This window comes from Cupressus sempervirens, chromosome 3 (genome assembly GCF_028749045.1).
Source record: "Cupressus sempervirens isolate cs-2001-9-10 chromosome 3, ASM2874904v1, whole genome shotgun sequence".
Lineage (NCBI taxonomy): Eukaryota > Viridiplantae > Streptophyta > Pinopsida > Cupressales > Cupressaceae > Cupressus > Cupressus sempervirens.
Window position 1 is genome coordinate 477,918,272 of NC_143120.1, and position 144,179 is coordinate 478,062,450.

At 36.1% G+C, this 144,179-nt stretch overlaps 1 protein-coding gene across 2 annotated transcripts; it reads right to left on the reverse strand.

Annotated features, from left to right (window-relative positions):
• Positions 1 to 4,277: 4,277 nt before the first annotated feature.
• On the reverse strand, positions 4,278 to 105,440 carry LOC149567232 (uncharacterized). 2 transcript variants are annotated; one of them, XM_089820413.1, is made up of 7 exons: positions 104,909 to 105,440; positions 91,306 to 91,405; positions 90,803 to 90,871; positions 68,102 to 68,216; positions 35,083 to 35,165; positions 5,130 to 5,191; positions 4,278 to 4,790 (listed from the first exon to the last, which is right to left on the reverse strand). In XM_089820413.1, the coding sequence occupies exons 1-7, from the start codon at positions 105,127 to 105,129 to the stop codon at positions 4,670 to 4,672; spliced, it is 771 nt and encodes a 256-aa protein (XP_089676539.1). In that variant the 5' UTR covers positions 105,130 to 105,440; the 3' UTR covers positions 4,278 to 4,669. The 2 variants fall into 2 exon arrangements, with proteins under 2 accessions (XP_089676539.1, XP_089676538.1); XM_089820412.1 differs by having other exon boundaries at positions 5,130 to 5,206.
• Positions 105,441 to 144,179: the final 38,739 nt, after the last annotated feature.

The following is a 144,179-nucleotide window of genomic DNA, read 5'->3' on the forward strand; positions in this document are numbered from 1 at the left end:
GTCATGTTGATTCCATACCTTTTCCTTTCAAACGAGGAAGCATACTCAATCTTTTCTTAGTTATTGCTCAGACGATTCTAATGATACACCTTTCCCTATCTCTAGGATCATCGTCTTTATTATTGTTGAATTTTATATCCAACATGATTCCCAACTCTCATCATGCGTATGGATGTGTGATTTGATGAGATTTTGGTTGCACATGTTCATACTTGCCTTATATGTTTAATTGTCAACATTTGTATGTTTTGTGATGTGATTTGATTCTTATGTTTACACGTAGGATATTTCTCCATTTGCATGCTTATAATTTATGATAGTTTGGTATGACATTATGGTCCTTAACACTGCATATTGTCATGTGTATGCTATAATAGTTACTTATATTGTTTGGAATGTGTGTGATATTCACTTGTTTATTCTCTTCTCATTGCAACATGATAAAAGGCCTATAAGGAAAAAATAATACAAAGTACAATTTCTAGAGTCTAGTACAAAGATATGGCTTAACACAAAATCTAGATGCTATACTAATGGAATGTTTATGTCCTTTCTAAGTGTTATCACCCTATTGGGGTGCCAACAATCCTTCTAAGTATTGTAGTCCTTTGACATGCTTCAATCTTGCATTTTATCAATTGGCAAGCATTTCTATCTATTTCATGAGTTTTTTTTGCAACCATTATATTTGTTGGCCTTGTTTGTCTTCCCATGTCATCATTTCATTGGTTTCTTTGGAAAAAAAATCATCTTCAACATTTGAAGCATGCCTCACACAAAATGACTTGTTGCCATTCTTGTTAAGGGGGGGCTCTATGGCCTTCTAGTTGTGCAGTCACTTGTAAAGGATTTTCCCTTAGGTCTAAACGCCTTGGGTTAAGACATTTCCAACCTTTAGAATACTTAGTATGTTACATGTGTATCATACTTATGGTCATTATATCCACTCAAGATGTTATATATCATAGCAATTTTGTTTCTTACCTAAGTTTCCCTTAGTGTTGTTCTTTGTCGTGTATTAGGGAGTAGACTAAAGATAAATGATTACCTCATTCAAAATATTATCATGGAAAAATTCTACTTTTATGTACGTTCATCATGATGGCTTTGGTACATGATTATAACACTTCTACGTTTGCCACCTTACTTGGAGTAATGATAATTTGTTAAATGTCGTGGATGTCCATGTTGTGCATGACATGAAATATTGTTGTGTCAATGTGGATGACACAACACTCTTTGTGTATTTGTCCACATGTCAATCTCATCTCTTATTTGCTAGGTCATTCATGTGTTATTTTTACAAATAAATTGATCTTGGCTAATATCCTAGGTATAAGGCTTGGTGCATTATATGGCATGGTAGCCAATTGTCACAAGCCTTAGGGCCCGTTTGGTTGCAGGCATAGGAATTGAAAATTAAAATGCCAAATAGGAATAATAATGGAAATGGAGAATGGGAATGGAAAATGGTAATCCCAATCTTGTTTGGTTCACCTCGAATTTGATTGAAAATATGTTAAACCCAATCCCAATCTTGTTTAGTTCAAATGGTAACCCCAATCTTCTTTTCTTAATAAGGAACTAACAAATAATGTAAATGTCAATGTGTGTGGAGACTACAAACCAAAGTGACGAGGGCCTGCATAATAGGAAAATTTATTATTTTGAATGGATTTAAATAAGTGATTATAAGTGCCCTTTTCTCAACAATGCGACATGTGTTCCAAGTTGCTAAGTTGTGCCACTTTAGCAACAAGGGTATTGCTTTTCATTGTGAATAATGGGCACCATTTGTTTACACTTTGTGAATAAATTATAAGTGGAGAATTCCATCATATATACGCAGGTATTTTTCGCAAATGCAAACGATGCCATTTCAAATACGCTGACATGAGAGCACCATTTCTACATATTATCACAGAGAAAACATATGTTTGAAGCACCATTATACCGTAATAGCGCATCTGTGAAACATGCGATATGATTGAGTCCAAACAAATTTTAAAAATGCATCGCAGGCCAGCATAGAGGGCACACACTAGGTGTTGTGTGAATTAGACAGATCGAACACTGATAGCTTTGCCTCCTCTCACGCACTCAACAACACAAACCCTCGTTCAATGTCCAGAGCCCACTGAAAATGACGCATTGTTTACAGAGAAAATATTACTTGTAAAATGAGGGCTAAAATGATATAAATCTTAGCCTAACAACGTACTTCATAAAATTATATTATTATTGAGAACAGGAATCGCCTATTCTAATAACTTTTTTTTGGAATGGACATATGTTTATTTTAGGGACAAAATGGGAATATGTATCCTTATTTCCTATCTGATTTGACACACCAAACCAAAAATACCAAACATATTTCTAATTTCCTATTCGTATTCCAACAACCAAATGAACTCTTAAGAAAGAAGTTGAATAGATAACTAGATCCATCTATAGACAAATTGTCATACAAACTAAATTGCACAGGACTACACACTTGGGATCAAAATATGCTATGCATCCATTATGATTGAAACAATGCCATGCACAATTTCATGTCATTAGCCTTTTTTTGTTCAAAAGAATCTTCGATCTCGAAACTCGCTACCTATACTAGTCCATTACAACCTTTTCATTTATACATTGCATAAATGCAGTACATGCATATTTTCTAAGTCTTCCACATATCTAAATATGTATCACATTTTGTTTTTTCTTCACATATCGAATAACTTTATCCCGTGAAAACAATTGAAACCGGGAAAACAATTTGGCTCCAAGCATAGAGACATTTTACGTATCAAGTCATTTCCATATTACTTTTATACATGCTAAATAGAATTAACATATTTCAGAAGTTGAAATTAAAGCTAAAAAATTCAAAAGGAAGAATCGATGATTACACCTATGCACTATAATTAAGGATGATACCTAAGAAAAAAATCAAGAATCAAAACCGAAGTTTATTTTGAGTGGTGTTTAAGTTAAGAGGAATTACGGAAAAAATGATATTGTTAAGCCTAAGAAGGTGATTACCATCTTCATAACACGACAATTCACAAATGGATATACTACTGCTTGTCATTACATTATCATAATTAAGAAAAACTTAACTGCTTTAGTAACAAATTACACAATAAACACTATGCATCCTGTCTATAAAAACTCTTCAGCATATTTATTGAAGTCATAAATTGCTCTAAGTTGATGGTCCAACTTTATAAACACGAGCAATGACTCGATAGTATTGATTTGAAAGTGGCACATGCGGGTCTTTATCATGAAAAATTAAACTCTTTTGACTGTATTTGGTTTAAGATCATATAGGAAATAACTATAAGTGGGTAGTAACTTTATAAACACGACAAATGACACACTATAATTGATTTGAACGTGGCACATGGGGACTAGACTACATTATAATAGTCATAGCAGAAGAGTTCCATCAATCACAAAAATTCGTAGAAGTTGTAGTGGGGACAATGATTATAGAATTGGCCATGACAAGAATTGATACATCCACAGTTTAGGGTATGTGATGGGCGTAAGCCTTACGCACAGCATTGTCAGATGCGCTAGCATATTGTCCTCAATTGTTTCAAAATAATTCCTAGCAATGAACTGGTTCATTTCATAAAATTAAACTGTCTTCGAAATTCAATTGATTCAAGTGATTGCGATGTTAATGTCGATTAATTAATCATTGCTCAATATGTTCACAATACTGTAATTGCTTTTGAGATGATCATTTGGGGAGTTCATCTCAGATCTCAAATGTAAAACACGACGTTTTATTTATGCTCCAGAATTTAGTGGGAAGAACTCAATTCTTCGTTGTCGAGTTAATATTGCAAAACATTTATTTATTGATGATGATTTTGAAAACTCAATTTACCGCCCCTATTTGTTTTCTCACGAGGAAATGATAATTTTATGCATCAATCCAGTTTCATTTGAGAAGATTGTAGATGATTGATTTCCCATAGCTTTTCTACTAATTCAGAATCTTTGTAGGCCTGTTTTATAATAATTTGCGTCTCTGGTTTGGTAGTTTAATGTTGAATGGTACAATTCAAATAAACCCTAAAATGACGGATAAACTTCTTGTTCGATTCTCTAAATTCCATCCACAAAGAAGTGAAACGGTATGATAACTAATAAAATGTGAACACTACCCACACCCATCAATCTATGAATATAACTCTTATAATTCCGAATCTCGCTCAACAATCTGGAGGACACAACTAGCACGCCAGTTGTCGATTTTCTACTCCTTAAAATCAAAGGAAACAATAATGGAAATATTTATGGTGAACACTGATGAAGTCTGTATACTTTACATGATGGGAATTTGGACGAGCAAGTGGATATTTACAGAAGGAATATTTGCTATACCCACATGTTCATAATTTGACGACATTCATGAATGTCAAACTATCCAGTAGAAATTTAAATACAAGCCAACCTCAATACAAATTTGAACACTACAATAATACATAAATAAATGAAAGCATGTCAGAGTGAAGGAATGGTCTTTGTTCCGAGTGGTGTATATTGTAACTTCCAGAAAAGAAGTTATCCTCTTCATCTGGAATGTCTACTAAGCATGAATTTTCCACTCACAAGTAACCTGTTTCTATGAAAATTGTTGAATACTTTTCATTGTGACCATTTATGATTGCAATGAAGTAGACACTTGGGGCAGCTTTGAAAGAATTGTGTCTGCAAGCTCCTCATTTATCTTTACTGGAAGGGGTGGCATTTGACTCATTATGCCAGGCATATCATTCATCCTGCAGCCCCTCAAGATTCACGAAATGTGAGTTGATAAATACTAAAAGAAATTGGTTTCGTAAATTTGGCATCTTCACATTCATAACATCATGCACATGGTAAACTAAAAGCACATGAAAAGTAACTTCTGCTTAGGCATCTCTTTGGTTTTATATCTCATATTCCAATTGCTTAAATGAATTTAATGCTATATATATATATATATATATATATATATATATATATATATATATATATATATATATATATATATATATATATATATTTTGATGGAATGACTTCGTATAAAGAGCTTAATTAAGCAAGACAACATATAAGTGCAATGGTTTGATTCTTACTCGTTTAAAATGGTAGCAATGTTGCTGCGTGTCCGACAAAAGAGGTCAATGTTCTCTTGTATCTGTTGAGGCAAAATCTGGGTACAAATTAAGAAAAACTCTATCATCTTTACATTCAGTAAAACTCTTCATATGTTCCAATCCTATAAGAATTTCTCAAAATAATCCATAAAATACATTCCAGATGGTTCCCAAAATACCCCATGAACCACCAAAAATACCCCATGAACCACCATGTATAATAGAATTTTCTGTCCGACATTATCTCACATATAATGAGAGCGAATAAAATCTCAAAACAAGAAACGGCTAAAAATAGACACTATATCATTCATTCAAGACAGCAATCATAGCTAAAAACATTCATGTTCGGTGTCCACTAAGGCTCTAACAAAATTAATAGCTCAAGATAATTTGTGAGAATCAGAAAGCTTTAACGGCATTTTGTACAATTTTACAGAAACTATGGGAGGAAAATATGTGCTTGATGGTGTATTTATCATTTATATACAACGGAATATGGATAACGCTTTTACAGACTAGAACAAGGAAAATGAATATTCAGTAGCAAAAAATTAGCAAATAAAATTTCATTCATAAAAATAATTATAATATGAAGAGAATATTATAGAATTTTATTCAAAACAAAGATCATCATCATGGAAAGATCACGTTCAGTGTCGATGAAGTTAATTTGGGGGAATAACAAAGCTTTCATTGTTTTGCATGTTATTAATTTTGACAAATTATGGAAGGGATATGGTGCTTAATGAGAACATAAGTTGCATTGTTCATAACTGAATCCTAAATTTAGTGTGATAAGATTCATAGATAAGAATGAGTGGCTATAGACAATTGATTGTTTAATGTACTTCACAGATCAGAACAAGGGAAATGAATATTTGCGACACAAAATGTTCATGCAAGATTTCACAAGTCCGATTTTTTTTTTTTTTTAGCAAAAAAGTGCACCTGATAAACTTTTTAATGTGACCGGTAGCGCTGGCGCGACACGCCCACCGGTACCACGAAGACGGGAGAGACCAGAACCCATGACCAACCCCCTGCAACAGGGAAGATTTAGCCAACCGAGCTAGGGCCCCCGCCACAAGCCCAATTTCATAATACACACGAGAGTTGATTTGAGGAATATAGGTGTACATATATAAAACAAGAGCTCTGTTTGAGCACAAGTCCCTGCCTATTATGGCATTTAGAAGGGAATATAAGAGTCAATAATAAGATAGTAATTACAGCTAAAAGTTCAATTTGAAATAAAGACAGTATTAACTTGGGTTAATCTAGTTATCAAACTTCTAAAGATGTAATAAATAATATTATAAAGTTCTTAGTTAAAGAGATATTAATAAGATTCATGGTCCCTAAATTGCCAAGTTGAAAAGCTTTAATTTGAAGCCACAAGAAAAAGATATATAAAAGTTAGTAACTATTTTTATATATGCCAATCATTTTAGATTTCACAAAGAATATACATAAATAATTATATAATAAATTTTTTAATATTGAAAGAGAAAATTTTAATAATCTCTAGAAAAAAATTAAATAAAAAATATTCTTATTATTGACTAAAATTGAACTTTAAAGAAAATTATAATTAAAAAATAATAATAATACAATATAAATATCTTATTACAACTTATAAGATATTTTATTAGTTTTGATCTAAAATGTTTTTGATATTTTATCGCTATTGTTGCAAGGTGCTTATACTCTTATGAATATCAAAGCTATAATTTTCACTAATCAATATTAAAGAAAATCTAAAATCTTAGCTTAATATTATATATATATATAACTAATATGTTTCCATTTTCCAATTACATATATAAAAATTCTTATATTATATATTTCAATATTTCAAAGAACAAAATTTAAAAATGTAAATAAAAAAATTAACTACAAGACTATTAATTAAATAATGGAAAAATCGAGAACATTCAAGAGACTGATAAACAGGTGCAACTCAGAAACGGAGCAAATATGACTGGAAGTGCCATGGGTATTACGTGCATAATTTGGGTGGCAACTCCAAGATTCCTGAATCATTTTTAATATATTTTCTTTGATTGTTCCCTATAAATGCTTTCAAATTTGTTTTCTTGCTTGTGTTTTTATCATCATGGCCTGAAAGATACAGAATGAGACAGGAGGGATATGGGAACCAATTTGTAGCTCAATTTCAAACATGAATCGAAATTTCCGAAAGATCTCTCAAATAATTTCAGGGTAATGTGGTGGCATACTGCAGGATTTGGAAGTTGACATGCATGGCATGTAGAAAGATCATAAATCAAGCTATAATTCGCTAGGAAATTTTGTTCGGGTCTTGTTTTCTCTATCTGACTGGCCACCGCCTTGTGCAAAATGGTGCCCAAATCCCTCCTCCCTCCTCCTGCAGGGCTGCCCGTGGTTTTGAGGAGAAGAAGTGACTCTGAAAAATCACTCAAGCTGAGTGTAGCAATTGGCAAATCCCACAGTTTCAGTAGAATCTTACAGACGCCATTAGTGGATATTAGCTTGAGAATAACTAGATTTCTAACTCCTGGTAGCTAGATTTAGCAGGGCTGATGCTTCAGGTTGTGGATTTTAGCGGCAACTAATTTTTCAGTGATTTAAAGTCAGAGAATCTCAATCATCCATCATTGCAACAGCTAACTGTATCTCATAATGGATTTGCTTCTCTCCAAGTGCCTGGAAATTATGGGACAATTACTGATTTTATTGTCGGAAATCTAAGCTTTACTCAAATTCAAGGCTCTCTCCGTACTTTCATGGCTACTATGTCAAAGCTTTCTTTGCTTTCGCTTCAGTATAATCTGAAAGCAATGTTACACCTTTCATTGGAGGAGGAAGTCATGTTACAGAGGAAAGCTTCTAGCACTATGAAAAACATTCTACAGATTTCGAAGAAGTTTCCAGAATTTAATTTATTGAATTTCTTGTATGGATAAATCAAAATTACCCTGGGAAAATAGGGGTCAGCCAATCAAAATTAAGCAATTAACATGTAAAAATTAATTTAAAAATAAACTGACTTTTTAGCTTTAGAAAGTGACTGATTTTAGTTGTAAAAATTAATTGTGACCTCAACTGAAAACATTAGTACCCTGCCTATACATAGGCAGGGACTAATAAACTTTATCATTTAAATATGTTAATTCTTGTTGAATCCTCTTTAACTCTTTACATTCCTTCAATTTTTCCTTAATTTATTGAAGCTATTAACTGATTTATTGCTTTTTCTTGTAATTGTTCTCATGATTGTTTCTTTTATTAGGTCTATCAGATTCTTGCAACAAAACATCTTTTGTATTAGGTACATATGCACATACGTACATACGTACATACATAGAGAGAGAGAGATGCACACACATACATACCTAACTACATTCGTATGTACGAAAGTACATATATACCTACCTACACACATGTCAATACATACATACATACAAAGCTACTTCAACTTCAAAACAATGTGGTTGTCACAAGGATCTAGTAGATCTTATAAAAGAAACAACCCCTAGAACAACTAGAAGGAAAAGCTATAAATTTTTCAATAACCTTCAATACATCAAATAAAAATTGAAGGAATGGAACAGGCTCTCATTCAAAGACATATTCAAAGAGTTAAATACAATTGTTATTAAGTATTCCTCAAATAAACTGTTACAGAAAATTGCAACCGCATTCATGAACATACAGAATGTCTTGGGAAGACAGACAAAGATGTGTGTTCTTGTCTCCCATTGAAATGAGATCAATTTTAAGATATATATCTTACAATTTTGAGCGGTGATGTCTTTCACATTAAAAGTAGTATCTCTTTCTAATTTCCCATTATCATGACCTTGCTTGATAGCCCTAAAATATCATTCATCGTAGGAGATAATAGAGATTAGATTTCTTTAAATGGAATCCACACACGATATATTCGCTAATATTTCTTATTACTATAATCAGCTCTTTAATTGCCGTATTGTATAGCTGGCATATCAACTGTTAACTTCATCCATCCGATCTGCATATCACTTATTTACTTGACTAATCTATTGATCACGGTACATGATATGTCTCCTGTCATATTTCTTTCCTGTCTACTTAGCACATCTTTCATACTCGGCATATCTAATGTTGTAACAATGAGCATCTGAGACAATATCAAATGGATTCCCAAATGTGTATCGAACTCTTCCATATCTATGGTCTTTTTTTTTTCTTCCATACACCTTTTGCAGATTTGTTGTATCGTTGTTGACATGGCAGACATGTCTCGATACAACCATTTCTTTGGTTTAGTGATGTTGTATTTAGGTTCTTTGTCCTGTTCCTTAGTTCCTTTCGATAGTCAAATATATGTCATCAATGTCTACATGTAGGCTTCTTTGATTTGATCTCTGCTTTCTTTATGGCTGGCATGATCATTTGTTCGATGCTTTGTATATTCATCGCTTCATAAACAAATCATTGTGTTATTTGATGTTTCAGTCTTTGATAATATATACAATATTTTCCTAGTTCTATTTTCTACATTTGCAGCCGGGTGCTTTGATACCATGTTGAGTTCAATGATTGTTTTCTGCAAATGTAATAACACTACCATTTTTCTGTGTGTTCTGAATGCAGATTTGGATGCTATATAAATATCCGTAGAAGAGACATGTACGATGGTTTATTAGTTAATAACCATTTAGACAATATTAACACACGTATATATAAGTAGATATAATAGAGTTTGTCTAATTAATGATTAACCAATAACAATAGAATGATTATCTCTAGGTCAATTCAGTCCAACTGAAGCTACGACATTAACACATTCCATGCCTCTTTATGATCTGAAGGGATTATCTTATGCAAAATTTATCCTTACATCAACTGGGTGTACTCATTTGACTCTTCTTGTCACTTCTGAAGATCAAATTGCTTCAAAGATCAGATTTCATTCTAATATTTACTTAGTGCTTCTCTGTAACTTCAACTCTACTGTTGTTGGAGTTTGAACTTAAAATTGTATTGAGTTATGCCTAAATTCTATAAAGGCAAAGTTTGTAAATATTTTTTGGATTCTTCTTTGGTACTTTGCAGAAACATTATGCTCTACAACTGTAACTTCCTTTTGCCTTTCATTAATGAAATATCTTGTTTTTACCTGTTCTTTTCATTCTACTATCTCGTGCATTTTATGTGCCATGTAGTGGATGTTTCTTTTCTATTTCTTCATTTGTATGTTGTGTTTAATCTGCTGGCAATAGTTGTAGAGTGAAATTTCTTTTCCTTGCAACATCTGTCAAGTTCTAACTTGCATACAATTTATTGGAAGGTAGTTTAGGATCAAGATCTGTGTATATTGGGTCTTTTATTAATGTTTCATGCAACTATAGGCAGAGAAATGAACCATGTTTCAATAAGATGCATTACCCCCTTTCCCTTTCAGCATTTAATTTTATGCAATCCTTCTCCCTTTTCCCTCAGAGTAATAGTTTAGGTGTATCTTGATTGTAAGGAAACCAACCTTTTTTGGAGATTCAACCTCAGAGCACAAATCCCACACTTGGAGGTTGTTTCCATGTTCCACAAGGTCGCTTGGGAATAACAAGTCTAGCATAAGTGCGAACTTTTGTGTCGACAGTTATCTTTCAGTGCCTTGAGAATATGATAATTTTGAGTTGTCTCCTTTGAAGGAGGAACCTTATTGACATCAAATGCCAAGTGTATGTATGACAAGGCATTATAGTCATACAAGACCCTGAAAGGAGGTATACCTATCGACATATGGAAGGTGGTATTGTAACAATACTCACCTAAGTGAATCCATCTAACCCAAGCACACTACTTCCCTAAACATAGTTTCTAAGGTGGCCCTCAACCTATTTGATTACAATTCTAGTTTGCCTATCCATTTGAGGATGGTTGCTAGTGCTTGGAGTTAATTTTGTACCTATCAAATGGAAAAAATCCTTTCAAAACATATTGATGAGTTTACTGTCTCAATTACTAACAATGGTCTTAGGTAGACCATGTAGCCTGAACATCTCTCTTAAAAATAATTCCGAAACCTGAGGTGCTGAAAAATTTGAAACAATGGCAAATAAATAGGAATATTTTGGTAGCCTATCTACAACTACAAAAATACAATCTTTCCCTTGAACTCGTGGAAGACCTATGATAAAAGCCATTGATATCCCTTCCTATTTTTTCTCGGGTATTAGAAGTGGTTGTAGAAGGCCTACATGGAATATGTGTTCTAACTTGTTTTGTTAGCAAGTCAAGCACTCTCTAACACATTGTAATACATCATCTCACATCTTGTGGTATTAGAGGAATCCAGATGTCTCACTATATCTGTATAATGTAGTGTTCTTAAAATATTGACCTTTAGTCTGGAATTGAGTACAAGATAAATTATGTTCTTGTAATAAATAATACCATCCATTATCGAATGTCTATCATCTTGGACATTGTCATCAACCAAATTAAAAGAAAATGCATTCTTTGCATACCCAATCAATAGTTGAGATTTCTAGTTGGTAGAAATCTCAATGAGAGCAAAGAGTTGGTTTACTGGACAAAGAATCAACAACATTTTTCTTGCCCTTTATAAACTCAACATCAAAGTTGTAAGCCTGATCCCTTATTACCCACTTGTATTGTTGCCCATTTAAGTCATTTTCCTCCAAAAAGTACTTGAGCCTCTTGTGATTTGTTCGGACCACAAATTTGAATCCCACTAGATATTGTCTGAACTTGGTTGGTGCACACTCAATAAAAAATGGCTATGAGAAGTCAGGTAGTGCTAATACTAGACATGTGCTCAGTCAAATATAACTTGTGGCTCACTAGACCACTGGAATGCCCCCTTCTCCGTAACATTAATCAAGGGGTGATGCCAACTATGAGAACCCTCACACAAACCTTATGTAGTAACAACACTACCCTAAGAATCCTCTCCATTTAGATATGTTCTTCAGAGGTGGCCAATCTAAAATTGCTTGAATTTTCTCTTGGTGTACTTCAACATCAGCTCCAATCACATGTCCTAGGTAGAGAATATTTGTCATCCCAAATTCACATTTGGAGGCTTTTGCAAATAGTGATTGTCTCCATGATACCCAAGACACCATCCAAATGTTGCAAATGTTCATCCCACAACTTGCTGCATATAAAGATGTCACAAAAAACAAAACAAACTTATAGAGTTGTTCTTGGAAAGTGTAATTCATGTAAGGCTGAAAAGTTGCAGGTGCATTTGAGTCCAAAGGGCGGGGCAAGGAACTCGAAGTGCCCATAGTGACAACGGAAAGCAGTCTTCTATATATCTTCTTCGCAGACACTAATTTGATGATAGCTTGGACAAAGATGTAGCTCATCAATCTTGGTAGCGGGGAACCTATTCTTTATGGTCTTGTTGTTCAAGGCTCTGTAATCTATGCACATGTGTAATGTCCCATCCTTCTTCACCAAAACAGTCGAAACAAAAGGGTTGAGCTAGAACTTGTGTTCTAGTTTAGTAATTGTTTGATTGTCTTTTCAATTTTCTTCTTACAATGACGTCAGTTTCTATAGGGCGTATAAACCTTAATCCCCTAATTTATGTTTTTCTTTGGATTTCACAGATCATCAAGGAATGTCAGTGAATGCCTGTTGGACCCATTTAGTTATGTGCACTGCTTCTAAATTCTATACAGGTTTGACCTGTACTTGATATGGATTCATGGATGTGTTTTGGTTTATTGACCTAAACCCATCTAATTTCTTCTAATTATCTTGGCCCTTTGTTTGCAAGTCTATAGGCAGAGCCAACTGGATACATTCATAAAATCAAGTGTTCGAAGAGACATCCCCATGGTGGAATCTATTCCACAAAGGAAAACCATTATCACTATTGCAAGGATGCTCAGCCAAAGACTTGGCAAGGAGAGGCGTTTCTAGTTTCCAAGAGATTATTGAAAATGATCATCTAGTTGACTAGGAGATTCTTATAAACAAATACAATCTCCCAAGGGCTCACTGGAGAACATACTCAGTTTTAAGGGAAGCATGTTCTATGTTAACTCTTCCTAGGCATTGTTGCACCATATAAGACATATATAGCTGGTTTAAGTGGCAAGAGGCAAGATGAAACCTTGCTCCATAATATTAAGGCTAAAAATATATATAACTTTTTGACTGACTGTAATGCTATTTTTATTCACTGTAACATGTGGAATGTTAATCTTGATTCTACTAGGGATAACTTTAAGAAAACACCCTTTAGGAAAAAGTATAAATTTTTGGCGTATCGAACATTAGTTCATAGGAAACAAAGTAATTTCTATTAGCTAATTTTATTTTTTAGGACAATATTTAATTTTATTGGCGATTTTTTTTTTCAATCGTATAAGAATCTTATAAAATTCTGGTGAATGTTTCATTGTTGATGAAAATTGTAGACAAAAGTACACATACCTAAAAACCATTATTTTATTATTATTATTATATTGAACCTAATTAATTATCAAACTTGAAGGTTAAATTTAGCACAGTTTTATCATTACAGTTTCTCTCCAAATTATTGATGGTGACTTTGAGGCAACACCCCTATTATTTATAACCGTTGGATGATCCTAAATCAATGGCCTAAGTCCTATTTCAAGCCAAACTTTTAAAAGAATACCAAGTTTTAAATTAAGTCCCAAAAATAAAGACACATGTCCCCAATCAAATATATTTTGGGGCAAACTAAGAAAAGGATAAAAAGTTTCATGGAAAGTCTCTGGAATAAAGATGCATGTCAAATATACTTACTCAACTTATAACTCAATTTTGTACCAAATTTTGGCAAATATGACCATCAAGTAAGATAAGCCTTGGAAATTGTAGGCGAAAATATTTTATTTACCGCATGGAAGTATTAGATTCCATTGGCGAAGTCATCACTAAAATGCAAATACTTTTGTATTACTATTGGCAATTGGCCTAAGCATGTGACACAATTTTTGTAAAGTGCGAGCGACATGGCCACCCCAAAGTGAAAAAAAAAAGCCAAATTTGGGCACCGATGAGTAAGATTAGCCAATTGGTGAATATTAGCCACTAAAGTTATCCTTGTCTACAACTTGGACCAAGGTTTTTGACAAAATGTAGAGTAGTATAGTGGAGCCTAGAAAGAAGTGTTTCTTTTGGCAGATGGTTATTCATAGGCTAAGTCACAAGGTTCGAGTTCGAATTTAATGACTATGAAGTTTGGATGAAGTTCGACAAGTCAAAGAATTTGACATTAAGTTTTCAAAAAAATAGAAATATATGCTATTTTATTATTACATGTTGTAATAATTGATAAATAATATAAGTATTGACATTTTCAATTATAATATATGCTATTAATTATTATATAATTAAAAAATAATTTTGACATGCTTAAAAATTTGATAAGTAATATAAAATTAAAATAATAAGAAAACATACAATAATAAATATTTATAACTATTAACTAAACCTATTAAATAATCTTGAATGTTAAAAATCACTATATCATACCCTAAACAACCAATGGAGAGGAATGGAAGCGGAATTTTGTTCAAATGTCGTTGCCGACAAAGAGGATTGGAAGCTGAGTTTTCTTCAAACGTCATTCATTGCAGGGCATTCAAGAGATGCTGAAAGCAGACGTCAAAGCAGATAAGTTAAAGCTGTGAAAGCAGATGAGCAAGCAAATGGTAGAATGTGTAACGAGGCGGGAGAATTTGTAACTCACAACCTGCAAAATGCACTCATGGTTTCACAAACGACGACCTACAACCTGTTTTAGACGAATTTAGGATGAATTTATCCGAAATTTTTAATATTTTCTTAGGTTCGCCGAATTTGGAACTTGGGGCCGAAAATTCGGCGAACGTTGTGACATAGTTCATAGGTGTCTATTAGGCTACTGTCAAGAGATCTGAATATTTGCAGTATTTGTAGAACCCCAGCAAATATCAAGCACATTTATTTTGACTGTTTCATGGCCAAAGAAATCTGAAATACTTTTGCCTTTGTCATCAAAATCTACCCTAGATGTGGCCACTAGCTATATTCAAGGCCTTAGAAAAGAATATAATGTTTTTTTCTCATAAGAATATATCACTTATTGAGTCTTTGAGGAGACTCATATGGTATCATGTGAATATGCAGGTCACAAAAGCCCTGAGGACCATGAGGACAAAGTTTGAAATACTGCTTCAGAATGACAACACCCATATTTTCACATTGGAGAAGTTGCAGGATATACATGGACCAGGCACACAGAGGAAAGCAATGCCTTGGAGGTGGCATTGTAATAATTCATGTCTGAAATTAGAGGACAGAGATAGGGTAGTGGACAGCAGCATATTGATGAGCAGCCACAAGGAGAAGGAATGCCAGAACCTGATATTAGTGTACCTTCTGCTGACTCAGTTTTGCATGTAAATGTTTTGTAATAATTTTAAGAAACTCTTGTCATTGATCATGTAATGGAACTATCGGGAAGGTTTTGTATTAAGTTTGATTGAATACTCAGAAGCTGAGAACTAACAGAGATGATGTATTTGGAATGATGTATTTGGATTCTTAAATAATATTTAATAGAAAAAAATAATGCCAAAGAAAAAGAAGAGGGGATTTTAATGACATCCATGAGACTAACCAGTCTAAGAAACCAAGAAACAATGTCAATACAATTTTTATTTTCTTTTGATGTCAGCTCTTCTATTATGAACCTTGATCAAGAAAAATAGTCAATTTATGAACCTTGGCCTCCTCAAATAGCTCAATCAGACCGCCCACCTACAAAATGTTTTCAAACTGAACAATGAATATCATCATCAAAACACACTTTGTGATGAAGTGCCAATCAGTTTCAACCACCACTTAGTTGTAGAAAATGCAAAATATCTTCCCAATCTTCCTTGGGGACTGTTCATCTGCCCATCTTAAATCTATGATAACTCATTCTCCACTATGCAAATAAAATTGTAGCTTTCCCCTTAAGTGCTGCCCACAAATAGGCTTTTTCATCATGTTTCAACATGGGGATGAACTCGTATTATAGTGCGCATTTGTGAACCAATATATTTTGTCCATATGGCAATTCTAAATTTTTCTAATACAACTTTTTTGTCTCTGCATTAGTGTTAGTGTTGGAAACATGAATGCTGATGATATTCCTATGGCAAAGTATTGTAGATATGTTACTATGATGATATGTTACATTCATGACTGAGTTTGTCATTGATGTCAATGTATCAGTCTTCTGTGGTATCTAATAGAAGAACAACGGAAAGATCAAGTTGGTACGAACGACAAGTTGAGTGTTCTCACTATCCAAGGTTATATGAGATACTTCTAAGTATCTAGTTTATGCAATTAACATCGGATGAAGAAATGTTAAGTATGGAAGAAGTTATGTAATTTTTTGTGATGTTTATTCTAAGATAGAGTTTACAGAGGCATGTTTTGGCAAACTTGTCATACCTCTTAGCAGAATTGTTATTCTGAGAATTGAGGTTGAGGATGTGAAGAAGACATGTTGGTGATGATGTTGCTAAGCTCGCTCGTCATAATATTATGTGTATGGAAAGATATTCAAGTTGCAAGGCAAAAAATTAATGTTATCGCTAAGTGTAATGTGCTCTTAATGTGGTCCTATGAAGATTAATTGAGAAGGTCTAATAGCCAACTTAGGGAATTGTTTTATGGACTCGATATAAAGGAAGGACATTTTCCTTTATCATAAAGTGTGGATGTGGAATGAAATGACATGGAGAAGTGATTGTAAGCAAGCAGAGAGAGCAGAATGTGAAGTTGAGCAGAGCAGAGCGGAAGTGAAGGAAACTTCATTGCCGAGGTTCTATTGTGTGATCCGAGGTTCGTAACCTAGTCTACAAGGTCTAAAAGTGATTGGTCTAGTTGATAGGGCAGAGAAAAGAAGAACATAACAGTAAATTACATGTTTGGGCAGTGAGCTCTTCTTGTAGTTGAAATTGCATGTTTGGGCAGTGGGCTCTTCTTGCATACATTATACTACAACTCCTAACAGGGTTGGAATCTCCTAACAAGGATTCTAAGTCTCCTAACAGGGACTCTATGTACTAAATGTTGTAATAGACTCCTAACAAGGTCCATCCTCTAACAAGGAATATTTATATTAGTACATCATCTTGTGGGCATCATTCCGACCGAGGATTTCCCTTTGAGCAAGGGTTTCCCTAGTTAACATATTTGGTGTAATTGTCCATGTGCATCTTGTTATGATTGTTGTTTACTTTGGTTGAATGATTAAGATTATTTAAGGAAGATAAATGTTTTAATTGTTGGAGATTTGTTTCTTGGTAGAGTATTGTTTCTAACAATTAGTACCAGAGCATCAGGTCCTTGAAGATAAAGTTTAACAACTTTGGGAGATCCATGGCGAGCATGTTCAAGAAAAATAGTCTGAAGTTCAATGGAAAAAATTATGACAGATGGAAGGAAAAGATGAAGACACATCTGTTGTGTATGGGTCCCGGATATTGGATCTTGACAAAATCAGCAAAGACAATCATTGCTGAAAAGGATTTGGAAACTTGTACGGATGAAGAAAGGGATCTTTTTATGTGTGACACGAGAGCCAGAGAAGCATATTGACTGCACCTGCTGAAATTGAATACAATCAGGTAAAATCACTTGTTACTTCACATTTGATTTGGAAAGCTTTGAAAACTAGTTTCGAAGGTGATGCACATTCTAAGAAGTTGAGGCTACAAAGTTGGATTTGTGCATCTCAAGATGCTAAAATGATGGAAGGTGAATTTGTACGAACATATGTAGGCAAAATATCAGAAATCATTGTAAGTATTAAATCTCAAGGAGGAACCAAAGAAGATGATGAGGTGATATGGAAGATATTGAAGACTTTAACACCACCATTTAAGCCAGCAGTTCAAATGATACAGTTGTTGATATCTTGTACCAAAGATTTTACAAAGGAGACATTGCTTGGAAGACTTGAAGTAGTTGAGAATGAACTTAGACAATCCGGAGAATCGACTTGAACAGAGACAGCTTTCAGTGCCCTGAATATTCAACCTAGTCTATCAAGGAGCACAAGTGCTTGAGGAGATTTTGCTAGCAGCAGCAGATCTGATGAGGATAGAAAGATTGAAGAAGTAGCCCTTTTGGTAAGAAGAGAAAAAGATGGTAAAAAAATCTTTAAATGTTGGACTTGCAATGAATTTGGTCATTATGCATCTAAGTGTCCTAAAAGAGAGAAAAAGTATAAAGTAAATTACAAACCTAGAAGAGATAGAGTGTGTGTGTGTGTGTGTGTGTGTGTGTGTGTGTGTGTATCTAAGTTTTATGATTGCCTCTAATTCATATCAGGTTGGTTGATGACACTTGTTGTTACATCGATCAAGGATTGGGTTCCTCTCACTGATCTTGTTGTGTCTTAACTTCATGCAAGCATCTGATAATGAATCGGGTTGTATATGATCTTAGACAAAGTCTGATTATAATCGTTGTGCATTTTGGATATATACAATGTTTGTATCACACCCAATAAGTATCGGGCGTGTTGTATTGTTGTGTATAACACTCGATAAGTATCGGGCTTGTTATCCTTAACTAATTAGAGCTTACAGTATGAATCATGACCAGGTAGGGTCATGACACTACGTGGCCTTTGACCAAGTAGGGTCATGACTCTACGTGGCCTTTGGCCACGTAGAGTCATGCCCCTACGGAGGCATGCCTCTTCTATATAATACATATGCTCACCAAAATTGAAGACAATGCAATATCAAGTACTAACATATTTGCAATCCCAAGATCATTCTTTAACCTACAATTTCAAAGTACAAATTGTCAGCATTGGCCATTGAAGATTTATACATCAGCATTAAGAAAGGTAAGACTGTAATTATCTTTACCAATATTTCTATCAGAGATCCTGTATGCAATAACATGGTATCATAGCCATTCTAATAAGAAATTATTACTCAATAATTACAGTCCTTTTGATAAGAAGTAATTATTTAGAAATTACACATATTTATTTACAAAACTCAAAAAAAGATCTTCAATCTTCTCAAATCAAAATGACCAACCACATAAGGCTAGAAGATAGGTTGGAAGGGGCAACAAATTTTTCTTCATGGAAAACTCATGTTATGATTATTTTAAGAGAAATGGAATTAGAAGAATATGTAGAAACAAATAAAGTCATTCTTGACAATGAGCAAGAGAAAACTACATGGAAAAGACATAATAACAAAGCTATGAAAATTGTCCGAGTGATTTGTTGCTTGTAGTTTGTCGCCTCTTAGCCCTTGCCCAGGCCGTAGGTTGCAGGCTCCTTTTGCTGCTTGTTGGTTGCTGGTCCAGGGTGTGGGAGCGGTTCACTATGCCTCCTGCTATTGGTTCTGCTAGATCTGGGTTGGTTTCTATGCCTTCAAGGGGTAGAGCTGCCTCTTATGCCGATGTGGCTGCATTCGAGGCGAGTCTTCATGGTGTTGTTCGAGCTACTCATTCCAGGCCTTCTCGTTCTTGTGAAGTTTCCCCTGTAAGTGTATCAAATCCTATAAGGGTTCTTTTGGACTCTGATACAGCCAATGATATTTATAGTTCGGTAGAAGAGCTCTCTATCTTTGTTGCTATTTTTCGCTTTCAGGGTTTTTGGCCCTCTCTTGCTAATCTTCATGCTTGGATTTCTAAGCATTGAGAACCAATATTAGATCGTGATGTCCACATCTTTCCAATGGCTAAAGGATTTTTCATAGTAAAGTTTAAAACTATTAAAGACAGGAAGACTATTTTGTGCAATAACAACTTTTCATGGGAAGACAGATTTCCACTTATGGCCAAACCGTGGCATATGGGTTTTGATCCACTGAATGAATCCTTTAACAGGGTTCCTATTTGGGTCCGGATTCTGAATCTCCCGATGCATCTCTGGCTAGATTCTGTTTATGAAGCTATTGGGGATGCTATTGGTATTTTTTATATGTAAACTTAGACACTTCGGATATTCTCCATTCGACGTGTGCTCAAATTCTTGTAGAGATGGATATTTCAAAGGGCCTCCCTGAAAAGGTTTGTTTGGAATCCCCGAGAAGCTCTTGGACCCAAATATTGGATTATGGAGGTATCCCTTTTCGCTGTAGAAAATGTCATCTGACAAGTCACATTGCTACTTGTGCTGCTGTGAAGACTAAAGCAAGGCGACCACCTTCCTGGTGGTCAGGGGCCTCTTCTAAACACTATACGGTGGTTAAGTCCATGGATGCACATCTGGATTCAGTGGATGACTCTGAGGATGATTCCTCTATCGATGTTCATTCGAAACCAGAGTTAGCGGAGGATGTCCAGTCTCATGGTCAGGTCCCTGTTCCTTCCCCTATCCCTGCACTAGATGTTCTTCCTGGTCCTGTTGGGGGCCAGGGCCCTGTACCCTCTCTTGCCCCCGCCCCTGTATTGGACTTTCCTCCTGGTTTAGTGGGGGCCAGCCGGCTATGGGCTCTTCTAGGGAGATAGTTGTTGTTTCAGATTCCCCTGGGCTCCATTGTTCAGTTTCTTCTGGGGATTGGATTGTTGAGGCTCTAAGGTGCAGGATGGTTGGACTGCGGTAAAAGGAAAGAAAATTAAACCATTTGCTCCTCCTTTTGAAATGTACCTCTGATCATGCAAGGGAGGTTCTAAATCAAAGGGCAGATCGTGAAATTGTAGTATTTGGTTCTCATTTGCCTCCTAGTTGGATCTTTACTTTTGGCTGGTGATAGGCTTTTCTGTCACCTTGGTTACCCTTTGTTTGGGGGAGTGACTAGTTTCGCTTTTGTCTGCTGTATTTTTTGTATCTACACTTATTGAACATCTTTAGACTTGTACAGCGTTTCAGGCACTCTTCAAAACTTGTTTTACTTAATCAAAAGAAAAACAAAGCTATGAAAATAATTATATATTCTATGAAAGATTATATTCTCCCTTCAATCTCAAATCTTAATACAACATTTGAAATGTTCTCTAAAATTAAAGATACTTTTGAGATTAACAATACTAGCAAACTACTGACATTAAAACAGGATTTGTTATACATTAAAATGAACAATGGAGAATCTATAATGTCATATTTTCTGAGAATATTTGAACTAAAATATCAACTTGCGACTATTGGTAATCAAGTTGATGAAAAGAACTTCCCGTGATTGCCCTAAGAGGTCTTCCCATATCTTGGGAAATCCGAAAACTTTATCAGAGGTCTAAGCTCCCGACTTGAGCTTCCTAAGTTCAAATCTCTCAAAAATGAGTGTGCTCAAGAAAAGTCAAGGTTAAATTTCTAGGGGGATAAGTCTAAACCAAGAGGGAGATATTCAAGCACTTCAAGTAAGTACAAATAAGAAAAGGTCATTTAGACGAAATAAAAGAGGATCAAATAAACCATATAAGAAAACAAATTGGTCTAAAGTGCAATGTTTTAAATGTGACAAACTTGGTCACTCACATAATGTTTGTCCTAAACGAAAAAGAATTCAAGCAGCCCTAGCAAAGATAAAAGAAGAAAAGGAGGAAGCAAAGGAGTACCATGGATTGTATCTAGCATTATCCAGTGAATTAAACTCACATAAAAACACATGGATTATTGACAGTTGAGCATCTCGACATATAACAGGCTTCATAGGCAAAATTGAAAACTTCTCGGAATGCACCACAAAAGAAGTAACCATAGGAGATAACTCCACTCATCCAATCAAGGGAGTCGGAACCTACTCAATTCAACTAAATTCCGAGATCACTCTTCAGCTTGATAATGTATTATATGTACCTAGAATTAAAAGAAACCTTGTCTCTATATCCGGTCTCTCTGATCAAGGATACCGAATTGCTTTCCAAGAAGACAAAGTTTTGTCTTGGCCTAAAAAGGCTAATATCAAGAAAGTTGTCCCCATTGGAATTAGAGATGGGAGTCTATATAGACTTTGTAACCTTCAGAACTTTGCCCTATGTCATGAAACCTCTAAGACAACATAGATTTGGCATAGAAGACTAGGCCATCTCCATTTCCGAGCCTTACCATCCATAAATAAAATTGTAAAAGGCTTACCAAATCTTAAATCTGACCATGCAAAAGTTTGTAAAGGGTGTGCTCTAGGCAAAAATTCCAAGCAGTCCTATCCTAAAAGTGTTCGCAAATCAAAATCTATTCTTGAACTTGTTCACACTGACCTGTGTGGTCCTATGTCCACACCCTCTATAAATGGGTGTCTCTACTATATAATCTTTGTTGATGACTACTCTAGGAGAACTTGGATTTACTTTCTAAAACAAAAAGGGTTTAGTGAAGTTCTTTCTAAATTCAAAGAATTCAAAGCCCTGGTAGAAAATCAATTTGAAAAGAAAATCAAAATTCTTCAATCTGACAATTGAGGTGAATACATTTATGATATTTTTAAAGGCTTTTGCATTTCTGTTGGGATTAAGAGGGAGTTTTTTGTACCTTATAATCCTCAACAAAATGGAGTTGCAGAATGTAAAAATAGGTCAATCATAGAGTCAACCAAAGCCATGATTCATGATCAAAACCTTCATACTTCATTTTGGGCAAAAGCATTTAACACTGCTTTTATAGTCAAAACCATTCTCCTCACTCAGTATTGGATAACATTACTCCAGAAGAAGTTTTTACAAGAATCAAACCAGACCTCAGCCATCTTAGGATATTTGGATGTCCAGTCTATGTTCAAATTCCTAAAGAGAAAAGAACAAAGCTAGAACCATCCAAGAAGAAAGGAGTTATCATTGCTTACAGTGAAAATTTGAAAGGTTATAGAATTTATATTCCAGGACAAAAAACAATTGAGATCAGTAGAGATGTTAAATTTGAAGAAGATACTGCCTTCAATCTGTCTAAATACAATGATAAGTCAATCCCATAACATATCTCAAATTCAAGCGAAGGTCACCCTGCAAAGAACGAGAGGGAGTATAATTCTGAACCTTCTACATCAAATCCTAAAGAAGTTGGAAATGACATCAATAAGAAGAGACCACTTTGGGCCAGAAAGTTTATAGAGGAAAATAATATTGAACCCAATGAAGTGTTAAAAGAAAGTAAGAAGACAAGAACTCGGTCTTGTTATGTTGCCCTAATAACAAAACTTAACAAAACAAAACCTTCTAACTCTACAGATGCATTAGCAAGCCAACTTTGGAAAGAGGCCATGATTGAAGAATATAATTTTATATTGAAGAATGATGTATGGGATGTCATACCTCAACCTAAAGATAATGGCTTTTCAAAATCAAGCATGCACCTGATGGTAGTATTAACAAATACAAGGCAAGGTTTGTAGTACATGGATTCTCTCAAAAGGAAGGTATAGATTATGAGGAAACTTTTGCTCCAGTTGCAAGATACACATCTCTTAGAACCATCTTAGCTATTGCTGCATCAAAAGGGTGGAAAATTCATCAAATGGATGTTAAAACGACATTTCTAAATGGTGAAATTGAAGAAGTGTATATTGAGCAACCAAATGGGTTCACCACTCACAAAAAAGATACTCATGTGTGTAAGTTAAAGAAAGCACTATATGGGCTCAAGCAATCTCCTTGAGCTTGGTACGAAAGAATTGACCACTACCTTATGAAGTTAGGGTATTCTGAAAATGAAGCTGATCCCAATCTATACTTCAAAAAAGATAAATATGATATGCTTGTGCTAATATTATATGTTCATGATTGGTTAATTACAAGTGAAGATCATCTAATAAGAAAATGTAAACAAAAATTAACCGCTGAGTTCAATATGAAAGACTTGGGTATTCTTCATTGTTTCCTAGGATTGGAAGTCTGGCAGAAGGAAAACTACATCTTCCTAAATCAAGGGAAATATACTATTGATTTTCTTATGAAGTTTGGTATGATGGATTGCAGGCCTGATTCTACTCCTATGGAATTAAATCTACATGAATTAAAAGATGATATGATCGAATCTGAACCTGTTGGTCCCACTCTCTATAGACAAATAATTGGCTCTTTAATGTATGTGGTGAATACTCATCCAGATATTTGTTATGCTACTAACACGTTGAGTCAATTCATGTATGCCCCAAAGAAGATTCATCTGGTGGCAGCCAAGCATATTTTAAGGTATCTGAGGGGAACTATTGGGTTGGGTATTAGATATGATCAAGTGGAAGTCAGTCTTCATGGTTTTACAGATTCTGATTGGGCAGGCAGCTCTACTAATCGTAAGAGCACTTCTAGAAGTTGCTTCAGTCTTGGTTCTAGAATGATCTCTTGGTTTAGCAAAAAACAATCCTCTCTTGCACTAAGTTCTACTAAAGCAGAGTACATTGCCGCTTCTTTAGAAGCCAGAGAAGTTGTGTGGTTACGAAAGTTGATATTTGATTTATTCAAGAAGCCTTTGAAGCCTACTATTATCTATTGTGATAATCAGAGTTGTATTAAGCTCTCTATTAATCCAGTTTTTCATAACAGGTCCAAGCACATTGAAGTTCCTTGTCACTACATCCGAAACATGGTGGATTGAAATATTATCAGATTAGAGTACATCAATACTAATGAACAATCTGCTGATATATTTACCAAGCCTCTGGTAAAGATAAAGTTGGAATACTTTAGAGGAAAACTTGGTATGTTTTATTTGTAATATTGAATATTGTTTTAATTTCAATATATATATATGTGTTTTGTACTTCTACAATTTTGATTCAGATATGTAATGAAAGGTGACGATCTTTCGTTGACATATGCATTCAAAAGGTAATCTTTGTAAGGTGACGATCTTACAAATGATAGGCCTGTTATTATGACAGTCTTCTGATTTTGTCAAAAGTCATGAATAACAAAACAAGTTAAGATTACTCTAGATATTGTTTCAGACAATTAGAGATCATATCTTATGCTTGATAGTGTTCGTTGCATAAAAATTTAAATTATTTGACGAGTCTCTACTCTTAGAGTGGTAGTGTCAAATAATGTGTTAAGATTAGATATTCTAATAACTAGATTATTACTTCTCCCTTGCTAAAGAGGGAGTGTTGAAGTTTAGCATTTGTCAAAGTAATCATTAGATTATACCTACCTGTGCATATATATATATATATATATATATATATATATATATATATATATGAGCATATGCATATATATACATATACACAAATCTATATATAAGTATCTGAGTTTTATGATTGCCTCCGATTCATATCGGGTTGGCTGATGACGTTGTTACACCGATCAGGGATCAGGTTCTTATCACTGATCTTGCTATGTCTTAACTTCATGCAAGCATCCGATAATGAATCGGGCTATATATGATTTTAGACAAAGTCTGATTATAATCGCTATGCATTTTGGATATATACAATGTTTGTATTACACCCGCTAAGTATCAAGCTTGTTGTATTATTGTGTATAACACCCGATAAGTATCGGGCTTGTTATCCTTAACTAATCAAAGCTTACAGTATGAATCATGACCATATAGGGTCATGTCTCTTATATATGATATATATGCTCACCAAACTAGGAGACAATGCAACATCAAGTACTAACATATTTGCAGTCCCAAGATCATTCTTTAACCTACAGTTTCAAAGTACACATCATCAGCATTGGTCATTGAAGATTGAATCTGAAGATTTATGCATCAGCATTAAGAAAGGTAAGACTGCAATTATCTTTACCAGTATTTCTATCAGAGATCCTGTATGCAATAACATTTGTATGTAAATGAAGCAAATCATTCTGATGAACAAGCAATAAGTGCTAGTGATGATGAAATAGGATTTGTAGCAATTAAAGAAGAAAGTCCAGAGAAAGTAGCTTTGGTATCACAGGTTAAAAAGAAATATGATTGGATAATTGATAGTGGTTGTTCACATCATATGACTGGTGATATGAACAAGTTTGTTGACTTCAAAAGTCAGAATGGAGGCATTATCAAAGTTGGAAACAATGCAGCATGCCAAGTTAAAGGTGTTGGAGCCCAAAAATTCAAAATTTTAGGCATCCATTTGAGCATATTTTATGAGTATCAGCATCCATGATTAAAAATATGAAGATATATACTCTTGTTCCCTACTAATATTAAAGACTAGAGAGAAGTCAAAATATTGCGAGCCGAGAATGAGCATGTGAATGCAGTCCATTTCAGCAATGCATTTGAAGATGATGATGATTATGTTTAAATGCTGATGGAGTTATGAAAAGATGGAGAGCTCCTTGGTCAAATACTGAAGTCAAAAGGATATAGTCGCTAAAAGGCATCAGATTAATGTTATAGGATTATATCACCATGTGAGAAACAATAATTGTATCAGTGCTGAAGCCATATTGATATCAGACATCATCACATTTATAATAAGGATCAAATAGAGAATGTGTTCATAAAGATAGAACTAACAGTCTAGAATATCTATTCTCTTCATCAAAATATAATGTAAGTGGATGCATAAGAAAGTTGTTTTGATGGATGACTTATTGTGTAGAAGAAGACGAATTGCTGTATAAATTAGTATTTTGGAGATCATCAAACAATATTGGCTAATATGTCCTGCATGTTTTGATTATTCTAAAGGAGACGTTGGCTTGGAAGTTTTGACCACAATGATATCATCAGCTGTATATGAAGAATGCTAGATACAGCAGCATCAATGATATGATTATGTCACCCACTCACAGAAAAATATGATGGATTATATATTTTGATTGTGTCAAACAAAAGAAATAAGAAGCAACCAATGTTCTGAAAAGGAAATGGAGTAAGAGTCTGATTATTTCAGTGTTTGGATAAAGATGTATATTATCACACATGACACCCTGTGTTTGATACTAGACAGAATGGAGGATGCTGGACCAAAGGCGGTGAGATGTACAAATACTTTTAAAGCATTCATTTCACCAGTTTGATTACAGATTTTGAGAAGACTTATATGGAAAATGTGAGCAGCCTTACACAGAAGATTTGAGCACGATAATGATGATATGATGAACAGATTCATCAGGGATTTTAAGGCAGAATTCTGAAGATTGTTTGAGCAGATAAGAGACATATTAATCAAAGTTGAGAAGAGATTTCACCTCACTTGTAAAATCTGGAAATGATTGAAGTATTTTTGAACATATTCATGATGGTTACTCTCTACATAATATATTAACAAAGAAGTGGCATGTATCTAAGACAAGAGATTCTATTACGTGTTTCAAGATCACTAAGATAATGACTATACATATCCAATGATTCTGAAGAATATCTCAACCTTGAACATTGAATGAGAACCAATACATACATCTGAGGATATGATCACACACAAACAGTTATGCACAAACATGGAATTCTGAACCTAATTGGCGTGCATGATGCAAGGAATTGAATCGATTCCGGATTAAATCAGGGCTTTCAAACTTCATAAGATCACTCATCATTATTTGATACTTATATCTAACGATGCCTTTTGTTTTCATGCAGGTCTGCAGATATACGCAGGAGTGGAATCTTCAAATCATCAAAAATGATTATCATGCGGTTAATGGTAAGATGCCTCCAGGTCGAAGAATCACAGCATGTGGAGTCACTGCAGATAGCAAAGGAACATCCCTTCATTTGGCGACCAGTGACGAGGAGAGAGGATTGAACCAGTCATTAAGGGCTTCCATTTTTGCAAGATTTGTGCGAAGAAGTCGTGAGCAGTATGAAGTAGAAGCTTGGATGTATCTGCGTGAGGGAAAAAACTTACAAGTACACCGCACATGGAGATGTTTGACTGAAGGAGGGAACAAATATACACAGGATGCATCTGAGGAAAGCATTAAATTGTAAGAAGTCAGGAAATATATAGCGGACGAGTTGAAGTGTATGCGCATAAAAAGAAATGTTCGAGCCCAGTGTGGCCTCTATTAAAAAATATAACACACAAAACTATATAAATCCTGATCATATTTAATAAGGATTATATTAAGGTTAAAAGTTCGGTTATTTGTTATGGAAGGGTGCAATGGTTGGGTGAACACCTTTCCATCGGTTATAAATATGAGATGTAAAATACAATAGGGAGATATTCAGATTCATATTTTAAAATTTTACATATTCCATTGGTGAAGGAATGGATTCTTGAATAAAGCTCGTGGATTTGAATTATTGGGTGGATTTTGTGCAATCCGGATACATTCGCAATAGATGGATCATCTATAAAGAATGTTTTTATTGTGATGTTATTTTTGGCATAATTATTTATTTTAAATTTCGGAGTTTTAAATTATTATTAAGTTGTGTCCTTCATAAATATTTTTATTTATTTTCTATAAGTATTTTAAAATTCGGATAAGTGGACTGGGTCATTATTGCATTTTAAACTTGATAAAGATAGATATTGTGAAATATTTTATTGTTTCCGTATTTATGTCTAGTTTGTCTCTGCAAGAGTTAAAATGCATCTTAGACTAGTTTAAAATTGCATTCATATAATTGATCCATCGCGTTTAAATTGTTAAAATTATTTATAGTTTAAATATATTGAACTACATGTACGTTTCAACTTATAATATTGACTCTGATTGCCTATTTAATTAAGCACTAGTCTTTTACTCTTGATTCATAATCCATATGTTGGCAACTGTTTCATTTCTTTCCTTTGAGGAATTAATATATTCATTTGTTGCATTAATTTATAATTATTTTTTATTTAAAACATTATCACATTTATACAATCATTTATTCTCAGTTCATAATTTGCAGGATAAAAGCTTTCTATAATTCTTGTCGTTTTGAAAGCTTTTGTTGTATTCGTGTTCTAGCCAATCTACTTTAAACATCTTGGATCTAAGTGTTTTGTCCAGGATCAGGTACACCCGCTTTGGCTTTGCAGAGCCAGAATTGCAGGGAACTTAGACCGCATTGTTCAGTTCTGTCAAGATGGCCTTAACCGGTTGGATATCCCAACATCGAGCAGGCAAGGGTCATAGGATTCCAATCTATGGTTTTGGCAACCAATAAAGGTATTGGATCTATACCTCTTGATGGTAAAACTAACATTGAGGATGTATATTTTGTTGATGGTTTGAACAACAATCTTTTGAGTGTTGGACAACTAGTGGACAAAGGTTATCAGTTGCAATTCACAGAAAAGACGTGCATGATCAGAGACAAAGATGGAAAGGTAATTAGAACGAGAACCAGATCGAGAGGTAATGTATTTCAATTGAATCCTACTAAAATGACATGTTTGGTTGCAAAGGTGGATGACAGTTGGTCATGGCATAATAGATTTTGTCATATAAACTTTGACAGTATTGCGAAGACTAGTAGTATGTTTGCAATTAGAGATTTGCCTAAGATTGTAAAACCTTCTAACACAGTTTGCAAGGACTGTGTTTTGGCAAAGCATAACAGAACTTCTTTTCCCTGCAAGAAGCTTACTACTACAGCAAAATTGGAGATTGTATAGATAGATCTCAGCAGTCTTACAAACACTAAAGGATTCTATGGTGAAAGGTATTTTATGATTCTAGTTGATGACTTTTCTAGAATGATGTGGGTTGCATTCCTTAAAGAGAAATGAGAGGCATTTGATAAGTTCAAGATATTCAAGAATAGAGTTGAGAATGAATCTGGTATGAAGATTAAATGTTTAAGATCAGATAGAGGAGCAGAATTTACTTCAAATGAGTTTAACATGTTTTGTGAAGAAAATGGAATCAAAAGACAGTTGTCAACTCTGAGAACCCCTGAACAGAATGGAATAGTAGAGAGAAGAAACAAGTTAGTTAAAGAAGCAACAAGAGTTATGTTAGATGAGAATGATGTATCCAAGATGTTTTGGAGAGAAGTTGTGAATACAACAGCCTACACTATGAACAGAGTGCAAGTTAGGAAAGACACAAACAAGACCCCCAATAAACTGTGGTTTGGTCACTCACCTATGGTTATGTATTTCAAAATTTTTCATAGTAAGTGTTATATCAAAAGAGATGATGATATTGGTAAGTTTTATGCTAGAAGTGATGAAGGTATGTTTCCTGGTTTCATTGAAAAGCAAGGCTTACAGATGTTATAATCTAAGAACTAAGACTATTATGGAAAGTGTAAATGTGAGAATTGATAAGAAATTCAGGATACAAGAGAGAATAGTTGATTACAATTCAGATGATGATGTTGTTACTAAGCCAAGGAATGATGAAGTATTTCTTGAGACTAACAATGATTTGCAAAATGATGGAGAGTTAAGACAGGAACAAAGCTCGGAACCTTTAGCAGAGCTAAGAGTTGAGATAGCAACTCCTACTTCAGGAAAGAATATGATAAAGAATCACCCATCCGAGTAGATCATCGAAAGCAAAGATAAAGGTGTGATGACAAGAAGCAAAGCCAATGAAGAACTATGTTTGATATCTCAAGTTGAACCTAAAAATGCAAATGAAGCATGTAAAGATGACTATTGAAAACAAGCTATGAAAGAGGAATTGGATCAGATAGTAAAGAATGAGACATGGAAATTCGTCTCCAGACCAGTAGACAAGAATGTGATAGGAACTAAATGGGTATTCAAAAACAAGATGAATGAATAGGGCGAAGTTGTAAAGAACAAAGCAAGATTGGTATGTAAAGGTTACTCACAGCAAGAAGGAATAGACTATGATGAGACCTATGCTCTTGTGGCTAGAATAGAAGCAGTAAGATTATTCTTAGCATATGCAGCATATAAAAAATTCAAAGTATATCAGATAGATGTCAAGTCAGCATTTTTGAATGGAGAACTTGAAGAAGAGGTATACATTGAATAGCCTGAAGGTTGCCTGTGACAGATGACAAGGATATAGTATGTAGACTAAAGAAAGCATTGTACGGCTTGAAGCAAGCACCCAGAACCTAGTATGCAAAGTTGGACAAGCATTTGACAAAGCTTGGATATAGCAAAGGTATGGCAGATAGTAATTTGTATTGGAAAGAAATTGATGATGGATTAATGATTTTGGTAATATTTGTTGATAATATCATATTTGGAGGAAATGATGAGGAAAGTGAAAAGTTTGCAAAAGAAATGAAGAAAGAATTTGAAATGAGTATGATAGGAGAAATAAAATATTTTCTAGGATTGCAGATTGTACAGAATAAAGAAGGAATCTTTATTTCTCAGACTAAGTACTTGAAGGATTTACTGAAAAGGTTTGGTTTGGAAACATGTAAACCCGTTGGAACACCTATGGTAACTGGACACAAGTTATCTACAAAGGATGAGACACAAACTATTGAACAGAAGAAGTACAAATTTATGATTGGAGGTTTACAATATCTGACTCACACAAGGCCGGATATAGAAAATGTAGTTGGAATTGTTGCAAGATTCCAAGCTGATCCTAAAGAAGCACATTATGCAGTAGTCAAAAGGATATTTAGATATCTGAAAGGAACACCAGAGTTCGGATTATGGTATGACAGATCTAATGATTTAACTCTAGGTGCTTATACTGATATTGATTGGGCAGTTAGTATGGATGACAAAAAGAGCACCAGTGGTGGAGCTTTCTTTCCTAAAGGAAAATTGGTTTCTTGGCTAAGCAAGAAGCAGAATCATACCTCACAAAGTACAGCGGAAGCTGAATATGTTGCAGCAGCAAACAATTGTAATCAAGTTCTTTGGATGAAGCAGATGCTGAAGGATATAAGGATAGAATTCAATAAACCTATTGTCATACATTGTGACAACACAAGCATGGTAAATATGTCTAAGAATCCAGTGTTGCATTTAAAGACCAAGCACATTTCTATCAAGTATCACATGTTGAGAGAGAGTTGGGAAAAAGAAAATAGATTGGAGTATGTGAGCACTAAAGAGTAGATTGCAGATATATTCACTAAGCCTCTTCCCAAAGAGACTTTTTGGTATTTGCAAGGTATGTTAGGGATTATGCCCCTTCCTGCATCAGAGTAGAAGATGCAAGGATACATCAATCTAGTGTAACAGAGCACCACTGTTTGTCTGGACTGAATGCTGATGCTTTATGTATGGGGGAGCATCTGTGGTGGACAGAGTCATCAAGGACTCTTGTTGGATGTTGTTTTTGAACAATGTCTTTGGAAACTTGAGCTAGTAAGAATCAGTTGTTGCAGAGTTTGATGGTTGCTGAAACCTTTGACATTGATGTTAATGGGGGAGAAGTACTACATGAAAACCATCATGAGGAAAAACATCATGGGGAAAAAGATCATGAGGAAAAACATCATGAGGGAGAAGCAAGAACAAGTACAGCATTGTTCGGGAGAAGAAAACAGTTGGGAAGAATGATTAATAAAGAGGATTTGAAAAGAAAGTTTAACAGTCTTTTGCAGTTGGTATTCTTGGAACTAGATGTTTTTCATCTATGTTTCCATCAATGCCAAACGGGGAGCTTGTCAAAAATATGAATGCTGATGATATTCCTATGGGGGAGTATTGTAGCTATGTTACTATGATGATATGTTACATTCATGACTAAGTTTGTCATTGATGTCACAATAGCAGTCTTCTATGGTATCTAACAGAAGAACGGCGGAAAGATCAAGTTGGTACAGACGGCTAGTTGAGTGTTCTCACCATTCGAGGTAATGGGAGATACTTTTGAGTATCTAGTATATGTAATTAATGTTGGATGAAGAAATGTTAAGTCTGGAAGAAGTTATGTAAGTTTTGGTGATGTCTGTTCTGAGATAGAATTTACAAAGGAATGTTCTAGTAGACTTGTCATATCTCTTAGCAGAATTGTTATTCTGAGAATCGAGGTTGAGGATGTGAAGAAGACATGTTGGTGATGATGTGGCTAAGCTCATTCGTCATAATATTAAGTGTACGGAAAGATATTCAAGTTGCAAGGTGGAAGATTAATGTTATCACTAAGTGTAACGTGTTCTTAATGTGGTCCTATAATGATTAATTGAGAGGTCTAATAGCCGACTCAGGGAATTGTTTTATGGACTCGATATAAAAGAAGGACATTTTCCTTTATCATGAACTATGGATGTGGAATAGAATTATGACATGGAGAAGTGGTTGTAAGCAGCAAAGAGAGTGGAATGCGAAGTTGAACAGAACAGAGCGAAAGTGAAGGAAATTTCAATGCAGAGGTTCTAGTGTGTGATCCGAGGTTTGATATTTGGATCCGAAGTTCGTGACTTGGTCTACAAGGTCTCATAGTGATTGGTCCAATTGACAGGACAGAGGAAAGAAGAACATAACAGTAAATTACATGTTTAGGTAGTGAATTCTTCTTGTAGTTGAAATTGCATGTTTGGGCAGTGGGCTCTTCTTGCATACATTATACTACAACTCCTAACAAGGTTGGCACAACTCCTAATAGGGTTGGAATCTCCTATCAAGGATTCAAAGTCTCTTAACAGGGACTCTATGTACTAAATGTTGTAATAGACTCCTAACAGGGTTCATCCTCTAACAAGGAATATTTATATTAGTACATCATCTTGTGGGCATCATTCCCACCGGAGTTTTCCCTTTAATCGAGGGTTTTCCTAATGAACATATCTGGTGTAATTGTCTATGTGCATCTTGTCATGGTTGTTGTTTACTTTGGTTGAATGGTTAAGTTTATTTAAGGAAGATAAATGTTTTAATTGTTGGATAACTGATTCACCCCCCGCCCCCTAGTTATCTTGGTGGACTATTGTTTCTAACAGTTAGGACATTCTTACTGTCCCATTTGCTCATCCACATGTTCCATTGCATCCAAGTCTTCTTCCTACAATCTAATTCCTCCTTAACAACTATTTTGGGCCAGCAATGCTTATCCGTGTTTGCAACCTTTTTTAAGTACTTAGTAAATAGATCGCCATTACTGCTTCATTGGAAATATTCCTGCTTCAGCCAAAAAGATCTCATAGGGAGTATATGCTTTTTGCTTCTTTCTAATTGTTTCCACTTGAGGTGTGACATGTTACTCCATCATAACCATAGAGGACCACTGGCACAACCAGTAAACCAAAAAAGGATTTCTTAGTTTTCTAATCTCACAACACCGCTTTCCTACACCTGTTTTGAAGTAGGTAAGAAGCTCTTCATCCTCCTTGTATGCTTTTTGTTGTACAAGTCTCCTAGCTGAGCCTATTCTGAAAATCAATTCATAGATGCTTGTATTCTTTCACTATCTCCAACAAGTTTCCCTTGAAGACAAAGTTAACCTATTGCTGTTTTTTTCAAAGGAAAAATTAAAAATAATTTTGGTCTTGCTGATTTTCAACTGCATTCTGACTTCTTGGCAAAAGAGATCTAATGCCTTCAAATATTCTCTCAAACCATGGGTGGATTTTGCTATGAAAATAACATCATCAGCATACAAAAGTAACTTTGCCACAAAACCTGCCAGCTAAATATCCTCCCCAATGGTTTTTTTAAGCCATTCTTTTACTTTATCAATATGTAAGCCAGACAACATGGGAACAAAGGACATCATTATTTGACTCTAATAGACCAGCATAATGAGTCCATCCCATTAAAGAAAAGGAATTGAAAATCCATTTTGTTCAGAATACAGGAGCACATTACTGAGAAATTTCTAGAACATTAATCCTTTCACTTGAAACATGGCAGAAAAGCACAATCTAGTCCTATCGAGCAGGTGCTCTGCAGGTAAGACAGGCATTAAAAACAACCTGAAAAGTTGTAAAATGTGGTATCCATATAATGGCATACAAATTTAAAAATGAGTACACTATACAAGGGATAATTATAATAATTTTATCTAAGCAATCATAAATACACTGAATTTAACAAAAAGGATAGAGAAGAAAAATGTAATTTACCATATCATTGAAAAAAATCATGAATTTTGTAGGTTCAAAAATAAGAATGAATGACATTGGAGCATTCTAAGAGATGCTATAGCAAGAATCTTCTTTCTTGACTTTCAATTTATATTTTTCAAGCTACTGAATCAAAATAGAACTTACGTGATAGGCTTGAAGATTTGCTGCGATTTGAGAAAAGACATGAGCATTTTGCTGGAGCAGTTGGCCAGTTGTACCACCAATTGCTGGAAGTCAAAAATGAGAGAATTAAGCTATAAATCAATATAGAGGAAAAAATAAAAATAAAAATCATTCAAAATAATATACTTTAGATAATCGGTATTTCATTTTCACAAAATTTAACAGCAGCAATTCAAATAAGATGCAACTGCTAATGCAAAGAACCATTCATGCTCAACATTTATTCATGACCTCGCCCAAATTAGTGTATATATGTTGACAAGCATGTCTATAGCAATAAGTTGATTTTTCATGAATTTGTCATGCTTACTTGGGCCTAGGAATCTATTTCTAGGTGAAAGATGAATAAAAATTACATAAACATAAAAGCACAAGCAACACAAAAGACAAATGTTGAAGGTTATAGTTCTAGATAACCTAAGAGTAATTGATTTTGCATGAATTCATATCCCATTGTTAACAATATGTACATTTCAATACTTGTGTAACAAACAACATTTTTCCTGATATATAGATGATTCAAAGAATGATAGTATGAGGAAGTACCCTAAAGATAGGTTCAAATTCCAAACAGACAATGAAAAGTTGAGATTTAAATACCAAATTTGCCTTGGTAGAAAGTGAATATTGATAAATAAAACAAAGGAAAGACTTGAGTTGCATTAGACAAAAGAAATTACCCTTTGTTGGTTAACAGTTTGTTCTCCTATTATATTTGATAATTATTGACTCTTTGATACCCAATGTTTGGAGAAACAAAAGGATGTTACCAACAATTGGGTCAGTGTATTCCTATCACACCCTTTGAATTGATTAGGTACAGCTCCCTATGATCCTTGCAATAATATGCAATGAATATGTCTTTATGTGATCAGAAATTCTTACTACTATAAGCTCTTAATCTGAGAGCAGTAATGGATAACCAAGTTGTTTGTAGGCACAAACAACTCAGGCAAGATGTATATGAATAACCTATCACACTCAATGGAATGAGTGTAGTAGATTATCTTGATATTTTCTGACTTCTAATTCTATTTTAAATGCAAATTACTCATCTAAATGCAGAAGTGGGAAAGAAAAGATTATACATATGAGGGCAAGTGGAATTGCTTTGGCTATTAGCCTTGACTGAAATGGAATTCAACAAGTATCCAATTGATTCACATACATTATCCTTTAATTCCCAATGAAATGCATAACATGTATGAAATTGTCAAGAGAAGAAACAAAATCATATATGAAGCAGCAAATGAAATTACTATACTGCAAATATCGAAACGAAGTGGAATCCATCTAATTATTTATAGGATCATACACAATTGTCTTTCAACTCTAAGTGCAAAGCTATCTAATGCATGGACCACAAAACATGAAAAGAAAATGCTATTAATGGGATTATAGAACCATTCCCTCTCCAGTTTGCCAACCTTTATTATGTCAAAAGATATTACATTTATAGTCTGTTGTTATTATTTCTAAATTCTGGCAAAGTGACAGTCATATAATAGAGAATAAAATATGGAAATATCCAATCTGTATCGCAATACAAGCATGTGCTCTCCCTTCTATTGATGATTTTGAATCCATGATATTCTTAAAAACACACCATGACTATTCATCTTCATGCAGTCTCAGAAAATCTTGTGGAAAATCGTTTATTCTTCATTTTCTGTTGTTTCACGCCAAACCCATGTATTTCATATTCCAACAGTCACTGCATTTTCGAATTCCCATTGTTGATCTCAAATTGGCAGTCGAGATTAAAACGTTATGACTTCCTTTTATAACTTCCTCCGCGGGTCTCTCCATATACACGTCTTCTTGTCACTTTGTCGTTCAGACTAAAAGTCGAGCAACTTTGTTTAGCGAGATAGCGACAACTGTGGATCTCTTTCCAATCTGATGATGATAATAGAAAAATGTTAAATTTCTTTACTTTTGCAGCGCGGGTCCCTCTGTATACACATGTCTTCTTGTCGCTTTGTCGCATAGAATAGCGACTGAGCAACTTCACATAGCGAGATAGTGACATCCATGGATCTCTTTCTGATTTGACGGTGATAACAGAACAATGTTAGGTCATTTTGTTTCGCAGTGCAGGTCCCTCTTTCCAACTAGGCACACCGTGGCGAACAGTTGGCACCATTCCATTGTTTTGAGAATCTGATGTTGACTTTCTTTCCTTCGTGGTACTTAGTCATATAAGAATATTTTCTTTCATCATAATAATAATTTGTATGATAATATATTGTAGGGTATTATTATCATGATTATTTCAATCAAACAATATAGAATAACAATAAATATTTTTATTATTATTATTATTATTTTATTATTACTATTTGTTCATTTATTTATTTACTATTATCTTTAATATTATTTATTAAATTCAATCTTAGGACTAGGGTCATTACAGAAGAACACAGGGCACTTTAAAGTGAAATAAATTTGCAGATAACGGTTACAATCTTGAAGAACCATATAGATTTGAATAGAAACATCATGCAAATTCTTGTAAATTATTAAATGTTGTATGGAATTATTTTTTAAAGTAGTTTGCAATCGTAGTGAATGAGTTTCTGTTCCTTGAAGTATTTGTAAATTGTTTTAAGCTACAGAAGATTATTACAAGATTGATATTACAAGATTAATAGATTTTACATATTTTGATCAAATGCTTAACATATGGCACATTCTACTCTCTGGGGGTGGATGCTACTTGCAAAAAAAAAATATTTCTTCCTGGCAATTACATTCAGCATTATACCTTTTATGTGTTAGCCATTTCTGTAGCTCCTCTATACTTTTCTAAGAGTTAAATTTGATATGAGAATTATTACTTGTCTTTTTATAAATAATTTTACCGGTTTTACCTTCCCCTTCACATTTCTCTGTCATTGAGATTGTTTGTAATCCAGAACGGGGTGGATAGGTGATTTGAAAAAAAAAAGTATTTTGTCTTACCTTATTTTCTTATCTTTGTTTTCATATATACTCTACTCTGCTTTTATTATATGCAAGAAATATGGATCTTTTTTGCTATTTTATTTTTTTCATATTAAAAACCAACTCTTGTCATAAACATGTCTAAGTATATATCTCTATTGGCTACACCATGCATCTCATTTGGTGCAAGCACTAGTGCTACCGTCCTTCCACATTGTTTATAATATATATGACCCTTGAAAGTTTAAAGAATTATCTACTTCCTTTGACATACTGTATATTTTTTGAGATTTTCCACTGCTTGGAATATTTTTATAATCAAATCATTACCAAGATGGCCACTCTACGTTAGCAATTATTCGCTTAGTGGTTTTCAATGATCTTTGTCACCAATAATGACAATACAAGATGACACATAAAGCACACAACCACCTCTTAGAGATTTCTTAGAATGTAAGAAGAATGACAAAATATAGTCCCACCTCTTGGAATTTTCATGCTCTAGACTATATCTCCACGGGAAAAGATTATTGTAACCCAACATTTGTTAATCATTAGCATGGGACCTCCAAAGTACAATACTATTTAGATGTGTTCTTTTGGGGTTTTCCACTACATTGAATGTTTTTTCACCAAAGTTGTCATTACTATTTATAATGAGTAGTCATTACCTTGATGACCTTTTCTCTATACTTTCTATTATTCAATAGACAAGAAGACTAAAAGCACAAAAGCATCTCCAAAAAAATGTTAATAACGGTGAAAAACAATGAATATAATCCATTGCTTTGTTTGTTGTAACTTATGGGCTGACCTTTGTCTTGGTTGTCATGAATAAGGATAATTTCTTTTGTGTAATGCAACTCAAGTCTTTCCTTTGTTTCATCTACCAATATTCACTTTCTACTAAGGAAAATTCGATATTTTAATCTCTTTGGGGTACTTCCTCATGCTATCGTTATTTGAATCTTCTATATATTAGGAAAAAATTTGTTTGTTACACAAGTATTGTAATGAACATATTGCTAACAACAGAATACAAATTCATGTGAAATCAATTACAAGGGTGAGGAATAATGAATATAATCCATTGCTTTGTTCATTGCAACTTATGGGCTGGCCTTTTTCTTAGTTGCCATGAATAAGGGTGTTGCCTAAGTTTCAGTCCATATGTTTTTGCTTTGGGGTTTAAAGTTAAGTGTCAATGTATTGAGTTTGAGTATAGATTGCCCATAGGATGGCCTTTCTTCTCATCTCCCTTTGAGTTAACCTAATGCAGGAAATCACATGAGCAATACATTATTTTTTAGTTGGGTGATTAGGTTTTGGGAGGGCTTTGTTATGAATTTTCCTGATGAGAGGAAGGTCTGAATATCTATAATGATTCATATTCTTTGTTCCTAATCATGTTGAATACAAGATTCATGTTGAGGAGCAGTTCTTTATGAAAGTATTTCTTCATCTCTGAAAGTTTCTAATTCCATGGTCAAGGATCTATATCTAGAGAAGGATACATTTTCACAAATATATACAGAGCAAATGTAGAAGAGAACACTGAAGACTGAAATTGAAAATTGATATACAGATCGTGAGAATTGTTCAGAATCAAGTTTAGTTGAATTCAATACAAAATGGACATTCAAAATGTAGAAATGGTGAAGGAAACAAGTCAAAGGTGATACGGATTCTTTGAAAATAAAATTGACGGTTAATATTTGATCTGCACATATACGTGACGAAGTTGAAAAGTCAATTGAATGAAGGAAAGCGTGCTATTGGCCAGTTGAAAAGTCCAAATGCTTACCTATCAGATCGGGTCACATTTAAATATTAAATGAAAGTTGGAGGCCTTCAGTCATCAGATCAAAGATCTACGAAGGTTGTAATGTCGCTATATAAAGATGCTCGTTTGTTAATTTATGCGACAAAGCGACGTGAATACATGTGTTTGGTGGGCCATCACATTTCACGAAGCGCAGTTAGAATCCAGTCACTAAGTACCACGAAGGAAAGAAAGTCAACGTCAGATTCTCAAATAGGACGACATATATTTTGGGATTGAATAATTATGTATGGAGAAGCAAAAGTGGAAGATGCCAAGAGCAATCCGAACTAGGCCAAACGAAATTAGGGAAAAATATTAATACCACCAAGTATTATGGAATAAAGAGATTATTAAGTGCATAAGGCATGCCGTAATAGAAAACTGGCAAAAGTAAATAATGTCTTCTACGAAATATTGGATTACGAATCAAGGGAAGACTACAAGCCATATTAGTCAGTCAACATTGGATTGAGAAAAAAACAAGAATAATACACCTATCGAGCATATGGGTTGAAGGAGCATCAGAGATACGAAGGGACTCTGAATGCAGAGGTGATCAATAACCATACAAGTAGCATCCACGTAGTATGAAGACCAACGAATTGACAAATATAAGGAACATTACAAATAGAACGGGCAACTAGGAAAGGCACACATATTTGATGGAGGCATCTAATAGAAGCATCTAGGCATCGCAAATGATGAACAAAGAGACATCGACTATTTCAATCCCCTAGTGGTATCATGAATGTCAGGACTAGAGCACAAACGACAAGGATAAATAGAGATGATGTTTGTCATTCTATTGGAGGTGTTCTCAGACATATAATGCATAGACTGTGATCTACATATGCTGTAATCACTCGCAATTCTAGTGCTATTTGATAGGCGATATTTCATCAACCGGTGATAGACATTACGCCTGTACACACATCATCACTTCCGATGTTATATTTGATAAATTAAAGTATAGGGGAATAATCGATTTTTCCATTACCAAGTAGAGAATACTCTCATATGGCTAATGACCTCAGAATTTAATGAAACGATAGTACTCAATTTAGAGGAGAATTCAGAGCCAAATAAAGATAGTAGCAAGGAGCTATAATAATGAAGATAAATATACAGGAGAAACTTTTCACTCGTGAGAATTAAAGAAGTAGAAACACATAATTATAATAGTATATTTTTGGATATTATGTTTCATTAATATATATCTGAAGACTACTATTTAAATGTGATTGAGAAGATTACGTTGTTGGGTATGGATTTTATTACAAGGTATGGAAGCGAATAACTAGAAGCTCACATCCGTAATAGTATAATAGTAACATAAGAAGGAAGATTTGAAGGGAAGAAGTCTCTAGCGATCGCTGTGAAAGAAAATTATCTCAGATTAGCAGATTGTACCAAAGAGGGTCATTACATCTTCCTTCAAACACTCTGCTTAATTCTTTTTGTGTTTATTATCTTCTTCAATATTTTAATTCTGCTATGCTATTATGGTTTTCCCTGATATTTATTATCTCTCTGATTTCTTTTCAACCTTTTGTCCTTATTGCTTATTATGGGCTATCTCTAGCTCTTTTATTTTATTTTCTATTAAATTGTTTCCATCTGCCTGTTTCTTAACCCTGTTTCTCTTTTTGTCTTTATAAACTCTTCACATTATTCAGTCACAAGACCAGCTTTAAAAAAAAAATTAAGTTTTTGAAGTAAACTCTATCCTTCATGGCCCCTTATAAGCTTTCAGTGAAAGATTTCAGCCTCCTGACACCTGAAATGGACAAGAATTGGAAAAGAAAAGTCTCACTCTCGAAGATGAGTTGGGGAATTGTGGAATCATCTCATTATCCTTCCCAATTGTATCACAGCTAAAGGTTTGTTTGAAAATTCATAAATATGCAAGAAATTTGGATGGAAGTACAAAAGTTAAGTGACATGAATAGAAGAAGAGATAGAAAAATTGTGGTTGTGTAAAACTTGTTTTGTGATAAAGCTTCATCAATCCTCTAGTGCGAAGACTGCAGGAAAATGGTAAGAGATCCTCTTAAAATTATAAGAATTCAGCTGACATACTTTGATATGCTTGTAGAATTAAAAAAAGTCAATATTAATTTCCAACCAAGACTTATGTACCATTTCTTTTCAGCTTGAATGAATGAAAAACTAGACCTGACAACTTGATCTTGACTTAGATTAACACTCTCCTGTAAGATATTACGTTGAGGACAACGTTTTGTAAAGCAAATAAGCTTGCAATTTTGAAAGCATAACAGTCATATCGAGAGCAACCACCTAATATCAAAAGTACCGAGCCAAAAACAAGCCCCTTGTTTGGAGAAATCCCTAACCCATGCAAAGCAGTTTACATGCCTTGTGAATGTCTCTGCAATTTTACATATGTCTTCAAGGGCAGTTGCAACTACAGGTGTAAAAGAAGACTCAAATCCAATTTATACTGATGAATGTTGATACCCTCTTTCAATGGTCCGATTTCAGGAGTTGAATCATGCTTTCTTTTGCCTGTTGCGCCATAATTTTTTACATTGATGACAGTCAGAGCAGAATCATTTGAACAATCAACTATTTCTGAAGCATATTACTGCTTAATTTTTTCTGCTGCTGCCACTGTCATTATAACGAAAATCAAGCTCAGAATGAGTCATTTGGGTGGGATAGTGTTTTGAATTTTGGGAATGAAACTTTATGCTTTGAAAGGCGGGGCAAGTAACCTGATTTTACCTCTACTGGCAAAAAACTGGTGGACCTTGACTTCTATGAACCATTCTGCAATAGTGTGACACACTTCCGGTGGGCTGTGCCCACCACAAAAAAGCCTATCAAGTAATAATCTTACATTCTCATGGCATTGATTAAAAAAAGTTGAATTTTCGATGGATGTTAAGGAGAAATATACACTCTTGTGGAAAATGTGGAGTCAGTGACTTGGCTTAGAGAGAGATGGCACAATTGAGAGAAATACATCTACTTTGTGGCAATACTATTCCTTCGAACGACACCATGGAGCATCCAAAATAACTTTTGTTATCTTTCAATCTATGAACAGAGCTGATCCCTTGATTTGGGAGCTTCTGCCTGATACCAAGGCAAAAAACATTTAAATAGGAAAGTGCATGATGGAAACCTAGAAATGGTTTTTCCACACAGTCCATTTTTATCAAGAAGAGAGAAGAGGAAGTTTTTTGTCATCTCAGTCTATTAGAACAGCACCAGTTTTGTGTGTGTGTGTGTGTGTGTGTGTGTGTGAGAGAGAGAGAGAGAGAGAGAATTGATAAGGATTAAATCTACAAAGAAAATTGAGGAATAATGAATTCAGCAAAAGACATGTGACTATTGAGGCTTTGTCAGCACAAAGAGGTGTGCATCATTGCATTAGATGTAGGTCCATTCCATGCAGATACCAAATTGACAGTCAAGATTTGTATGTCTTGGCTAATAACCTTCCAAACCTTAGTCAGACTTGTATCTGCAAGTCCTCATCAGACTTGCTAAGGCTCAATGCACTGTCTTAAAAATGTCCATCATCGCCAACAAAGAATTCTCTATAATTCTAGTGCACAAAGTGTTCAAAAAGTACACACCCATGAAGATGCACAACTGCATCTCGAATGTACACTTACAATCATTTTGTAATGAGAATCAACTCTGAGTCCACAATGGAAAAATGTATCAACGACACCTTAAAAGCTCAGACACAAACTAAATCAAGATAATGTACTCCTCTCTATACTAGAAAACTAGCAAACATGAGAAATTCATAAAACAGTCTCAAAACTATAAGAAACACCTTTCAGATTTTAAATTGCAAAAGAAAAATCAAAAGCTCTAGAAATCATGGATCATGTTATGGGTGTTGGTTCCCAAAACTGCAGATTGGAAATCCAAGAGCCTGCACTTCTCCGATAGGATTCCGCAATCAATTCTGGCCAATGAACAAGAATCACCTTGATTCCCCTGCACTTCAAGCTTTGCTACACCTAGGCGGGTAGACCACCTCCTCGAACCTGATCACTTGGTTCAGAGTTTTTCTAAAGTGAATTTAAGCTTTTGGAGAGTTCTTCGGCTGGCAAGGTTCTTGAACTCAATTAAAATAAAATTGAATGTTGAGTGCTTGAATTGAATGTTTTGTATAAGGTCTTGTTAATAATGCATTTGATGCTTGTAGAAAGGATGTTATAGATTTTCTGACTTCAAATATATATCCAGTAGACCGGTGCTTTAACTTATTTGGGCAACAGAATCAACTTCAATGAATTTTCACATACAACTCTATAAAGTTCTTATGCACTTGAACTGTCAACAATTTAACAATCAAGATGCGACAGACCAAATACTATGCAATCTTAAATTAGTCCAAATTGAATTTTAATTGCTCTAGTAGGGAGGCAAACTGGACACAGATATGGAAACAACTATATATTTCACAATATTTGTGATGATCCAATTTAAAATGCTAATCCACTTATCCAACATTAGAAATACTTACAGAATTTTAAAATAATAATTATAAAGGATGATTCTTCTGTAGTTTAAATCTCCATGCCTTCAAAAATAAACAAAAGGTCTTTTAATTTATTAATAAAATAAAATAATTGAATTTATATTACAAAGTCATATTATAGCCCTTATTCCTCCGTACAAGTAGATATAAAATACTCCTTGGGAATATGTTTTTCAAATATGTCTTGTGTTTTCAAGTAAAAGAATCTCTTATTTATAAGAGGGCAAAAGGATGAAAGGTTGCCTCTAAGCAACATATCGCTCCATAATAAATAATTGATTCATGATTATATTAGTGCGAGCTCTTAAACTTAGTTTATAATATAATCTAAAATTTGCTTTGAGTCCGGAAACCAAAATGTTTAATTTGCGAGCACTCTTTTATTGGGTTAACATAATCGAATTCCCCATGTTCGGTAATGGATATAGGCATCAATCGAACGCCATGGAATAGTTTTGAAGTCACACATACTCTCCATCAAAGTGTTTTCAGGCCGGTGCCATATGCAAATTATTGCTGTGTAACATCGTCATAATTCATTTTGCAATCAACTTCATACTTTGTCCTCAATTTGGGGCTCTTTATTGTCTTGGTATTTGAAGTGGTTCACCATATCCGACTTCATACATATGACTATTGAGATCATTTTGAGTGTATTTCCCCACACCTATGGCTTCGAATTGCAACCGATAAGGTGTGAAGACATCATCATCGTGCGCTCCATACCTGCACAAGCCCATTCTGTCTGGAATATTTGGTACCCAAATTCAAACCTTTGCATAATTATTCATGTGTATTTCTGAACTGTGTTGGGTATGGGCGTTGGGTGTGAGTTCAATGAATATTTGATTGTTCTTTCGATGACAATATCACACCAACACAGGCAAATAGTGTGGCCTTCATATATAACAACTTCAATATCTTCCCATAAATGTTAGACTGTTGTTGTTGTTGTAATATCCGGATTTTAATGTATCAATTATAACTCTCCAACGTTGCATATATTAATCACTGTTTCTGTGCCTTTTCACTGCTCATGGCTATTTTGCCTGTGATATTCATAAAACTCAGGAAGTTGCAGAATGTGGTCCTGTAGTCAACTCCAGAATATTTCGGTTACTACTCTTGAATAGTCCATGTCCATAGTTGTCAGCACTCAAAGTATTTACCAAGTTGCCATGGCACTCATAAATACCCAGGAACAAGCTATTCATTGATGCCTCTGTGGATTATTTGTTATCTTTCTGATTGTGTTTTTCAGAAATTTGGCTGGGAGTGAAATGCTACAGGTGAGACTTGTTTTAACAAGTAAATGGCATAATGGACAGTTTAATGTTACGTATATCTGTTGGTAGCAAGTTTCTTATTATTGAATGTGTAGGTCTGAGCTTGACACACTTAGAAATGTGAATATTGTCCCTGATGATATCTTTATTCTGCAAACCTACAAATACATACATATACATGTATTGTATCTGCAAGGATATTTATATTGTGTACTCCTGTAACCACCCAAGGCCTTTTGCTTAACAAAGGGTCCACAAAATGATCAAATGGGTCTCATAGGTCTTGTTTATAATCTACGTATAAAAGATCACCAGGCAAAAGAAACACATTGTGCTTGAAATTCTGTATACTGAACCTGTCCACTCTCTCGAGGCATCAAAAGCACCAACTGATTATGTTCGGTCACTCTCCAAAAATTGAGACTCGAATTTAGGTTCCATCAATGGAATCTCCACTTTTGAAAGTTCTCACACCATAATGGATTTCTACAATAATAGCTTGGGATAAAGGCATCAAGTTGAAGTTGTTAAGTCAACCTTCTGTTGTTTGAGATCTTCATTTCTCTTATAAGATAATGTTTTATGTATGAAGAAATGGTATAGTGGTCCCATACTATCCTGATCATCAATATCTAGAGACACTCGGGCTTTTTCTTCTCGTCCATTGTTGTCAGCCCCCAAGCCCTAACTCCCATGAAGGGTACAAAATGTGATAGTAAGGCTGTAATCCAATTTATAATCAGAAATTAGCAGTTATCTTGTGCTCATTATTGCAATGTTTGTTTGCTTATGAACATTATTAGATTAAGTCAACAATTGGAGCAGATCAGCAAAATTACATTCAAATAATGAAGTCTCTTTGTCAATCCATTATCCTTACATGTACTTAAATAATACTACATGCATGTGAAACCATAAGCACATGTTGTTGGTTAATATGTATTTGGGCACATATGTGCTAACTGACTATTGAAATTTCTTGCAAGTTGTCTATATCATTACTTGGCTGGGGTTATAATGATCATGTATTCAGAGTCCTACTCCTTGAAGTGTCATGATTTAACAACTTCAACTTGGATGCGGACATCATTTTGACACTTTATTCTTATCTGCATTCTATTTGTGATCTGATTGTTTTTTATATCCCATTTTGCTAAGACCTTTTAAGATTGATTTCAAGCTGTGTAATTTTGGAAGCAGGACTTAATAAACATTAGAAACAGAGGATAATTCTACATCTCAGCCAGCCTAAATTGCATAGCCTCATTCTTGCAAGCAGTTGTGAGCGAATAACCATTGCACTCTAGTTCTAAGCCAGAAGATACTGAAGATAAAATATATATATCAATGTTCCATGGGGATGTGTCCCTAGGGGTCCAAGTAACATCCCAGTGCTCCCAAAAGGTTTGAAGAGTTGGAGGTTACATCTATTTTCAGAACTAGATAACCTGTCCCATTTGGTGCCACAAACAAATAACTTTTCAAGCAAAAATTACTAGAAACCCTAAATTGCACATTCGGTACACTGTTTTAAAGTCTCATGGCATCAGTTTGACTTAATTTGTTTAAGTGGTTTTTATAGCAATTTCCTGAAATTAGGAAAATATTTTGCTCACAAAATCATATTCCGGTCCGAGAAACTTTGGGAAACACTGGAAAGTATTTTTAGAATATGAGAAACTGTTCTATGCCAACATCCACCAACTGTTGAAAGGGATATAAAATTAAACTGACATGCAAACAGCTACATATTGACTGGCATGAGTCCTTAAGGGTCTGAGTGACATCCCAGACCTCTGAGAGATTTGCAGACTTGTAGGGTACACTATTTTTTTCATTGCAAGACAGCCTGCACCATCTATTAAAATAAAGAAGTTTTCCTGGGAAAAAATATAGAAGAAACCTAAAAAGCTAAAATTTGGCACATCATATTTGTCTCACATTTTTAGTTTGTTTAAGCGATTTTAATAGTCTTCCTCAAAGTTTTTGTCCCAACCTAATCCTCTGTCCTGGAAGCTTAGAGAAATGCTTGAAAGTATCCTTAAAAATTTAAAACATGACAAGCTGCACTAGGTAACATCCACCAACTGTTGCAACGAATATGCAAGTTAAAACTTATATGCAAATTAAAATGATATGCAAACAGCTAGATATTGACTACAATAGGCTGCCTATTTTATGCAGAAAAATGTCCTTATTTATGTAGGCTGGCAACATTCTGATTGTTTAGAGAAGGCTACTTTATATGGTGATACAATAGGCCTTAATGATTTACGCATCCAATTCCATTCAATAATGAAGCTTTGACTTTGAGGATTAACTTACTTGGAAGGATAAACCCTTTTATTAAACTGAAGCGACCATCTGAGAAGAGGATGGCAACAGTGGAGCTGAGTGCTGCATTTTCTTACCATATGACAGTTAATACAGAGCTACTGTTTCTGTTGAAAACCCAGCATCTTCCCAGGACCATAGTGACAGCTGCTGATAAGAAGATTCTGAATGGGAATGAAATAGGTGTCGCTCTAGAACTCGATAATTCAATTGAGGGTTAGCAACAAATAATTTCTGCATCGGAATACTATGGCCATGGATTAATGGAAAACATAAATGCTAATTGGAAGCAGAGAAAATAAACAATGTATCCTTCCACTGTTTACAAATGTGGAGTAAATGAGATAGGGTTAGAATGAATCAGGAAGAGGGACATATCAACATGAATATTTTTTTTAATTCTTAATAATGAATAAGGCACAAATTAATTCAAACGTTTACTACCGAGGAGTAGGTGAATGGAGCAGAGTGAAAAAGAGTTAGGTAGAGAGGAAATATACACGAACATAATCTTGACTCTAACAATACATGTGATCTAAATTCATTTAAAATGTTTATTAGTGAGGAGCTTTTGAAAAGCATGGATATTAACATAACTATTTTCTCGAAACTAAAAGAGTCATATCATTGAGGGCAAAAGTATGCACCATGGACAATCAAATAATAAAATTTCAAAGGTGGGTGGTAACTAAATGGTTATTTGATATGCAAAGAAACAATAGAAGCTGTGGCGGGGCCTATTTCAAGACCATCAAAAGCAAAACATATTAATGTAATTAAGCAATGTTTGCACATTCTTAAGGTAAAGTAGGTATGTATTTAAAGGCATTGGACTTTTTGGTAAAAGCTTGCCACAAATGCCAACTTGAATGGAGTGAGGACGAGCACTAGCTATAATCAAGGTTGATATTCATTTGATGACATTAAGAAGTATCTATTCTACCCTTGTTTATCTCAAGGACAAAGGAGTTGAAAATTAAGCATCATGTCCAAACAATATTTGTGTACTTCCAATCATAGTTATCTCTAAAAGTTGCACCTTAACTAAGTTCAGAACTCAGTCACTTCGAGAAACATGGAAACACTCCTTGGTAGTGGGTTTCCCAAAAGTGGAGTGAATCTTTAGATTCTAGGCCAGTTCCTATAAGATACTTCACCTAAAGTCTCAAAATTTAACTCTTTTGAGGAAAAGATATAGAAAGACAATATAATTGACATCTAAAACCTACGGTGATGAACCAGAATTGACTTCTGCAAATCGGAAACTTTTAATGGAAACCTCTTATAAGAACTGGTATCAAAACTATGGCATTTGTCTTGGACTGCGACTATTACTTCTTGGTGCTTCGTACTGAATAAATCTGTAACCTTTTGTGGGTTTTGACTTTTTGATTTTTATGGATCTCTGTGCATTTTTTGCTCATTCTCTGAAGAAAATTCCATAAACTTCCTGTAGAAAGTTTAAATTACTTCTTCATTTTTCCATGAGTGCCTTAACTTTTTTCTTTTACTGGGCTGTGGCCATTTCTGGGGCTCAATCTTGGAAGAAACTTGCATCTTCGTGCTCTCATCATACAGATTTGAATATACTGGTGCATTTTTTGTTTATCTTTTGCAGAAAGCTGGGAGTTTTGTATTTAAAGCTCACAAATAATGAATCAATTTTTTTTACTATGTAACATTCAAAATCTCACTCGTCAAGCTGACTTGTTTTCCTCAGCAAGGGTTGCATATTGTGTCTATTGAAGCTTAAAAATATGCACCATTTTGTGTCCTCCATATTACTTGAAGCTGGTGTAATAGTGCAGATAACAGTCCCAAGCGCTAATAGGCCCTTATTGATGTAGAAATCTTCCTTCCTCCTTATGCCAGTCATATCAATCTTTGAGTTCTCTGATCCTGCAAGACATATGAGGTTAAGTTGAGCTGAAGTAATTATACCAAGGCTGTCCCCATACTCAACTATCAAAGTGAAGATTATGTGGCTCCGACTACTCCGCAAATTGACATTATCTGATCCCAAGTGACAATGCTCTTCCATTTTTATGATTCTGAATATGATGTGGCTTTCTCCATATTATCTGATAATTCCTTCCACCTATGAAATGCATTTGATCATGGTATTTTGATATCTGGCTATCAGCTTCTTTTGACTCTTTGTGAAGCTTGCACTTGTTGTCTTGTCTTTTACATGCTCCTTAAATAGTTGTAACTTGCTATTAAGATGTTATTATGTCTTTATATCAGAAAGACTTTGATCTCTAATGATCAAATTATCACTTAAAAAAAAACATATTACTTTCTACATTATCATTCTGTAACAAATTCTTTTATCATTTAATTACTTTGTTTTGCATGAAAACGACCTACTCTTAAGTGTCTTCAGATGTGTGCCTATAGCCATCTTTTGTCTCTTAGAAGACACATCTTTAAGAGTAGATGAAGCTAAATTGGTACAATCCATAGAACCCTTGGCTGTCTTCAAATCTAATCCCATTTTACCATTTTTTTTGTTGTTTACTGAGCTGTCAATATTACTCGGATTAGAACTATATTTCATATTACTACATCCACCATTCCAACCTGATACTTTTCAGATCAGTTTCTGCTTTGTTGTTTTATTTTCAGTTTGAAACTATGTTTCTTGTCTCTCAATAGCATGTTGGACTTGAACCCTTGTCGGAGCAACATTTATGTTGACATGCCATTGAAAGACAAGATTGTTGCACATGAAAAATAATTAGAAATAAATCATACATTTTGATGTGAACTGTGTACGCATGTCTAGGGTATAGGTATGAAGTAGAACTAGTCATTGCTTTTATTTTTCCTTTCATGATACAAGGCAACAAAGAACCGAAGATACAGGATAGCAGGAGAAATCAGATCCATCAGATACCAGTCTGCCATTCAATCAATGGCTGGCCCTACTTTACATTTATGCCTTTCAATTACACATGTATGCATTCTTTGAATTCAAAGTGATGAATTCGTTTCTAGCTAGTTTCGCAGCTTGTGTGGGGCAAGACAATATTTTGATTTAAAAAATTACATTTTCAGAAAAGATTTGAAAAGTGTATGTTCTTTCTCATTGCGTTCTTCCCTTCAAAAATGTAACAGTTATTTCTACAAATAAAAATTCAAATTATTGCATAGCACATGATGTATAGATTATATCAGATTGTACCCTTTCAACTTGAAACACAAAGGCTCTCTCTAATTGAGTTGGTAGACAAAAATCAGGTAACATTTTTGGTGACATCTATTTTATGTTTGCCTGCTAAACATAAAACCAGCAGCTCTAAAACGGTCCATTGGGCACAAATTCTGTTAACCACCTGATTGAACCTAAAACTTGGATTGTTGATGCAAAATAATCTTTCCATGCAGATTGAATGTATGTTCTTGGTTGCTGATATTGAAGTATTTGAACTTCATTATCACAAATCATAGATGTATGTCTTATCATTAGGCAAGGACTGTATTGTGTTTTGAGACACTAAAAAATACTGTGAATCATGACTTTTCCTCATTATTGACAGCAGTGCAACTCCCTATGCAGTTCAAACTGACCTTGAACTTGGAATGCTTATTGAAAACTGCAAAAACTACAACTGAAGCTAAACTAACTATACTAGACAACACTTAGGGAAAACTGGAAAACTAACCTAACCTAACCTAACCAGCAACAAAACTTGCGAAACGAAACCATTTACTGGTTCTAAAAAGCAGTTCCTTTTCGCCTCAATTTGCAATGAGAAACATGTTCATAGACAACTAAAAAGAGATGGAAATTTGACTAACAGTTGACCAGCTAATGCAATACTTCTAGAAGAGCAAAGTCAACTTTACTCACTTCATTAGGTTGATTAAATAGCTTGTTGATTTGGACTGGGTAAGCATATTGCATCTATTTCTCTTTAGTTGCAACTTCATGCTCAAAAGCTAACATTGGTACCTCCTTGCTTTCATTCATCCTTGCCAAATGTCTAATATGGCACCCACGTGGAGGAGCAAGGTCATAGCTCTTCTTGGTGATCTCTGGCTCTTGATCTCTTACTTCAAGCTGATGAGTTATTTCCCCAATGTCAGTCATATCAATCTTTGAGTTCTCTGATCTTGCAAGACATATGAGGTTAAGGTGAGCTGAAACTACCTCTTTTGCTTTATCATGGTGTTCCCAAACTTCTAGTTTTGGAGATGTTTGTAATGTCCCCATTTTAGCAGTTGACCAAGTGTGTGCGCGTTAGCCTTGTTCTACATGGTCCCGAGGGCTAACGAAGGGTTTAATGGGATCTTGGAGTGTTTTGGCCTAGTCATTTCCAGTTTGGGCCAAAACGAAGTTGATTTACTTAGTTTCAGGCATACTTACTATTTTTAGTAAGTCGGCAGGACACAGTGCAGGTCAATTTTGGTGATTGGACTCGATACTCCTCGGTGAGAGCTTTCCGATGAGCTATCACTCGCATTATTCGGAGTCCGATTGCTAATACATTTTAATGCCTGAAGTTTTATTAAAGTAACGTCTAATTTAATTGTAAAATATTAAAGTGTTACTTTAATATATATTTTATGGTGATGTGTACCCAAGGGAGACATAAGGGGTATTTTAATATATGTTTTATATTACACATCTTTTATCCCACATTGCCCATATGAGTTGAGGGGACCCGTGGGAATAGAATAAAAGGAAGCATTTGTGGCTTCATTAGACAGGTTGAATATGAGAAGAAATTGGTGTGTGAGTTGCAGCTTTGTTCTTGGCATTTGAGGACGTCTATCCTCTCTTGTAACATTCTAGACGTCATTCCCTTGGGGTTTGGCCTTTGGAATTCTTTCTTATTGGCTTCATTATCAGGCAGTTTAGTTGCATTTCCGGCTACAGGCAGATTTGATATTTTGCTCGTATCTTTTTTCACTACTTGTCCGACGCTTATGCCGCTTGGAGGGAATGGTATTATGAAGGTAGCGGACTGATTGGAGGACAAAGTATTGTAGCAGCAAGTTCGTAAGCATGGGCTGGAGTATTATGACAATATTGCTGAAGTAATTAGTGAGTTGATAAATCTGCCATGTATTTGGTTTTATGAATTCTGAAAATAACATTTTATTAGCAGCAGTTCATTTCCACTTTGCATATTATTGTAGTTTCTTTCTTGTTTATGTTGTATGATACCAATTCCATGCACGAAACACAACAAACAAATAAACGTTTGATTTCCAGAGTTATAAGGGGTTTTAAGAAGTTGAATGCAAACTGTTTGACATAATTCCTTTCAGCAATTTGGTTTAGTTAGCTGGGACATCCAAGGGTGTCCATTACAGTGGTATCAGAGCTATAAGTCCTGCCATCCTGTGGAGGTCTTATAGGGAATTTGAAACAGCCGGATAGAGGGAAAAAGTAAGTAAAAAAAACACAGGCTAAGCATTTATGTTTGAGCATGCGACAGGGGTCTTATAATTTCCGCGATACCAGAGCAAGACAAGATAGGATTTCAGACTTGCAAAGCAAACAGTCTAGTACATCCGTGCAGGGGGACATTGAATTCAACCATACAGACACAGAGGAGATATTCTGTGATCAGGACAATAATATGGGTGATCGAGATGACAGGAATACAAGATTAGGCGGAGGCAGAAATGCTGGTCCAGATCAAGGGGAGGTACTGTTCCGACAGTTACTGGATACATTAGAGCAGGGGCAGCGTATGCAGCAGGAGCAGAATAGGCGAATGGACATGATGTTGCAGCTCATGGCTAGACAGATGGGTGTCAATATTAATCCAGGTGATGCCAACAACAGAAACAATAACAACGAGGGAAACAATAACAACGGGGGAAACAATAACCATGAAGGCCAAGGCAACAACAATGGTCCTGAGAATAACATTAATGGTAATAATGGACACGGCAACAATGGGAATGAGGCTGATAACTTTAGACACGTTGCACGCCCAGCACGGACTGTGAGCTCGAGACCTCTTCTACCCACTTTTCCACCCAGAGATCCGGTTCATCCAGTAAACGAACCGCAGATTACCGAGTTACAGGATCAGTTCAGGAGGGACTGGGAGGCTAGTGGACCAGAGTTTCAGGCGGATATTTCTCTTAGAGATTATATGGACTTGAGGATGAGACACATGCCTAAAGCAGGAGGGAGGAATCAAAACTTTGAGCTGAGGAAGAAAGTTGGAAAACTTTCTTTACCTTATTATGATGCTTCAGGGAAGATGACTGCACGAGCTTGGGTGCAGAAGGTAGATACATACTTGCAGCTTAATCCTATGCCTGAGGAGGAGGCTATCAAGTATGCGGCTATGCACTTGGATGGCATTACACATGAATGGTGGCATCATGGCATGGTGACTTTGGGGCATAATCAGATTACATCTTATGAGGAATTCACCGAAACATTGATTGGGAGATTTGACACTAAGGATCCCGAGTTACATTTCAAGGAGCTAGCACAGTTAAAACAGTCAGGTTCTGTGGATGCTTACATTGCCGAGTTTCAGCGCTTGTCTGTACTTGTTACTGATATCTCTCCTAGGAGATTGGTGGTGTTATTTTGTGATGGTCTTGCTGATCCATTACGAGGTTGGGTGAAGGGACATGATCCACTCACGTTAGCTGAAGCAACTAAAAAGGCACGAGATTTAGCCCCTTCGGTATACAAAGGAAAAAACCATTCAACAGATTCTTCCTACTGCAAGGACAAAGACAAAAAATCATTTCAGAAAGAGTATAGCAAACCCAAAGAAGGATCAAAAGGACTAGACAATGAAACCTTGAATGAACTTCAAAAGAAGAAGCTGTGCTTCCATTGTAGAGAGCCTTGGGACTTATCTCATAAATGTTCTCTCAAGGCTAAGGCAAATCAAATGGAGTATTTTTCAGCAGAAGAGTCAGAGTCAGAAGGGGAGGATCAGCACTCCGATTCAGATGAGGGTAACACTATAGAGGAGAGCAACATTCCTAAGGATGATAGATCGTTGGCACGCTTGACAGGGGCCCAAAAGGCAATCACATTTAAGGTCAGGGGTACTATCCAGGGGCAGAAAGTGATATCTCTTATTGACATTGGGGCTACACATAACTTCATAGATGCACAGTTGGTAGCCAGGAGAGGGTTACAGACAGAGGAGCATGATGGGTTTAGAGTCATGGTGGCTAATGGTGATAAGTTATTATGCACTCGGAAGATATCTAATCTTCGCATCAGGTTTGGAGATGGCTACGAGTTGGAAGATGAGTTCTATGTTGTGGACATGGGAGATTATGATGTCATCCTCGGCATGACATGGATGGCTTCACTAGTTGAGTTCACACTCAATCTAGCGAAATTGGAGATGAGATTCCAGCATGAGGGGAGAACTGTGGTACTTAGAGGGCTTTCAGATGGAGGTTGCAGAATAGTGTCCTTGAGGAGAATGCAGAGACTTTTTCGTCATGATGACATAGAGTGGGCGGCAGAGTGCCACATTATGCCAACTTCACCAGAGCCACAAGAAAAGAGTCATCCACTAGATGTCCAGAAGATACTTGATAGACACGCTAAAGTATTTAGCGATATTCCTCATGGGGTTCCTCCTGACAGAGGGATGGAACATGTTATTGAGCTCGAGGAGGGAGCCAAACCAGTTATGATTACTCCCTATCGTCATCCTAAGAAACACAAGGATGAGATAGAGAAGGCGATTAAGGATTTGTTGGAGATGGGGCATATCAGGCCCAGTAAGAGCCCTTTTGCTTCAGCAGTAGTATTGGTAAAGAAGAAGGATGGGACAATGCGCATGTGCATCGATTACAGGGCACTGAATAAGAAAACAATTAAAAACAGGTATCCCATTCCTAGGATTGATGAGCTGATTGATGAGTTGCATGGGGCATGCTTCTTCACCAAAATTGATTTGCGATCCGGATACCATCAGATCAGGATGAGAGCAAACGACATTGAGAAAACAGCCTTCCGATGTCACTATGGCCACTTTGAGTTCATGGTTATGCCATTTGGTCTAACCAATGCACCTGCTACATTTCAAAGTTGTGTGAACCAGGTATTCAGGAAGCAGCTGAGGAGATTTGTCTTGATCTTCTTTGATGACATCTTGGTCTTCAGTAAGACCTGGGAGGAGCACTTACATCATCTGGAGGAGGTGTTATCTATTCTGGAGAGAGAGTCATTGTATGCCAAGGAATCTAAATGTGAGTTTGGCATGACTGAGCTCCTTTACCTGGGGCGTATCATTAGTGCAGATGGCGTTCGGGTTGATCCCGAAAAGATTAGAGCTATTGTAGAGTGGCCTACTCCCACAAACCTTACACAACTTAAGGGATTCTTTGATTTATGTGGTTTTTATAGAAGGTTTGTTAAAGGATTCTCACAGATTGCTACACCCTTGACAGATCTTACCAGGAAAGGAGCCTTTGTGTGGACAGGGGCAGCACAGAGGTGTTTTGAGCATTTCAAGCAGGTAATGTCTTCATGTCCAATTCTAGCTCTACCGGATTTCACAAAGCCTTTTGAGCTTCATTGTGATGCATCAAGTGATGGGATTGGAGCAGTACTGATGCAGGAGAAGCATCCCATTGCATTCGAGAGTAGGAAGCTCCGAGGAGTTGAGAAAAGTTATTCTGTCTATGACCGGGAGATGTTGGCCATAATGCATGCATTGGCCAAATTTCGATCATATTTGGTAGGTGGACGTTTTGTGATCAAGACTGATCACAACAGTATTAAATACTTCATGAGCCAGCGTTATCTTAATGACCGGCAACAAAAATGGGTGACTAAATTGCAGGCTTATGACTTTGACATAGAGTTTGTCAAAGGTAAGAAAAATGTGGTGGTTGATGCCTTATCTCGGAGACCTCACTTATGTGCTCTGGCAGAGATTTCAGGAGATTGGAGAGATTGGATTATAGCAGAGTATGTCGGAGATGCTTGGGCTTCTGGATTGATTTCAGGTACCATACAGGATGATCGCTATGAGGTGATAGATGGATTGATCAGAGTTCAGGACAGGGTTTATTTGATTCCGTCATCACATTTGAGAGAGGCGATATTGAAGGCATTTCATGATGCACCCACAGCAGGACATCCGGGGGTCTTCAAGACCTACAGGCAGATCCGAGAGCGGTTTTCATGGAAAGGGCTCAAGGATGATGTTCAGAGGTATGTCATGGAGTGTATGGTTTGTCAACAGAATAAGGGAGAACACACATTTCTTGCAGGTTTATTACAGCCCTTGCCCATTCCTGATAGGAAATGGGAAAGTATTTCGATGGACTTCATCACTGGTTTACCACGAGTGCAGGGAAGGGATTGCATCTATGTGGTGGTGGACCGCTTGACGAAGTTTGCTCACTTCTTTGCTATTCCGTCCACTTACACAGCAGCACAGGTGGCAGATCTTTTCTTTAAAGAGATATTCAGGTTACATGGGCTGCCCAGATTCATTGTCAGCGACCGGGATAGTAAGTTTATGAGTGTTTTTTGGCAAGAGTTGTTTAGGTTGTGTGGTACAGATCTTACACCTAGCACTAGTTATCATCCGCAAACAGATGGGCAAACAGAGATTGTGAATAAATGGGCGGAAGGATATTTGAGGAACTATGTAACTACACAACAAAAGGCTTGGATCAGATGGTTGCATATGGGAGAGTATTGTTATAACACCACTTATCATATGTCCATCAAGATGACTCCTTTCATGGCACTCTATGGTTATGAAGCACCTAGCTTCATGGATTTAGTTTTGGGGGACAGTAGAGTGCCCAAAGCCAAAAACTTATTGCAGGATAGTCAGGACATCCTGAAAGTGCTCAAAGAGAATATACAACAGGCCCAGAATCAACAGAAATTGTATGCTGATCAGCACCGAATAGAGCGTAGCTTCGAAGTAGGGGATATGGTTTACTTGAGGCTACAACCATATAGACAGTCATCGCTCAAGAAGAGCGGAGCTGAAAAGTTGAAACCTAGATTTTATGGTCCCTACAGGGTGATTCGCAAAGTGGGCAAAGTCGCCTATGAGCTTGAGCTTCCAGAGGGCAATCGAGTGCACAATGTGTTTCATGTGTCTAGGCTGAAGAAAGCCATTGGTCAGAGTGTAGTGCCTTCTGCAGATTTACCCCCTTTGGATGAGGAAGGGAAGCTTGTGTTAGTACCTGAGGCTATTGTGGATACCAGAGAGAGGAAGCTTAGAAACAGGATAGTGAAGGAGTATTTGGTCAAATGGAAAGACCTGCCGGAGGAAGATTCTACATGGGAGAGTGAGCAGGTTATTCAGCAGGCTGGATTGAGGTTGCTTGAGGACAAGCAATTTCAAGGGGGGCAGACTGTAATGTCCTCATTTTAGCAGTTGACCAAGTGTGTGCGCGTTAGCCTTGTTCTACATGGTCCCGAGGGCTAACGAAGGGTTTAATGGGATCTTGGAGTGTTTTGGCCTAGTCATTTCCAGTTTGGGCCAAAACGAAGTTGATTTACTTAGTTTCAGGCATACTTACTATTTTTAGTAAGTCGGCAGGACACAGTGCAAGTCAATTTTGGTGATTGGACTCGATACTCCCCGGTGAGAGCTTTCCGATGAGCTATCACTCGCATTATTCGGAGTCCGATTGCTAATACATTTTAATGCCTGAAGTTTTATTAAAGTAACGTCTAATTTAATTGTAAAATATTAAAGTGTTACTTTAATATATATTTTATGGTGATGTGTACCCAAGGGAGACATAAGGGGTATTTTAATATATGTTTTATATTACACATCTTTTATCCCACATTGCCCATATGAGTTGAGGGGACCCGTGGGAATAGAATAAAAGGAAGCATTTGTGGCTTCATTAGACAGGTTGAATATGAGAAGAAATTGGTGTGTGAGTTGCAGCTTTGTTCTTGGCATTTGAGGACGTCTATCCTCTCTTGTAACATTCTAGACGTCATTCCCTTGGGGTTTGGCCTTTGGAATTCTTTCTTATTGGCTTCATTATCAGGCAGTTTAGTTGCATTTTCGGCTACAGGCAGATTTGATATTTTGCTCGTATCTTTTTTCACTACTTGTCCGACGCTTATGCCGCTTGGAGGGAATGGTATTATGAAGGTAGTGGACTGATTGGAGGACAAAGTATTGTAGCAGCAAGTTCGTAAGCATGGGCTGGAGTATTATGACAATATTGCTGAAGTAATTAGTGAGTTGATAAATCTGCCATGTATTTGGTTTTATGAATTCTGAAAATAACATTTTATTAGCAGCAGTTCATTTCCACTTTGCATATTATTGTAGTTTCTTTCTTGTTTATGTTGTATGATACCAATTCCATGCACGAAACACAACAAACAAATAAACGTTTGATTTCCAGAGTTATAAGGGGTTTTAAGAAGTTGAATGCAAACTGTTTGACATAATTCCTTTCAGCAATTTGGTTTAGTTAGCTGGGACATCCAAGGGTGTCCATTACAATGTTGTTTTGGCATCCAATCTTAAACAAAAGGATTCCAGATCAGACCAAAACATATCTTCTTCAAGGTCTTCTTTGATCCTTCCAATTCGAAGACTATTGATATATTTAAAGCAGATGTCCATAGGGCTTGAAAATAACTAAAGTGCAGCCTTTTTAAGTGTAAGTTCTAATTTTATTTATTTCTTTTAACCATCATCTGTGACTGTACCTACCTGTTCAATTAAGGCCGGCAAATGTTCAGACACTGAGAAGGCGTTTTGCAATTTAATCCTTCACTTGCTTTATTAACATCAAGGTTCATACAAGAATCCTTAATAAGACTATCAAATCAATCCTTATCAAGGCCTCTGTAAGCTTCCTCATCTTGGGAAGGCATCTCTTCAACTGCGGTTTGACCATTTGCATCCTTCTGATGCTACAAACTTTGCGATGATAATACCAGAACCATATCTTCCTCATGTTGCTCAATAAAAGAAAATATGCCATAACATCTTCCCCTTCACTACCCTCTTTTATTTCAACTAAAGTTAATTGTTCAACATCTTGCTCAAAATATGCAGGCAGCTTAGCAGACAAATCTGATTCTCTCTATCCTATTTGGCTTTCCTCTTGAGCCTCTGGAACTTGTTCCACCAGTTTTGAACCAACAACATTAACCTCATTTTCAGCTTTTTGATCTTGGATTGGCTCAAATGGGATAACCCATGACAAGGTTTGGCATTTCATAACTAGGATAGTTGGTCCAAGAAGGCTGCCATGGCTGCTTGATACTTTGATTATCTGGTTCAGGCTCAAACTGAGATTAAGTGGTTTGGTCGACTTTTCTCATTTAGTGGTTCATGTAGGGGATGCTCTATTTCTCTTGCAATACTATGACTCCTAAAAATTAGAATCCTAAAATGAGTCAATGTGATATCATCATGGAGTCTCTCAACATGACGCCCACCATGGCACTCTTACGAGTGGAAAAAGAAACATCTCTCAGAGGGCTTTCACTTCACATTTCTCCATCTTAGGGAAATATGCATTTTAACAAGTAGCAAGGATCCCTGAGTCCCTATCAGCAAAGGCAACATTCCCCATAACACCAAGCTTTAAGGTGGACAATCCTTGATGTATCATCTTTTTATATTAGCGATATAGCCAAAGCAAACTAAATTAAGCTAGCCTTTGGGCTATTGATCACGAACTTTCACAAGCAACTTAATCATGCAAACCGACCTCAGCACTGCTAAAGGATGAGTAACGTTTCAATGACAAACACCAACCACTCCACATTAGTTGTATCAACTAGATGTCGCACAAGAAATCTCAATCACTCCAGACGAGAAAATAAAAGAGTAATTTGTTAGAAATGGGATCTATTTAACAGATTCAAAACATTTATGACCAATCACTGCCTCATGAGAGATAGATGTAAGTTTTCTTCAGTCACCCAAACCAAAAGGTCCACAAACTATGAGAGCTAATCAAATGCAAAATGAACCCGCAATGTATGGTCTTCCATAGAAGAAACTATGTCTATCAAATAGATGAAGGTCGACCTAGAGATCTCCATTGAGAAAATTCAGCCAATAAGAAACAATAATTTGCCTAGCAATTAAGCCAGCTAAATCCACAGGCTTTGAGTGGGAGAGACACAACTTTTTGGTCTAGCACAAGATTGAACCAAGATTTGAGAAGGCCAAGCGCTTGATTAATGGAGATTTTAATAATATTTGCTAAGAATATATTGATTGGATGCAAATTGTAAAGTCATGTAGGTCATATACAAAGAATGACGCTCGATCCTCCACACATGCAAATTTCGCCAAACTCCACTATGACCTCTGCAAACTCTTAAGGATAAGACCTAGTCTTTTGGCTCCCCGTTCAAGTGACAACAAAGATTGTCAATTTGGGTACCAATTAGCTTTGATACAATCCATGATAACTTGGCTCTAATATCACGTTAGTTTTTAACTTTTTATACCAAAAATGAAATAAGCAACAAAAACAAAAATAATGAACACAAGAAACCATAGTTGAAAAAATTGGTTTTAGCAATATCCTGACCAACACAAAAAACTTGAAAATCTTGGAATTGGCAAAAACTGAACGAAAAATTTGACAATAAATCAATGCTGCTATCAAACATTTGGAAATGTAACATTTCTTAAAATATTCTTAAAAACACACATGCACACATCAAATTTGTAGAACATGTAATGATTTGAGATATCCACCAAATATTAATCAAAAGTTTTGAGTTGAATAGTATTTCATAGCAATTAAGACTTAGTAGATTATCATAGTGAGAGAATCATATACCAAAAAACAAGTACAACATCTAAAAAAATAAGTTCTATACATATAAAACTCAAACTCCATGAAACTACAACTTTTGAATACATATTAAGTTCCAGTATCAATGAAAACTAGAAGGATAAATCATAAATTGCATCTACGAGTAAAGCTCAAAAGAGATCATTGTTGCTGCTTGGGTGGTGTGAAGTAGTTGAAGTCGCAACATCCTCAACAAGTGCCTGAATAGGTGCCTCGGGCTCAACAGTAGCCTCTGATAGATGACCAAGCTCATGTTCCTCCTCACATGTGGCCACTTCCACATCCCAAACATTTACCTCCAAACTCAACTAGCTGCTCATTGGTTAATAACCCAAAAGCACATCTACATCCTCACCATCAAGAGGAGCAATCCAATCTAGTGAATATGGATCAATGTCATCCAAGTCAAGTGCTTCATAGGAAACTTTCCCTTGCACCTTCTTTTCCTGCAAATGAAGGTCGCACTGCACATAAACCAAGTCATTCAAGCGCTTCTAAGTCAACCTATTGCAATTATTTGTGTGTATGTTTTCAAAAGTACTCCAATTTCTCTTGCAACTAGAAAGCGCTACAAGGCTGCGATAAAATTTGGATGGCAAGCTTTTAAACATTAGGCATTGTGGCACCGTAATCTTCCCACCACAAATCTGCATGGATTAAAAGAAGTCATTTATAATGTAGTAAAAATTCCAATAAACTTAATGAGCGAAATAAATAGTACAATAAAAAAACTAAACACGTGTTCTTTTTTACTTGGTTGCAAGGTCTATCTCCTGCATTTGCAATCAGGAGAAGAAAAAAATGACCCCTATTCCCTCTTGTAGCTCTGCAACTCATCAAGTACTAGGTCTGGAAGGTCCAAACCAATCTTTGAATACATATGTCCAAGCCAATTTGAACCTCTACATCTATTCTAAAACTATTGGAGAAATAGAACTTGGGGTTCAAGTAGTAGATAGTTGCATGAATATGTTAGTGGAGTTGTCGGTTCCACCTATTATTGATTATGTTCCATATGGGTCTATATTTGGTCTCATTTGAGCTATACAAGTGTTGAATGGCCACTTTGGCCCTATCCATGGCCTCTTATAGAAACCCCATGGGGTTTGTATCCCCATCCACAATTCGTAGAACCTTCACCAATGATGTTGACGCCTGGACATACATAAATTCTACAAAAATAAGCAAATTGCAATATTTCAAAATTAAAAAATAGATCATCAGTCAAGACTTGAAAACTTACGTTGATGATCTCCTCCATTATCTTGCCATATCTAGCATCAAACACAACCTTCACAACTTTCCCTACTTTAGGCTTTTTAGCATAAGGACTCTCTAACCATTTCACACTCAGAAACATATGCCTTAGGCCATTTAATGTTTCCAATATGCTTTGTAAGTTGAGAAAATTAGTAGCAAAGCATGTGACCCCTTCTCGTACAAGATCCTTACCATCAATGTGCTCTCTCATAAGACTCGGAACCCATGCATGATGATAGATGTGTTTTGCAATTTTCCTTCCATCGTCAATTAGCTTCTCTACCCAACTCAATTTCCCTAGGTCCTCAAGGAGCAAGTCAAGACAATGTGCAGCACAAGGGCTCCAAAATAATGTGGGATGCCTCTCCATCAGAAGTCTACCAAATGCTACATACGAGCTGCATTAGAAGTCACAATCTAGATGACATTATCCACTCCCACTCCCACTTCCACTACCACCTCATCCAACATGTTGCACAAATTTTCAGTATTTTTCACTTGATCAAATGCAGCAACTGATTTAAGAAATAATAATTGTCCCCTTGAAGAAACTACAAAGTTGATGAGTGTCCTATTCCTTCCATCTCTCCACCCATCAGATATAATAGTGCAACCTCTTTGTTCCCAAACTTTTATTTGCTCTTCCACAAGCTGATGAATGGTTTTTACCTCATCATTTAACAACGGCCCAGTCACCTCATAATGACTTGCAGACTTGAACCCCTTACCAGACACAAAAATCGAAGTGACCGGTTGAACCCAATATAGACTACATTATGCATTGAAGAGAATAACATTGTAGAACCAAAATCTTGCAACTTCCACCCTTGTCTTCTCATGCATCTCTTTGTTCCATGTAGTGCCTAGCAAGTCGGTTTGAGCCCAAAAGTCTGATAAAGATCCATCCACATTCCCCAATCCTTGTAGTTGTGGCCCAAAAGAAGAAGCCTTTGTACCTGTTTGTGATCCTGTAGAACTAAAACTCCCCATTGGGAATGCCATGGCCTTTGATGTCCTCTTTCTTGCTGCCTTCTTTTGTGCATATGTTTTCAAGGCTTGTCAAAGCCTCTATTGTAGCCTCTTTTTGTACATTTATCACACAGTTTAATATCATTGCATGGAATCTTTGCAAGATCATATTTCAATTGGTTTACGCCTAAAGTCATATGCTTAAGGCAATGAATACATTGGACATCTCCTAGTTTTGCTCGTAGGATCCCATGTTTCCATAAAGGGTCCCTCCCTCTACCACTAGCCATCTTGTAAAGAAATAGGTAGACTTTGAGAACCTAGCAAAAAAACAATGAATTATAATTAGAAAGCATATAATAAATAAAATTTAATATTTTTAATTAATGTATTAAAATTTTAAATACCAGATTAATAAATACATTTACATACTAAAATGTATTGAAATCTATTATAAATGATAAATCTATTAAAATATATTAATTATGAATCTATTTAATATTTTATAAATATGTTAAAAATTAAAACACAGTAAAATTGTATATACTGTGATATATTTATAGCTCTAGAAAATGTAAAATAATAATATTTACAAAAAATTTACAGTATTAATATATTACAGTATTTACAATTTTACTATTTTTGAATAGATCTATTAATACATGTTATTTATATAACCAATGGTTAAAATTTAATTGCTTACAGTATTTACTATTTAAAATTTATAACAGTTGTACTTTAACTAAAAAAAAATTAGATTAATATATATGTCAAAATTTACAAAAATATATATTCTAACAGTTTACTTTTACAATGTTACATACCTGCGGCTGCAAAATTGATTATGCCAACTGAAGACAGCCTCCAAATTGCCAAATTTGAAAGATAAACTGCCAAACTCCTACTGTGCGTCCAGACAAATTTGATACTCCAGAGTCCAGTCGTCCAATGAAAGCAAGGAATGTTGCCAAGTGGAAGCAAATGCAAACAAACGAACAATTTTCAATCAAAAAAATTTCATGCTCCTATGAATATCGCCAAGTCGAATAGTGATATCGCGAATGCAAACAAAAAGAGGCATCGAATGCAAACAAAAAGAGTCATTACACTTTTTAAGAGAGAACCTAAAACGACGCTAATAATCTCCTTAGTCAATGACTTTTCAACGGTATTTTGCTGGATATTTGGAGTTTAACGCAAGTTTTTGGGTTAAAATCGCAGCACACTTTTAAGTTATTTCGCTGCCGATATTCCCTGTGATTACATCGCAGACATCTTTGTTTTGCGAATTATTGCAAGTTGGGCAATATTTCGCCATTTTCAACCATGCAATAAACAACAAATACCCTAGGAAAGCCCTCCAACTTGAGCGGAGAAAAACCCATCCATAACTATATCACTTTCTATTGAATGAAATAGCAGAAAACTGGATTACAACTTTGCCAAACACAAGGCCAAACTAAAGCAAAAATAACACCTTCTTGTTGTAAATCCAGAGACCCTAATCAATTTACATTGATATCAATCTCTCTAGAGCAATTTCTCCATCCCTATAACCATGCGAATACATCCTTGAAGATTATTAACAGTGTCTTGACCCTTCATTGTCTTGACAATCAAGAGTCAGTCTTCTAACACAACCAATGACGTCACAAATAATGAAACAACCTTAATGAGTTGAAACGACTTCAGTGGGATATGGAATATTATTTATTATTTATTACGATATGAATATGCTTTAGTAGAATATAAATCAGCAACACATCACAGAGACAGTTAATCACAAAAACATCATAGAGATGACTTTATTAGTTATTTATTTAATTCAAATCTTGGAGAGAAAGATAACTCCTGCAGCTATAACATCATCTCTGACCCTAGTTATTGCAATTGTCTTGTGCATTATTAACTAAGGCAAATTATAGAAGGGAACACTCCAGCAGAAGAAAGAGATTTTCTGGATATACAAATCTGGTGAGCATTGGTTTAAAGGATATTGGGATATAATAGATTCCATATGTTCATAAGGGATCAGTTTAGATCACGTCTCCTTTATCCCATCAAGGGATAGCATAGTGCTCAAAGAAATTTTTTCATATATCAAAAGGGAAACAATTGGATATTTGGAGGTTCTCTTGGACTACAAGAATGTTTATAAATTAGAGGATCAAAGTCTTTTGTTACAAAATATTCCCCTTTTTGGCATCTGAAGGTCAAGAGATTGTGCTCATTATGGTGTTCTATAATTCTTGAACATCTCATCAAAATAGGGATGAAATTCCACAGATAAAATTACTACATAGAAGATCGGAAAAAAACATAATCATGTTGAATAATGAACCTTGTAAAAATAATCCTATAAAACAACTTGAACTATTGGTACAATCTCCTTTACTACCACTGTACCACTAATCTCTCTTCAAAAGAAACATCAGTGTTGTTATTTGAAACAGTACTAGATTGGAAGGTCCAATCCAACCATGCAGCTTAATGCTACCATACACAACTCTTAATACAGCAATGTAGCTACCAAACTCAATGTACAACAAAATAACAGAAATGAACACCATAGATTAATTTATCAATATAGTAACAACAAGAAACTTCACTGAGCTCACAAGATGCTAGGCCTTGACTATTTGATTACAAAATAGGTCAGCATTGTTGTTTCAGAATGCAGAAACATGGATCTATGCCTGATCTTCTATACTTGTCATAGCCTTAATTAATATTTTTCCTAGATTGTATCCATGCACTGTCATCCTCAAGTGCTATCAGACTCTCCTTAAGATAGATAGATGGATAAAATTTTAACGTCCACGAGGCACCTCATGAAGAAGTTCTACGTCAACCGGCAAAAATGAACTAAGGACCAACAGTCTAGGAGTGCAATGAGAACAAACAACCCAACATAAAAAATTTGGTCTTCATTCAGACTGGGAATTGTAAAAATCACCTTAGCCCCTTGTAGGACCCCAGTAACCTTAGAAATAGGCATGAGATTTTTAAGTTTGTCACAAATCCAAAGAAAAGTTTTGTTATACAATGCATGGTTCAGTTTTAAGTACTCCAGATGAGAACATGGATGCAATGATCAAATATTCATGACAGTGGGCGGAACATGTAGAATGCTTATGTTCCAAACCACAAGTCAAAGCATTCAACTGAGAAGAAACACGGCATGAAAAACATATGGCTATGCCTATGGTGACAAATATGGAGCTTCAACAAACAGATGCAGGTGCAGTTCGATGCAGCACCACATAATTGTCTCACTTTATTGCAAAACTACTAGGAAACATTGAAAATACCTGCAAAACACACAAACATGAAGAGGAAATGTTTTTTATTGATTTAGGCGAGGGATACTCTTATATATCTAACTATGCAGAAAACAGACTACACGTCTATGTTTTATAGCAAATAGTGGATTCCTAAAGAGGTCCAACTTATTTTCACATATCATTTATTTAACTGTCAAAGTCAAATTATCTAGAAAATTAATTGGAGACTTAAAACAACTATCTATTGTTAATGTAACAACTATGAACATATAGTAATATTACTTTTCAATGCATAAAAGCCCTTTTCTTACTTATTAATATTAGAAATGTTGTCTAAGTTCACAGGGATACTCAATAAGAACTCAGAAAAGTAACCTGCAGAAAAATTAAAAATATAAACTCTATAACTTCCAAAGGTCATGTAGGATCCTAGGAAGGGCATTTGAAAGAATACACAGAAAGGGACAAAAGCCAGGGGAGTGTTTATGGTATAATATTACAATTTTCATAAGCATGCTTCCAAGCAAGTTTTCTCATCAAGAATAAGGGGTCAAAGAAAGCGTACAGCTTAACAATCATGCATAGCGGAAAAGAATGAAAATGAAGCACTGATAATATTTTATATTGAAAACAAATTATAGTCAATTGTGTGTGGAGAAAAGTTATAAATTAAAATGGAATCCTAGACACATATCTCAACGCATAAAACCACAAGTACCTGGAATATATATAAAACTATACATCCATTAAATAATATACCGACCTTCACATGAAATACCATCGTCTACATCCATAGCAAGAACTTGGCTATATGTTGGCATTGCCGACCGTGGCACAGAAGAAACAACTGGTTTTGAAGCAGGGTCTACGGGCTTTTCCTGAACCACCAGTTGGCAAAAGGTTTGCCGATCAATCACACTGAAATTATGCCATTCAACATCCAACAGTTTTGATCTATATCCTCCACAAAGCACCCAGAATGGTGAAGTTCCTTAATCTCCCTTAAACATGAGTCTATTTGAGAGTCCAATAAATACAATTTATGTACAACTTCTATGTTAAGTACCCAAAAAAGGAACAGGTTAAATTCTTTTATTTGAACCACACAAGTCCCTTGCACATAAAACAAACCCTTTGGAAACAAATAATACATCATTTGCAAACAAATTGCATAATTGCGAACAATTTTGAACTCCTTTCTGGGCATATAGTATGGATAAACAGGTTCCTACTAAAAAAAATCCTATTGCCACAAAATGAAGCAAAAGCCCAAAATGAAGAGGAGAAAATAATTGAATATAAAAGCATTAAGAGAATTAGACAGTAATATTTTCATCATCAGTAAGCTAAATATAAATCTTTGTATGCTCAAATGGGATAAGAAAGTGGTAAATGCCAATGACCTTGAAAGTGAAGCCCTGGGTTCAACCCCCAGGATAGATAATTAAATCTTGAACTTAGGTAAAACAGCATATCCAACATGGACAACCCCAACGAAATAGACCAGGCACAACTCTGAAGTAACTTTAGTGGAAGAGATGCACCTTTTTTATCAGATCTAGGACAAAAGCTGCCACAAATTTGAAAATATAAAAATTTCACAGGTTTAAGCATATTTTTCAAGGTACACAGAGGGTACTAGCATTCCATACTCATAATTACCTGTGTGGGTTGCATCAGCTCACACATTTATGTGAATAAATGATAAGTATAATGAATGACATGTGTCATTAACATCATTAATCAACATTATAAATAAATTATAATAATCATAAAATGTTAGTAATTAGCCTTTCACCCTATTCACTATGTATCTCTCTTATAATAATGCTAACATATTGTAGCTTAGTTCATAAGTGTTCCTTTATCCATTATATAAGATCCTAAAATTTGACTTGGACTAGCTAACATATTTCAGGTTTATCTCAAACCCTATGATAGGTCCTAATTGCTAACATATTGTAGCTTAGTTCACAAGTGTTCCGTTATCCATTATATAAGGTCCTAAAATTTGACTTGGACTAGCAAACATATTTCAAGTTTATCTCAAACCCTATGATAGGTCCTAATTTTTAGCAGCTTTAGCACAAAAATCATGTGTCCTAGAATTTTCCCTTTGTAGTCCTATTACACACTTGTCAGTGGAGTTATTTGGCAACTTATCTAAGGTTTGTCACTCCCCTTATCAATTTCATAGCTGTCTTGGAGTCTTTCAACTCAGTAAACGACACTTCATAATTTGGTCCTAATTGCAGCAAACCTATATGCCATGCTTAAACTATGAAAAGAGTTCGTCCTTCATTATTTGCAGTCTAAATTTGCTAATGGTACCTCATGCTAAAGTGAAATAGCACTCGCCACAATATTCAAGCATGCATTTATAAGCCTACAAAAGTTAAGAACTAGAGGATCAAAGTCTAAGGTTCCAAACAGCTTGGACAAAAGACCCACCTCACCAACTTGAAAAAAACTAAGGTGGCAAAGAAGAATACAAACTTGCTCAAAAGCGTCAAGAAGTCGAGGATAAATGTTACATCCCAATTTTTGACCCAACTTAATATGTTCACATAGCTGTTGCGGTTTCACATGAAGTCAATTGATAGTGAAAATTAGTTATGATCACGTGAAATGGTAAGATGGTTAAATCGTTTTAATTTCATATGAAGATGACATGTTAGTTAATCGTTGTGATGCTATTATATTGTTATCTTGAACTCTTAGAAAATTGGTTATTCATCATGGGAAGTGGGATGGTGGCTTGCCATTACGATGGGTTATGAATAATAATTTGATATGGTAAATTGTTATTATATTGAGGAATATAATATAATCATGGAGAATTCCCTTGCAAGATCACGCCAAAGGGGGGAAACATTGCCAAAAAGGAATTCGGCATGGGGAGGGACTGCCATCACTAAGCAAATAAGTACAAGCCTTGAACCACCATGGCTAAAAGTAAACAACTAGGCAAGTAAGAGTGTACCTTAGACGACCATGAGTTAACCTGTTAAATTACATATCACTTAATAGTATAGAGATCATTAAGCATGAACTGATATTTGAAGTAAACTTGTACCTTTGTAATTGTATAGTTGGAGCCTCCAGGTGCATAGGCATGTCTTATCACGACATGATACCTAAATATCTATACATGTACATACATGTATATGTGTACATATGCAAACCAATTTTATATATACATAAGGACGTATATGCATACTTTCGGTATATATGTAAGAAAAATATGGTTGGGGTTTTACACGTGTACATGTATATACATACATACATATATAGGTACCTATAGATACCATGGTGCTATATACTGAGACAATATTATTATTTCTTTCACCTTTGATTAGGGTCTTGATTATTATTTTGTTTGCCTTGAGCAGTCCTCTATGTTTCTTTTTTCTTTCATCGGGCTTATTACTTGGAAGATAATAAGTCAAATATTTGAATCGATGGCTTCAATTTCTTTGAGCGTTGGCTCTGTAACTCTCTGCCACCCACTTCTTGATAACCAATGGAGCGTACGAGGAGTTATATACACTTTCCACTGCCTTTAGTTTTGGCTCTTGAAAGTTCAGTTTCTAAATCGTAGCTTATTTTGATTTTGTGATCATGACATATTTGTGTTCAAACTTCGCTTGCAAGGGCTGGAGATTCATATATCCACTGTGTTGGAAATATAAGAGGAGTAACTGAGAGGGGAGGGGTGAATCAGTTACTACAAAAATAAATCTTAGATCCCTTAGATGTCAGGACAAAATAAACTCTAAAAATTGAACTCTGTTGAAGCTCGATAAACACACTGAAAATGTTGTAACTTGGTAAATATTGAGATTGCCCGGCAAACACTTAACATGAAAATCTTAAGATGTTATTTGTGATTACTTATTACTTTAACTTAGTTGCAAGCACATAAAAGAAATAGCATGAACACATTTGACACCAAGATTTAATGTGGAAACCCAATTTGGGAAAATCACCAATTGCAACTAGTTACTGTTTTTCACTCTTCTGAAGTGAGCCTTGTTAGGAGCCAACTCTGTTAAAGATTACAAAACACACTGTTAGGTGCGACCCTGTTAGAGAATTTAATCACCCTATTAGGAGTGTTCTTGTTAGAGGTCATTAGACAATTCAATAGAACTGCCACCTTGTTAGAGGATTTACAAATAGTTGTTAAGCCAACTCTGTTAAGAGATTTAGATCACTGCTACAATGGTTAGAGAGTAACAATGACATGACCTGATTTGAATGCAACTGAATTGCTGATTACAAATCTCAATTCTAGCTTATACTTGATCCTTCCTGATTGAATATATCTTTTCAGCTTCTTAAGGATGGTCTACTTATCATTCTAATTCGCTTCCTCTCAGCATCTTCAAATCTTCAATTATCTTCCATGCATACATACTTCACACACTTTCTAACCCTCAACTTGACCTTTTATTTATATATTCCATATTGTCAAGTCAAATCAAACACAACTTAAAATAATTAATATTCATCTTCTCAGTTGGCTAGAACCAACAGATAAATCAATTGAACTCAATATGCCAAAACAAGAAAATCCTTTGTTAGCTGACCCTACTCGATAGATACTAACTCAGAAACGATATTTCCTATGTTAACCAAGTGAACTCAGTCAATACTGCATATTTGCATAGTTCCTTTAGTAACCAAGTAAGCTCGGTTAACACTGGTTCCATCCAACATTCCTTCATTAACCAAGTGAGCTCGGTTAACACACAACTTCCACAAACTTTCCTTTGATGCCTGAGTGAACTCTGTAGACACTGCCTTTTCAACTAAACAAACTTTGGAATGCTCAGTAGCCATAGAAAACTATCTTCAATGCCGAAGTGAGCTCAGTATACACTAATTGATAATGATATGACATTTTGTGTAACATCAAAGACAATATACAATTAATCAATTGTTTCAACAATCTCCCTCTTTGACATTGATGGCAACACAACATGTCATAATACAATGAAATTTTTGGAGCAAGAATAAAGTAAGGAACATATCCTTAGTTTCATTCTGATTCTCATCCATAAGAACTCCCTCTATCAGTGTGAATTCTTTCTGTCTTCAGTTTCTCCCTCTATCAGAAAGCTTCTATCTGCTAGAACTTCTGCCAAGTTCATTCTCCCTTATTGACATCTCTTTACAAGATTTCTATGAGATATGACAGTAAACATCTCCCTCTTTTCAATAAAAATTTCTATGAAATACGACAGTAAACTTCTTCCTCTTTTCAATAAAAATTTATATGAGATATGACAGTAAAATTCTCCCTCTTTGACATCTCATACCAAAGACAATGTTCAGCTAATATCAATATACCTCAAGTACTGATTCATTTGCAATATGACCTTGTCAATATTGCATCAACTGATTGATCTTCAATAATGCTCTAGTTGATGCATTACTAAACTTTATTTAGTGAGCTTCAGATAGAGGAATGACCCCTAGCTTACCTCTTAGATATAGAAATACATCCTTAGGTAATGGCTTGGTGAATATGTCTACAATTTGTTTTTTTGTATTTACATATTTCAATCTAACTTCTTTCTCTTGCACCAATTCTCTTAAGTGTTAAGAAAATAACCTGGATAATCCACAGGTCTACATATTACTCTTCTTGTCATATATTCCATTGAAAATGGCATTGTGTAATTACTTATATTAGTCCTATGGGTGCCGGCGATCTGGGCATAATAATTTTAGTTTTGTATCTTAACTAATCGTTAGTTAGGACAGACTAACAATTGTTATACAGATGCCGACTTAGAGCAAAGTAATTACTAATTAGATGCTGAGGGTTATGTCCCTTAAGGGACATACCCTTTGAATGGATATATATGGGCTGTGAAGACAGTATGGGGACATACAGAAAACAAACAGTTTGATCTCCAAGTCTGCATACGCTCACAAGTTCATCTACAACTCGTAATACTCGAGTTCGTACTTGTACCAAGATATATTAAAACTGAATATAGGTGTTATTGCTGAAGGTTATTCTTGTGCCTATCTAGTCTTTAGATTTGAAGTTTGATCTTTTATCAAAATCTGCAGATCTTTACATGGTATCAAAGCCTAGTTATTAGATCTAGGGCTCTGCAGATTGTCACATATCAGACCTGTTCATATCCAGTTGTTATTCTTCATTCCCAATGGCATATACAATCAGGCCTGAGGACAGATTTGATGGAAAGGAACATTTTGAAGCATGGAAATTTAGAATCTTGATGATTCTGGAAGAAAATAATGTTAGACAGTTTGTTGATGGAGCATCCAAGCAACCAACTGTTGAACCTCACAAATCCATATGGTCCAATGGAAACAGGAAAGCCATTCAAATCATCTTGGATGGAGTTAAGAATGACATCATACCTATGCTTACAAAACACCTAACTGCCTACGATATGATGAATGCATTACGAAATGCATTTGAAGTGAATAATGCAACAAGGGTCTTTGCACTAAAGAGACAACTAAATCACATCCAAATAAAGAAAGGAGAATCAATAAACTCCTATTTTCTAAGAGTTGTTGGTATTAGAGATGAATTGGCGAGCATAGGAACCATCATAAATGACACCGAATTAACACTTATGACTTTAGATGGACTGCCAGAATCATGGGAAACATTTGCACAAGGAATAAGTGCTAGAGATCAGCTTCGAGATTTTAATAGACTTAAGAATGATTGTCTTCAGAAAGAATCAAGAAAACTAAAGAAAGGAGGAAAACCTAAAATGGAAGATGAAGAACTTCACGTTCTTAATGCTAACTCTTATAAAGGCAAGAAAAAGCATTTTAAGAAAAATAAAGGAAATCAGAAGAACGGAAAGTCCAAGAAAGACCTATCAAAAATAAAATGTTTCAAATGTGAAAAATTTGGACACTGTATATCAAAATGTCCAAAAAACTCCAAACAACAAGCAAATTGCACAAATATTGTTAGAGAAGAAGAAACTTATGATCCGGAGAATCGTGTTTTGTATTCCTCCTTATCAAATGAAATCTCAAATAAGGCATGGGTAATAGATAGTGGATCCTCCAGGCATATAACGGGATACAAAGAAACTCTAGATTTCTTGTTCGAGAAAGTTAACAGTGAAGTTACTATTGGTGATAACTCAGCACATTCAGTTAAAGGAATTGGTAGTTGCACTTTGAAGCTAAAAATAGGGAATACTCTCCTTCTGAAAGATGTACCAGGGATAAAAAGGAACCTAATATCAATTACAGCATTAGAAGATGATGGATACAATGTTGCATTCATGGATGGCAAAGTATTAACTTAGGCTAAGAATTCTTCCATCAAGAAAGCCAAAGTAATTGGTCAAAGAAAGGGATATTTGTATGAACTAAATATAGAACCCATTCAAGCCCTTGTTCACAAAGCAGAAGATTCAAACGAAATATGGCACAGAAGATTAGGGCACCTAAACTTTAAAACCCTATGTACTATGGAGAAGATGGTTACAGGATTACCAAAATTAAAACAAGATCACCCTAGTATTTGCAAAGGGTGTACCCTAGGTAAAAGTACTAGAAGACCTTTTCATGATAGTACTAGAAAAACAAATAATGTACTAGAATTAATTCATTCAGATTTATGTGGACCCATGTCTGTTCCCTCCCTTGGAAGATTCTGGTATTATGTCTTGTTCATAGACGACTTCTCTAGGAAAACATGAATTTATTTTTTAAAATACAAAAAATCAGAAGAAATCCTAGAAAGATTTAAGGAATTCAAAGCATTAACTGAAAATTTTTTGGGACATAAAATTAAAACCCTTAGAACAGATAATGGAGGAGAATATACCTCAGACTTGTTTAAAATTTTTTGTAAAGAATCAGGGATCAAGAGGGAGTATACTGTTCCTTATAACTCTGAACAAAATGGGGTAGCTGAAAGAAAAAACAGGACTATTATAGAAGCTGCTAGGGCTATGATTTTTGACCAAAATCTAGAATACTATCCATGGGCAAAAGCCTCTTGTACTGCTGTATACATCCAAAATAGAAGTCCTCACTCCTATCTTAAAGATAAGACTCCTGAAGAAGTATTTACTAAAATAAAACCTAATATAAGTCATCTCAGAATCTTTGGATGTCCTATATACATACATGTGCCAAAAGAAAAGAGAACCAAATTGGAACCATCTGGAAGGAAGGGTATCTTTTTAGGGTATAGTGAAACTTCTAAATCATATAGAATTTTCATACCTGGATAGAAAACTATTGAACTTAGCAGGGATGTAGTCTTTGAGGAAGATCTTGCATTGAAAAGGGCAATAAATTCCCATGAGCCCTCTCCTGTATCAAATTCTGAAAGAATAAGTGACTCTGAATCACTGAGGGAGAACTTAGAAGAGGTCGAAGATGAAGTAAACCTTGAAGAAAGTTCAAAGAAAAGGCCACTTTGGGCTATAAAAATAGTTGAAGTAGCTCAAGATTTTGCTGCGCCTTCAAGATCAATCAGAGAAAGTAAAAGACCTAAAAGATTCTCTGGTTATACAACAAATATGATTGATTTATCCAAAACAGAGTCAACCAATCCTTCTAATGCTATTAAACATCACGCCTCAAAAGAAGCTATGACAGAAGAATATGAATCAATTATGAAAAATGATGTTTGGAAAATAGTTCCAAGGCCGAAAGGAAAATCCATTGTTTCTTCAAAATGGATATTCAAAATAAAGCATGCTGCAGATGGAAGTATTGAGAAATATAAAGCCAGATTTGTAGCCAGAGGTTTTTCTCAGAAAGAAGGAATTGATTATGAAGAAACGTTTGCTCCTGTCGCTAGATATACTACCGTTAGAGCTGTCTTAGCAATTGCTGCCTCTAAGGGATGGAAGGTACATCAGATGGATGTAAAGACAACATTTCTCAATGGAAAGATTTCAAAAGAAGTCTATAAAGAGCAGCCAAAAGGATTTGAAACCCATGATCCAAAAGCTTTTGTGTGCCGACTCAAGAAAGCTCTTTATGGGCTTAAATAGGCTCCTAGGGCCTGGTATGAAAGGATTGATAAATATCTCACTGGTTTAGGATTCTCTAAGAATGAAGCCGATCCGAACTTGTATTATAAGAGAGATAAAGATAGTATGGTAATATTGATATTGTATGTTGATGATTTATCAATCACTGGTGATGATCATCTTATAGATCAATGTAAGAAAGATCTTATCAAAGAATTCGAGATGAAAGACTTGGGTCTTCTCCATTACTTCCTAGGATTGGAAGTGCAACAGAATGCTGATAATATCATACTGAATCAAAGGAAGTACACTTCAGATATCTTGAAGAAATTCAGAATGTGGAATTGCAAGCCCATGTCTTCTCCAATGGAGACTAATTTGCATAAACTTAAAGAAGCGGCTGCAGAATCACCTCCTATAGACTCTACTCTCTACAGGCAGATAATTGGGTCCCTGATGTACCTAGTAAATACAAGACCTGATATTTGCTATGCGATTCATGCTTTAAGTCAGTTTATGTGTGAACCTAAGGAAATTCACCTAGTTGTTGTTAAACATATTATGAGATACATTCAAGGTACTCTTAATTGTGGACTCAAATATGAGAGAGTTGCTTTAGATTTGCATGGATTCACCGATTCAAATTGGGGTGGAAGTGTTGAAGACAGAAAAGTACTTCAGGATGCTGTTTCAGTTTAGGATCAGCTATGATTTCATGGATATGCAGAAAGCAGTCTTCAGTAGCTCAGAGCTCCACAGAAGCTAAATACATTGTTGCAGCAATGGCCTCTCAAGAAGCAGTATGGTTGAGGAAGTTGCTTGTGGGATTATTTGGGCAAGCCATGAATCCTACGGTAATTCATTGTGATAACCAGAGTTCCATCAAGCTCTCAGTGAATCCAATTTTCCATGATAGATCCAAACATATTGAAATTCCTTACCATTATGTAAGAGATATGGTAGACAGGAATTCTGTGAAATTGAAATACATCTGTACTGCAGATCAGACAGCAGATATACTCACCAAACCTCTATCCAGAGTAAAGATAGAAAATTTCAGAAAGAGACTTGGTATGGTTGAGTTGTAATTTATTTTGTACTATTTTGATTATTAATAAAATGATAAATTTTATTTTGTCAGGCTATTGACTATTATGGGCTCCACCATATGTAATCATTATTTAAGAGGTGATGATCTCTAAAATAATGAATACTTGTACAATAGGCATTATGAGAGGTGACGATCTCTTAGATAATGTCCTAACAGTAGATTTTACTGTAAGATCCAAGTGAATTTTTAGATCGTCTTATGACATTGACATGTTCATGGGTCACAAATTGGATAAAGAAAGAATTTTAGAAATTCTTCAAGTTTATCTTGTATTCTGGTAGATATTAAAATTCAGGATCTAGCTGTGATTTAGAAGTACCAGCTTCTATGAGTCACTACTTGTGTTTTATCACTAGTAGCAGTGATTTGTCATATCACAGGCTTTGTAATATGACTTTGTATCATATGTTTTATGATACTATTTATTAAGAAGAGATAGACAGATATAGAGTATTAATTCTTGGTTAACATTTGCATTGATGTTGCTAGATATAATATCTCTCTGTTGGATTATCAGGTTAAGAGGGAGTGTTAAGAAAATAACCTGGATAATCCACAAGTCTACGTATTACTCTTCTTGTCATATATTTCATTGAAAATGGCATTGTGTAATTACTTATATTAGTCCTATGGGTGCCGGCGATCTGGGCATAATAATTTTAGTTTTGTATCTTAACTAATTGTTAGTTAGGACAGACTAACAATTGTTATATAGATGCCAACTTAGAGAAAAGTAGTTACTAATTAGATGCTGAGGGTTATGTCCCTTAAGGGATATACCCTATGAATGGATATATATACGGGTTGTGAAGACAGTATGGGGACATACAGAAAACAAACAGCTTGATCTCCAAGTCTACATACACTCACAAGTTCATCTGCAACTCTTAATACTCCAATTCGTACTTGTACCAGGATATATTAAAACTGAATATAGGTGTTATTGCTGAAGGTTATTCTTGTGCCTATCTAGTCTTTAGATTTGAAGTTTGATCTGTTATCAGAATTTGCAGATCTTTACATTAAGAAATGATATTTTATAGCAATGTGCTTTGTTTTGGTATGTATCACTGGATTTTTTAATATATTGATTGCATTGGTGTTATCACAGTATATAACTACTGGATCCTTGATCTCTATCTTCATACCTGTCATTAGTTGTTTGAACGAAACAATGTTAGAACAATTGACTACTACTGCCACATATTCTGCCTCTTTTGTGGACTGAAAGATACAATTTTGTTTCTTGTTTGTCCAAGACACTAGTCTTTTACCAAGAAAGAATGCTCCACCACTAGTGCTCTTTCTGTCATCAATACTTCCTGCCCAATCAGCATCTATGAATACTTTTAAGTCCAAATTGCCTCCTATTTTGTACCATACACCATATTCTTCAGTACCCTTCAGATATCTCATGATTCTTTTAACTGCCATCATGTGATTTTCTTTAGGATTTGTTGAGAATCTTGCCACCATACCGACTACTAATGCAATATTAGGCCTTGTGTGTAGTACATACTGCAATTTTCCAATCATTGTTTTGTAAGTGGTTTGATCTACCTCTTTGGAATCATCATTTTTGGAAAGCTTATGTCCAGTAGACATAAGGGTTCCAACTGGTCTTGAGTCTTCCATTCCAAATTTCTTTAGTATCTCCTTGATATATTTAGATTGAGTTATGTAAATGCCATCTTTCTTCTGTTGAATCTGTAATCCAACGAAGAATTTTATCTCTCCAATCATAGAATCATAGACATCTCAAATTCCTTACTCATTTTTTCTGAAAATGCCTTGTACAAGTCATCATTTCCTGTGAATAAAGTATCATCCACAGATATTTCTGTCAGCACAATCTTCTTGTCTGGTCCTTCTTTGATGTACAGACTACTGTTATCGTTTGTTCTTTGAAAACCAATCTGTATCAAGTAGTTATAGAGCCTTTTATACCAAGCTCTCGGAGCATGCTTGAGACCATATAATGTCTTGTGTAATTTGCAGACCATGTCCTTTTTGCTAGGATCTACAAAACCTTCAGGCTGTTCAATGTAGACTTCCTCATCTAGAATTTCATTCAAGAATGCAAATTTTACATCCATTTGATAAACTTTAAATCCTTTGTGAGCTGCATAAGCAATTAAAGTTCTAACACCTTCTAATCTTGCAATAGGAGCAAAAGTTTCACCATAATCAATACCTTCTTCTTGAGAATAGCTTTTACATACCAACCTTGCTTTGTTTTTGGAGACTTTTCCATCTTCATTCAGCTTGTTTCTGAATACCCACTTTGTGCCAATTACATTTTTATCCTTAGGTCTAGGAACAAGAGTCCAAGTTTTGTTCTTCTCTATCTGTTGTATTTCTTCATTCATTGTTTCAATTCAACTTTCATTATCCAAAGCATCTTTAACATTTCTAGGTTCAAATTCAGCGAGTAAACATATACCTTTCAATTTGTTTCTTGTCATTGTTCCATCTGATTTGTCTCCAATGATCTGATCAAGTGCATGATGTCTTCTGACATATTTTTCCAACATAGGTTTTTTGGATTTGGAATAAGTTTCACTGATTTCATCATGAACTTCAGTATTAAGCTCGAGGTCCCATTGCCTATGACTCAGGTCCATCAGACTCGGTTTGCTCTAGCTCGATAGCCTCTAACTCGAGTCCTTCAAACTGTGACTCGGGTTGCACTATCTGCAACTCAAAAGCTATTGGAGATTTTGAGGACTCGGGAGGTGAAGCCTCCTTTCTCTAAGATAGATTTGGCAAGGTATCAAGTTCATAGTAAACGAATCTTCTGTAATCGTCTAGCTCTTTGTTGCTTTCTTCTTCGCTCTTTTCTACAAACTCATCAATTCTCACATGTGCACTTTCTATGATTTATGAGTTTACAAATTCAAGCACTTGTATGCTTTACTTCTGCATGAGTATCCTAGGAATATGCCTTCATCACCTTTGACATCAAATTTGTCTTTTCTAGATTCTTTCAAGTAACTTACATTACATTTGTAGCCATACCATAGTTCATAAGGAGTTTGATTTGAGTCTTTCTTTAGTTGTACTATGTTGAAGGTATGAACTGCAGTACTGATTGCTGAGGTGTACCAAGAGTTGATACTTGTCTTTTAATTTTCTTTTCTATGCAGAATTCATTGAATTCATTAGAAATGAATTCACCACCTCTATCTAATCTCAAACATTTTAACTTCTATCCAGTTTCTTTTTCTACTCTTGCCAAATACCACTTGAATTTTTGAAAAGCTTATGATTTTTCTTTTAGATACATTACAGTCATCATTCTAGAATAGTCATCACAAAAGGAATGAAAAGCTTTTCTCCACTGTAACTCTTTATCCCAATAAGTCCACATAAGTCTGTATGCACAAGCTCTAATACTTCTTCAAAATGATAGTTCCTGCTTTTGAAGCTAGTCTTTCCCATCTTACCAATTTGGCAATTTTTGCATAGACCCATATTAGGTTTCTTCAAGCTAGCAATACCTCTTACTGTTTTATGTTTGCTTATCTTAACCAGATTATCAAAGTTTACATGACATAATCTTTTTGTGCCATAACTAACTTTCTTCTACTTGAGCAATAAAACATGAGCTTTCACTGAGATCAAGATAAAATAGATTAACTTTTGTTTGCTTTCCAGATCCAACCAAATTTCCTTTTCCATCCAGCAGTTTGGCCTTTTCATCCATGAATTCTACGTTGAATCCAATGTCATTTAATTGTGCCACACTCAGTAGATTATGCTTTAGTCCTTCAACCCAATAAGCATTATCACATATAAGTTCATTGGTCAAAGAGATACATCCTCTTCCTTTTATGCTACAAGGTTCATTGTTTCCCAATCTCACACTAACACCATCATAATATTCCATGTGCTCAAATTTTGTTTTATCTCCAGTCATATGATGTGAGCAGCCACTGTCAATAATCCAAGTATCAATTTTTGCTAACATGAGAAACAAGTGTCATCTTATCTCCTTCATCATCAAATTCATCTTTTACAACAATATATACCATTTCATCTTCATTGTTATTAGAATCTTTAGCCATAAAACAAGATTTCTTACCTTTGTCTTTGTAGTTCTTGAATTCCTTCTTGCCTTTGTACTTACTACTTTTCTTCTCATCCTTGTTTTCTCTGTTTGGACACCTAGCAGAAATGTGACCAATTTCTTCACAAGAAAAATAGATTAGAGGAATCTTTCCTTTGTACTTTCCTCTGCCTTTGGAGTATTTCTTTGCAAGTAGGGCTTCAACAACTTCAAGATCACTGACAAAACTTTCTTCTGTTTCTTCTTCACTTCCTGATTAATTGGCCTTTGATTTCTTACTCTTTTTCTTAAGTGTGAGTTTGGCTTCAAATGTAGACTCATTACCTTTAGAACTAGAAACATAGTTATCATAGTTATCCAATTCAAAAGTTTTCAATCTTCCAACTAGAGCATCTAAAGATATTTTGTTGTTTGGATCACATCTCATTTCTTGAATAGCAGACACTCTAATTGCATAGATAGGAAGAAGAGTTGTGAGTACCTTGCTTACAACTGTTTTGTCATCAATGTCTCCTTCAGATGCTTTGATTGCACTCACACTTGCTTTGATTCTTTCCACATATTTTGCAATGTTTTCATCTTCTCTCATTTTCATCTAATCAAAATGACCTTTGAGACTTTTTGCTTTAGCTCTTTTTCTATTGTCGTCTCCTCCATAAATGTCTTTTAGTTTGATCCACATTTCATGAGTTGTTTTGCAATCTTTTACTTCAACAAATTCAACATAACTAAGAGCAGATGCAATATCAATCATCATGATGTTATGATTCTTATTTTCAGTAATGTCTTCAACTGATAATGTTCCAAAAGGAGTCTTGAATTCAGTATCAAGATACTTACAACCTAAATCACTGATAGTTGCCAGATGTAATCTCATAAGTCCTTGCCATGCCACAAAGTTGTCTCGGTTCAACTTGGGAATCTCTCTTCTGTAAGACATCCTGATCTTTAGCTTAGGTCCTTGAAACCTTCTCTGCAAGCACCAAAAGCTCTGATACCAATTGTTGGAAATATAAGAGGAATAACTAAGAGGGGAGGGGTAAATCAATTACTATAAAAATAAATCTCAGGTCCCTTAGATTTCAGTACAAAATAAACTCTAAAAACTGAACTCTGCTGAAGCTCGGTAAACACACTGAAAATGTTGTAACTCAGTAAATATTGAGATTGCTTGGCAAACACTTAACATGAAAATCTTAAGATGTTATTTGTGATTACTTATTACTTTAACTTAGTTGCAAGCACATAAAAGAAATAGCATAAACACATTTGACACCAAGATTTAATGTGGAAACCCAATTTGGAAAAAACTACCAATTGCAACTAGTTATTGTTTTTCACTCTTTTGAAGTGAGCCTTGTTAGAAGCCAACCCTGTTAAAAGTTACAAAACACACTGTTAGGTGTGACTCTGTTAGAGAATTTAATCACCCTATTAGGAGTGGCCTTGTTAAAGGTCTTTAGACAATTCAATAGAACTGCCACCTTGTTAGAGGATTTACAAATAGCTGTTAAGCCAACTCTGTTAAGAGATTTAGATCACTGCCACAATGGTTAGAGAATAACAATGACATGACTTAATTTGAATACAACTGAATTGTTAATTACAAATCTCAATTCTGGCTTATACTTGATCCTTCTTGATTAAATATATCTTTTCAGCTTCTTAAGGATATTCTACTTATCCTTCTGATTCGCTTCCTCTTAGCATCTTCAAATCTTCAATTATCTTCCATGCATACATACTTCACACACTTTCTAACCCTCAACTTGACCTTTTATTTATATATGCCATATTGTCAAGTCTACTCAGATACAACTTAGAATAATTAATATTCATCTTCTCAATCGGCTAGAACCAACAGATAAATCAATTGAACTCAATATGCCAAAACAAGAAAATTTTTTGTTAGCCAACCCTGCTTGGTAGAAAATAACTTAGAAACGATTTTCTTGTGTTAACCAAGTGAACTCGGTCAGCACTACATATTTGCGTAATTTCTTTGATAACCAAGTGAGCTCAGTTAACATTGGTTCCATCCAACATTCCTTCATTAACCGAGTGAGCTCGGTTAACACTCAACTTCTGCAAACTTTCCTTTGACGCCCGAGTGAACTTGGTAGACACTTCCTTCTGAACTAAACAAACTCTGGAATGCTCGGTAGCCACAGAAAACTGTCTTAAATGCCCGAGTGAGCTCGGTATACACTGACTGATAATGATATGACATTTTGTATAACATCAAAGACAATACACAATTAATCAATTGTTCATGTATAATTATTGTCGTCTTGCATATTGTTGCTGTAAACAAAAATTGACACAAACCAACAAGTGTACAGAGATTTTATGCAGTATTTGTATGTCATGATATATGTTTAATCAGCTCCCCTTTATATGCTCTTAACTTGTGGGTATTTGAAAAGATATATTTCCACGAGGGTATGATTTTTTGCGGCATACTGGTCGTAACCCAAATGCCAAGGGCTTTTCGATTTTGAAAGCACATAAGTTGTTCTTCTCTCCTTTTCTTTTGTTGGAGATTCTCAGGTGATATTACCAATACAACCCTGCATCCTCATTGGTGAGGGACATCATTTTAATTGTTTTTCAAGCAGAGTAAATGCGTAACCTGTATGTTGCATGTAGAGATATTTTAATATAAGGCATAAGCTCTGATTCTTTCTTTTATTTCTAATCTTGTATGATAACTGCATAGGGACAGATGATAGTTCCCATAACATGTTCTATATTATATTATGCATTGAGTAATCTTATGAGAATCTGAATCCTATATTATGATACTCTGACTTACTCACTGGTATTTGTTGTATACCAGCTGTAGTAAGAATTAGAAAGGTATTCAAAGAAACCATATATTTCAGATCTCATTGTTATAGCAGTATCCTATGATGCACCCAAGGCTAGTGAAGCCGTGTGAATGGGTGAAGAGGAGAATCCTACAAGGAAGAACAAACTATGATCAGATTCTCAAATTGCATTAACATCTTAAAAATAAATTACTAAAATATCCAAGACAGCTTGTGATGGTCCAAGTATACTCAGTTGTCAAATCGAGTGGTGGAATTAAGTACCAGGATGCTCAGTGGCTGGCTAAGTTGCTCCATGTCTATTTCCGAGTAAGGAGGGCCTTTCTAGTTAGAGTAAGTGTGGGGATAAGTTTAAGGTCCGTGGTTGGGTGGTTAAGCCCCTGACAATGTTCCCCTCTCCACAAGATGTCAAGACATGCAACAAACAACGATTCAAGACGTGCACCAAACAACGATAAGTTAAGCACTCAAACATTTATTGATAACAGGTATTTTACTTTTATGATGCTTATTCAAGTAGAAGATAAGATGGTTTGAGTTTTATTATCATTTTAATTCTTTTCCTTTACTGAAAGCAACTTTTGTCGTCAATATATTTGGTAACTAGTTAGATCGGTTGATCTTCCAACTGAACATAAAATATAACTATATGCAAGAGATAGGTTTATCTGATGGATTGTTATCTCTGTCTTCATTTATTTGAATAATGAATATGATTTCCCTAACAGAATGTTATTGCCCTAATTGATAGAGTGGTATGTGATGCCCTAAATGATTCAATGGTAATTGATGCCCTAATTGACACAGTTGTATGTGATGCCCTAAATGATCCAATGATAATAGATGCCCTAATTGAGACAGTGGTATGTGATGCGCTAATTGATCCAATGGCAATCGATGCCCTAATTGATATATTGGTATTTGATGGTAATTGTCATTTGATTTTGATATAGTGGTATTGGATGGCAATCGTCATTTGATCTTAAGTGGTATTTATGGACTAACTTGGGTGTTTGCAGAAGCATCCCTAGATTGATTTCGGTTTCGAATTCCATGGTATGTAGATTTTAATTTCCATAGTAAATTCATTGATGGTGTTTTCAATTGTTTGTTATCAAATTTCCACTTACCTAATTGTAACTATTAATCTCATTCACATGAACATAACTGATATAACTGTCTTCCTATGAAAATGAAATAGTAACTATATTTCTTTGATATGTTAGTTGTTAGTTAAGACCCGGGAAAAGTCGGTTGTTACAATAAAGACAAACAAATGGACAATAAAGACCAAAAAATTGTTGAATATTGAAACTTGTAAGTGAGAAGGTAAACATCCAACTCATCAAAGTTGTACAAATGCTTAAACACTTTCCCAATAAAGGAAGCTCTTGTTGGCTCATCATTTGAAGTGAAAAACTAAAGGTCTACAAAGGGCATATTGCTTCTTTTAAACACTCAAGTCCTCTATCTTCAATGTCTACTTTTTTAGTCTAAACAACAACTTTTCTTTTGTGCAGACTGGAGGGAGTGGGACAACTACTATATCTTTTGAATTACTATGTTATTCTCATGTGAATCAGTTATGTACATATAATTCAATATACTTCAGTTTACCATGCCTTAATAATTGCATATCTAGATAAAATGTAAACATTTGGCACCATCACATTCTAAAAGTCGAATTAAAGTTGTCATAAAATGCCATAGCCGATTGAAAAATAGAGTCTAATCAAACAAGAGAAGAGGAGCTTGCCCAAGACCTAGTAAACTAGTGGGGTATATTGGTGAAAGAGCACATACAAAATGAACCCAAATGAAGGCAAATGTCGCAAGATTTCATTTGTGGCAAAGAAATTGGATGAATGCCAAAGGAATAAAGAACAGCTAAATCCAATGTTTTACATTTTGTATTCCCTTACACTTGCTTCCACACATTTTACATTCCCTTACACTTGCTTCCACACATTTTACATTAATATAATTCCTAGGAAATCTTTTGTTGAACTTCAATGATAACGTGAAGAGTTTTAAATGGAGATGTGCACCTTAGGTTCATAACATGCCAAACTCTTGTTTTCCTAACATTGCCTTTCTAGGAATCTATGGCGATCGTTTCAACAATTGATCCAAGGGAGTGATTTATTAGTTAACATGAGCCTCACTAACTTCAAACTTGGAATTATGTGCTCAAGAAAATCCGAAGTCCAAATCCCACACATAAAATGAACCCTCTACAGCCCATTATTTTATTTTATTTTTGCTTTTCCTTTACAATTTTTTTGGTTTCCATCGTCATGTTTCACAAAATGAATATAAAAAAATATGTAATGGCGAGGAACTTGTACAATGGTGTCATGACCCCTTCTTGAAATAGGATTAAAAAATAAAGAAGAATAAATAAATATTGGAATAAATTAAATAAAAATTATAATTTAGTTAAGTCAAACAATGTTCAAAAGACATAAATGAAAAAGTTCTCCCTCAAATGAGAAGAATAAAAGGGAGAGAAGAGAACTTCATTTGAGGCAGGAAGGGGAGGAAGAAAGAATGGAGCATAAAAATTAAAAAAGTATTAAGGGAAAGAAAAAGGAAGAAAATAAGAAAGCGACATGCAAAAGGTGAAGGGTTGTGACTCTTCAAGATACTTGTGATCATGAAAGGTTGTCACTCTTGGAAAAGGTTGTAATTATACAGGGCTGTGACTTGTCAAATGGTTGTAATTATGAAGCTTGTGACCCTTTGAAAGGGTTTTGACGCTTCGAAAAGGTTCTAATTATGAAACATTATGACTTTGTGAAAGTGTTGTAGTTATGATGGGTTGTAACGCTTCAAAATGGTTTGTGATTATGAAAGATTGTGAGTCTTTGAAAGGGTTGAAATTATGAAGGGTTGTGACTCTTCGAAAGAGGTGCAATTATGAAGGGTTGTGACTCCTTCCAAAAGGTGTTCAAGATTAAGAAGCCTATCCCTTACATGGGAAGACACAGAAGCGAAGGATCAAATGGAATGGGTTGTGCTACGTAATACAAAAACATTAGGTAAGGTTTGTGGTGAAATGGGCATGGGCTACATCATACAAAGGCACTAGATAAAGCTTGCAATTGAATGGGCATGAGTTACATCATACAAAGGCACTATCTTGCAAGGGATGATCCACATGGGTGAAAGGTGTTACAATGAGGGGGAAGGATGACGCCCACTAGGTACACCAGCCCCACAAAGTGTTGGACCAATGGAGATAGGTTACTACTTTTGGGTCAATTGATGTGAGTTTTGTTCCACTACAACATACAATATCAAATAATACAACGCAACCCTCTCTTGATATAAGGTCATTTCTCATTCTAAGCTTGCAAAGTAAGATTATGAAATGATTTCATGGTTCCTTCTTGAGCGTGGACTTCACTCAGTTTTATGATGTGATATGTTGGTTATCACAAAGGGACTTAGGCTATTCAATCAATTGATATCAACTCTTTCTTATAGATTTGGCATTACAACATGCAATGAAAATATAGTTTTGATCTTCAAACCTTTCCACTTCATCTCAAACTTAAACTGGCTAACTCCTAACTGTGAAAGAAAATAATTATGGATGACTTGGACTCTACTAGATGTAATCTCGCCAACGACTCCACCCTCCTAGTGCAAGCTTCTAAGGAACACTCAAATGATTTTCAACTCAATATCTCCTCCCCAGTCCCATCAAATGGAACTAAAGATTCAACCTTAGTTGAAGTTAAGTGCTTTCAATCATCAGCTTACCACACAAGGCACTCCTACCATCAGCAAGAGACTAGTGGCTTAGAGTTGTTCGAGTCAAGTAAATGAACATCCATAACAACTTTCATTCAACTAAACTACTTCAACATGAAAAGAAATCTACTCCAAAAGAAACAATGAGGAAACCATGCAACCCTTTAAAGCAATATTAAGTAATTCACCACGAAAAAACAACAATGAATTATCAATTAATTTGACAAGCATTATACCAACAATTTCATCATGTCTCTACCTTAGCTAGCCTTTTTCTAGTCTCCTACACTAATAGCTCTCTCCTAATCTAATCTCCTAAGCTCGTGAATTACAAATGAGAAGGCCTTGGCCTTTTATAGAAGTCCCATTACAACAAGGAAAAAGGGGGAAATTTTGGTTTGAGGGGATTAATTTGGTGGAAATCCTCTAGAGGACGATTTTCATGGATTTCCACCATACACAATTTATCCTTTTCCTCCAATTATTTCGAACCTTTCTCTTGTTATCCTTAAATCTCTTCTCAACTGGCATACTTCATCTCCGGCTCTTGTTTAGAATTTATGAAGGGGGTGAATTTTTGACATGGGAAGAATTTGCGGGTGGAAATCCTAAGCTAAAAGAATTTCCACCAAGTTAACTTAGTACTTTGATGCATTACATCTTTCCAAATCTTCATCATTGCGAACCAATTTCACTTCAACTCAACATCCCTCACCTCTAACACTTGCTTGAGATCAATTTTGGTGCAAAGTGAAAAAGGGCGAAATTTGGATTAGAGAGGATTAATGTGGTGGGAATCTTAAGGACAGAGAATTTCCATAGCAGGAATCCTTTGAAGAGAGGATTTCCACCAAAAGTTTAAATGCTTACTTCTCTTCATTATTTTAACATTGCATCAATCAGTTTTCTGCCTTGGTAAGGATCCCTCACAACCAAGTTTGCACCACATCCCTTTGTCTTAAGGCGAAATCTTGAGATTTTGGGGGAGAAATGATAGCTAGTGAAATCCTAGAGTTAGAGGATTTCTACCACTTGACGAATTTGTTTACAATAATTCTCCCATTTCCCAAGCATGTAAATCTTTCTCAATAAGATTAATACTCTTCCCTCCACCAGGAATTAGGCTACAAAAATACCTCAAAAGGGCATCAAAACCCTCACACAAACCCTCGACAAACATTACTTCCCAACGGGCCAAAATTGCTCAAACTCACCCTTGGATTTGTAGACTTGAAAAGTGTTGCCGACAAAAACCACCAAAGACAACAACTTCTACTACTAAAGAAAAACGAGGGGGTCCACATTTGAAATGGGATGATGGTGTGAAAACCCCAAAATAGGACCGATGATGAGCTAGCACACCCTTTTCTAATATCGCCATCCACATTTAAGAAAGACAAATACTACATTACATGTTATGGATTGGAATTTTTCTTTATAAATTTATAAGATAGATTATATCATCTTAACAATATATTTAATCTATGAATGTATATTTGTGCTATTGTTTTTTTTACGGTGTTGTAGGATCAAAATTAGGAATCATCTTGTTAAAAGTCATTTTAATTGGTAAAGTTATAATACTAACCGTCTTATAATTCCTATTTTGATGCAATGTGTGATTTTAGGGAAAAAATTAGGGCAATCTCAAAAAGTGAACATTACAAACGAAAAAATTATAGTCAAAAATCCAAGACACGTGATAGAAAGATCATCATTCCCTGAGGCTTCTCCTCCATCAATTTGCTTCTCTGTCCAATGATGTCTGATCAGAATATGCATCATAATGATAATGTTTTGGTGGTGTTCTTCTATTTTGCTTTTGTATGATGATCTTTTCTTTTTTTTATTTTTCTTTTCATTTTTAAGTCCCAAGGAGCTGTACAGTATGAGGGGTATTTATGGTTTGTCTTTATATTGCATATCTTTAAATATTACAAGTTGCATATATCTATTTTTTTTAAGTAGAAACAAAACGTGCTTTACTATTCAGGGCCTTGAAGTGTCCACTGCAATCATATCGTGAGTTTTTCTTCTTTTCTTTTGCTTTCACAGTTCATTAGATTTCTAGGTATCTTATAGAAAAGTTATTGAACTTGTTATTTGTATGTTATTTGCTGTCTCAACTTTGTTCCCTCTTTTAGGGTAAAATATGCATATATTTATTATTTTACTATTATATGTTTTTGTGTATGGAAGAAACTGAAACATGCCCAGCCCCCTGTGTAGCATACCCATACCAGTAGCTTAGAGTTAAACCTATCAAGGACCCAAGCCCATCACCATGTTCTCTAGGAACTGAACACTAATGTTTAGCCTAAATTTACGTTGGACAGGATGAGCTCAGATAGTAAAAGAAGAAAGAAGCTTCCAAAGAAGAGTCCTAGGTTCATATCCCTACCAAACATTATAAAGTGTTTGAAATCAAGTAAAATACAGTAATCCCATCCAACTCACTGGGTGTCACATTCCAGAATAAAAAGGGCCGGATGCAGGCCCCAGATGAGTTGGAAAAGAACCCTCTATTGTTGCATCTATGCACATAGCTACCCCCCCAGGAGATTTTTTATCATATAAAAAACAAAAGGAATCAAGAACTTCAAAAATAGCAACTATATTTTTAAATGTTTATTGGTAGCTAGAAAAACTATATAAGTCACTGAAACAAAATCAATTGTTCCTTTACCTTTCTGTCTTTACTTTTCTTTGATGGGTTCTGTTCTTCAGCTTTTCGCCTTTTGCCACTTTCCTTTTTCTGTTCTCAAGAGAATAGACATGTTAGGAATGATAAAATATCAATGGATTCTACTCGCTTTTCTTCACAAAGCAAAAATAACAGGATCTAGTGTCCCACGAGCTTTCTATAGTCTCGCAAACATTTAAAGCCCTCTATTATATTACATTATATTATATTCCACAGTTACAGTCGCACAGTCCTTTTTTTTAAACCAACCTTGCCATGCTATAACAAACACTTAATGTTTTATCTGCTTCCTGTATGATCAAGAAGATCATAATCCAAAGGGCAGATTGAGATCCATGAATTGTTTAAAATAATTAGACATACATAAGGTGTGAGAAGGAAACTGCAATGTAGATCAAGAAGAAAATTATGCTAAATGATGTCAGACACAGATTTTTATACACAATATTTATAATAAATTAAACAAGGCAATGTTGGGAACTCACTGACATCCACCTGCACCGTAATGCCACATCCCGTACTGTTTTCTCAGGCAGATGAGTCGCAATTTTAACATATTTTATTAAGTTCTGTTCCCCAGAATACCTGAACAGGCACACAAGAAAACAACTTTAGCATGCCTCACACACAAGATAATTCTGTTTATAACAAAAATAATACAGGTATAAAGTTTGTTCCATCCAAAAATAATTAAATGTCTTGTCATTTCTAGTAGACCTTATGATCTATGTGTTTTTTAGACTAAAAGGCAGTGAACAATATTTTAACTGATAAATGACTGACAAGATACGAAGGCACGAATGGTGAAAGATGCTGGTTAGAGCCATTATCTCTATAACAACAAAAACATCAGAAGATCTGGGACATAGACCTAACAGAACGCATTACATAGCATAGGGAAGTTTGTCCATGTTGCAAAAAAATGCAGGAACAACAAGATGAGAGTAATTTAGAAGCAATAGCAAATGACTGGCAAGGAGGCTTACCCATTCCACAATAGAACACATCTCTTCAACTCTTTGGCATTGAATTTCCTGTCCTGAAGAAGCAAGTAGCTCCAATTAATTAGACATGCATAACCTACCTTACCAAGTGTGGGTGTCATCTCCTTGTGAATGGTCTTGTGAATCTCCCACCATGCTCAAGAAACTACTGATGGGATCAATTTCCACAGACTACCTTGCAAAGCAAATAAAACTTCATTTTCTTCCTCTAATCTATCTTGGAATCATGTACACCCATTATTTGCCCCTGACCCATAAGTTAAAAGTTCTGATATTTTTATGAATCTGTAATAAGATTAACAAGACCAAGAAGTGCTTTATAAAATCATCATCATAAAGCTTGTCCTTGTTGACTATATTTTACTTTTTAGCCCTTCAATGGCCTACATCTGAGCTGAATGTGCCACAAGATGTATACTCAAGAATCAGAACCTCAGACATCATCGTTTCAGCTAGTAAAATAGGAAAGCCATTAATGTAAGTCTGACATGTAAGTACAGAGGAGAGTCAACCTCCCATCCAGTATCATGGCCACAAGTACTCTAGGTGCAAGTATCCTTCAAACCCAATGTGCAAGCTCCATAAGGGGATCTTCTAAGAGATTATAGCAGAAGGAAAACACATAACATGATGGAAGCTTCTCTATACACATAGATCTAAATTATTACACTAAGCATTCATTACCAAACACACTACTTGAACAAGGATACAGACACATAAACCTTGCTTCTATGCCAAACTACACAATAATCTATACTTCAACTACACATTCAACCAAGTGACTGCAACAATGAACCCAAAACTTCTATACAAAAGCTGACTCCAAGTGACATATGTCACTTGTCTCCACCACATGTTCTATTTCATTTCCCAGCAGCACCCATCCTAGCCCACATACACTACCACTTTACATTACAAAGTGCACAATCTAGTGCACATCCCAATCCAACCTAATACATGAATATTTTAACCCATGAGACACTGATATATTACAAATAACCCGTATAATTTTTACACCCACAGCCTCTCCAAAACTGCATTTGCATTCAAAATAAACACATATCTTTAGTTGATGAATATTTAGTCAGTTAAACCATATTCAGTTTTGATCCGTTTTATCAAAATTTGAGCCCTTCTGTTACACTAAATATGATCTGAATGTGCTAGTAGGCACAACATCAAATTTTCCATCTTCAGCATTGCTAGCATCTTTTCAATAATAGTTTCAAATAAAAGAAATAAGCCATGGCAAGAATTGAAATAAGAGACATATCCCCACATTATCATGTGAAGGAACCCATCTTATCTGCAACTGAAGAATCCAAAAATCAACATGATTGAAGTGTGTGTTAAAAATAGGAACCAAAAGTATAGAAAGCATAAAAAACTAATCACAAATCAAATCAGTCAAATTTTACATGAAATTGTCCTGGGAGAAACCCTCCTCTTCGAGGGAAACAACCCAGCCCACAAAAAGGATGATGTCTTTATTCAGATAAAGCCACACAAATTTGCTTTCTTATTGACGTTACGGCTAGACAGTCAATAAGTTTGAGTCCTTTTTTCTTTGAAATAAAATTAACTATGCTAGATTGCAAATGATCATTCACTGAGGATGCTCCAAGTCTTCCCCATCATTTTCAATGTTAGACTCTTGCAAGCTACATCTTCACCAAAAATAACATCCCTGCTTATTTCAATTTGTTTTTTTACTTGGAATATATATGCTGAAAGCTTTTGAAGAATCACCATATCCAACAAAAAATACATTTCTTTCTTGAAGGTCTAATCTTTATCTTTCCTCTTTTGGAAAGTGAACATTAACTGGGCATCCAAAATTTTGAAGTGACTAATGTCCAGTTTGATACTTGTAAAGGCTTCTTCAGGAGTCATGTTGTCAAGAATCTAGTGAGGACTATGGTTCTGATTATTAACTATTGTCTTTGCCCATAGAAAAGTTTGAAGGCTTTGATCATGAATCGTTGCCTTCAATGCCTCAATAATTGTCCTATCCTTTCTTTCAACTACACCAATTATTCGAGGATTATAGGGAACACGAAACTCCCTCTTAATCCCAGCTTCAACACGGTAATCATGAAATATACGGAAACATCTTCTCCTTCATTATTAGACCTTAAAGTCTCAATCCTTTTGTCAGATAAGTTTTCAGCAAGTGCTTTGAATTCTTTTTAATGGAAAAGAACCTCATCAAATTTCTTGGACTGAAGAAAATAAATCCAACACGTAGACGAATAATCATCTATGAATGTAGCATAATACCAAAAACTACTAAGAGAAGAAACTAACATGGGACCACATGAATCTGAATGAATCAACTCTATTATATCTTTAGCTCTATTTTCACTACTATGAAAAGTGCTCTTAAAATTCTTACCTAGAGAGTGTCCTTTGCAAACTCTTCCATGGTTTTGGTTCAGGTTTGGAACACCAACTACGGCCTTCTCCATAGTGGCTGAAGTTTTGAAATTTAAATGACCAAACCTCTAGTGCTAAAGTTCATTTGAATTAGAAGTATCATATGCAAGTTGATGGATTGGACGGGCTCAAAGCTTGTAGAGACTATCCTGACGGACTCCAATCTCATGAGTTGATTGAATCGGGATTCTTTTGCCAAGATGTTACCATCACTAGAAAACAAAGAGCACAACATAACTACACACTGCAGAGATATCTCACAGGAGCTTACAATAATTGAAGAGGCATCTTATTCTGAATAAAATCAAAGGCATCCACCAAAGACAAACTGATCCTTATCGCAGCTATGGTATTCAACAATGTGAGCCATAGTATATAATGAAGTTATGCAGGTGACAGAAACTATAAAAGTTCCAAAGAGAAATGAGCCTATTGCACCATGCACTTGTCAGGAAGTTTGTCTGACGCCTGTTGAATGTTAGATCCAATCAACCCGAGCCACAAATGTTTACAGACATATTTTGAGTGGCAGATTGCACATTTAATTACCATGGGTGTCAAATAGAAGCATGCAAAGAAGAGAAGATAGAAGCAGAAAGAAAGGGAAATATGGAGAGATTTCAGTGGTATTATACACATGGTTGTTTCATCACCAGGATAGAGTCTGAACTGTTGAGCAGCTGGAGGAATCTTATGATAAGGCAAGGGACAAAGTCATCATGTCTACATCGCCTCCAACTTCCTCCTCATAGATGGGTCTTCATATCACTAACTTTAATATCTCATACATCATTATAATTAAAAAAAGATTCAGGATGAACCTTACTGTGAATGAATCACTCATTGAATCGGTCGGTCATGAAATCACAAGCGTAGCTCAGCCAGTTTGTGGCCTGGACTGCACTTTATTACTTTCCCTTCTTGTTCATGTCGAAAACATCAAAAATGGGATGCACCATTGGCATGTTTGTGGCCTGCAAAACTGAATTGCTAGTTTCTCTTTTTTTTGTGAAAAAAGCTCCTTGGAACAAGTTTTTCTTGATCTTCTACCCAAAAACATCATAAATGGGATGCTCTGTTGACATATTTGTGGCCTGCAAACTGAATTATTAGTTTTTCTTTTTCTTTTTTTGTGGAATGCACCTTGGAACAAGACCCATTAAGGTTGCTTCACAAAAGTTGACAAATCTGAACTGTTACCATTTTGCCAAAATTTGAAATAGGCTTGACCTTAGCCCCATCTTTTGCCCACACACCACTTGCATTGAACTGTAATAGCCCCTACGAGATGCACAAATAACAGACGCAAAAACACTCCAGTGACAAAAAAACTTTTTAATATTCTTAATAATTTTTTGCTAACATCATACATTCAAAGAAAAAAGTACCAATCTAATACAAATTACTGGGTACTCCTAGCTTACAGACTCTATACTGATTTATATAAACTGCTCCTGAGAGTTTCCAACCCTGAGATGATAGCTTCATGCCTGAAGGACTAATGTACCCAGCTCTAGCAATGACACTAACACTGAAATGAGAGTCGAACATTTGTTAATTTTCCGAAAAGTACATTCTCTTCTGTCTTATGCTCTGTTTTACAGATCCAACTCACGATGATCTTCAATCATGGGAAACCAATCCACAAAAGGTGGCAATTAATTAACAAATATATTGTGTCAAATGCAAGCAAATAACTAAGCAGAACTCCCTTGTCGCCTTGTTCTTATAATGCAAGAAACATTTTAAATTAAAAAAATAAAAGTATCCACCACCTTATCTAATTGCTAATCATATGCTAATAGTCGATTCATTGAAGTTGGAGGGGCACTGATAGTTCTCCATCCCCACCCTCAACCAAGCATAGATGGGTGATCTAGGATAGCAGTTAATTTCTGAGCAGCATCCTACAATACTTTGTAGTTGTTGTATTATACTATCCTTGTAGTGTTACCTCATCTTTAGCCCAACAGGTATTTTCTCTGTTACATCAGGGATTCCTATAACATATTTGCCCAAGATGCTCAACCGTGTTAAGTAGGGCGGAATGAAATACACAATAAGGAATGCAAGTAACGCATAAGTTACATTCACATACACCGACCCCAGGCAGAGGAGGGAGGGGAGATGGGGCACAGAAGACCAAATGGTAGTTGAGATTTCGTGCTCTTTGGCTTGATGGAAAGGAATAAGCTCAAGGCACGTAATATGATTTCCCACAGAACTCCATAATGAGGATTGGCTGTTGGGAAAGCAATATTGAACCCCACATGCACATTATATGTTTCTTTATCTTTCATAAAGATATAACCTGGTTGCAGGGCCTTAATAAAAATTTAAAATGGCAAGTTGTACTTCCACAACATAATTCATATCCCATTTATTGTTCTAGGGAAAAATATAGGAATGTCCCAATAGGGAACATTAGAACTAGTTTCAAACCATGGTGTTTTGGGATAAGGAATTACATGTCTTATATGAAGTATGTAATTCCTGTCTATCAGAAAATTGAGTAAATTGCTAGTTTACTTGGTTTGGAGCCTACCTCCCGGATCTGGGTCCAAGTTCGTGCATGCCCCGATCCATGCTCAGGTTCGTTGTGGATCCGGGCAGGGTTTGGATTTCAGACTGTGGGAAATCCAGACTACCAGGACCAGCTGCAAACCCGAGCGGGCCCATGGCAAACCTGGGAAGACCTACAGCAGTAGGGTCCAAAAAGTGAATTAAAACAACTTAAAAAAGAACTTTTTTTTAAGATACTTTTTTATGGAACCCTAAAAGGAGCCTAATAAAAAAAACTCACTCATCTAATCTCTCATTTGCTCTCTCATTTTGGTGTGCCCATTTTGCAAGTTTGAAGAGAAGGCTGTAGAGATTGTTTGCAAAGTCTCAAATCCTTCCAATAATCAGTGTTGAGTGTTCCAAATGTGCATTTGATCCCTCCTTTTACTTCTTTGATAGTTTATTTTAAGTTTTCCTATTGTTCTAAATTTTATCAAGGTTTTGCATAAGTTTTAAAATATGCTTATTTTTCTTGTTATAGATTGCAAGAATGAGTAGTCAAAGCTCAGTGGGTGAGGAGGGGTCCCAAAATTTAAAATTGATAAAAATTCTCCTCTATGGAAGTATACGACAAGAATTGAACAATGTGTTGAAGGGGGTTTTCCTTTGTGGAAGTATACAACAAGAATTGAACAATACGTTGAAGGGGGAGGGGGGAAGGGGTATCTATGAAATGCAATTTTTGCAAAACCCAATATAGAAGCTCTTATTTCTGAGTTAAACATCATTTAATAGGCCCTAGGGGTAAAGGAATCAGCATTGGTGAAGGCTTAGAAGGAGATAAGAAGGGGGATATAAGAAGTGGTTGTCGGATGCTCAAATAGCAACCATGTTAAAAGAACAACAAGATGTTGATAAGTTAGTGTCAAGGGGGAAACAAGAAAAATCAAAGCATAAACCACCAACACCACCCTCTTAAACAACCACTAGACATAATCCTTTCTTGCCTATCCCTTCTATGAATAAAGAAGAAGTACAAACACCCCAAACTACCACCCGCAAGAGAGGACCATTAGATAGGGCATTTCAAAATGAATTGAAAGAAATTGCTGATGTAAAGGTTGGGCACTGTCTCTTTGTGAATGGTCTTCCATTCAATCTAGTGCGATCACCTTATTGAAGAGAAATGGTGGAAGCAATATATGGAGTGCCTCATGGTTACCAAAGTCTTGGATATGAATAGGTGAGAACCACCTTATTGCATAGTGAGAGAAAGAATGTAGAGACCCTCCTCAAACCAATAAGAGAATCTTGGATCCAAATGGGGGTGACCATTGTTCCTAATGGATTGAAAGATTGCAAAAACCGTCCACTAATAAATGTGATTGTTGTCTCCCCCAAGGGGGTAATGTTTTTTACGGCAGTTGATTGTGAAGGACAAATAAAGGATGCAGAATTTATTGCCTAGATTCTCATTGGATCCATAAAGTCTATGGGAGTTGACAATGTTGTCTAAGTGGTAATGGACAATGCTAAGGTTTGTACGGCTATGGGTGCTTTGCTAAGCACGATATGATCATATCTTTTGGACACCATGCACCGTCCACTCCTTGAACTTGGTGATGAAAGCGATTGGCACCCAAATTAAAGGGGTGAAAAAAGTGTATGAGAGTGAGGAGATCCAAATGTTTGTGACAAACCACCATATGTCACAAGCAATTTTTAGAGCTTTCTCCCACTTGGAATTATTGAAGGTAAATTTTAATCTTTATTCAATTTCATTTATCATTTTGTGTCATACTTTACCTAATTGAACAAAATGGTTTTTGAGTTGTTTACATATTTGAAATATGTTATTAACTTACAATTAACATGTTAATAGGTTGTTGAGACATGGTTTGCTTCACACATAATCGTCCTTAGACGACTTGTGAGGGTGGAAGTTGAATTGTCTCAAATGGTTATTAGTTTACCAACCAATGGAGTGTATGGAAGCAATCAAAGAATACAACAAGGGCTCAAAAGGTAAAGGCAATGAGCTTGGATGATGATTGATGGGGTCGAGTGGATTTTGTATCAGAATTCACCAAGCCCATCATGTCTATGCTTCGGTTTGCTGACAATGATGAGCCTTGTTTGGGTGACATCTACGATGCCATCGACTCCATGCTAGAGAGATTGAAAATGGTAAGTTTAGATTTTTATTCAATACATTATCCTTGTTTATTGAGAGATTTTGATTTTTAATTTTAATCAGCACGCATCAAGATAGCTTACATGAACATCACATCATATGTAATTCATAGAAGAGAGCAAGATCCTAAGGACACCTTGTACAAAAGGGTGGAGTCGATTTTTCTTCATTACTAGAACAAGATGACTATGGCCTATGCACTTTCTCCCAGGTATTAGAGTGGTGAGATGCTATTCCTAGTAGAATGCCACCATACAGAGATCTTGAGGTTGCTAGTGGGTATAAAAAGGCATTGAGCAAGCTCTTTAGCAATCTAGAGGTGGCATCAAATGTTAAGAGAGAGTTTGCAAAGTTTGTCTCGGGAAAAAATGAAGACCTTGATGCAATTAGTGACCAAAGTAGAGTGGATGTCATTGGATGGTGGTACCTTTATTTAGTTTCATTTATCATTTTGTGTCATACTTTACCTAATTGAACAAAATGGTTTTTGTGTTGTTTACATATTTGAAATGTGTTATTAACTTACAATTAACATAGTAATAGGTTGCTGAAATGCAGTTTGCTTCACACATAATCGTCCTTAGACAACTTGTGAGGGTGGAAGTTGAATTGTCTCAACTGGTTATTAGTTTACCAACCAATGGAGTGAATGGAAGCAATCAAAGAATACAACAAGGGCTCAAAAGGTAAAGGCAATGATCTTGGATGATGATTGATGGGGTCGGGTGGATTTTGTATCAGAATTCACCGGGCCCATCATGTCTATGCTTCGGTTTGCCGACAATGATGAGCCTTGTTTGGGTGACATCTACAATGCCATGGACTACATGCTAGAGAGATTAAAAACGGTAAGTTTAGATTTTTATTCAATACATTATCCTTGTTTATTGAGAGATTTTGATTTTTAATTTTAATGAGCATGCATCAAGATAGCTTACATGAACATTACATCACAAGTAATTCATAGAAGAGAGCGGGATCCTAAGGACACCTTGTACAAAAGGGTGGAGTCGATTTTTCTTCATTACTGGAACAAGATGACTATGGCCTATGCACTTTCTCCTAGGTATTAGAGTGGTGAGATGCTATTCCTGGTACAATGCTACCATATAGAGATCTTGAGGTTGCTAGTGGGTATAAAAAGGCATTGAGCTGGGTCTTTAGCAATCTAGAGGTGGCATCAAATGTTAGGAGAGAGATTTCAGAGTTTGTCTTAGGAAAAAATGAAGACCCTGATGCAATTAGTGACCAAAGTAGAGTGGATGTCATTGGATGGTGGTACCTATATGGTATAGATTATATGCAACTCCAGCCGCTTGCTATTAAGATCCTATCACAAGCAAGTGTTTGAGTTATTTTTTTCCTTTTTTAATTGTCACTCACTCTTAAATTCTAATTGTATTAGAATTTCTAAATTTTTTAAAATTTTGTTGTTTGTCTCTCTAGGTTGCGAGCTCTTCTATTGCCAAGCAAAATTGGAGTAGATACTCCTTTATCCACTCAATGAAGCGTAACTAGTTGGGTTCCAAGAAAGCAAAGGATTTGGTATATATTCATAACAATTGGTGCCTCCTAACACGCAAGGAGCCAAAATATAAGGAGCCAGAGAACTTGTGGGATGTATTACCCAAATTCATTGACTTGGATATGACCATCCAAGATCTAGCTAGAGTTACCTTGCTAGATGTTCAAGAGGAAGAGGATGATATGGCAGCATCTAGGGCTAGTGGAACCAGTTTGGGTTCCATTGATGAGGATCTAAATATAGTTGCAGACAGGGATGAAGTCATTGATCCCTCATTTTTTATGACCCATTTGACCCTTGAAGGGTATTTGATAATATTATCAGTGATAAACTATTAAACACTTGTCATTTGTCATTATGTTTCAAACTTTATTATTTGATGAACTAGCCTATATTTTGAAATTTCATTTTGCAATTTAGTAATTCAATGTATGATTTCATTTACAATCATGAACATAGATTAATGAGCGAGTATTTAATGTTTGTCTTTGACATTTGGCACTGATCAATAATCAAGCAACATATATTCATACCATGAAATGACTTAGTTTTGCAATTATGCACATTTCTCTTATTTTGTGTTATATCTAATGCATTTATATATTTATATATAAATATGTATATATATTATATACTCATGAACCCAAATGGGAGAAAACAAATTGCCCAAACTCACAAACCCAAACTCAAACTCGAATCGGCAACTTAGGTAAATTGTCTCCAAAGTCATTTTATTCCATTTATAACTTAGTGAAACATAGTGGTCTTTCACTAATAAAAAAGTTGATAAGAGGGTGGATGTGGAGATTGGGGACTCGGATGATGAGTGTCATGGGAACAGAAGAAGATTGGGTAGGCTTTCTAAGACCAAGGGGATTTAAACAAATGGCCAAACGATCTCAAGAGGAGGAGGAAGTGACTAATTCGGAGGAGAGTGCTAAGACCTCGAAAGATGATAAGGAGAAGTTGAAGGAGGATATTGATAATAAAGAGGAGGAGAAATGGGATGACACTGTTGATGGCACCTGGGATTTTGAGGTGGAAAACCCTATCAAGGACCCTTCCTAGGACCCCACCCATATTTCTGCCACTTTCACCTTGTTATCTGTTGCTAACCAAACAAACCCCAAGTCTGACAAAGAAACCCCTGACACTATTTATTCCCCTATAAGGCTTGATGGTTTGGATATCTTAAGGGCCCCCACTAACAATCTGGATGTGCAGGATAAGAGGAAGTCCCTTGTGAATTGCAGCAAAGAACTAAAGATAGATACTACAAAGGAGGTGGTCGTTACTCCCAAAGACATTCAGGCTAAATGGTTGGTGTCAAGCATTAGAGGAAGGGTTCACCCTCTTCTCCAAATTCTCCCTGAAGGTGACACATGTGGCAGTGACCACCCTACAGCTGCTAGCTTACAAGAAGGAGGAAGGCCTGGGTAAAGAGGATTCGAAACTGCTCTACAATTTCCTTGCGGAGAACTGGGCTAAGGTTTTGCTGGCGGGGAAAGGCAAGAAGAAAGATGTCACTTAGTGGCCCTTCTAGTGCCTGGTGTTTTTGGTTTTCTGCTGGTAGTTTCTTTCCATCTAGTTTAGATGGTTTTAGTTGTTCGGTGGAACTTAGAGTTGGGCTATGCGTGGTACGATGCGTTGACCACCTACATGTTTTTTGTTAATCTATTTAACTTTGTTAGTTTTAAGAACATGAACTCTAGTACCTTTACTTTACTATTGTTTTTGATGTAAAGCGTTAAGGAGCCTGTTTGGTTTTCTGTTGGTTTTCTACTGGTAGCTACACCATTGTTGTATTCAGCCAGCCCCCTTGTTTTGGCTGCTTTTATATTAAAAACATAGTGGTCTTTCACAACTCTCAAAAATGTTATCAGTGAGTTAACCTACAAAGCTTTTTGAAGAAGATAAACTAGTTTCAATAACATAATGACAAAATTTATCAATGAAATACTATGCTTCTTGTAATAGCTGTGAAATACCTGATGATGAATTGCAGAGTGCACTCTGAAATGTTGATGCAAAAATACTTGCACCATTATTTCCAAAAGCATAAAGCATAATACTGCATTTACATGAACTTCAAAAACATCACATCTACCAACCTTTATTTATGCCAATCAAGAAGTTGCACAATATAAGCAAAACCAAATTATAACATGATTGATAAAGAAGTAAAATTCCAAGAAAAAGATGATAAAGGATCCCTCGCCTTTGCAGTCCAAAAAACATGATTTAGGATGATTCATGTGTTTTGGCTTAAAACAGACATGGCAACACGCTTTCTATTGTAGAGGGTATTCTTGAAATTTGAAAGAACGCGCTTCCTAAATCCTAGTCACTTCTGATTGTATGCAAATAGATTTGTTTACAAACAGATTTATAAATCATTATCCGCTCCTAAGAAATGAGAATACAAATCGTGTTTTTTTAAAAGATTGACTCTCTTTGAAAACTAGATGCAAATTCAAAACAATTTATCCCCTTCTGGAAGCTGAAGGGTTTACTTTCAGGAGAGCTCGCCAGCAGAATTTATCAAGGTTGGTTAAGGAAAGGGAGCAATAAAGAACCAAGAATGTAGACAATTACTTGATAAGGGAAAACTCGTCCTTAGCTTCTTCACTCAATTCTTAAGTTTATACCCCAAGTAATGTATGTTAACATACTTAAATCCCCTACTCCCAGATATACATATCCTATGATATAAATATATACAAAAAGTAATTTTATTTTATTTGGAAACAAATTCTTCTTTCTTCACTTTCCTTATCTGTCTCTCTGAAAATCCCTTTTCTTGCATTACAAAATTTTTAAAAGTACAACATTTTTCTCTCGAAGATTTCTGAACGATATTTTTCTTCATGATTTCCAACTTCATTGATGAAGGTACGCTCTAATACCACTGACGAAAGGCCACACCACCCTACCACCTCATAACCAAAAATGCCACAATATGAAGACAAGAGATGACAAAATGTTTCAAACAATTTTATTATACTTGAAAATCCAATATTAATTACAATAACATTTCTACAAGATCCCTCAAGATCCAATCCAAGCTTAAGCTAGTCCAGATCCACACTCTAGTAGAAACCTCCGAGATCTCAACTTGTGCTGGCAAGCCACCAAGCAAACTCCTTGTTTCCAAATCGCAGTCACTAGCTCTTCTCCAACTTTATCCAAGATCCAAGTGTAAACTGCCTCACATTTGGCGCTCTGTCTACACACTCACAACTCCATCACAATCCTGTTGTAAACTACCTCACATTCGGCGCTCTGTCCACAGACTCAAGAAAACTCACTCCTCACTTCCTTCTTCTCTTTCACACCTTTAAACCTTCACACTTTCTAGCTTGCACCTTAAAGCTTGACCTTCCAAAGCTTCTACATCTCGAGCTTTCACCTTTCCAAGCTTTTACTTCTCGAGCTTCTCCTTCTCGAGCTTGATTAGAAATGCTCATATGCCTTGCTTAAATAGGCACTTACCACCCCATGCATGACTTATCCACAACCTTCTAAAATTCCTCCTACACAATATCCACAACCTTCTACAACTTCCGTAACCTTCTAGAATTACAACTAAGCACCACCATGTGGCCCAATTAGAAAATTACATTTCCTTTATGGATCACAACAAATATTAAATGCAAGATTTAAGAAACTTTCCACAAGCTTCTAAGATGCCACCTACACACCTCGATTAATGGAATGACAACTAATTTCTTATTTTTCTATTTATGCCACCTATGCACCTCGGAAATAAAAATTCCTCCTTTTCTCCTTTTTTCCATTTTTATTATTGTTTCTCCTCTAATTTTCGTCACTTTCTCTCTCCTTCACAATTTTTTTTTTATTTTTTTTTTTTTTTTTAATAAATAAATTTTCTCTTGCAAGATGCTCCTGCATCATTCATTGGACATGTAAAATTATAAGAAAATTTTAAAATACCTTCTCATCACCATTTCTTTTGGCATACATAAAAACAAGAGAGAAAATCATAAATAAGTGAAAAAAATGTCAAGCTTTTTCAAATTCTAAAAATTTAGTAAACGTTTTACGAATTTTTGAACCATAATATATCAGAAAATGACAATTGACCCTAGATAATAACACAATTATTTAGCTGAGAGCACAACAGGAAATAAAAGGTCTTAGGTTTGGGTTCTAACTGGTATCTTGAAAATTTGCATGATATCGAGCTAGAAGCCCTTGGCACAGATGAGCGGGTCTTGAAAACAATCTACAGTTCCGACCACAAAGTGAACAAGCATGTCAGCGGAAGAATGTTGAGGAGAGTCTTAGATTCGAGTTCTCGTTAGCTCATGACTATTCGGAGTAATCTTAAGATTTACCAAAAAGAAAAAGAAATTAAAATCGACATTAAAAATAATTCTAAACGAGAAATTATTTTGAAGCCGTACTTGGATAAATAGTCTTCGAGAATTGATTGTTCTTCACTAGTCCATTCGATAGCGATGCCAGGATCGTGTTTGAGAGACTGCAAACCAATAGAATTATCAGCTCCGTTACCTGGAGCTACCGAATTAGTGTTATTATTGTTGATGTTACCATTGCTAGGGTTTACTTGAGCAGCGCCCTCCTGATTGCTCTTGCCACCACCGGGTGTCGAACTCGCGGCCATTTAAACACCTTTTTCACTTTACAGATTCCTTCTCTTCTTCACACACCACAATTCCAACTCCATGAAAAAATCCGCTATAACTGCAATCAATTAAATCATTGAGGGGATTGAAGGGAGGTTGTCTTTGCTGCTATACAAGCCACCTGCTGTCTTCGGAGCTGAATTTGTTGCCATTTTTTAATGAATTCATCAATAGATAACAAACAAGTGTCTTCACTGATGCAAACTGAATATCTTTTCCGCAACAAGAATTTCGGTAAGCCGTAAGACCTGGCACAATGAATTTACATAATTTTTTAACAGAATCTGGCACATAGAAATTGGTTGCTTAGCCTTAAATTATGTAACCAAGATTCGGAAAAAAAGGGGGATTTTGCTTTCGACTGGTGGTATCTTATCACCGATTCCAAACAACTTTACGATTGGATGGATAAATGACATGGCCATTAATTCCATGGTATTAGAATCCCATTAGTCAGGAACACGTACGCGGGACCCTTTAATTGTTAATGTGACACGACATTCCAAGAATATCCCTACAAATTAAAAAATTGACTTCCTAGGCCACTCTTTTTGAACACTTGGCCATTGCATATTGGAAATTTTATGAATGACCGTCCTTTTGTTTTGGTTATTTTTTATTGTCTATGTTTAAAAAGGGTGAAAATAAGCACCCAACAATTATTACCATTATGAGTGGAATGTTTTTTTTGGGTTAAAGTTCTTGATTTCACATGTCATATTTTAAGTATTTGGATTCGACCTACATTTATTCTTATTATTTTGTAATCTTAGACATTTGATTGTAGTTAGGTACGTAGATTTAGTTTTGACAAATAATTTTAAGCGTATTTGAATTAAACTAATTATTTTTTCATTTGTGGTTTCTAGTTGTTGATTCAAAAATGAGATTCTATGTTTGAGCATGAAGGTTTTATATAAAGAATAAATCATAAATCTATTTTAGATTTTATAGAGAATAAAGGAATCATCTTTTTATACCATGATTTAGGATTACATTTTCAGTTATATCAATCCCAACTTGACGAGGACAAGTTGTACATCTTAAAGGTTTCTTGAAGTGTCTTCAAACTCACTCATAGTTATTTAAATTGGTTTGCACCTTATTTAACTTAGAGAAATGATACTCAAGTCATCTCTTGTGTCTAGCACAACAAGTTATGTTAGTTCTTGTGAACATTACCAACTCCAATTAACAACTGCAAACACATTTCTAAGAAAACCTATTAATACTTACAAATCCCAAAGAAAGGTCCAATCCATAGGAAAAAGTTCAAATTTGTAGGAGTAGGGATCAAATCTATATTTGCAAATCCAGCTTTAAGAAGAAGATAGTTAATTTCACAACCTATTCATCAATCTATTTGCATTCTACATTAAAGTTTTATGAATACGGGTTTACACCATGTACAAAATGGCGCCACCATGGGGTTGAACTAAAAGCTTCCCTATTTTCAAGTTTTTCAGTCTAATCTTTCATTTCTAGTGTTAATATGTGTTTTTTGCTATTCTCTTATGCAAGTCTGATTGAATACAGGTTCTACAGCATTTAGGAGGCTTCATATCAGTGAGAACTAACGTCCCAAAGTCTTCCCCGAGCACACAAAGGCTACATCTGAATCTTTTGACACTTTTGCACTCTGTTTTAATGCTTCCGAGAGATATTTTGATGCTTATGAACTTTGTTTTAATGCATTTAATCTTTCTGAAGCACATTTAAATTATTTTGTAGTGCATTTAAATCTTTTTGCAGCACTTATGAAGTTTTCTATGACACATTTACATATTTCTATAATGCATTTGATCATTTATGAAGTGCATATAAAGCATCTTATAGTGCATTTGCCAGATTAAATAGCACATATGATGCTTTCTGTAACACATGTGAGTATTTATGTTGAGCATCTAGTAAAATTTACAGTTTCCTGAATCTAACTTCCAGATCCAAATCTCATTTGCTTACAGGTCCCTTTCAAGTTAACAAAAAGCTTCCAGATTGCAAACAACGTGCGATAGGAATGAAGACTCTCCTAAAAGCGTCTAGCCTTTATTAGCTCCGAATCAGGTAAGTGAACCTCAGCTCTTGTCAATATAAAGTGCGGCATTTCAAAGTTCCAAACATAGCTTAATAGAAGCGTTCAATCTCGTTGATCCAAAACAGAAGTAGGCCTATGCTCTCAACTCCTTCGAGTTGATCAGAATGCCCGACCTTCTGTAAAGATCAGTTATAATTGAACAAGGAAATAATTTACACATAGTGTAACTAGGAGCCCCTCTATCTTTAGTAGTATAAGGGTTGGTGATCAAACCTTTGTGTATGTTGTGTTTAGGAAGCCAAAATAGTAGGGATATGCTCTCACTCTCCTCAAGTGATCAGATTCCCAAACATGTTTGTGACTTCCATTTGTTTCTTTTCACTAGGTAGGATTATCTAGCCATAGAAATGCTACCTCCTGAGTTGCCTTAGCAGGGCCGGTGAGAGGGATTGCCTCCTAATCTTGTATTCCTAATCAAATGCAAGCCACCTGTCTTCAGAATAGAGCCTTCCTTTAGTAGTCCTGTAAGGGATTGCACCAAACCTCCTTAGCATTGGTGGGAAGCTCTCTGTCACAAGAGAGGTATATCTAAACATAGTTGGTTAAACACTAAGACCCACTAGTCACCAGCTTTAGATAACCTTGTTAGGAAGCCATTTTCTTCCATTTACTAGGTGTGTGTGGTTTTACATTTTGCTTTGATCTTACTAATAAAATGGTTGGAAGTACATTTAACTTAATAACAAACACCAATGTGGATCACAAACCTTCCAAAAAGAAGAACTTCAAACTGATATCAAGAAACCAAGTCCAAGATGAAGACATTACCGAACAACCCTGAAAGTATCACATATACTGCATAAAATAGCACTTCTGAACATTCCTATAATGCTTCTAATCTCTATTATAATGAATATTCTTATTAAACAGTGCATATGAGCCTTAAAACAACACATTTGCCCAACAAAATGATGCATTTAAATCATTAAACAATGCATATAACATTTAGAATAGCACATATGAGCATTGAAATAGTGTATATGATCAATTAAACAATGCATTTGACCATTCATGTGATGCATATGACCAAAAACATAAAACAGAGGCCATTTGTGTGCATGATAATCATAAACAAACGACAAATTTGGATACCTTTTTCTTTGCTGGTATTTTACAAAGTCTGAGAAATTCCATATCTAACCAAAAACATCTTTTGAAACAAGCAGACCTACAAACATCATTATCAACCCAAGAATTATCATCGCTTCATTTCGCACATCAAGTCAGAAACTTTCGAAGACACACATCTGTCCCTTACCTGACTTCACGAAAGTGAAACTCATCCTATCAACATTGGCAAACACCTTGTCCAACCTAACTTGTTACTACAAACAAATCACGGTCAATAGAAATTCTCACATTCCAAAAATGCCTAAGAACTAAAGGAATTCAATTCATGTTTCATGCCACCGTGTAAAATTGGTACAGCTAAAAAACTGAAGTGATCGCCTATACAAGTGAGTGCTAGAATAGCCAATAGAACCATCAAGTGCACAAAACCTCTAAATCTCCTTGAGCCTACTACAACAATAGATTTCCCACAGAGCACAGCTATTCACAAGTCACCCTTGTTCGATCAAAAATTGGAATCCGAGGCCATAATGGGTTCATCTAACGTATGGGATGACAGAAGTATTGAAACTAAGATCAAAGATTTTCAACAAAATCTTGAGCTTGTTGACATCACGGACAAAATGCTCAAAAAACATAAGGAACATTACATACTAGCATTAGCACAACAAGGTGTGAAATTGCCATCTAACTTTGATGTGACCAACTTAAAATCAGACAAAGAAGAGTCACCCCTAGACATTGTCACACAAAAATTAGAAGACCTATAAATGGAAATGTAAAGAATGAAGAGAGAAAAAACATGACCTATGGAATTCAACCTCAAGAAGGTGTGTTCTCTCCTCTTAGATAAGAACATTACCTTTACACCTTTCCTACAAAATCTACAAATTCCAAAGTATGATAAATATTTTGGCACATCAGACCTACAAGACCACCTCAGACAATTCTATACCCTAAGTATGGAATTTGTCCATGATATGACGTACCTAATGTGACTATTTCCTAGAAGTCTAGGAGGGCAAGCCATGGAGTGGTTCTCCAAGCTACCCTCCAATATCAAAACCTTTGACCAACTAGCTTCCATGTTCATCTCCCAATATTCCTACAATATCGAAAGAGAAGTTACAATGATCAATCTTTGCAACATGAAACAACTCCCTAGCGAGTCATTCAAAACTTTCTTACAAAGGTGGAGACACACATTCGCTAAGTATCATAGAGACATACCCAACAAAGAGAAGACTAACATCTTTATTAATAGTCTCTCCAAACTATTCAATTACTAGCTCCTACTCCAAGGGCCCAAATATTTCAAAACCACCTTAGAAAATGTCGCTAAAGTAGAAGAGACCTTACTAAATAATGACATTATTAAACTATTAAAAGATGGTAAGGGATTTTCAAATAAATCCATGCAAACTCATAATTCCTCTGATTGGGCCATGGATAAATAAAAGTCGTGGTGGTGAAACAACAACAAGAACACTGTTAATGATGGGATGGTTGAAGCCAACCATGTCAAACCTCAAACCTAATCCCATCTAAACCAATCATATCATGTTGTCAACAACACTAACTCAAATGCACCCCAACAATACAATGCCCACCCATTCTATCAACACAATACGAAAACCCCCTTGAAGACCAATCAACAAGTTCTTACAATCAAGCTCCCCTCCTTGCAGATATCAATCCTCTGATATACCCAAGGTGTATACTCTTATCGGCACGTCTTATGAGAGTGCCTTGCAAACCCTCTTAGCTGATGAGCTCATTGTACTTCCCAAGGCCAAGCCCTATGAACCCCAAGTCAAACCAAAATGGTGGAATGACAAGCACATTTGTGCCTGCCATCGAAATAGGGGGCATTTAGCAAACAATTTTTTTGCCCTTAAGGGGACAATCCAAAAATTAATCAATGATGGGATCATCAAAGTAAACAACCTTAGCAATAATGAAGACCATATGACCTTCAAGAGCCCCTTCATGAGTCGTGAAAAGGGTGAATCCTCCAAAGCCAATCAGGATGCACCCCCTTACACTAAGGTTAATTATGTGTGTCATTACGACAATACCATTAACATGATTTCCAACTTTGATGACATCGTAAATGTTATCATAGTTAAAGATAAAAACAAAGAACAATCCTCAAACATCGTTACCCAAGGCCAAGCCTCTAAATTTATCCTACCAGGACCTATGACAAATCCTGCACATGCAACTACAAGCTCCTCCTTACCCAAGTACAACCTGGTCAACCAATTACTTAAGACTCTGGCCCATATCTCCATTTTTGAACTATTATAGGGGTAAGTGCACAAAGTTGTGGTGCCAAAAGGGGGGTATAAGTGGACACCTTTTTCTTGAAATCTGCAAATTTTGAACTTCAACAAGAATTTGAAGATAGTTACACTCAAAATTTTCAGATATGACAAAAAAAAAAGTCGTAGTCCTTTGAATCTAGTTTCTAAACTACTAATTTTTTTTCAAAATGGTTTAGTTTTAGGTCCTCAAAAAAGGGGGCCACAAAAAGTGGTACTATTTATTCCAAAAAGACATAACACAGTACAAAGTGTGGCCCCCCTAAAATTTTAACTTTTTTTTTTGAAATTTTTTAATCGCTCTAGTCAAAAGTTACTTAACACTATGTAGTTTATCCCAAATTTTTCATGTAATTTTATAATGTGTATTTTTTTTTATGAATTTTTTAACTAGACACATCCCAAAAGTGTGAAATATCTGTGTGCTCCTCCTAGAAATAATTGAAAACTAATCTAAAATCAAAAAAAAAAAAATTTCAAAATGTGTAGAATGGAGTCTAGTTTCTAAAAAACTAAGTTGTTACAAAATTTGATGAATGAGCTAAAATCTATAGCCCAATTAGTACGTGGTGGTTTTTGACAAAAAATGAACATACATTCAAAAGAAATTATAGATGAAAGGCTTGAAATAGTTCAAATTAAAAATAAATTATATGGTTAGATAGCTAACACAGAGACCTATAATGCTATGTAACCTGATCTTATCGATACCCAACCATGAGAAATCTTGAAGGGGAGCACAGAAGAAAAAATAATCATTTTTTGTATGTTTGTTGGAAAACACGTCTCAGGCCTGTTCATCAAATCCAAACCTTTGGGTTGGATCTCCAAGGCAAAACCAAGCCTTAGGCTTGGGTTTGATTAAGGTTTAAATAGCGCGCGCGTTATAGCGTGCACGCATTATTTGAACCTCAGTTCTAAATAGCGTGTGCGCGCTATAGGGCGCATGCACTATTAAGATGTAAGTTGCAAAAGAGAACTAGGTGGGGGGGATAGGGGAATGGCTATGTGTGAGTGTGAAAGAGATAGAGAGAAAGTAGGAGATAGGAGAGGGGAGAGAGTACAGGATGGGAGAGAGAAAGTGAGAAAGAGTAGGGGTGGCAAAGAGAGTATAGGATGAGAGAGAGAGAGAGAGAGTAGGGGTGGCAAAGAGAGGAAGTGTGAGAGAGAGTAGGAGTGGAAAAGAGAGAGTGCGGGATGGGGGAAAGATATTTAAAGTAGGGGATGGGAGAGAGAGGAAGTGTGAGGGAGTACAGGTTGGGAGAGAGAGATTAAGAGTAGGGGATGGGGGAGAGAGAGAGTAGGCGATGGGAGACGAAGTGGGAGAGGAAGAACTTGAGAGAGAGGAGGATGGGAGTGCATGTGTGTGAAAGAGAGAGAGTATGGAATGGGAGAGGGGGAAGACAAAGTAGCTCAAGAGAGAGTAGGGGATGGAAGAGAGAGTAGGCAATGGGAGAGGGAGTGGGAGAGGGGGAGACAGGGGGGAATAGAAATGTGTGTAAGAGAGAAAGAGAGAGAGAGAGAGAGAGAGAGAGAGAGAGAGAGAGAGAGAGAGAGAGAGAGAGAGAGAGAGAGAGAGAGAGAGAGAGAGAAGACGGTGGGAGAGGGAGTGGGAGGGAGAGAGAGAGAGAGAGAGAGAGAGAGAGAGAGAGAGAGAGAGAGGTGGAATGGAAGTATTTAAGAGAGATAGAGTAGGGGATGGGAGAGAGTAGGCAGTGGGACAAGGAATGCGAGAGAGAGAGAGAGGGGGGAATGGGAATGTGTATTTATTTATAAGAGAGATAGAGTAAAGGATGGGAGAGAGTGTGAGAGTTTGAGAAAAAGTAGTAGGGGATGGGAGAGAGAGTGAGAGTAAGGGATAGGGGAGAGAGAGAGAGAGAGAGAGAGAGAGAGAGAGAGAGAGAGAGAGAGAGTAGAGAGGAAGAAAGAGAACTTGAGAGAGATAGACCATAGGCGATAGGAGAGGGAGTGAGAGAGGGAGAGGGAGAGGGAGAGAAATAGGGGAGATGGGAGTGTGTGTGACAGATGTAGAGAGTAGGGGATGGGAGAGAAGAAGAAGAGTGGGGGGATAAGAGTGTGTGTATCTATGAAAGTGAGAGAGTAGGGGATGGGAGAAAGTGTGAAAGTGTGAAAGTAGGGGGTGGCAGAGAGAGAGAGTACGATGATGGGGGAGAGAAAGTAGGCGCTAGGAGAGGAAAAGAGAGAGGGGGGATGGGAGTGTGTGTGTAAAAGAGATAGAGTAGGGGATGGGAGAGAGTGTGAGAGTAGGGGGTGGCAGAGAGAGAGAGTACGACGATGGGGGAGAGAAAGTAGGCGGTGGGAGAGGGAAAGAGAGAGGGGGGGATGGGGGTGTATGTGTAAGAGAGATAGAGTAGGGGATGGGAGAGAGTGAGAGTGTGAGAGAGTAGGGGATGGGAGAGGAGAGAGAGAGAGTAGGGGATGGGGGAGAGTGTGAGAGTGTGAGAGAGTAGGGGATGGGAGATGAGAGAGAGCAGGGGATGGGGGAGAGAAAGTAGGCAATGGGAGAGAGAGTGGGAGAGGCAGAGAGAGCTTGTACAAGATGGGGGAGAGAGAGAGAGTAGAGAGGGAGAGAGAGAACTTGAGAGAGAGAGAGAGATAGTAGGTAGTAGTAGTGTGAGTGTGAGAGAGAGTAGGGGCTGGTAGAGAGAGTATGATGATGGGGTAGAGAAAGTAGGCGGTGGGAGAGGGAGAGAGAGGGGGAATGGGAATGTAAGAGACAAAGTAGGGGATGGGAGAGAAGAGAGAGAGTAGGGGATGGGGGAGAGAAATTAGGTGGTAGGAGAGGGAGAGGGAGAGAGATAGGGGGGATAAGAGTGTGTGTGAGAGATCTAAAGAGCCGGGGATGGGAGAGGAGAGGGGGTGAGAGAGGTAGAGAGAGTAGGTGGTGGGAGAGGGAGAGTGAGAGAGAGTAAAGGATGGGAGAGAGTAGGAAAAGAGAGAGGGAGGGGAAGGGAGAGAGAGTAGGGAGGACAGAGAGTAGGGAGGATGGGGAGTGATGTGTTTTGAGATAGTGCGTACACACTATAGTGTGTACGCACTATAGTGCATACACGCTTTATAGTGCGTACGTGCTTTATAGTGCGTACACGCTATAGTGCATACGCACTATCTCAAATCACCAAAAAAAATCAAAAACCAACCTTGGGGCCCATTTCATCCATTTTTAACTTTTGGTTTGTTATGCTCTCTGTTATTCCAACAGAAAACATGAGTTTCAACATCTAGCAAACACTATTTCAACACTTTTGGAAGCTAGCAAACACAAATTCAATCATTGGATACGTGATTTGAAGAATTTTTGAATATTCCTTTAATAGAAAAGGTTAGTGCAATCCATTTTAAATATTTTTTGTTGATATATAGATACAAATTTGATTATAATTTGATATGTTATGTAATATATAGTGAATTCATTGAAAATTGTATGTTTGAATGAAATGTTATTTCGAAATGGTTAGAAATTTGACAAGTCGTTTGATATATATTGTGTATTCGTTCAAATAATTATAATTTTTATATGTAATTGAATAATTTGTAATTTACACATTTTAAGTAATTCGGATGTTTGAATAATTTGACATGTAGAAATCATCATCATGACAAGGAAGAAACCAAAGATTCAAACAAATGCAGATAGGGAGAGAGATTTGACAATTAAAAGAGATAAAATGAAATTACTACGTGAACAAAGAAAATTGCAAAGCAATGATGAAGAATTAACTTTGCGAAGAGGATCAAGAACCACCAGTACAAAGAAACAAGGAGGAAGAATTAGAAAGACAAAGAGAACTAATGAGATTGTTACGCTCAAGAAGACAATTGAATTGTGAAGCTACACCATCCTCCAATGTTGGAGTCATATCGTCCGCTACACCATCTTCGAATGTTGGAGTCATATCATCCGCTACACCATCTTCCAATGTTGAATTCATATCATCCTCTCATGTTGAAGAGACACTAATTTATAGATCCGACGATATACACACTCCATCATGTCATGTTGAAAGCACAACAACAACACATCAAGTAGGTGATATTCCATCTTTTACATCTTATTGCCAAGGCACATCATCTTCGGTTCAAGGTACGCAATACACTCAACCTTATATTGATGTTCAAAATGTTGAGAGAATTGAAGAGATTAGAACACCTTCTAGAATTCGTTTTAGAAAACCAAAATATTTGATTGATATTGATACTAACATTTTGAAATCAATGCCTGACAAGATTAGCAAGCATACTTGTCAAAGAAAAGGTAATCATATGTGGAGATTTTTTTTGAAGAATTAAATATTACAGGTCAATGCCAATTATTTGTTGAAATGATGAGGAATTTGAAATTTAGGCCTATCATGAAGATTCTTGGGCTAAGAGCGATGGATGATTCAAATGAAAGAAATATTGTAAAGAATCTAATGAGTGCTTATGACAAAGTGGGTTCTAAATCACGCACCAAAGATAGTAATATCACAAGACGAGTACTCACATTGACAATAGTAAGTAGCCAAATGAAGAAAGCTTGACTCATGAGAAAGACAAGCAAAACATTAAAAATTGGTAGAGGTACCTTAAGGAGAGCCATGCTAAGGTGTGAGAGATTAGAAGATCCAACAAAAAATGAGTTATGGACATTTAGCGGTAGACTACCGCGAAAGGATAAAGGAATTAGTGAAGCCTTGAAATTATTGATCGAAGATTTTTGGAAAAATAACACACATGTTTCTCCTAATCAAAGAGATGTTGTAAGAAGGAGGATTGGTAGCCGAAATCACCAGCCACATGCGAAACATTTTTTGGACTCAACTCAGACACAATTTTTTGCAAAATTTATTGGTACGTATCCTCAAATTTGAATAAGTCAAAGATTTTTTGAGATGGGTAAACCTTTTTATGTGAAAATAAATCACACATGCACAAATTGTTGTTGTAGGATACATATTGAATTTTCTAACCATTTTGATGTTTTTAGGCACATATGCGTAGTTTTGCATTCTCAGTTTGTTTTGTAGGATTGTGACATAAAAGAGCCACCAAGATCTTCAAGGGAATTCATATCCAACATTTTATGTGAAATAGGGGACGGCCAACAATTTTACAAGACATCATGCTTGGATGGTATGTGCTTATTTTGTGGTTCTTTGCAACTTTTATCAACTTGTCAACATATGGATAGTACACATGCAATTGGAAATGAAATAGTAGATTACGAAAAATTCAAGACAGTGACATATGCTCTAAAAGATGGGAAACATGGTAAAAGATGTGATCTAGTTATTGAAAAGATTCCAGTGTATGAGTTCATGAAGATTTTTTGTGAAAAGATTATGTACGAGTATGCAAGGCATACCCATAGAGCTCAATGGTTGGATTTGCAATTCAAGTTGTGCAAGGATACGTTTCTATTGGATTCCATTGTTTCGGTTGTAGATTTTGCAGAGAACTATACACTACAACCACAAAATGAGGTGCAAGCAAAGTATTATACATCTCAACAAGTTTCCATATTTGTTCACATAACATTCATGCATTCACCTACAAGTACAGAGGATGACAGGAAGATTTTGAGGGAGTACCATTTTTACATCAGCGATGATCGATCACATTCTACGGAGTTTGTATATGGTTTTTTTCAACTATTTTATGGAGATTTGGCTAACAGGGACATATCATATCGTCAACACATTATTTGGTTAGACAATTGTGCATCTCAATTCAAGAATGCACGGATGTTCTATTGGTTAAGCATGATGCACAGGTTGTGTAGAATTCAATATATGTAGAATTTCATAGAGGCTGGTCATGGTAAGGGAGAGCATGATGGTGCAGGCGCATGCATTAAAAGAGCCTTGGCTCATGAAGAACTAAAGTACAAAGATGGAGCAATATTGATAGATGCAAAATCCATTGTCCAATGGTGTAACGCTACAATGGGTCCAAGTAAGGAAGGTGAGTCTACAGTTCGTAGATTTTTTTGGTTGATAGATAATACTAACATTGCACCATATCAAGATTGTTGCACACTAATAGGATCTAGTGAGTTACACTCTTTTAGAAGCTCTGATGCAGGTTCATGGAGTATCCACAGACAAAAAATGGCATGCTATTGTCCATCATGTGCAGAGGAAAATTGAGATGACTGTGAGTCAACTGAATGGGTGGACAAATGGGATATACGAGTTTTGGACCCATTTCACACCTATCGTCCCCCACAAGCACTGGAAATGGTAGAGATGGATTCATCTATTGACTTTGACCGCTTGTCAGATCTAGTGCAACCTAGTAATATATATATCTTTGCAATTTCAATATGTAACTTTATAACTTTTACCCAAGTATTTTTTGAATTAATGACCGCATTTTGTACATTTGTCACTGTAGGCCATGTTTTTGTTGTTACTGCACCTGAAGACAATGAAGAAGGGACAGATTATTATTTGTGTCATTGTGTTGAAGCCAAACAAAAATTGGATCACTCAATTATAGATGGTGAAGGTTTAGAGTACCATGTAGGTGTGGTGGTTGTAATAGGCACATGGCTTAGACGATATCTTATGAAGAATCCTAACTTGTGGTTATTCGAGGATTGGCAAACAGAGAGGAAGATTCTTCATTATTCAAACTTTGTTGTCGCATCAAATGTCCACTTGATAAAATATGGTGGAAAACCACATAATAAGATTCTTTGGAAAGTTCACGAGTCAAACCATGAGGCAATACTTGAGACATTAAAATGTCAAGCAGATCCAATTGGCTCATTAGATTGAATTGGGAGAGAGAGAAAAAGTGATCAATTGGATCCAAATACAATGTTACAACCTCTTCCCCAAGACTATCACATGACTAAGGTGGACCGTATTGTTATGATGTGTAAGTGATGAGATTTAGTTTTGATTTGTTTAGAATCTAGATACATTATTTGAATTTATATTAGATTCTTTAATAGGACCCATTTTTTTAATCTTATCTTAGATTTTTTATTGTGTTAATTCTTCATTTGTAGGTCACCAAAGAAGAGGGCTAATAAAGTTGACGCACAAGTGATAAAGGGTGAGATGCCAAAATCATCTGCGAAATGGTATTATGAATTCACATCCTCAATATTTATTAGTGTTCTTTGTTCAAATACCATTGTATGCTAATCATCTATGCCTGGAATTGCAGAGGTTAAATTATGTCAATACTAAGGTTTTTAGCATCAATTGGTCATGCTAAGTATAGTAGTTGTATCATGAATCCTTCTGAACCAATATGACTAAGATTCTCGGAAGAAGACTAAACCATATCATATGTCTACTCCCTCTTTATATAAGAGTTTGTTAAACAATGAGAATGAAACATTGATTATTACTCCCCCCTCAATGTAAAATTCTCATTGATTGCATTTTTTTAAAGTTTTAAGTCACTATCAACCTCTATACCATTGTATTCTTCTTATCATCAAATTACACAACAATGAGAATATGAACGATGACTTCTTCACATGAACTTGACAATTATAAATGCTACACCTTAATAAATGTTTGGGCTTGGTCTTTACCATTCGAGCTTATAATACAATACATTGGCTTCATTTGTATTTGGAAGTATTTATTATGTTTGTTCCAAAAGTCATTCTTCATTTGTCAATATTCAAATGCGACTATCATGAAAGGCATAGTCTTATAATTTGTAATTTGTATAATGGTATAAAAGCTAGGTTATGGATTTGAATCCATACAACCTATGACGAGTGAATAGTGTCATGCAAAACACCCTTCGTTTCTTTTTCTATTTCAAACACATTCAACCATAATTACCACCATTACCACTACCAAGGGATGAAGTCTTGTAGGCTTATAGGAAAAATTCTGATTGATAGTGATCTCCTTAACAAGGTCATCACCAACATTGGTGATCTTGCTATGAGGCGGACTAGTATCAGTGTCCAATGCAATACTTTCCTTCTAGTTGAGAAGCATATTTGACCCATTCTCCTAATTGCTTCCCTCCCCAAATTTTCCATTTCCCCCATGACCCTCTTCTCAGGCATTTATTCCATTTATTCTTCTACCTCCTCCTCCGCTTGGCCATTTTGCAACACCATCTGGATGGAACTCTAGCCTTCCTCAAAACCATTATACATGACCTCTCCTTCTTCAAGATATTCTATAAAAATTTCCTCAACCCTTTAACCTTTCAAAACCCCAATCTCAATGGAAGGCTTCTAGACCAAAGGAACTAGTAGATCCGGTTCTTTAAGAGAAAGAGACAACAAATCCAATTTTCTAGTGGCTGGATGGAAAATTGGGGAAATCATTTCAATTAGTTGTAAATCGAAAGGAATTATAAGTAAACTATATCAATATAATAAGTAACTTAGTAATTATATCAATATAATTTAATTACTAAGAAAATGAATTTATTACTCTAACATATAGTACATTATTTTGCACACAAAGGTGTTGAATTTGATGCTTAACAGATTTACATACATGTGTAATAAATAATAATTGTTGTAGCTTTAGGATCAACACTATAAAATGAAGGATGTCATACTACATTCAAAGAGGTACCAAAATATTTTATTTGATATGGAGACAAAAGAAAATGTGTATTCTTCATAACTGCATTTGAGTCTCATGTATTATCATTTTTCGCTATTGACATCAGAGATTCCTTTACATCTTCATCATTGTATTGATCAACGAGTCCTTATTGCACTCACTAGTTCTAAGCCAATGACTAAGGTATGAAAGAGTTTACATTAAAATTTCATTAGTACTGAAATTCAATATAAAATTCATATATAATTTTGATTGTAACATGTCGAGTTACAGAAGATTCTAGACTAATGGACTAGTGAGCATGTTAGGAAGACCTCATTATATACACCATCTCCCACTTGTTGGCAATTAAAGACAATTAGGGATTTATTTTGTTCCCCTAGTTGGAAAGAGTATATATCTAATTATGTACATTTTACACCTATATGGCATTATTAGGCATATGTTTTGTATAATTTTTTCTATGTATGTCATTTTTTACATATATTTCATGTATGACATTATTAGACATATGCTTATGATGTTTCAAATTATTGATAAATGAATTATATGATATTGTTAGACCTTATGGAATCAACTTTGATTTTTTGTTATCACATTGGTTTGATGCTTGTAGTACTGGATTAGTTGATTGGATGCTAAGATTTGATGATTTTTGAATTTTAAGATATAATATTTTGGAAAATCAAGAAATTTCATAATGCATATTACCTTAGACGCATACAAATTTTTTTATATTTAAAGATCAATAGTTATCCATAGCTTACAAAGTTTAGCACCTTTATGTTGGTTTAATTCTTTGTTGAAATTTGTGACTATGGCTACATGAATGGTTTGAATGTATGATTTTATCACATGTTCTAGATGTTTTTGCATGTGAATGGTTTTATGCCACTTTAATTGTATGCCTATAAAACACTATATACAATGATGCTTCTTGTTAGCTTCAATAAGACCCTATCTTGCGCAACATGCTAAAACCTCAATAATGATTTTTTTTTGTTCATAGTTTGAATACCCATGTTTGTAGAGTTTGATTCTATTAGTTTGATTTTATTAATAGCCCCATGATATATTTTTAAATATTCCACATGTTTGGTTTTATATTCACTCAATCAACATATTTTCCTTTTAATTCTTCCACATTTGGCATATCCATCTAACAATGAACTTATGATACTCCCATCAAGAAGTGCATGATTGCATGGTTTTATGGTGGATGTAACTCTCTTTTTTAAATTCCAATTTTATTCATCTACATGAGTAAGGGAGATCAATTCCATTTCTTTCAATTGCATTTAAAGGTCATTAAAGTTTTTTCAAACAATGTGATTAAATAAATATTATTCAACATTTACTTCTATCAACAAGGTTGATTCATTCCTCCTCTTATTTTACCAAATAATTTGGATGAATCACCCATGGCTCCTTACATTTCTTGAAGAAATTTTTTAAAGACTTTGCAACATGTCTTCTCTTCTTCCATATAGTTCATGTTCATTGAAGACATTTGTTCAAACAATATATATGCTTTGTATATTCTCACAACACCAATAGTCATGGTACAATGCTTACAAGATCCATAGTTGAAGAGAAGCTATCTGAAGCTTCTAAAACCATGGACCTATACTTAATTTAGTATTATTGCATCCATGTTACTTATGAAAGTGGAACTTTCACATAGATAATTAGGGAAACCAAAATTGAAAGCCAAACTTAACATAGAAAAGTAAAGCAAGCCTCAACTATATTCTCATTAAACACTGTGAATTCAAATATCTTTGACGGGGCATATCTCAGAGCTGGTGCAAGATATGGATGAGGTTCTAGTTCTTACAGGACCGTGTTGTAGAGACCTACAATAATCTTGCTCACTTTTTGGAGATCGTATTCCATTTTCATTTTACAATGCCATCTCGGGTGATGCTGAAACTTGCAGTGTTGGCGAGTACAGAGTTGCTACCTGCCAAATCTCTCTCATCTTTCATCGTGGGATCAAACTGTCTACTCCATTAGCTCTAAGTGGCTGGGTAAACCCTTTCCCCAACCTCATCTTCTCCCGTTCAGTGCTTGAACGTTCTCAGGCGCGTTGAATCGAAATGTCCCTAAGGGTCACTAAATACCACAGGGCTACAATCTTTGACAGGGCATATCTCGAAGCTCGTGTGAGATATGGATGAGATTCTATTTCCTACAAGACCATATTATAGAGACCTACAATAACCTCTCTCTCTTTTTGGAGATCACATTCCATTTTCATTCTACAACGCCATCTCCGGTGATGCTGAAACTTGCAGTGTTGGCGAGTACAGAGTTGCCACCTGCCAAATCTCTCTCATCTTTCATCATGGGATCAAAATGTTTGCTCCATTAGCTCCGGGTGGCTAGGTAAACCCTATCCCCAACCTTGTCTTGTCCCCTTCAGTGCTCAAAGGTTCTCAAGCACGCTGAACCAAAATGTCCCTAAGGGTCAATAAACGCCATAGGGCTACAATATTTGATGGGGCATATCTCGGAGCTTGTGCGAGATATGGATTAGATTCTAGTTCCTACAGGACCATGTTGTAGAGACCTACAATAATCTCTCTCACTTTTTTGAGATCACATTCCATTTTCATTCTACAATGCCATCTCGGGTGATGCCGAAACTTGCAGTGTTGGCGAGTACAGAGTTGCCAACTGCCAAATCTCTCTCATCTTTCGTCATGGGATCAAACTGTCTACTCCATTAGCTCCAAGTGGCTGGGTAAACCCTATCCCCAACCTCATCTTGTCCCCTTCAGTGCTCAAATGTTCTCAGGCACGCTGAACCGGAATGTCCATAAGGGTCACTAAATGCCACAGGGCTGCAATATTTGACGGGGCATATCTCAGAGCTCGTGTGAGATATGGATGAGATTATAGTTCCTATAGGACCATGTTACAGAGACCTACAATAACCTCTCTCACTTTTTTGAGATCACATTTTTTTCATTCTACAATGCCATCTCGGGTGATGCTGAAACTTGCAATGTTGGCGAGTACAGAGTTGCCAACTACCAAATCTCTCTCATCTTTCATCGTGGGATCAAACTGTCTGCTCCATTAGCTCCAAGTGGCCAGGTAAACCCTATCCCCAAGCTCATCTTGTCCCCTTCAGTGCTCGAACGCTCTCAGGCACGCTAAATCAAAATGTCCCTAAGGGTCACTAAATGCCACAGGGTTGCAATCTTTGACGGGGCATATCTCGGAGCTCGTACGAGATATGGATGACATTCTAGTTCTTACAAGACCATGTTGTAGAGACCTACAATAACCTCTCTCACTTTTTGGAGATCACATTTCATTTTCATTCTACAACGCCATCTCGGGTGATGCTGAAACTTGCAGTGTTGGCGAGTACAGAGTTGCCAACTGCCAAATCTCTCTCATCTTTCATCATGGGATCAAACTGTCTGCTCCATTAGCTCTGGGTGGCCGGGTAAACCCTATCCCCAACCTCGTCTTTTCCCCTTCAGTGCTCGAACGTTCTCAGGCGCGCTGAACCGAAATGTCCCTAAGGGTCACTAAATGCCACAGGGCTGCAATCTTTGACGGGGCATATCTCAAAGCCTGTGCTAGATATGGATGCCATTCCAATTCCTATAGGAGTGTGTTGTAGAGACCTACAATAACCTCTCTCACTTTTTGGAGATCACATTTTTTTTTCATTCTACAACACCATCTCGGGTGATGTTGAAACTTGCAGTGTTGGCTAGTACAAAGTTGCCACCTGCCAAATCTCTCTCATCTTTCATCGTGGGATCAAATGTCTACTCCATTAGCTTTAGGTGGCTGGGTAAACCCTATCCCCAACCTCTTCTTGTCCCCTTCAGTGCTCGAACATTCTCAGGCGCGCTGAACTGGAATGTCCCTAAGGGTCACTAAATACCACAGGGCTGCAATCTTTGACATGGCATATCTTGGAGCTTGTGTGAGATATGGATGAGATTTTAGTTCCTAAAAGACCATGTTGTAGAGACCTACAATAACCTCTCTCTCTTTTTGGAGATCACATTCCGTTTTCATTCTACAATGCCATCTCGGGTGATGTTGAAACTTGCAGTGTTGGCCAGTACAAAGTTGCCACCTACCAAATCTCTCTCATCTTTTGTCGTGGGATCAAACTATCTACTCCATTATCTCTGGGTGGCCAGGTAAACCCTATCCCCAACCTCTTCTTGTCCCCTTCAGTGCTCAAACTTTCTTAGGCGCGCTAAATCAGAATGTCCCTAAGGGTCACTAAATGCCACAGGGCTGCAATCTTTGACAGAGCATATCTCGGAGCTCGTGTAAGATATGGATGAGATTCTAGTTCCTATAGGACCGTGTTGTAGAGACCTACAATAAACTCTCTCACTTTTTGGAGATCACATTCTATTTTCATTCTACAACACCATCTCGGGTGATGTTGAAACTTGCAGTGTTGGCCAGTACAAAGTTGCCACCTGCCAAATCTCTCTCATCTTTCATCATGGGATCAAACTATTTGCTCCATTAGCTCCGGGTGGCCAGGTAAACCCTATCCCCAACCTCTTCTTGTCCCCTTTAGTGCTCGAATGTTATCAGGCGCGCTGAATCGGAATATCCCTAAGGGTCACTAAATGCCACAGGGTTGCAATCTTTGATGGGGCATATCTCAAAGCTCGTGTGAGATATGGATAACATTCTAGTTCCTACAAGACTGTGTTGTAGAGACCTACAATAACCTCTCTCACTTTTTGGAGATCACGTTTTGTTTTCATTCTACAATGCCATCTCGGGTGATGCTGAAACTTGTAGTGTCGGCCAGTACAAAGTTGCCACCTGCCAAATCTCTCTCATCTTTCGTCGTGGGATCAAACTGTCTGCTCCATTAGCTCCGGGTGGCTGGGTAAACCTTATCCCCAACCTCATCTTGTCCCCTTCAGTGCTCGAACTTTCTCAGGCGCGCTGAACTGGAATGTCCCTAAGGGTCACTAAATGCCACAGGGTTGCAATCTTTGACAGGGCATATCTCGAAGCTCATGCGAGATATGGATGACATTCCAATTCCTACAGGACCATGTTATAGAGACCTACAATAAAATCTCTCACTTTTTGGAGATCACATTCTATTTTCATTCTACAATGCCATCTCAGGTGATGCTGAAACTTGCAGTGTTGGCCAGTACAAAGTTGCCACCTGCCAAATCTCTCTCATCTTTCGTCATGGGATCAAACTGTCTGCTCCATTAGCTCCGAGTGGTTGGGTAAACCCTATCCCCAACCTCATCTTTTCCCCTTCAGTGCTCGAACATTCTCAGGCGCGTTGAACCGGAATGTCCCTAAGGGTCATTAAATGCCACAGGGCTGCAATCTTTGACGGGGCATATCTCGGAGCTCGTGCGAGATATGGATGACATTCTAGTTCCTACAGGACCATGTTGCAGAGACCTATAATAACCTCTCTCACTTTTTGGAGATCACATTTTTTTTTCATTCTACAACGCCATCTCGGGTGATGCTAAAACTTGCAGTGTGTGATGGAAGGATCTTAATTATATTGTTGGAAAGCGTATCTAGCATGTCATTTTTGGAAAGAAAAATCATGGAACTTGGTAAATGTTTTATAAGTTAATGAAATGTGTTACTACCAGATTATGTAAACTTAGAATTATATGATCTCCAAGAGTTTGGTTATGTTCTTTAGCACACCTTGGACGCAAGGTAGTGTGTAGCTTCTACTCCCTCTTTGTGAGTAATGTTAGTCACTTTGTATATGTAAATTGGTTTTCAATTGGGTATGTTATTTTCAACCTTAATGGTAATGAAGGATTATCTTGAATCAGCTTGTAACTATCTAGCCACCAGATTTTCTGTGATTCCATCAAATGTGGGTTTTGTTCGTATTTATTTATTTATTTATATTTGTTGTGCTCTTGACCTTTGAGGCTTTGAATATAAACTTGTGCACTTTGGTTTTTGAAATTTTATGTTCTTGAGGTGGCTAGGAGGTATGTTCTATGTTGCTAGTTATGTGTTGTGATGTTCTCTATCAGGTTCAATGTGGAACATTGATAGAATGTATAAGGGAGTAGATTGCGAAGAACATACCATTCTCCTTTTTGTAATATACTATTTATTATGTTTTAATTAAACTCACTTCTAAATCCTATCTTCCACTTGGACCCATTCCTCTTTTGGCAATCCCTGAGATTGCCAATTCTTATTAATTTGAGTAGAGACAAGATGAACCAGATTAATACAGTGGCCTATAGATCGAAGGAGGATGGTTAGAAATGGTCTACCAGAGATCAGCCAAGGATAAGGATAGCATAGTAAGAAAATGATTATTTATCTGGTGGATATAAGTCTTTTATATAACAAACCATTTATATGCATAGTAAAAGAACTGAATATAGATTTGAGACATGTTGATCACCTGCAGTCTGATCATCTTCACAAGTATGGAACTTTTGTTTCACTGTTTCATGCGGGTTTATTGAACTTTCTTTATGAGGTCATTTATAGATGGGATGTTCAAAGGTTGAGTTCCTATGGGTTGTCAATACTTTGACTATACTTTAAGTCAACGATTATCAATATTGGAAAAAATGGAACTCGTTGTATTTTGAAGTACTGAGAAGATGGCCTTGCCCTTCCCCAGGAGTTTCAGAAATGGGAGACATTAGGTAAGATAGTGAAAATGTTACTATCGCTTCAATTCACATGACACAATTGGAAATGCAAATTTTGATGGTAATCATTTTGTGATAAGGGAGAGACAAGGGATGATCATTGTTACTATCTCTTTAGTAGTGGATTTTTGTTTTCTCTTGAATTCGGTGGTGGGGGATCAGTGGTAAGTCTCCTTGGATATTCCTTCTTATGATGTTAGTGACAAGTGTTGCTCTTTGAAAACACTTGTACAATCTTTTTTAAATTATTAGATAAAAACAAAGAATTGTAAGTATTAAACATGATTAGCCTTTAGTTCCTAGAAGATCTTTATTTCCCCATCAATGCATTTAGAAAGTTAAGTTTTAAGAAGATCATAAATAGAAAAAATTAGAGAAGCGATTTAAACATTTATATTGATTGGAAACATGTGAGACTTGAGTTTCCTCTACCTTTTAAAGAAAATTCCTTAGCTAGCATACCTAATTCCACATTCCATAAGAGTGTCATTGTGTTAAAGATTTAGGAAACCAACTGCTCTAAGATAAAGCTTCCCGGTCAATAATAATCTAGCCTATTGATGTACATAATACTTCTCAATTAAACTTGTGTTAATTCAATATTAATTTTGTAATTAACTACAATTTCAGTATCTGTGTACAAGGGGTGACTGAGAAAACTATTTGAGGTCCAATTTGAAAATATATTTGTAAGGATTTCGACCAAGGTTCACAACTTTGATGATTAATACATTCATTCAGGCTAGAACCTCACTACAAAAAAATAATATATAAAAAAGGTAGTGAATAACGTCATGTCTAAACCCAAATCAACCAATGAAAGTCAAATCAGCATAATGTGTAACAACAATATATGCATTGAGTGGGTTGTCATAAAAAAGCTTCAGAATAAAATTCATGTCTAGAATTAAAAGACCTTAAAGAACATTTATGCTTGTAACACAAATGGCCATTCAAAATTGAATATGATTACAATATGTGAAATAGCATTACAAGAACTTGTAATGCTCTTGTGAACATCGTGTTAATTCTTGTAAGAATCCCTAAGATGCTTGTTATACTCAAAATTTTGTTGAAATTGAATTAATTTTTATCCTGTCGATTAATTGGCTTAGGGTGATATATGCTTCTTGGATGGAATAATGAGTTCGTGATTAACTCTGTATTAAGATTCATAGCATCTTCTAGTTATTTGCAAAGGAAATTTATAAATTAAGCTAATGTCATATGGCTTGCTTGAGAAAGATGTCTGTGTTCTTATTGATGGGTACTAATGACTGTCCACATTTAGTTCTTCAATATCCTATTTGACAAGCTTTCCATGGACATTTCTTTTCCATACTAAGTATTTTTGAAAACATATTTGAGTAGAAGCACTAAAGTAGATACTACATGATGTTTTAACAAATAAAGTAATGGGTTAAAGACTATTATTTCCAAGGTATTATGTCATAGTATTTTAATTGTAATGATCTTAGACTAATGATATTCTTGAAGGTAACTTTGACATGCAACAAGAAAGACAACCTATAGCCAAGGCTATATTGTGCCTACAACCAAAGCCATAAATGCTCAAGGCCAAAGCCACTAGTGCACATAGCCAAAGCCATGGATGCTTATAGCCAAAGTTACGAGTGTTCGCAGCCAAAGCCATGAGTACATGAAGTCAATGATCACAATTGTTTACAACTATTCACCAGAAACAACTTCTTTGCAGTTTTTGAGAAATACTAATAAAGCAAAAAAGAACATCTACTAGTTGGTAGACATAATGGCAACTCTCTAGCAATTGAATTTAATTTCATACATGCACATATCTAATTTAATGTCATACACGTACATATCTAATTTAACGTCATACATGAACAAACATATAATATAAAATGATAACCAATAATGTCATATACATTAACAAACACATAATATATTATGATAACCAATAATGTCATATATGAACAAACATATCATCTATTAACCAATAATGTCATACATCAAATATAGAATGTCATACGTACATCAAATGTATGTCGAATATGTCTCTTTGATGCCTATATATATATACATGGGGAAGGAAACAAGTCTCTCTCTCTCTCTCTCTCTCTCTCTCTCTATATATATATATATATATATATATATATATATATATGTATGTATGTATGTATGTATGTATGTATGTATGTATGTATGTATGTATGTATGTATGTATGTATGTATGTATGTATGTATGTATGTATGTATGTATGTATGTATGTATGTATGTATGTATGTATGTATCGAATATCTCAACTACATCTTTTCCTTCCCATGAGGGGAAGGAAACAAGTCTCTTGACGTCCTCTGCCGTCATGTGGAGGGAGATAGTGGAGATGATGGGGCCCTCTTAACACGCTCACTTGACCTCTTGTTGAGGCTCTTCTCTAGGTCCAACTGATACAAAGAAAGTAGATATGAATCAATATTTATTATACATTGAAATCGAATATATGTACACACAAAATCAATTATTTTCTTACCGCCAACAAATAGTCACTCTGTAAGTCCACCTCAAATGCTCGTGGATGATTAGGTGTGACAAAACACTACAACAATTCAATAAATATAATCACTTATAAATAACATTAGAAATTTTGAGATTAACTATTATAAATAGCAACTAAAATGAAGAAAATTCTTTCATACCTCTGTCAGTGGCTGTGAGCTAGCCATAGCTGCGACCACTCCACTATCAACAGATTGTCGTAGATGAGGAGGTGTGTTCGACATCATGAGCTACATGTCATACAATACATGTTATATCTAATGTGAAACATGGAATAAATATAATCAAATGAATTAAATTAACATGAAACAACTGTACCTGTGTGAAGCTCGTATGATGTCTCTACTCTGTGTCTGTGGTAAAGGTTGAGGGTCCTGTGGAGAACTGATGCACACGCATAATTTTTTTTGTCAATCCATAATATGATTATGTAATAAATGTATCTATTAATTAAAATGATTAAATTGATACATACCTCAGGACTCGTCGAAGGGACAAAAAATGGGTCTGGAGGATCGCTGCTAGGCCCAACAATACTTTGACCCTAAATTTTGAACAATGTTAATAAATTCTAATTAATAAATCATTCACTATACATATGAAATGTGATCAAATTAGTAATTTACCTATGTGTCAATGCCAAATGTCTCGTTCATGAACTGATCAGTGACAAGCCCATAATCCGCACCATCTCCGACATGAGTGCCAAATGTGCATAGGGATCTGCATGAAGTGCACATGTGACCATGATGCATAGAAGGCTCCCCCTCAACTAATAGGCTCGTGGAATGGATGAGGGTCTGGGTCAAAGCATTAATGGTCCCTAGAGTGCTGGCCTCTACATGTTCCTTCACAACTGAAGGAGTAATCACATGCTTGTGCTGTGGATGGACCATAGGTGCCCTAACTACATTAGGGTCACGACGTGCTCCTGACCTCTCAAATGATGACCCCCCACCTCTACCCTGGGAGTCTAACATATCAAAATAATTGGGGATCTCCCCAAGGACAAAATCACAATATAATTTCTTCAAAAAATACATGGGGACCTCGTGATTGTTGCAAGGAGGGGCATCAAAAACCATCCACCATCTATGCCAAAAATTATTTCTAATAGTATCGTGTATGCACCAATGGATGGGGAATCATTTAGTACCCTCTCTAACAGTATTTTTCTAAATAATGCACATATACTACCTTTTGGTATTTCTTTTTTTTTAACATCTTCATATGACAATTTATTTGCATAAAATATTTTTTTTTCATCCCTCTTAGCCCGCCAAATATCTAACTGACCACTAACTGAGGCTATCTGAGTGTTAATGGATTCGAGGGATGATGCCATTTGAGCCCTCATTGGATTGGTTTGTCCGGATTCTTTCAACCGAGCAATGAGTCTTTCTAATTCAGTTTTGCCTCTCTCTATTTCATTTATTATATTTTCTTTGTGCCTGGCAGAGGTCTTGCAATTAGTTCGGGTTGTGGAATTTGTTGTTCTTCTTGAGGAGGGTTTTGATTTTGAGGTTCTTGAGGGTTTTGTGGATTTTTCGGTTGATTATGGACATTTTTTGATTAAAAATCAATTGAAATTCAACTAAATAAACAATTCTAAATGAAATTTGTAAAAACCCTACAAAAGAATATCAAAAACCAATAAAACAATATGAAAAAAATATTAAACAATGCAAAGTTAAGTTTATATCACTTACCTCGCTGTCGCGGGTGTGCTCGTTATCTTGGATTTCGTCGGTGAGGAGGCATTTTGGCAAATGGTGGTGAAATTTCGCTGTCAAACCTGCGTACGTGCTGTTGGAGAGCCAAAAAACAAAATGAAAATGATGGGCTGTGGGTCTGCAACCCATCATATAACTTTTTGGTCATCAAAATAGCACGTACGCGCTATTGAAAATTAGAAAAAAAAAAAAACTTGTCATCTTTTTGGTACCACAACTCGGTGCATATGCCCATAGATTTCCTCGGAGCATAAAGAAATACTCACCAAAGCCCTAGTACCAAATGACCTAGATGTGAGTAGATTTCAGAACATGGTCAACAACCTAGTTGCCCCTTAGTGCATACCTTTTTCAGCCCAAGATGACATGTCTATCATCTAGCCACAAAACTCTCATTTGCATATTGAAGTCTTTATCCATAGAAACAGAGTTAAGAGGGCATTAGTCGATGGTGGAGCAGGCCTCAATATTTGTACACTCAATTTAGTAAAAGCCCTAGGGTATATAGAGGATGTTGTTGACCCAAGAAAGAAAATTACTATCAAAGCTTACAACAATGAGGAAAGATCCTCCAAAGGCATGGTTATTTTGCCAATCAGAGTAGGATCAGTTGTGAAAGAGACTGTTTGTCAGGTCTTAGACCTACAATTAACTTATAACATCCTATTGGGAAGACTGTGGATTCATGACATGCATGCCATTCCTTCCACTTATCATCAATGTCTTAAATTTCCTTACATGGGTCAAGAGGTGACCATACCAAGAGATCAACACTTTGCCCAATATTATAATTCCATTGTCCCTCACAATAGGGAAGAAACTGGCACACCAATAGATGACATCAACCAATCCACAACTATAGACACTTCATGCTCTACCAAGTGAAACAACAACCACTCATCAACATCAACTAAGGGTAAAGAGAAAGTGGGTTGTTTGGGTCCCTTTGTTCCTTCACCATCATCACCCAAAGACCCTAAATGATCACACTATGAAGAAATGGATAGATTGATGAAAGAAATTGATAGGAAGTGTAAATTACATTGCAAAGGGGTGGGTGAGTACTTAGTCTCCCTATTTGATCCCCGGCTTTCTCTGAGACTCGTGGAAAACCATCATCCACCAAGCCTTATCATGTGCATTTTATCAAAGCAAGTAGCACACCTCCAAGCTCAGTGGCAGAAATCAATCAACAAAACATTGACATCTCCCCCCACCTACATGGAAAAGGTTTTGACCTAATGAAAAAGATGGGATATGTGGGAGATGGTCCTTTAGGGAAAGGGATAGGCATCATTGAACCTCTAATAGCACAATTGAGGTCCAACAAGTCCAAAACGAGGGTAGGATATGATGAACAAGATAGGACACAAGCCTCTTCCAAAGCTCATCCTAAGCATAGTGATTCCTCCTCTTCCACTATGGCATGGGTACCTAAACAAAAGGATGGTTATAATCGGAAAACAATTGACATCATAAATATGAATCTATCCCTCTTAGGTTCGTATCTCACAAAAGAACCATCCATAAACACCTCTAATAATGAAGATGACGATGATTCCACTAAATGGAAATTTGAGTCATTATTTGAGGAGTCTCTTCACGATAAAGAATGTGATGTAGTTCACATACCCACACCTGACAATTTGGCTACACAAGGAACAACCTCTAGTCCAAGACCCACTTCATTGAGAGTTAGGATACAATAGAGCAACTTAGAAGATGATGAACATGTTGAAGGGTTTCACTTTCAAACCCTATTCCATGACTTCTTTCTAGTAGAAGTTGAAGATGACTACTACAAGCCTCTCGCAAGCTCTACTTTTCTTGATGCTCTAGAAGAAGCTCATGCCATAGATCTAGCCAATACAATGTATGAGCCATCCAATGAAATCATGTCTTTAAACCCTGTTGAACCCTTTCCATATTATGAATCACTCCCCCTAGTACATCCTGAACTCATTAACTAGCATACAAACGAGCCTCACCACATCCCTCATTTTCATATTGATCGTGAAGTCTTCATATACCTTAACATGGTTGAACCATCTCATCGACAAAGAGAAGAAGAATGAAATATAGTCAAGTTTGGTATGAATTACCTCAGTCATACTAGAACAGGTCAAGCATTTCACAACCTCAATGATCATTACCAAGTTGTGACTTACCTCCAGAAAAAAATAGAAACAAATGGAAGTGACACATCCCAAGGTGAAAGCCCAACTATGGCACCACATATGGGGTGATTGATACTTTACCTGAATACTCCAAGGAAAGATCTTCCATCTTGATTAAGCCAACAGAAATAGTCAGTTGGCACAGAGCAAGACCCAAGGGTCATTTATTTGGTGCGGTCCTTAAGCATAGAGGAAAGAAAGGCATTCATTCACTTCTTTAAGGAAAGACAAATAAACTTTGCATTGTCTTACGCAAACATGCTTGACTTAGACCTGAATTTAATCCTCCATCACCTCAACATTTCTCTAGAGGCCAAGCCAGTAAAACAAAAGCTTAGAAAGATGCATCCCCATATAGCTTTGTTAGTCAAAGCAAAGTTAGAAAAGTTAATCAACACCAATTTCATCTAGCCATTGGCATATGCGTCAAGGATATCCACCATTATTCCCATATCAAAGAAGAATGGCAGCATATGCATCTGCATCAATTTTTGAGATTTAAACAAAGCATGTCCCAAAGATGATTTCCCCCTTCCCAACATCGACACCATTGTCGATCTAATAGTAGGTCATTCCATGTTCTCACTCATGGATGGGTTTTCAGGGTATAATCAGATTAGGATAACACCAGAAGATCATGAGAAAACAACTTTTACTTGTGCATGGGGCATGTTTTGTTGGAATGTAATGCCCTTTGGGCTAAATAACATTGGGGCTAGCTATCAACGAGCCATGACCACTATCTTTCACGATATGATGCATAACTTTATGGAAGATTATGTGGATGATATCCTTGCCAAATCCCATAGTCCAGAAGAACATCACCCCATACTGGCCAAGATATTCACCCACCTTGAAGCATTCAAAGTTAGGCTTAATCCCAAGAAATGTTCTTTTGGCGTAAAATCAGGCAAGCTACTAGGATACATTGTCTCATGGACAGGATTTTAGAGTATAATCAGATCAGGATAGCACTAGAAAATCAAGAGAAAACATCTTTTACTTGTGTGTGGGGACGTTTTGTTGGAATGTAGTACCATTTGGGCTAAAGAATGTTGGGGCTACCTATCAACAGACCATGACCACTATCTTTCACAATATGTTGCATATCTTTATGGAATATTATTTGAATGATATCCTTGCCAAATCCCACAGTCAAGAAGAACATCTTCCCATACTAGCCAAGATATTCACCTACCTAGAAGCATTCAAAGTTAGGCTCAATCCCAAGAAATGTGCTTTTGGCATCAAATCAAGCAAGCTACTAGGATACATTGTCTCAGCCAAAGGGATAGAAGTAGACCCTAAAAAGGTACAAGCCATAATCAGTATGTCACCTCCAAAGGACCTAAGTCAATTACGTTCTCTTCAAGGCAGGCTTCAATTAGTTCATTGGTTCATTTCTCAGTTGGTAGAAAAGTGTATAACTTTCACACACACTTACTACACAAAGATATAAATTTTAAGTGGGATGACCAATGTTAGAAGGCTTTTGACTTACTCAAAACCTACTTGATGAATCCACTCATGTTTGTACCTCCTATACCACACAAACCTTTGTTACTATACATCTTTGTAATGGATAAATCAATTGGAGCCCTCCTGGTGCAAGGAAATGACCAAGGAAAAGAACATGCTATCTATTACATTAGTCGTACCTTGGTCAATTATGAGCTCAATTACTCTTTTATTGAAAAGGCTTGCCTAGCTATAGTTTTTGCTTCCCAAAAGCTACGTCACTACCTTTAAACACAAAAAGTCAAGCTCATATCCAAAATTGACCCCCTCAAATATCTTCTTAGCAAAAGAACATGAATCGGTCGATTGGATAAATGGGTGATGATACTAAGTGAGTTCGACATTGAGTATGTTGATAGGAAGGCAATCAAAGGATAGGCCATTGTTGATCAATTGGCAGATGTGCCTATAGAGAATTCAAATCCTATCCTAATAGATTTCCCAAATATGCACATTCTTCAGATAGAGCCAATAACATGGAAATTCTATTTTGATGGTTCCTACACACATCACAGATCAGGTACCAGTATCTTGTTCATCATGCCACTAGGTGTTACCATCCCTAAGTCTTACAAACTATTTTCCCCCTACACCAACAACATGGCTGAATATGAAGCTTTGGTCTTGGGTCTCAAGCTAGCTTTAGAATAGAAATTGATAGCACTAGAGGTTTATGGAGACTCCCAATTGATCATCAATCAAGTCACTGACACTTATTAGAACAAAGATGAAAAATTATTGCCTTATAAACATATGGTTGACACACTCAAGTCATGTTTTGTTCACATTAATTTTGAGCAAATTCCCAGAGAGAAGAATAGAGCAACATATGCTATGGCCACCCTAGCCTCCTTACTCCAGCTCTCAGAGCAGCACGAGTGATATGAGTTATTCATAGAAGAGGTGGTTCAACCTGTGTTTATTCAACCTGATTCCCTTATCACTTTCCACTTAGACACTCCTGATTCCCTTTGGTATAGCCCCATCATCACTTACCTCTATGATAATACCATTCCATCTGACCTCTCATGTAACCAAAAATAAAATTTCATTCGATAAACCTCATGTTACACTTTGGTGGTTGATATGCTATATAGGAAAGGTCTTGACAATACTTTATTTAGATGTCTTGAAAAGGACAAGCCTAGAGTCACTCTGTAGGAAGTCCACACAGGGATTTGCAAGTCACACTCCAATGGGTTCACACTAGTAAAGGAGATTCTTAGGATGGGCTATTTTTGGCCAACCATGGAAAAGGATTCTATTGACTATGTCAAAACCTGCAAAAAATGTCAAATCCATGGTAACCTTGTTCATGCACTAGCCCAAGAGCTCAACCCTTTGGCCACACCATGGCCTTTTTATCAGTGGGGCTTTGATTTAATTGGAGCCATACATTCACCATCTTTTGGTAGACATAAATGGATTATCACCACCACAAAATACTTCACCAAGTAGGTCAAAGCGATGCTACTTGCCGACTCTAGGGGAAAACAAATCTCTTTTTTCATTCTCAACCATTTCATTTTTTGGTTTGGCATACCCCATGCCATCCTCACAAATAATGCCCTGTACTTTAAAAATCAAATAATTGATGAATTATGTGAAAAATTTCACATTATACACCACTCCTCATCAATTTATTATCCCCAAGGCAATGGCAAAGCAGAGGCCACCAACAAAACCATTATCAACATCCTCAAAAGAACCATCAATGATATTGGTAGAGATTGGCACTTACAATTGAACCCCACCCTCTGGGCCTACAAGACGAGTGTCAGGATACCTATAGGTGTGACACCCTTCTCCTTAGTTTATGGTTGTAAAGCCATTCTTCCTTTAGAAGTTGAGATCCCATCCTTAAGAGTTACTCTTCAAGACATCCTATCTGATGAGGATTACAAAGTGACCCATCTAGAATAGCTAGAGATGTTAGAAGAACATCAACATACAACACATGAACATCTCAAAGTGTATCAGAATAGGTTATCAAGACATTACAACAAAAAGGTCAAGCCCCATGTTTTTCAGATTGATGACCTAGTGCTCCAAGAAAACCCCAAGAACCAAGCAACTAGAGAAAAGAAAGGAAAATGGGAGGCCAATTGAATTGGTCCTTACATTAGCATAGAGTCCTTTGTGATTGGTACTTATAGACTTTCAGATTGTGATGGCATAGACCTAGCAAAACCCATCAATAGCATTCATCTCAAGAGATTTTATGTTTAGAGCCTTGAGAAACACATCAAAAATACCAAAAAAATCAAAAACACTAGAAAATACCAAAAAGTAACCGCCTCTGGACAAAATTTTCTTGTTTGAGGCTCATCCAGCACAATTAAGTTACTTTCACACGTACCCAATTGGGAAACACTTAGGGGTCATAGTTCCAAGGTTCTTTGGCATCAAATGTATTTTACAATAACAAAGACAACTCGTATGACAACAACAAAGGGGAGCACAACAAACTCAACAAAATAGGGAGTCTGATTATGTATTGAGATTGCATAAACATGAATTGCAAGAAAACCAATGCACATCTTAGATATCCACCTTGACCAATGATCACCAATGCTTGTTATAGTCCTTGTCTGACCCATTTGATGTCCCAAACTCCTTTCATAACACCCCTCATCCCAAACATAACCATCCACGCCCATGTTCCTGCCTTTTGGCCCATTTTGGTCTCCTACCCTCTTTAGGTACCTCACACAGTCCTGGTTACCCCCCATATTCCAACAAATCTCACTCACATCCTCAATCCACTCCCAAAAATCCCAAAATCATCTAAAAATATAAAAAAATTCAAAAATCATCCAAAATTACCAAAACTCCAAAAATTGCCTTAAAATATTAAAAAAATCCAAATATTCTCAAAAATAATCAAAAAATTCAAAAAGTTATATAAAAATATTAAAAAAATCCAAATATTGCCAAAAACTATTAATTTTTTAAAAAAAAAAACTTTAAAATCATCTAAAAATTACCAAAAAATTCAAAAATTGTTTACCAAAAAGAGTTGAAATATCATCCAAATTTGCCAAAAACATTCGAAAGTGGTCATAATTGCCAAACATAGCCGTAAAAACTCAAAAAATTAACAACACCCCAAAATTTCTATCAATTCTTGGTTCACTTTAGCTCAAATGGGGTATATGGCATCTAAAACACCTCAATGGTATTAATAATCAGCGTAGTAATGTCCTGAAACATTTCACTGGACTTTGGAAAATCTAGCACAATGCAGATAGTGCAAGAGGTGCCCTGTTTCCTTCCTCTTCTCATGAGCAACAATTCCCAACAAATCATTACTCTTATTTATGTTGCAGTGGCCACGATTAGTCTAGCCCCCTTCAACAAATATATCAATGCTATCTTGAAAGCCCAAATATTCATCAAACTCTTTCATCCTCATCCAACTGGGGGCACAAAATAAGTGTAAGAATGAGAGCTTGGCTCCACCTCAAGCACCTTTTTCAAGGCCCAAGTGTTCATTTTAGACCCCTCCAGCACCTTTTTAGGCCCAAAGTGCCTTTTTCAAGGCCCCCATATCCTTTTCAAGACCCCTCAATTGCCTTTTTTAGGCCTAAATGCCTTTTAAAGCCCCTCCAACACCTTTTTAGGCAAAAGCACCTTTTACAAGCCCCTCTAGTGCCTTTTTAGGCCCATGTGCCATTTTAAGGCCCCTCTAGCACCTTTTTAGGCCCAAGCGCCTTTTTCAAGCCTCCCCAAGCGCCTTTTTCAAGGCCCAAGTGTCCTTTTTGAACCCCCCAAGTGCCTTTTTAAGCCCAAGGACCTTTTTCAGACCCCTCCAACGCCTTTTTAGGCCTACACCACTTTTTTAGGCCCCTCATGTGCCCTTTTAGGCCCAAGTGCCTTTTACAAGGCCCAAGTGTCCTTTTTAGATCCCTCGAGCACCTTTTTAGGCCAAAACACCTTTTTAAGGCCCTTAAACCACCCCAAGTGTCCTTTTTGGACCCCTCTAGCATCTTTTTAGGCCCTTCCATTGCCTTTTTCAAGGCCTAAGTGTCTTTTTCAGATCCCTCTAGTGCCTTGTAGGCCCAAACGCCTTTTTATAGGCCTCACGAACCTCCATCTCAATACGTACCTAGAGAAATATCCCAACATTGGCCTTATAATTGTCTGTAACGACTATTAATATACACAAAATTATGCATTACACATCACAGCTCCCTATATATCACATAAATATATTTCCCTCCTCCATTATGAGCCCACAAAAACATTCTCGCCTACCAGTAATGGTTGTCCCTACTCTACAGATCGCATTGTTCCCACTTTTTAGAGATTAAAACCATTCCAATATTTTTGCCACAAAACACAAAAACATTCAAATACCTATCAAAAATCTAAAAACATTTACATATTCCATGAAATGCAAGAACATCCAAATATATTATGAAAATACTAAAAACACACATGGCAATGCATTACAATCAACATCTGTTGTCCCTTTGATTGCCACAATAATGAGCACAAACTTTTTATTCTCCTATGACAACAATGACAACATTACATTCAAATAGTATCTAGTGGATGATTTATTCTGGCCTCCTTGGGGGAGGTTGTAGGACAGGCTGTCCAATCAATGATGTCTCTTTTGGCCTAGCTCCAAGGACGAAGCCCCTAGTGTCAATCCTCTACATACCCACACCGCATCTATTGGAATTAGGAACCTCTCGCTGCATAATTACGTGTTTAGTAGCTGTGTAAATTCTCTATCTATAAACTACATCTCTCAATGGTCCCCATTCTGGAACGCTTGATAATAACATCCCTTCCAATAAGCGACTTCCTAGTGTACCTTTGTCATTTGGTGCATTTTCACTAACACATTCTCCACCAACTTGCTTACCCTTGGTGCAGTGGTCACTTGTTGGGCCACATCCTGCTCCTGTTGCATCTAATTAGTCATCATTTTCCAGGGCTCCACATTTGCTTTCGCCTTGCCCAAATGTTGCTATAATTGTCTCACCTTACCCTCGCTTAAGGCTAACCACTCCTGTAGCTTCAATGCCAAGGAGTTTGCTTTTGCAATAGCCTCCCTAAATGACTCAGACTGTGACTATAATAACACCAGTTCATTCTGAGTGCTCTCTAAAGCCACTTGCGCCATCTTTAGCAATTCTTGCAACTGCTGAGCCTGTGACCATTTTGCTTGCATCCCCACATCACTTCCCTCCACTCGTGCATGTTCCACCCACAGTTCCATCACTAATAACTACGCTCACGCCCACACCTACTCTACCTCCACCATCACTTATAGTTGTCTTGCCTCCATTTGTGCCCCCTCTTCTCGTGCCTTCTCCATCAATCCCAACAAAAATGCAACCTCTTGTTCTGCATTCTCCATTTGGACCCTCTCTGTTGCTAACATTCTTTGTAATTCCTCGACGTCCCATGACAATTGATCTCTTCTTCCCACCTCCAGCCATGGTTCCTCCACATTTACACCACTTGTTCCACCTTATGTTGTCCCTAGTCTTGGTGTCCCGAGATTAATCAACCGACACGTCTTGCTCACTACTTCAACCGAAGCTTCTCCCATGGAATTTTCAAGATATTTTATTTCCCTAGCCTCCTTCTCTGCTCCTGACATACTCTTCATCTCCCCAGGTGGACTATTCTCCACCTGCATCATAGGCTCATCATCCAATATCACCTGAAATGCCTATTGTGTTGTAGTCCCTAAAAACATCATCAAAGCCGACAAGGGTGTTTCCTCTACTATAATGCTCATCTTTTCATGTTGCACTGACCCTTGTCCTACCTGACTCGCCACACCTGGCCTTGAAATTAACACTTGGAGTTTTGATTGATTCGCTAGCTCCTCAAAGGTTCGTTGGATGCACTTTGCTCTTTTCCCTTTCCTCATCCACCTTCCCAAGCTAGCATCACCCTCTTGCTATGATTGATCTAGTGAGCCCAACATAATTTCATTTGCATGATTCTTGCAACTTCTCAATACATCCAATAATCACATTCTACTCTTCACCTCACCTTGTTCCATTCCCATGACAACCAGTCACTTATAGCCGTCACTCACCTAAGCCTTGTTCTTTGCTAGCCTTCCATGTATCTTCTCTCTATATTCCAGCCACACTAGTACCCATTACACTTGACCCTTGCCTTCGGCATTCAGCCACCTAAATTCCTGCCGACGCACACTACCCATTAGAGTCCATTGCTAAATCATCGCTAACACATCCCATACTTTCTTAACCACCTAGTACAATAGTTTCTCCCTGGCAGAACTGAACAAACTCGATACTATTACACACAAATGGAAGCATGACTGGTCCACAAATAATGGTTATCTATGCTATCATTTGCTTTTAGTACCTTGATGATGTGCTTGACTAGAGGTACTAGGATGAAGTCATGATATTTTTATTTGTTTATCATTGTTTAACTCCAATGATCCTTTGGTTTCACGCTTTATTGGTGTCCACTTGTAAGTGACTCCTCTCATTTGGAGAGCCATGTATACATTGACCAATTTTGTGCACTATCTTAGGTGAGGTCTTCTATCTGACATGTGACTATTTGCATGCCTATTTTTATTCTTTCATGGATATAGTTTTGTTTTCCAGTAGTTGTCATATTTTCATGTACATTATTCATCTTTCCTGGTACTTCTTGACATGACATAGTATTCATATCACTATGGCTGAGCTAGTGGTGGTTGTACTTAGTCACTTTTTATCACATGCTCTATGATGACAATTAGTTTGCATCTCTTTAAAAAGTGACAGTTAGTTGCATTCATCTAGTTTGCATTTTCATCTTGGATTCCTTGAAAAGAAACGGTTAGCACATAAATTTGGACTACACTAGACGACCTTCATGACATCACCCAATAAAATCATGACTAGTTATCCAATCATAGGCACCAACATCAATATCTAGACGAGCCTTTAGTGCTCAACTATCATGGACTTTTTCTCCTCACAATATCGCCACCATGCATTACACTTCATTATCTCTCATCATCGTCCTATATTTTCATCCCACCTATTGCATTAAGTGGCTTTTGAATCTCAAACAATTCTCATCACTATATCCTTGTATCAAATTTAATTCCTCATCACACCCTATCTTCTCCTGCATATCCCACTTCCTTTCTTTTTCATCTATCATTATTCACTATCTCACATATCATTCCCTTCCATTGAATTTCATCCCATACCACAGTTTGTTTCATTTTAGTTCACTTCCCTCATTTTCCTACTTTTGTGACTTGCATTTCATGTTCCTCATCACATTACCTTTATTTCATGCATTTCATTTCTTTCATCTCATGGATTTTGAATCTCAAAAGTTTACTTCCCCTCTCATCACTTTCGAATCTTCGCCAATTTCATTTCCTTCCATTTTTCACCTTCATTAACGTTCATTGGTCATGGTACCTTTTATGCCATTTTTCATTTATCATATCATATCATTTCATACCATCTTTGCATTTTCATATTTCTCATTTTACCATGATCCATTCCATGACACTTTGCCACTTATGCGTGCATTTCCATTTTTATGTTCTTTACCCATTTCATTTTATTCCATAGCCTTACATTACATTGGTTTCTATTTCATTACTTACTATCTTATCACATATCATCTCTTTCACCAGACATTTCATTTCATTTTGTTACTTATTCCATTCCATTTCTTTCATCAGATATTTCACTTCATCACATCTCCATTTCCTTGCCATTTCATCACATTTGTGATTTACTCACTTGTTTCATTTTGTTTCATTACCTATCATCCTATCATATAGCAGTCAGTTCATTAGTTATTTCATCCCATTTCATTACCTATTTCCTTTCATTTCATTTCATTTTGTTACCTATCTCAATCCATTACATATTACATTACATCTCATTTCATTTTGTTACCTATCTCAATCCATTACATATTACATTTCATTTCATTTCATTTCATTACCCATTTCATTTCATTTCATTTCGTTACCTATCTCAATCCATTACATATTACATTTCATTTCATTTCGTTACCTATCTCAATCCATTACATATTCCATTTTATTTCATTCCATTACAACCAATTCATTACATCAAATTTTCTTTTACCACATTTCATTTCATATCATTACATTCATAATACCACATCACACTTTTGCTACCTCATTAGTGACATACTATCTATTCTAAACCATTATCCATATAAATCAAACATTCACACACACACATATATATATATATATATATACACATTCACATCCACTGCTACCTTAATCATCAAATAAAATAATCACATGCACACATAAGTCCATGATATAACAAGTGCACACATCTAAAACATTAATAAGCTCATATATCTTATAAAGCCACATGACAATCAAACAATTCATCAAAAGGCTAAAATCACACGAATATTAGATAAAATGCACCAACATGAGCATCACATGATCATATAACATGAACATCTGTATATCAAGGATCAACTAAGTACATCAGCATAAATGTCCAATGAACATCAAATGAATAATCATACATAATGAGGAGTGAGGCCACAGTACATAATGAACACTCATCCATGTGATAGTGCCTGATTTGACAGTCCCTTCTCACTGGGGGCACTCGTATCCTCTCAGAGCACTTTCCCTGTCACATTTGTAGACAGTGTAACCTATCCTATCACAATAGTTTGACTCGACAATGCCCCATCTATCCTTGGTGGCAGTGATGGTAGTGGTGGTGGCCCTGGTGTCATCATAGCTATGAATGTTTGTAAGGTACTCAACACCTCAACCATCCGACCTCTATGGCACTCATCCAAGCCTCCAAATCAGTTGATCCCCTTGGCCTCATTGGTGGCAGTTGTGCCTTTGGTGGTACCAGTTGCTATACCTATGACTATGGCTTAGGTAACACTTGTTGTTATCGATGTGGCTGTGCACCCAGTGGATCTCTGATTGAAGTTTGCACTCTTGACCTCTATCGTTGGACAAACTGCACATCCTCTAGCAACCTAGTCCTCACCTACTTTGCTCTATCCTAGTCCACCCCTCTGTCCCACTAACCAACCATTTCTCCACCAACCATCCCTCCTCTCACCCATGCACCACTCCAGCCTCAGATCCCTCCAACCCTCCCTGCACCCACCGGTCCCTGCACTTGGCCTCATGCCACTCCCCTCTGTGGTAGTACCACATCTATTCGACCTCACCTCCCCCATGCTTTAACCGCACCTCTCCCCTGCCTCTAGCCTGTTATCTCCCTCTGCCTCTCCCTAGACCACCCTCATCAGTATCATCATCCTCTCCGTCGCTTGATGGCTCATCAATCCCTAGAATAGGCTTAGCCAGATATGTGTATCTAGGGAAGGGATGCTCCCAAAACCATTGTGCATAATCTCCCTCCATCCTTACATCTACCACCCCATCTTGCAAGGCCCATGGCTACAGTGTGTCTATCATCTATAAGAAGGCCTCTAGACAAGCCTCATACTCTAGAGTCAGCCCCTACACCGCCCTTTTTGACTATACCTAGGCATAATGTGTTGTCCCCTATGGCATGCCCTGTCGCCGACCAAACTGTCTTACCACCTGCCTGAATAAAACCGCTCTATCACAGTAGCAATCTGACCAAGTAAATACCTTGGGCTGAAGAAATACACCATCTTGTCATCATCCTCTACCCACGACTTTGTAAACCTATAAGGTCTCCACACGACCTCATCAACATCATCCAAAATTTGCTGCCAATACTCTATCTTGCCCAAATGGGGTTGCATGATCAAACCAGAATAGATATACATGAATGACATGCCCTAAAGCCACTGACACACACACACACACACACACACACGATGAGTAATGGGAAAATGCTCCCATGTCCACAACTATAACAAAATCACCCTTGCTAACAACGATGAAGCATCAGAATACACAACTTGATGTAAATCATGATATAAGTGGGCCAAAATGCAACTACTCTATGCAAATATCTGTGGCTCATCAATCATATCCTATATCAGTCAACCCCATCCAACTGGACAACCTCACCCTTGGTGATCTAGCAACATAAATCCCTCTATCAAACCAGCCAAAACTGTCGGCAATGCATCATACTATAACATCTGAAACTAGGACATGTTGTCACCACCAATACTGTCATCCCCAAACAAGTCTCGAAATGTAGCACCATCAGCATTTTGATCATAATAAACCAAATCCCCTACGGTCAGGATAAAAAAAATCCTATATACATCCTCAGGAGTCACTGTCATCTACCCCATTGGCAAATGAAATGTGTTGTGGTCCGAGTGCCACTGCTCAGCCATC

What these genes read in the sequence shown, in the direction of transcription:
- LOC149567232 (XM_089820412.1), bottom strand. Translation starts at nt 105,129, where the DNA reads ATGGCCGCGAGTTCGACACCCGGTGGTGGCAAGAGCAATCAGGAGGGC. An exon ending in CTCGAAGACTATTTATCCAA is followed by an intron (nt 91,406 to 104,908) that starts GTACGGCTTCAA and finishes GTGCCTGTTCAG; the next exon opens with GTATTCTGGGGAACAGAACT. An exon ending in TACGGTGCAGGTGGATGTCA is followed by an intron (nt 90,872 to 91,305) that starts GTGAGTTCCCAA and finishes TCTTGAGAACAG; the next exon opens with AAAAAGGAAAGTGGCAAAAG.